At 45.8% G+C, this 141,247-nt stretch overlaps 2 protein-coding genes and 1 long non-coding RNA gene across 15 annotated transcripts in view; 2 read left to right on the top strand and 1 right to left on the bottom strand.

The window, feature by feature from the left end:
* ELP4 (elongator acetyltransferase complex subunit 4) overlaps window positions 1-17,223 on the top strand; it is a 200,721-nt gene extending 183,498 nt beyond the window's left edge. For both annotated transcript variants that reach the window (XM_045194051.3, XM_024559012.4), the window contains one exon: window positions 16,821-17,223. In XM_045194051.3, coding sequence (XP_045049986.2) covers window positions 16,821-16,952 — 132 coding nt within the window. In that variant the 3' untranslated portion in view covers window positions 16,953-17,223. The remainder of the gene's footprint in view (window positions 1-16,820) is intronic.
* Window positions 17,224-22,416: 5,193 nt separating this feature from the next.
* On the bottom strand, window positions 22,417-51,610 carry PAX6 (paired box 6). Of its 12 annotated transcripts, XM_045194218.2 has the most exons (15): window positions 51,458-51,585; window positions 46,048-46,319; window positions 44,678-44,861; window positions 40,724-40,800; window positions 40,302-40,362; window positions 36,684-36,814; window positions 35,849-35,890; window positions 35,539-35,754; window positions 34,617-34,782; window positions 28,529-28,687; window positions 27,746-27,828; window positions 27,367-27,517; window positions 27,151-27,266; window positions 24,266-24,416; window positions 22,417-23,520 (listed from the first exon to the last, which is right to left on the bottom strand). In XM_045194218.2, exons 5-15 carry the CDS (start codon window positions 40,309-40,311, stop codon window positions 23,435-23,437), a joined length of 1,311 nt encoding a protein of 436 aa, XP_045050153.1. In that variant the 5' UTR covers window positions 40,312-40,362; window positions 40,724-40,800; window positions 44,678-44,861; window positions 46,048-46,319; window positions 51,458-51,585; the 3' UTR covers window positions 22,417-23,434. The 12 variants fall into 12 exon arrangements, with proteins under 12 accessions (XP_045050153.1, XP_024414489.1, XP_045050156.1 ...); XM_024558721.3 differs by lacking the exon at window positions 46,048-46,319 and having other exon boundaries at window positions 51,458-51,610; XM_045194221.2 differs by lacking the exon at window positions 46,048-46,319 and having other exon boundaries at window positions 35,740-35,754; window positions 51,458-51,610.
* On the top strand, window positions 49,196-116,159 carry LOC128780968 (uncharacterized). The gene is made up of 3 exons (XR_008426906.1): window positions 49,196-50,299; window positions 115,336-115,564; window positions 115,995-116,159. It is a non-coding gene; the product is annotated as an uncharacterized lncRNA (long non-coding RNA).
* The last annotated feature ends 25,088 nt before the right edge of the window (window positions 116,160-141,247 follow it).

Genomic DNA, 141,247 nt, shown 5'->3' with positions numbered 1-141,247 from the left:
ATTTGTTAAATTGTGAAACTTGTCAATATCGAACTTTAGAAACTATTTAATGGGCTTTTTCCCACAAATCATGTTTCCTCGGCTTTCAGTGCCTAAGAAATTTTTATGTATTTGTAATATTAAGGGAATCCAATACAAATTTAATAGTATGTATATTTTATTTCACTTAGATCTTTAAAGCTTAGAGAATTAACCGTACATAACAATTACACAAATCACTTCCCTTCGTTGTTCCACTTTGGAGTGTCATTCCACAAGTCCCACAAGGAGTAGTACTCCCGGAGCCAAGCATACCTGCTGCCCCCGCTGAAACAACCACCAACTTCTGCTTGGACCGGAGCGACTCTTCCTGCTAAACCTGAGACAGGATTTAGCCAGTTTGGTCTGTCAGGTTGTTGGGTCTTCTGCATTTTCAGCCTTTCAGACATCCTTGTTAAAAGATTTAGCTCAATGATAAAGTTAAGTGGTTGGGGGGGAAATTCGCCACATGTAAAAGCAAATGAGTTTTTAAAGAATTAAAAATAATCTCTATGAGAAATTACATCTAAATCATCTCCGTGGAAATGAAGCTTAGCTCTTGTTAACACTTCTGTAGAAACACACATTTTGATTAAGCCAAATAAACAAACAAAAATCCCTAAAAGTAGGCATAGTCATTTATCTGTATACTCACAAGTATTTTCCTCTTTCCAAATAAACAAACAAAAATCCCTAAAAGTAGGCATAGTCATTTATCTGTATACTCACAAGTATTTTCCTCTTTCCAGATCGTCAGTATTTTTTTTCTTGCTTTATTAGCTTCATTTCCTTTATTTCCCATTATTCATGGAGAGGTTTTCTAAGACTAAATTGGTTCCCTGCTTACTTCTTATCTGTGAAGTCACTTCAGCAAAATAACTCTTTGGAGTTATGTCGTCATCTCTGGTCTGCATCCCTCAGCTTGAGCACTGGTCTGTTGCTGCCCTGCCCCTGCCCTCAGGCATGGAGGGAGAGCACTCTGGCCGTGCCAGCCTGTTCACCTAGCTCCCTTTTGAGACTGGGGAGGAGGGCGGCCTGTGGAGGGGGAGATGGATGTCCCTGGTGACGATTTGAAACCCGCGTAATTTGTAAGTTTGCCATAACTTTTTTTTCTGTTTCTTGCTTCTTTGATAAACTCCACATTGTCATTTCAAAAGATCTTGACAACAGTTTTCGTTACCACTGTAGCCATCAACACAGTGAAAAATATTTGCATACCTCTCTGGCAGAGTGACGGGTGCCATGACTTTTAAGTGAGAATTCTAGTGGGGGATTTCAGGGTTAGCATGCTTTCAGAAACCCAAAGGAAAAGTGGATTTTTTTTTATTATTTCATTTCGGAGAATTCTGATCCAAAAAGCTTTTTTTTGTCCTAAATTTTGCCAAGATTTCAGCAATGGTGCTATAGACTTAAAAAAATTAAAATATTCATGACAGCATTGCTGTGCCAAATGTATGTATAGCCATGCCATGTGTATGTACACACTCACACACTCACATACACACACACACAATCAAACTTCTCAAATAATGCTACTTAGTACCACCTGGGTGTTAATTTAAGTTTGGAGCAAGTGAAATATATACCACCTAGGAGAGTAACTTTTTATCTGACCATGAAGGGGGTGGGGGGAGTCACTGCTGTAACTGATACTTTTTGTTCATGATGAAGTTTTTATATAATCAGTATACAGAAAGCCACATCATTTCATTTTGTCCAACCAAAAATATACTATCTAACTGCCTGTATGCAAAAGCTAACACAACATGTCAAAAAGAATAGCATAACCCTCAGTATATATTGAACTGGTGAAAGAGTTAGGAACGGTTTGGCAAAGTGAAATATAAAGTTAATTTTCGTATAATTTTCTTTTCATTCACATTCGTACCAGGTAGACTTTGTCAAATACCTACAGTAAAGAAGAACTTGTTCATGCATGCAGAACAAAATAAAATAAGATTAAAAGCTCCAGGAAATCAGCCTGCTTCAAAAAACCATTAAAGTGTGCCTATCCCTCAAGCTTTACAAATGTGCTAATTGTCGTGTTTCAGTCATGTAAATATGTTTCAGCATAAAGTAACCAAGATTTCCTGTTACAGAAGCACGGCTGTCTGGGGGTGTGGGGGTGGGGAGGAACGAGCAAGGACTAAATAACACACTGTAATGAAACCTGCCTTTGGGCAGCACATGCTTCAGTTCTGAATGCCCAGAAATACTTCGCAGACGCTCTAGGCTGCCTAGCAATGGGGATTTCTAATTCTGGCGAGCTTGACAAAGTAAATACAACTATTGAACATAAGGCAGCTCCTAATAAAAAACAACAATCCCCCCCTTGTAAACACCTACATTTGGCCCCATTAAAAATTCTTTCTTCATACCCAGGAACTAGCAGACCCTTAAATGTGGGGGTCTCAAAGTAACTAAAGAAATGCTGGGAGGTGCAATGCCATCAGGATGCTTAACACTCCATTCCCACCAGGCTCGTCATACCCCATCTAGGGTTTTGTGGGGCAATGCTCTGCATACACTGGAGGCCATTATGCAGGCAAACCCTTGGCCGCTATGTTCTCAGGACTCATTCATGGACAGCCAAAGGCAAATCAACGTATTTTCATAAATATACATACATTTATGTACAGTTATACACAGTTCTGTATAAAAATACATGATTACCACATTTCTAAGAGGAATATTTATCAAAAGCTACCGATTTTGAAAGTGTTTTAGAGGAGTGATATTACTATAATAACTTAAGCAATTACCTGATTTCAAAATTCCCTGATTTCTGCTTTTTTACATCTTAGAATTCACCTATTCCATAAGCTATACTTCAGTCAGGCCTCTGCCAGTCCCTAAGGTGAATAGTGAATCCGCTGTAGTTCCAAAATTCTTCAGGATTTAGGGATCGACATTGAGTTTACACACACATTTATCTGCTAGCAGTTTACTTACTGAGGAGAAGGCTTCAGATTATACTAAGGAGGAAAGCATTCGTTTGAATACGGGCAGACAGAAACAAAGAGAATGTTGCCCTTCGTCACCCCCGGAGTACTTTCCATATGCTTTAAAAACCAAAAGAGTATAAAAAGGAATTCTCACATATTAGCGCTTTGAATTTATTTCTGAAAGGATTGTTGTTGTTTTTTAAACTCAACTTTCAAATCTAAAACACTAGGTTCCTAAACTATCTTATTATTCTGGAGCCACCTGAGAGGTAGTACCCAAAATATTGCTCCTAAAATATTTCCTCACTCATCTGGGGTAGACAAGGGGCTTCCTGGGACAAAGCAGGCCCGAAGAGCCTGTATCTCAATGACAGTCCCTCCATGGAAAAAGCCCGGTCTTCTTCGGTTTACTGCCATAGCCGCCGTAGGCCCTAGATTTCAAGCATCTCTCAGCTTGGCCCCTGAAACTTAATTCAAATTCTACACACTCTGGAGCTTCTATGCTCCTGCCTGCATCGTGCGTCCCAGAGCCATACAAGCCTTGGGTTAAGCAGCAGTTATAGACCTGGGAAAAGGTTGCCAAGAGTGAGAAGCCCTGCTGTACAGTTAAGGAAAGATAAATGGAAGGAAGTCAGTCGGGGAGATATGAGGAGTCTGATTTAGGCAATCAGGGGGTCGCAGGGAGGGGCAGGAATGGCCACGTGTGACTCATCCATCCTGTTCCTCTATCCCAGGGAAGAAGCGAATCGGGGCTGGGGAAAGACATTGTTCACAGCGTTTCTACTGTCCAAGTTTAAGAAACAATTTAAATCACCTTATTCCAACTGTTACGATTTTTATTTTCAGTCTTGCTCATGTTAGAACACTAATGAGAATAAAACATGCAAAAGAAAAGAGGAGGAAAACAAAAGAAAAAGATCATTTGTATAGACGGTATAACCATTTTAAGCAAAGTGCTCCAGAAATAATCTAGCTTGTTCTCTGTTGGTGTAGGAAATAAGGAAAATAACATGACTCTCCCACATCTTAACTGTCTGAAGTTCAGGAATGTTGAGACTGAAACATGATGGTGTTACTACTGTGTAGTCCCAAAGATTCTGACTCATGTTTTAAGAGGATTAGGCTCAGCAAACCATCCCCACAAGCAGTACCACCAAAGTTTCTCCTCCTTGGTCATTTCACACAGGCCCAACCCCTCCAACTGCAGTCCTCTTGTTGGGCAGGTGTGACATGGTATGGCACTGCTCCCCTCAGGAGGAGGGTGGGAATAGGGGGTACTGTGGGTTATTTGGTGGGTAGAATGTTTCTTCCAAATCTGAAGAAAGGATCTACAATAGCCAGCATATGCTACCTTTTGGAAAATTCTGTCCTTAAAGAATAATATATATGTGTACAACAATTGTTATTTTCTAGTATTAAAAATGTCCATGCGTGCCCTGGCCAGGTGGCCCAGTAGGTTGGAGCATCGTCCCATACACCAGAAGGTTGCAGGTTCGATTCCCAGTCAGGGCACATGTCTTGGTTGCAGGTTCCCCCCACTGTTTTGGTGTGTGTGGGAGGTAACCAATCAGTGTTTTTCTCTCAACATCCATGTTTTTTTTCTCTCTCTCCATTCCTCTCTGTCTAAAATCGATAAACATGTCCTTGAGTGAGGATTTTTAAAAAAGAAAAAGAAAATGTCCGTGCACGGCTTTGTAAGGATATGGATGAGATAGCCCCGGTATTCACAGAAATAAGTTTATATCACTTCCTTGTACCCTTTGCTCACTCACCACAACTTACAAACCCTACACGATCTGATACTTTCCTACCAAGCCAGACTTCTCAGAGCCACTCCCCTCTTTGTTCACTGCTCCAGAAAAGTACATATTTTCCTGTCCTTCAAATGTGCCAAGCTTATTTCTGCCTAAGGCACTTACATTTTATTGCTTCTGCCTGGAAACTTCTTTTTCCAGATCTTCATAGATCCCTTCACAAATTTACTTCTTAACTCAAATGTGCTCTCCAGAAAGGCCTTCACCAGTTAAACTGTTGCTAGTAAGTAGCCCAGCCAATATCCCATCGCCATGTTTATTTCCTTAAAAGCACCTCTCACCATCTGCATTATCGTCTTCATCTCTGCTTTCCTCTGTGTTAGCTGCCTCTCCTTGAGTTAGGTAAATATCTCTGTATGATCCCTTTCTGAAGTCATAAGTTCTTTGAAAGCAGCGGTTGTCTTGTCTCGTTCAGTATTTTATCTCCAGTGTCTAGAAAAGTTCTGGCATGTAGAGTAATAAGAATGTGGGCTTTGGAGCCAGACTGCATAAGTTCAAATTCCATTCGAATGTCCCAAAGTTGCAACATCACTTCTGCTCTTTTCAGACTGGGCCCATGGTCTACAACTAACTGAAAGGGAAGCGTAGCAGTGAAGTCTTTATTCAGGATGGCCATCTACCCAAGGGATCTCCTGCCAAGGGGATAAGGAAGAGTGTGCGTTTGACGATAATTATCAGTCTGTCATAGGCCACAACCCTTTGGAACCCAAGTGTCCGTGCACAGCCTTCTCCCCACGCGCATACTGCCCCTTCAGGAGTGAGTGGGGAATCTTCCCGTCTGGAAACCGCAAAAATCCTCTGCCCGTCTGTAGGCCCAGTTCTGCTCTCTGGAAGGAACTCCCTTGTTATCTGTCCACTGTATCCCTCTGGGGCGTCATTCCTTGTCCAGTATCATTCCTGGCTGCATGCAGTTGCCTTTGGAGAGTCTGCTGCTTGGGGGCTGTGCAGTTTTCACAGCCCACGTATTGATAGGTCAGGTTTGGGGACCTAAGATTGTGCTAGGGGTTGAATAATCATAGACTATTGACCAGGCTTATGGCTTCCATGGCAATACAACTCCCTCAAAACTTTACGAGGTTCCCAGTCTATTTGTTTCTTTTTGATTCCACATGCAAATAATCACAGCCCAAGAGTTGTCTAGACATAGTTCAGGATTCAGCTGCAGGAGACAGATCCCATCTAATTATTTTATGCAGAAGGAAAGTATATACCGGAAAATTAGAGGCTAGCAAATAATTGGAAGGGCCGGAGAATGTTGCCACCAAACTGGTCTCCAGGGAAGCCGCTACCTCCACCACAGTCAGGAAGGTGAGGAATTGGGAGGCTGTCACTGATGCTGTTCACTGGAAGCACACGCCTCTAGGGCTGCAGTTTTGGGGTTACTAAGTTCCTGCTACCTCCACTGCAAATGCTCCTTGTTCCCCATGAAGCAAGAAATTGACACCGAAACTGGTCTCGCCACCACTTCCAAGGACAGATTAGATAGATACAGATACAGATAAAGACACAGATACAGATACAGGTATCCCTGCAACAGAGCTTCCCAACTGCAGTCAAGATAGCTCCTGCTTTCCTATCCCACCTCCTAAACCTAGTCCAGATGCATCTAATTACCTAAGCCTAGTTCACAGCTTTTTAGCCTCAGACCTGCAGACAGGTCCACCACACAGAATTTGGAAGGCTCGCTTGTCCACCACAACTGTTGCTGTTACGTGCTAAGACTTGAGTCTTACTTTCTGGGCTGTCTACTCTACCCATATCCCTCTTTTCATCTTTATTAGTAACTAGCTGGAGCCATCTAAACTAATCAACTTGAAAGGGAAGGCAACACCGCTAATCTGACTTTTGTCTCAGACCTGGCTCCCATTTTTGGCCAGCCGCTCAGCGAGGTATTTCACCAAGGCCTAGGGGCACGGACATGGTCTGTGGAGGTTGCCTGCTTCCCTGTGCACATGCAGAACCAGTTGGGTGATTCAACCCTCTGAGGCCCCAGATTACTGAGCCTGTAGTCAGTGTAGGTGGTAGGCTGTGAGTGGAGCACCTTTTTTACCAGGGCTCCAGTGCCTCCTATCTCTTCTTCCAAATTCTATCAGTCTAACCTAAATTCTTTTTTTCCTTTTATAAATAACTTTGCCAAAAGTGGCAAGAAACAATTAACACGCCAGTAATCTGAACTTCTTTAACATTTTGCCTAGAGTCACGGATGAGGAGGTAAGGTGTGCCTTCCAAGTTCATAGGCTTAACAAGGGGCACCAGCTTTCCGATCTGCAGTATCTGACCTCACTGGCCACCTTCCAACCCCTAAGCCAGCACATAGCATAATCGCAGAATTCGAGTGCTCCATTTTCCAGGTACCAAGTTCTGTTGTAAACGGGATATAGTTGAGGCTATTATTACAAAGATCCAAAAGTACAGTGGCTTAAATAATATAGATGTTCATTTATCTCTCACATAAAAGCCCCGTTTGGTGACCTGTGGCTCTTTTGGTGGCCAGATGGTGTCAGGAGACCCTAGACTGATTTTATCACTTTGTTGTGCCCTCTTCATCCTGTAGTTTCCATGGGATGGCCCAGGGTGGCTGTTTCAGCAGCTACCCTCAAGTCCACATTTCCGCAAGTGGAAGGTAGACGTTAGGCTTGTCCCAATGTTGATGGAGCCTAGAGTAAGAATGCAAATGAAGGACCCTAGTTTTTATATGACTGCATATTTTAAAGTTATCAAGCCAGCAAATCATTAAATATGTTTTATCTTCCTCTCTTCACAAGTATACCTTCCTAGAAAGCCAAGTTTAAATTTAGGATCAGGGTTCCACCCCAGAACGTGGAGACAGGGAGAACTGGCCTGAGGCCCACCTCTTTCCTCTTCCCACCCCTGCGTCCTTCACACACACATAGCCAAGCGCACATGCTTGGGGACACCAGCCCACCCGGCCAAACCCTGTCCACACGCCCCACATCCAGCAGTCCCTTGGCTACTCCTGGGGCCCAAGGTGTGCACACAGACCACACAGTCTACCCTTGGGAGCTAAACCTGGGGGAGAGACCTTCGCGGGCTTTGTGGCCATTTGGACAGGGAGTCTGCGGTTTGGATACCCAGAGCATGTCCTATAAAGGAGGGTTCAGGCTCTATCTGGGCACAACCCCTTCGTCCTGTGAGAAGGGGCAGATTGGGGCCCTCTTGCCAAGGCCAAATAGCGATGCTAAGGGAAAGGAGAATTAAATGGTACCTCCCTCTCTTTAAAAATCTGACCCTAAACTTAACCATAGCACTTCCACTCAAGGTGAAGTGACCAGAACTGAATCACTCAGCCTCGTGTATTGGCAAGGGAAGCTAGGAAATGTGTCCTATATTCTGGCAGGACATGTGTCCCACTAATACTCAGAGATTCTTACTCATTGCACAGGAAGAGAATAGATATTGGGAGTAAGCTAGCAGTCTCTGCCACAGACACGCGCCTTTTCACAGATCACACTTTCGTTTAGACAAGCGACTTCTTCACAATCTGCTTTCAGAGAGGTGAGTTTGGAGACAAGACAATACTGTCGGTTATAGTTGATGGTCAAAATAATTGCACACCTGAGCCTTTTCCCGTGGGCAGCCAATATGTAACATTCCAGTGCTGAAATTTTGTCTAATTTTCAGGCCAGTCAGTAAGAACCAAATGAATTTTTCTCATGTCAAAGGATACAATATGATTATAACATTCAATGAAGCAATTTTCATCTTAAACCCTGAGAATGAATTGCATCTTAAACAAACAAAACCTAAAACTTGACCATGTTTGGCAGGATTTTTTCCAGAAATACTCAGCCACCACCAAATGTATACCTACCAACCCCAAAAGAACAACACTGGTTCTGGCCCGGTTTCCCTGGCGTGTCGTGTGTGAGAGTGACAAGACTCTCCGCAAGTAGGCAGGGGCGTCTTCCTCACTGCAAAATTTAAGCAGATGTAGGGTAATTGCAACATCAGGCTGCATTTGTAATAACGTAGAGCTTATGGAATAACATAAATGTGGCCTTGTAAAAATATAATTACATCATAGCGTATAACACTGATTTTTTTAATGTAAGTGGAAACAACACTCTGAACTCTTGTGAAGAGATAACAGCAGTACCGCGATGATGAACGTGTAGAGCCTGCTTCACCTGTCTCCTCCCCTCTACCATCCTTCCTGTGCCGCTGGAAGGAAATCAGCCTCCACAGAGGAAAGGGAAATCTCTGTTTTTATGTGTTGAGCAAAAGAGAGGCTGAGCGGTACTTTCACCCCTGCCCTGGGCTGTGGAGGCATTGAGGGTACGTTTCCTCGGTCAGGAACTAAGGATGGAGCCCCAGGCAGTCAGGGGTAACTCACACCTTGAGTACTGAATACTTCTGGGAGGTGATTCTTTTGCTATGGCCCTTCTCAATACTGTTGAGAAGTTGTCTCCCAATATCTATTTGCTCCTTCGTCCATAGTAATAAATTTGTCAAACATTTTTACATGTTTTAAAACATTTCCCAGCATTGCTGGCAGCCAGGCGTAGCCATGTGTAAGCTCTGGACATGAGTGGGAGCTATGTGTTCCACTTCCAAGCCAAGGTCTTGCCTTCTTGGTCTCTTCCTCTTCCCGTTAGCTGAGAGAGAACAAAACCAGCAGCCTGGAAGCCAGGCATCTTGCATACTCCGTTTTCACTACTGTCTCACTAAGCGTGAGGGAAATTGTTTAGACTTTCTCCATCTTTCCAGAAGCAAAGGCTGTGATTGCAGAGCTGCAGTAGAGGATGATGTATGCTTAATGATCAGACTCAGCCTAGTGACTGAGCCCTGCTGCCTGAGTCTGATATTCCGTTGCTGTTGCTTATAATGGCGTTGGTGGTTTATAATTATATAACTGTAATTATATTTGTAGATGCACTTATTGCCCTAATAAACTCACTGAGTTCTATCTTTTATACCATTTGTATTTTTATGAACAACTTCAAATCCTTTTTTGGCACAAGAAAAGTATAAATAAATCCGTGTAGCACTTGATAGTTCATAGAACACTCATGCATCTCATTTAATCCTGAAAGCATCTTGTGAGGGGAGAGTTGTCCCCTGTGATAGAGGAGAACCCTGAAGCATCTAATCTGAGGCCGAGAGTGCGTGACGGAGGGAGGGACCAATCTGTCTGTCACTGGCCGTCTCTGTGAAGGGACTGGTGTAGAACCTGTATGTTCTAAGCTGTTCACAAGTTTTAGTTTAAATTGGCTATCTTTGTTTTTTCAGTTACAGTTGGTATAACATTATTAAATTAGTTTCAAGTTTATACCATAGTGAGTAGACATTACATAACTTACTAAGTGATCATCCCAATAAATCTCTCACCCATCTGACACCATACATAGTTATTAGGAAATTATTGACTGTATTCCTTATACTGTACTTTACATCCCTGTGACTGTTCTATAACAACCAATTTGCACTTCTTAATCACTTCACCTTTTTCACCCATTCCCCAACCCCCCTCCCATCTGGCAACCTTCAAAATATTCTCTGTATCTGTGAGTCTGTTTTTGTTGTCCTTGTTCATTTATTTTATTTTTTAGACTGAATTTTTGATAGATATCTTTTTATTGCCATTTTATTCATATTTTTTCTTTTCTTTTTTTCTTAAAGAAGAACCTTTAACATTTCATATAATACTGGTTTGGTGATAATGAACTCCTTTAGCTTTTTCTTGTCTGGGAAGCTCTTTATCTGTCCTACTCTAAATGATAGCTTTGCTGGGTAGAGTAATCTTGATTGTAGGTCCTTGCTTTTCATCACTTTGAATATTTCTTGCCACTCCATCTGGCCTGCAAAGTTTCTGTTGAGAAATCAGCTGACAGGTCTTATGGGAGCTCCCTTGTAGGGAACTGGTTTTCTCTTCCTGCTTTTAAGATTCTCTTTGTCTTTGACCTTTTGCATTGTAAATAGGATGTGTCCTGGAGTGAGCCTCACCTTGTTTGGGACTCTCTGTGCTTCCTGGACTTGTATATCTATTTCCTTCACCAAGTTAAGGAAGTTTTCTGTCATTTTTCTAATTAGGTTTTCAACTCCTTGCCCTCTCCCCTCCTTTCAGCACCCTGCATGGTGTGAATGTTGGTGCACTTGAAGTTGTCCTAGAGGCTCCTTACACCCTCCTCATTTTTTCAGGATTCTTTTTTTCTATGCTGCTCTGATTGGGTGTTTTTTGCTTCCTTATAATCCAAATCTCTGATTTGGTTCTCGGCTCATCTACTCTATTGTTGATTCCCTGTAAATTATTCTTCATTTCAGTTAGTATATACTTCATTTCTGACTGGTTCTTTTTTTATGCTGTTGAAGTCCTCACTAAGTTCATTGAGCATTCCTATAACCAGTGTTTTGAACTCTGCATCTAGTTCTTTGCTTCTTTGTCTCTTCATTTTGGCATCCTCCCTTTGTTTGTTTCTATGTATTAGGCAGGGCTGCTATGTCTCTCAGGCTGGGTAGTGTGGCCTCATATTCTAGGTGTTCAATAGGGTCCAGTGGCACCTATCATCCAAGCTGGGCACTCCAGGTGTGCCTCCCCCATGTGAGCTGCACACACCCTCCTCTTGTACTTGAGCCTTGATTGCTATTGACATATCAGTGACAGGGGTTTACTCCCAGGCCATTCAGCCGCAAGCACTGGCTTCGACCACCAACCTCTGACCACTGTGGAGGATCAGCGGTACAGCAGCACACCCTACACACTAAGACTCACTTCAGCGGGGCTCTGGTGCCCACGGAGTTCATCCCTTGAGTGTGGGGCTTGTGGGGGTGGTTGGGTGGTGGTGTTTCAACATGGTCTAAAACTGTCCACTGGATGCACTGGCTTTGAGGCTTCCCAGGAGGTGCAGGCCAAGGTCAGCCACCATCTGTGTTCTTCCCAGGGCTATCCAGCTTGAGCTACAAAGTGATCTGCAGAGCGCTGCTGCTTACTAGTGCCGGGCTTAGTGGTACCCAGATGAGGTCAAACTGCAAACCAGGGCTGGCTGCTGCTAGTGCCAGGCCTGGGGCCACTTAGCAAGAGGTATGGGGCATACTGAGACCAGATGTGGCTTGTTTGAGGGATTTTAGGAAGATCTGAAGCATGGGCTAAGGCAGGCCATTCCCATGGAGAAACCACTGGAAACATCGTAAGTGGGGCTGAAAGTTGGGTGGGGCTGGTCCTCAGGGAATCACTAGGGTGGAGCACACAGTGTGAGCCAAGTTGATGGAAACTCAGCTATGGCACCCAACTGCTGGCCCCATGTGATGAGGGCTCTGCTAGTACTTCTGTCTGGGAGAAAGCTGCCCCCAGCTCTCGCTCTGATGCAGGAAAGTTCATTTCCTCCCACTGTTTCTGATGCCCTTCAAGCTGCTGCCCTGCCCGGTGCTAGAGCTCAGAAGGAGTGATTTTAGGACTCTTAAGAAGGAGTCCATGTAAGTCAATGCATGGGCCCTTTAAGAAGAACTGCCTAGAATGCTAGAAGCCCTTCATCCTCCTCAGCCTCAATCCCCGCTGGGTTTTTCAGACTGAAGTTACGGGGACTTCTCTTCCTGGCACTGGAACTCTGGGCTGGTGGGGGAGGGGACCTGGTGTGGGGCCGGGACCCCTCACTCCTCTGGGGGGACATCCACAGCCGACATCCACCCCCATTTTAAACCACCACACGTGGGCCATTCTGCGTCTCTACTCCTTTTACCAGTCTTAATGTGGCTTAATTCCCTAGTTGTAGGACTTCCATTCAGCCAGATTTGGGGCAGTTCTGATGATGGTAGTTCTGTAGTTTACTTGTACTTTTTTCTTTTAGAGAGAGAGAGGAAGGGAGGGAGAAAGAGAGGGAGAGAAACGTTGATGTACATTGGTAGGTTGCTTCTCGCACGCCCCCAACCCCGGACCTGGCCCGCAACCCAGGCATGCGCCCTGACTGGGAATTGAACTTGTGCCCTTTCGGTTCACAAGCTGGCACTCAATCCACTGAGTCACAGCAGCCAGGGCAGTTTAGTTGTACTTCTGATGTGGTTGTGGGAGGTTCTGAGAACCGTGTTTACGTATGCCTCCATCTTGAATGGGAGTCTAAAATTAGCTGTTTTGAAGAAAAAAAAAACTGTTAGGAAGTATTTGGAAATATTAACACCTATTTCTGTTACTTCAAATAATATACAAAGTGTGACTCTTCAGGAAATGTGAGAAGTTTCAACAGGATTTAAATAAACCTCGATTCATCTGCTAAGGGTTAAAATGTACCACATCCATTGTTTTCAGAAAACACACAGTGCCTGATGGTTTGGTCTTGGCACAATACAAAAACTATGCATTGACTGAACTTATTTTAATGGGCATTTACCTGCAATTTGTCTCAAATCCAGGTGTAATCTAAATTCATTATCTTGTCCCTTCTGTGTGGGGCCTGTGAGTGCCGAGCACAGGTCTGGCAGGCTGGAGGAAAGGAATTAGGAAGGGAACCCTGGAGCCAGGAAAGCCAACCCTACGTGTCTGTAAGATCTGTTTATTTGCTAACTCAAGAAGAAAAAACAGAGACAGTGTCTTAGCCCAACAAAGAGAGAGAGGCTTGCAGAGGGGGAAGAATCTCCAGGTCTGGCTCGGCGCCGTACCTCCTGCAGCCACAGAGCAAAGCACTTCTGTTGCTCCTCCTTTATTATGACCCAGGGCTTCCTCAGGGCCCAAGGGTGCCTTTTGGCAGGAGCTCCCCTAATCTGTGAGAGTATTTCACCAGCCTCGCTGTCTCCCACCTTGTATCACTAGTGAAAAGGGACCCATTGATCCAGAGGGATCACTGCAAATCACCCGGGCCTCTACGGGAAATTGGGAGTTCTCATACCTTTCCCAAATCTCTTCGCCTACATAAAAATCATCATTTTAGACAAGCGTTAATGGAAAAATAGGCATCCAGACAGGTAGGCATCTCCTGCATGAGCAGCATAATCCCTTCCTTCCAGAATCTGGGGCGGGGGGTGGGGGGGGAATCTGGTGGAAAAATTTCCCCTTAAGATGAAGGATATGAGAAAAATGAATACTTTGCTTTGGTTTACAAGGTTGAAACTAGTATTTTCTTTATACTCTGATTTTCATTTAAACCATTACGCACTGAAACCCCAAGGTCTAAAAGGTCACATACCCCCTGCAGCCTTACAGCATTAGTCGAAAGGAGGTCACCGTGCTGTGCAGAGTATGTGACCGCATATTTTCTCAGAAGACAGATCTGGGGTCCAGCAGCATCTGAACATTTACATGTCAAGTGTGTAGGTGCTTCGGAAGCCTCAAAGGAGAAGTCCCTGACACATGTGGCAAGCCTGGAACCCGATCTCTCCTCCTTCCTCGCTGCTGCACGTCGCACTGATATAGTGCACAGGGGAAGGCTCAGAAAGGAGGGAAACAAAACCCACTGCTTGAGAATTTAGACTGCAGAGTAAGCTCGTGCAAGTCATAATCCACACAAGCTGACAGAATCACACACAGACTCGTATGTCCAAGAGCCATCCTTGGGCTTTTTCAAAGGACATGAGTGTGTAACTAGCCTTTGCTACGTAGCATTGGGTTAGAAGCATTTAATCACATCACCCCAAATTTTTGTGCTTATAAGTTATACACAAATGGGTGTTTGACTTCAAAGCCATTCAACCTGAAAGATTTCCAGGCATGTCACACATCACATTTAGCTGCCTTTGCCACTAAGGGCTTTCAGCCAAATGGCTCCCACTCATCACCTAGAGAAGCAGAGGCAGAGAAATTTTTTAGCAAATAGGTAAGCTCCTAAAATAAACTGTATTATGCTGGTTCGGAATAAAGTACACTAGTTTCCTCATTTAGATATCAGAGCTGTATAACCCTTCACCCAAATGCATCTTGAAGATATATGAGCTCTACTGTTAAGCAAATCACCATTTCTACATGTCAGAATCCAATTCATTATTTAACATCTAGCCCTTCTCCATGAAGCCTTATCCCTGCTCCCCTCTCCCCACACCGTGATTTCTGCCTTGCCCCTGCCTTTCTTGCAGACATAACTTGGAGTGCTCACTAGGAGCATTACCTGTGTGCTTGTCTTATTCCTGTTCCTGGATTGCGAGGAAAGGTGGAGTGTGGAAGGTGTTCTGTTCACCTGTCCTTCCACATGCCTTGCTTTCAGCAGTCTCTAAATATTGGTTGACTCCAGTTGATTTCCTAAACAGCCTGATCACCATCTGGCTTCATCTTTGTGAGGTCCTAACACACACACTCTTTAATGGTGAATGTGTTTTAAGTTTCAGTTAACCCACAGATCATGCATGTGTCCTAGTCATTTTTCCTTTGCTCATGAGCAGTAACTGCAAGATCTTAAAGAAACATGAACACTCAGACACATAATTAAATGTCTGTCTCCCTCCTGCTTCCCTACATGAGCAGTGGCAGAGTGAACGCTACATACAAAGACATTCTGAGCCTCGGATTTTGGAGTCACTCACGCCTTTCAGATTCCTGAGCCTTTCATGCTTTCCTTTCTGCCTGAAATCCTTGGTGAAGCAAACTGGGGTCTCAGTAAATGAAAGAATTATTTAAAACAAAGAAACAAATATGTCTTTATTAGAGCTTTTTTATCAGTCGAGAAATAGATATGTAATCACTTAACATGTGACAAGCTGGGTGCTAAGGACACAAATGAATAATAGCACGTGAATATCACTCTTGGATATTACAGCTTTTCTTGACCTTTTGGACATCTCTGTTGATCACATGTCTGTGTAATAGCGTCTTTCACCCTAGACATATATGCATTAAAATGTACGTGCATACAGGCAAACTGAAGTCAAGGAAGAATATTTTTCAAGAATCACTTTTAATGTTTTAAAATACTTCGATCCTCAGCACACAGCTTGTGTTTACATGACAGTAAACAAGCCTTTTATCAGGAAAGAAACTAGCCAGAACATATGCTGGTGGATCACAATATTTTGACAAAAAAAAAAAATGGTTCTACCCTTACCTTTTTTTTTTTTTCATATTGGTGTTTTCCAAATGAAGTGTTTCAGATGGCTTGTCTCCAGGTCAGTTCACCTCTGCAAGGCCTTGGTTGGTCCTCTGCAGATGGCCCCACCCTGCCTCACTTACGTTTAGCCTCCCATAGCCACCTGTGCTGCACGCAACAGAGCTGTCCCTTTGAGCTTGGACTTTTATGAAGCAAATCGTGTGGGCTAGGAGCACTAATAGTTAAAGGGATTTGATAGAGATCCTTTTGAAAGCCTAAAAAGTTCTTCTGAAATAGGAATATATCTTCCTAATCATCGTAACTATTTTGTAATTATGGTGAGTTAGTCTGCATCAGCCTGTATCTGCTTAAATCAACCTATACGTGGAGAAAAACAGCACAGGGAGATGTTCAAAACTACACTATACTTCTGAAAACATGACCCAACATCACGCATAGAAACAAACTTACCAAGACCTGTGGCAGGTGTTACCGCTGACTCAGCTGCACGTGGAGACCATTGACCCTTTGATTGGGATCATTTTTTTCATTGTGTCAGTATTTCTGTGGAAATTGCAAGTTCCTGGAGAAAGTATATCCTTGAAATGCAGTCATCTTCAGGTAACTATAACAGACCAAGGGAGATGGGCGTTTGTGGGAACCCATAATTGCTGAAACGCTGTATTCGACTGAAAAACAGCATCTGGAGCCCTGACAAAAACAAAACAAAGCCAAAACACAACCCTGCCATTATTATGTGATTTTTTCTATCATGCTTTCATTTATGCATTTACATGGTTTTATTTTTACCTAAATAAGAAGAATCTTAATACGTTTAGGTTTGGACTCTGGAAGTGTCCCACTGCGATTCCTGGACCGGCCTATGTAATGGCTGTAATTGTGAATCGAGGGGGGGCAGGGTGATTATACTGGGCTGCGGTCTGAAGAACTGTTTGAGTAGGAATTTTATATGCAAGACTAACTGCTGATCAAACAGAGCATAATATTGTATCCTGAAGTGTGCTCGTGCAAGCAAAATTAATTTTTTTTTCTTTCTTTCCTTCTCCTGAAATCTTCTGCCACAGCGACTGCATTTGCCTCCAGACTTGTCAGACACAGTGAGCCGCTCAAGCAAACAGGATCTGGCAGAATCCGCCAGGCTGCTGGGCCCAGGCTGTGGCATGATGGCCGGAGGCAAGAAGCACCTGGACTTCTAGCGATCGCTCCTTAGTCGTTGCACGCAGAATTATATGACACTCTAATTATGATTGCTAATGGCTTATGTAAATATTTTTCTTAACGATTTGACCCTCCAGTTCTTGAAAAACACAGGATTGCAAAATGAGGCCACCATTCCTCATTTTTTTAACCAAATTTTTGTACAGAAATAGTACAGCCCAAATACTTTCATTTTAAAATGTGTTTTATGCTATATCTAAGGAGAATGAGGTAATTTTATTTTTAAATAAAAGCCATTAAATGTCAAAAATTCAAGGTGCCTTCCCGTGGTCATTCGTGCACATATATTAAGCGCTTAGCTCCCGGTAAAGTGCATGTTGCAGAGGGTGGTGTACAAAGCATTAGGAAATTCAAAATCGTGTATGAAAAACATATTTTCTCTTTATTTCTGAAAAAGTCACTTGCCACCAAAAATGCTAAGGTTTTTAAAACATTGAAAAATTTGTTAGCTGATATATGTAGACTAATAAAATAAATTTGCATTTATGCATCCTATTATTAAATTGATGAAGACAAAATGATATATTGGGATTAAGACTCCATTAAAGATAATTAGTTTGCTATAGCAGTTAAAAAATATAAAGAACTTGAGTGATAGAAAGCATAGAAAAAGAAGCTGATGGTCTTCTGTTCAGTAATCCTAAACAATTGAAGTCAGTACTATGAAATTATGTCAACACACACAATTCAGGATTGAAATTCAACCTGACAGCTATATTAATGCTAGAATAGCGGGGAAAACATGTATGGAAGCTTGGTGAGAGGTTACAGAACGTAGCTTTGAGACAAAGTGGGAAACTGAAGCTAACTCAGCTTTGCATTGCGCCAGGTAGATCCTTTGTTAATTATAAACATTGGTCAGGCATTTGCACTTATAACAATGTAACCATGTCTTTTGGAGTTTATAGCGTGCTGAACCAGTTTTCATGTAAAACACTAGGTTTTTTCATTGTAGTTCCATATTCTCGAAGCTTTTGTCAAATAGTAAACAAAAAAAATTTTTAAGTAATTTGCACATTTAAGTAAAAAAAGTTTCAATTTTTAAAACGCTGTTTAACATCTATTTGGAGAACCTGAATTTCCAAAATACATTTGCAAATATGCTAGAATATTTTGAAGCAGTTATAACTAGCATTTTAAGCAGTTTGCTTTTAATATACCACAAATTATACTTTATTTGTTCTTGACAACATTGTAGAAAACAAAGACTAGGTTTTTAAACTGTCTAACCAATATGATGAATGTCAGTCACTTTAAAAAAAAACCCACTGTAGCATAAACACATACTGTATACAGCTTTTATTCAGAATTAGAATAATTGAATCAATGACAGTGATTCACCAGGATGTCAAATCTCTCCATCATATCCTGTCACTACCAGTTTACTTTTTGTGATCAAAATCAAAAAGACAACTATTTTGTCACCCGCTATTTCATTAGTGCTAAAAATCAGGTTTCTTCTATTTTTTTAGAATGTCTGGTTTATTTTTTTCACTTCTTTTAATTCAAGAGACACAAATTCTTCCCCATTTTCATTTCAAAATAAAGTTTCAGAATTGATCTGTCAGTTAAAATTAAAGGGCTTTCATATTAAGCAAAGGTGCTTTTAAAATGTAAAGCAACTTCAAAAAAGTCAGTTTAGTCCATAGATAATAAATAACGTGCAGATACTCCACAAAAGCTTTGCTGTATCTTTTAAAAGCATTATGAACAGTCTGAATAAATTCAAATCAGTATTTTAGTCACGTTGTTATTTTCATAACTCTCACCTTTTTCTTGCTGTGTTGTGACTCATTTAAACAAACACACAACAGAACAATGACATAACATTGGACTGTGAGGTCATCAGATATGCAAATTGCTTGTCAAAAATACTTAATAGGTCATTGATTTACTACCTCGGCTCCCATGTCTATAAAATTAACAGCCAATTACTAGGTAATAGATGCTTTGCAAGTAGATAAATACTATAAAAATTAAATGTGCATATTTGATCCCAACTTACTTTAAATATAAAAGAAACTTTTCAAACTCACTGAAAGTGCATTTTGAACAATAATAGTACCTGAGCTTTCCAAAAATCAGATGCACGTGCTTTGTTGTTCTGATTCACTAGGCAGGCTTTGTAAAAACCAGCTACTGGAGAGAAATGTATATTTTTGTTCTCTTCCCACAAAAGCCCACTCAAAAAGTGTGTATCCCTTCCTTCTGGAAACATTATCAATTATGCACATGTTAATAACTTACTACATAAAAATATCGTTCTTCACTAGTGCTCCTGTAGGTATGTAGACCATTTTGATACATTATGAAATATATACTCTATAAACAGATTTTTTTCAATTATCGACTTATCTCAAAGATAGAAATACTTACGTAAGAATGCCAAACATAGTATTCAAAATGTCCTTATATCTTTTAAATGTTTCTAAAACTTCAAAACCCTTTATGGTATTCATTCCTTACACTAGATTTGCCCTTTTTTAAATGAGGTAAATATTTTGCTGCAGTCTGCTCAGTTGCTGGGGGTTTGAGACCTCAGGAATTTCTTTTTAGGAGCCACCAATTTCCACTCTCCTTTTTCTCTCTCCATGTATTTTTTATCTCCACCTCCAGGATCTGTGATTACTAACAGTAGACAAAATAAAACAACTTCAAAAGGAAGCAACACTCAGCAATCAATTCCCTGTCTATCTTGTAATTTTAAAGAATCAGACACAGGCATCCACATACAAAAGGAAAAGGGGGTGACCCCTATTCGTTTTAAGTCCGTTAGGAATGTCATTTCTCAAACACGTTAATGCTCTCCGAAGATAGTCGCCATCCGCATCGTCGAGTTTAAGCGATACTAACCCTAAGTACTTATACTCTGAACGTTAAAACTGAGCAGTGAAATTATTCAGAACTGACACGAAACAAACGAAAGAAACAGGTGAGAGGTTTATTCCTGAGAAACCAAAAAAGGGAAGAATGTGTGCTGGGTCTTGGTGTGCCAAACACACAAAAAAGAAAAGCCGCCTTTTTATAATCTTGTTAACATTAAGGCCCAGAGGAAAAACAAGCAGAAAAATATAGACAGCACCCTAAGATGACAAAAACTTACCAAAAAAAAAAAAAGCTGAATCTTAAAATACTACTGTATCTTAGGAAACTAGTTATGATAAAAAGTAGGAAGAGATGATTCCTTCAGCCATATCAAGAAAAACCAGTAGGTCACCACTTACAAATTAGGAGGTACAGCTTTGCAGGGAAAATGTTCTGGAAATTCATTGTAGTAAAAATATGTTTTTACTCAGAATAATTTGAATGCTTCTTACTCAAACATTCATCTCTAATTCTGTCCACCTGGTTTCCCTAAGTCAGGCAAGTTTAGAGAAAAATCATAGGCTGTTAGTCCTGTGATTCTTCAGAGGGCATCACGAATAGCGGGTCACCATCCTGGAGGATGGCGTCAAAGCATCCTTGCAGAGTCCCCATTGATAAATACATAAGTATACCTATCCGTAAATAAATAAACAAAAATAAATCATTTCAATAAGGAGTCAAAGGCCACCGCGCGGGCACTGCTTCCACAGAGAGCTTGCTTGCCATGCTGTCCCAGGAGAGTACCCGGAGCTTCATTCAGAAGGACGCCTCACCTCCCCAGGGTGAGGGCAGAAGGCAAGGCAGCCGTTCCATGCTGCTGGACCAGAGGGCTTCTGCAGCTGAGCAGCCGATTCTTCCGACTAAGCCAGGCTGTGCCACTGTGCCCTGGAAATCGTGACCCTCAGAGGACACGGGTACGTGCCCGAGTGCACACACAAACAGATCCTGCACTCCCACACACTCCCCTTTTCCCGTGCCCAGCTCCTGCACCCCAAGGGCCATCCCCAGTTCTCCAAAGTCTGTGCTCTCTGCACAGAGCCGTGGGCCAGACCCGATTGCTTGACCCTGGCACAAATCATAGCCAGTTGGAAACCATCCCCCTTCTTGCAGGGAAGAAGCCTGCCTGCCAGCAGCTACAGCACACACCACACATAGCCCTTCTCTGACAGTTCCCCGGGCACACGTCCCTCAGGGAATGTAAGCTGCAAAACGTCAGGAGGTAGAAGTATCTGCACGGGCAACTGTACCAACAGTGCGTATGTGTGCACACGCCGCTGCAGAAGTGTGCAAGCGTGCAGTGCAGGCTGACATTGAATCCAAGTACATGCACACAAATAAAAACTACAATCAACCTAGGAAGGTGTCTCTAAATGTGCAGCAACTCTGGTGGAATAAAAGTATTAACATACAGCATGCCAGAGAGATGAATCATAATTATCTGTTCACAAGTAGTTCCTTAACTAGAAAATAGTAGATGTGGAGCTAGCAGGTTATCCTTCAAAGTCTCCAATTAGTTTCTATATTTCTGATCATTTGCCTTCAGGGGTTAAAAAAAAAAGTAGCCAGAGTACAATTCAGGGGAAGTGTGTCTTTGTCCCTGGGGCTTTGGCCTGTGCAAGCATTTAATCTAGACCGCCAGAACCCCCAGCCTTTGACTGAAGTTTGCAGAAGAAAATTTAACATTATTGACTTATATGTTGCACAGAACAGACGGAAATAAAAGTCTCAGGCAGGCCTTTCCCACCCAACAAAGGCTTATTTCTTTCCATCCTTTGCTTGGGCTCAAGCACTCCTGCCCTGCGTGCCGCCACTTTAAACATGATCAGATCTGTGCTTCATTGCAAATAACAACTGACCAACAATGGGCTCTGCTTCATAGATTTGGGAATGTTTGGCTTAAGCTGCCAATGACTGAAGGCCTTTAACTCCCACCGGCCAGTCACAGTCTGCTTTGTTGTTGTCTGTTGATGTGTCTGTGCTCATTATTCCTTGACATGCAACATCCCCCCTCCACCCTCCAACCATCCACAACCACACAGAAAGCAAGATTCAAATGGGAACAGCTGTAGTGGTTCAATGGGAAATGATGCCTCTGTGCAAAGGGGAGGGAGACAGAACAGGGAGAAGGCCTATTTGAGAAAGGCAACAGCTTTCAGAGAGTCTTGTATAAGAAATCTACTTTTGAATATACTTCAGTGAAATCATTGTTGAAATAGACTGACAATGGAAATCTGCCCAGATTGAAAATGCCAGCCCTAATTCAAAAGACAATTCCTAGTTAATAGCTTGTTGCATTTTTAAATTATTTCTAGACTTTGAGCTTTTGAATGAAACAGCTAGCTTGGAAATGTTACCATTTTGTATGTATGTTGTGGGTATAAACAGGCACAGATCTACACACAGCTTCAAGCAGAATTTTTTTCTACCACATTTCCAATCTATGTCTATAAGAATTACGTCTTTAAGGGTCATCAAGATTTCAAGTAGGGTGTGTATGAACGTAACCATTGGTTCAGAATGTTAGTCTAACATAGAAACAAAATTTGGAACACCACACTATAAGGTTTAAAAGAAAATAGTATAATAAAGGAAATACAAAGGCTTTGGCATGGTTTTTACAATCAACAATGGTTAATTTTGATATGTAGTTGTGAACAACTTCAAAACACTTAAGTTTAAAACTCTTGCAAGCACTTTTAATTGATTAGAAATGAATTCTAGATGCACAAAATGATTGGACTGTGAACAGTAATACAACTATATCTAAGAACAATTAACTTTTGCTGGCCAAAAAAGAAACGTAATGATTGCATGAAAATGTGTATAAAACATCTATAGAGTATTCTTGTCAAATATAAATGAAATTAACTTTATTATAGAAATCATTCTGAGGATTTCTAGGGAAGACAAATACTTACATTTTGACATAAAACAAATTGGATTATATCGAAGACACATTCTACCTTTTAGCTATCAATGTTTTCTTCCTTCAATGTATATCTTACCCTTTTTGCACATAAACTTCATCTGTTAACCACCTTTGGAAAACCAACAGATTATTTCTTACATAAATCTAGTGCATGTTGTTCCAGGTTTAATTATATGCAAAGGAATGATACAAACTTGGAACCTCATTCAGTCCATAAACTATGAACAGATGGGTAGAAGTATTCGATATTTCTTGATAAAACTCTTAAACTCATGGCAAAGCTTGTTGATCATGGTTTCCTTTTTTAAAAAACAACTTCATGACCAACAGATCAGACATCCATCCAGTCTACATTGTTCTTTTTTCTTTATAACATACAAATGCCCATTTACAAATAATACACCAAAATGAATAAAAGTTTGGATACCAAAATGAAGATTTGTTCCAACTGATATCGTGCCTTCCGTATACAAAGGTCCTTGTTTCAAGTCCATTCCCCAGGGGCACAACACAGGACACAATCGCAGGACTGAAGGGCGTCGAACAGCCATTTCCTTTCCCTCCTGAATGCCCGACTGTGGTGTCCACTTAGTCACTGAATGAATTAACACAATATATTCTTTTTCTCTTTTCTATCTCTCTCTCTCTCTCTCTCTTTTTTTTTTTTTACTGTAATCTTGGCCAGTATTGAGACATATCAGGTTCACTTCCAGGAACTTGAACTGGAACTGACACACCAGGGGAAATGAGTCCTAGAAGTGGATGAAAAAAATAGCCATGTAGATATTCCCTTCAAGAGACAGGCATGGAGTATGAATTCACATGTTAAAATGATAAACTCAAATGCTTTCTAAGATTTTAACCATATTTTTAAAAAATATATTTTCAAGTGTTACAAACAAAAGTAGCACCTTCAGAAACCAGAAAACATTTTTTACACATACCACTATCGAATCCCTAGTCCCCTGTGCAAAATGAAAGGAAAAAAGCTCCATTTGTCTATACGTTTGGAACTTCAGGGATGAAGCTCCCTCTGGAAAACCAGTGACGGTGTCCCCCTGTGCAAGCAGGAGCGCAGGGGCTGGGAGCTGGGAGAAGCCTTCCAGCGAGGACTCCGCCCTGCAGCTCCCAGAGCCCTCACTGCTGAGCTTTGGCCAATAATCCCTCCTCAGAAACTTCACAGTCTCAGCCTTGCCTTTACACACAACTTCTGTGACCAAATTCAGGAAAAACAACTTTGCTGTCTGGATGGTGTCAAGTTACTAACTAGCTTCGCTGAATTTCCCTTTGCAATCAGTGTTCCCCAGAGAAGCAAGAAACAAAGAGTTAAGCACACCGTCACACAGGGCGGGGGGTGGGGGGGTGGGGGGGTTGTTGGTTGGTGGAGGGGGGTTGTTGTTTTGTTTGGTTTGGGGTTAACTTTGAGTGAAGGGGGATCACTTGTCAAAAGAGGCTCTGAAGGCCACCTCTGTGCAGCCTGCGGAGAGCAGAGCTCACCTGTGGAAGTGGTGCCCGAGGTGCCCATCGGCTGACTGTTCATGTGTGTCTGCATATGTGGGGGGGTGTAGGCATCGTAACTCCGCCCGTTCACCGAAGGGCTGGTAGGCAGCATGCAGGAGTACGAGGAGGTCTGGCTGGGAACTGGGGGCTGAGAGGAGAAAGCGAAACCTGTGGTTACAGAGAAGCACATGACACAGCCACACCCCCAGGCGCCCTCATGGAAAGTATGGGAATTCCAGCCCTGACTGGTGTGGCTGGGTGGGTTGGGCACCTTCCCACAAACACAAGAGTCATGGGTTCAATCCCCGGTCAGGGCACATGCCTGGGTTGCTGGCCAGGGCACTAAACAAACAAGTAAATAAAATCTTTTTTTAAAAAGTATTGGAATTCCGTATGGTAACTCTCAGATCAGGCCCCCAACCAGTCCTTCCATTGGCCACTGCTAGAGTTAAGCTGCCTACACACCAAACTTCTAAAAGTACTACAACTTCAGACAACTGTCCAGGTAGACAGTTAACACTACCCATCAAATTGGTAGTATTTTTGTCCATTTTCATTTTGGATGTCTGCTGGCATCTTTAGAGAAGCTATAGCTTGAGGACTTTCATTAAAACACGTCCCTTCTCCTGTAAATCCAATCTTTGGGAATCCGGGGACCCCACCCTTCCCCACCCCCACGCCCAATCCCACATCTCAGGCTTTGAGGCAGAGAGCTGTGGGCGGAGGGAGGAGCTCTCTATAGAGTTTGGTTTAGGGACTTTGGAAGCCTTTCATCGTTGGACTCAAGGAAGTAGAGATTCTTTGAAAGAGGCAGATGGGTAATGATCTCAGGTTAAAGTGGTCAGAAGTGTCGTAAATACTCATCCCCATCCTGAGAATCACCTGCGACTTCCTTACACACCCACAAATCCAGGTGGGGTTTTATCTTTAAAATTTTGTTACTCTCCTCTACCTGTGTGCAGTGGTGGTGTTGAGATAAACCTTCCCCCTCCTGAAGTAAGAAATACACAGAGCTGGGACAAAAGCCCTCCTGAGCTCTCCTGGGGCTATGCCAGGGCAGAAACCTTGGGATGAAGTAACAGAAGCATGACGTCAGGAGCAAGGCAGATGATAGTACAACTCTGCTCTGCACACTACAAATGTTTAACATTCCAACACCCGCAGTCTCAGAGAGGGTCAGTGACACTTAGAGAAGATCCAGAGGAGGACACCCCCACTCTTTGTAAAATGGTTAAAGATTTTGGTCAACAGGATGAACTGATGGACGGACAGACTGGGTCCCCACACACACCAGCACCCCTGCGCCCGCTCCAAAATTCAAAGAGTAATTTTGTCTGAAGAGAATCATTGGTGATTTTTGTTTTCTTTATGCTTTACGAATGCACGTATGTTGTGAATTGTACACGTTGTGTAAATGTTTGAAGTCAGTCAAATCGAGGGGCCCCGTACCCGTCTGTATGTGGAACCAGCGCCACAGAAAAGCAGCATCTGCTTGTTTCTCCTTGTTTTCTCGTACACACATTTGGTTACCTCCACAGAGACCTAGATGTTGCCACAATTCAAAAACCGAACAAAAGTCCCACTGGCCTTACTGAAGTCCGAGGATGACTGCTACCAGGTTCAAAAAGGCAAGCAGGCCTGCAGGGTCCTGCCAGCATTTCAGTTTGCATTTGTTTCTAATTCCTGAAATCACTTCCTCTAGGCAATCTGACTTCTGGAAAATTCCGAGGCAGTTGATAGCAACCTTAACTCATGGGCTGTCAATCCCTTAATTTACATTAATTGCACTCTGGCCAATAATATCCAGATGCAATAAAAATAAACAGGAGAACAATCCTCTGAAGTTGCTTATCTAGCTGCTCCTACGTTAGTTTTGAGACTGTGAAACATTTAGTTTTGCTGTTATTTGAATTAGAAACCCAGCAAAAGATATTCAGTGGAGAATAAATACACTGTGTAACCACAGAACGGTTTCCAACAGAGGTTAACGCTGGCCAGTCTCACACCATCCAGTGTCTAATTGTTGCACAAAGGGGAATCCTGAGCAAGTCACTGCAGCAGGCCCAGAAGACAAATTTCCCCCATGGAGAATCCATCCAGCTCCAAAGTTCTAGTATGCCCCACCTACATTAGACAGCTTCCACCGTAAAGGGTTGACCGGGTACAGGGCCTAGCATGTGTAGGGGCTCATAAATATTTGGGACAGAACTGAGAGCAGAGGCAGGCTGTTATACCAAGGGAATAGCATCAACTCAGGCAGCTCTGAGTGCCACAAACTCATCACGTAATTCACGGCAAAGATACACTAAATTTCTAGCAAATAACTTCTATTTCTTTTTTTTTTTTTACTGTAAGATGCAGAAATAAAACTAACTGTTTCTCTACATTAAGTGTATCTTACTATACAAATATAAATCTGATCTACTCTATCTTCCCCTTTAGTTTATTACATATTCCCTAAATAATGTCCAAATGTATATCAATTAATAGGAACACACTAATATAAATCCAAATGTTACATCTAACCCCTTCCTACCTGGTAGTGTGACAGCATTATTTCCCTTTTCCAGTACAAGTTTCACTGATACCCAAAACATGTCCCATTCCCACCCACCATTATCAAGCTAACATTCTCTGTGAGCAAAAGGCAGATTAACTTGACCAGTTTTTGTTTTCTGAAGGGCATGAATCAATTAATCAACCAATCAATCAACTAAAAGACTGGATTGATTGTTTTCACCTCAGACTAGACTAGTCAAACCAAATACTGTAATGAGAAAGACTCCCAAGGGGGCATGCCTGGCCAAGGAGGTCTGCAGGCCCCGCCCACTCCACACCTGTCCCATGCACCCGCTAAGCAGGCAGCTGCGGGCCTCACTTACTTGCATAGGCAGGTTGTTCGCCATGGTGAAGCTGGGCATGGGTGGCAGAGCGCTGTACGTGTTGGTGAGGGCTGTGTCTGTTCGGCCCAACATGGAGCCAGAGGTAAAGGAGGAAACTGCAGGGAAAGACGCATGACCAACAGTTGTGGTGAGAGTCAGAGCCAAGGGCAAACAGGTTTCAACACATTTCTTAGAAGTATGAACATTTCCAATTACCAGGCGTGGTGGGTTGTGGGATTGGTTGGTAGACACTGGTGCTGAAACTACTGCTGATAGGAATATGACTAGGTGTGTTGCTGGCCTGTCTTCTCTGATTCCTCAGTTTCTCTTCTCTTCTCCACTTGGCCCTTCGATTAGAAAACCATACCTGGAAATCCGACAGAACAGGTCAGCCCAGTGCCTCCTCCCAGCTCAACCCCACCTCTGGCCCTTCCACTGCGCTCCCCACCCTCTCACCCCACGGTGGCAAAGTATTTAGCACACTAAATCGGTTAATATTTACATACACAAATGACAGTTATTAGAAGCACCTTTATCCCTAGAAAAGGCAAATGGTTTGAATCACAAAGCATGAAACCACATGGAAACTGGGTACCTGTATTCTCGCTTCAGGTAGGTCTATTTTGGCCGCTAGTCTTTCTCGGGCAAACACATCTGGATAATGGGTTCTCTCGAACTCTGAAAGAGTAAGTGGAGTTTTCTGTGTTGTGCCAGAACTACACATAATATGTCAGCCACGCCCTGGATCAAGCTGGTTCCCACCTCCCCACTTCCAGCACCTTCAGAAACCAATTAATTCCCTTTAAAATGCCACTACCATTGCCCTGACTGGTGTGGCTCAGCGGGTTGGGTGTTGTGCCACAAATCCAAAGGCCACCAATTCAATTTTCAGTTGGGACACATGGCTGGATTACAGGCCAGGTCCCTGGTTGGGGCATGCAAGAGGCAACCAGTCGTTTCTCTCCCTCTCTTTCTCCCTTCCCCTCTCACCAAAAATAACAAATAAAATCTTTTTTAAAAAAATGCTACTACTGTTAGCACTGACTGTACTTGGAAGATCTATCCCACCAGAACCAAGTTAAATTTTCTGTGGAATGACATTCATTCAAGGACACTTGTGTGGCCTGAATTAGCCAAATCATCATTCTTTCTTTATGAGAAATCAGACTTTTAGTCTTTGAATTACTGGTACACGAAAAGAAGAAAGAAAACACACACACACACTGAAGAGATGCCCAGAAGAAATAAAGAGACAGAATGAAAAAGGAAATCTTTTCAGTCCTCTATGCAAAGGGCCCTGGCTAAATTTAGCTCTTTGTACTGAAGATGTGGCATTTACTTTGATTTACTGCTTCTCTACTTTGAAAAACTCCATCACCTTTCTCCAGGGCTTCAATTTGCTCTTGGGTAAAGGATGTTCTATTTCTTTGCAGCTTCCGCTTCAGCTGAAGTCGCATTTGGGCCTCATCGGAATCTTCTCCGTTGGAACTGATGGAGTTGGTATTCTCTCCCCCTCCTTCCTGTTGTTGGCAGCCATCTGGAACAAAAAGAATAGGACAGTAGGAGAGATTTGGAGTAACGTGGGGCCTCCAAAGGGGTCTGGTATAGCCACGAACTCCAAGAGCTGTATATTCACAGTCTTACAGAAATATCCCCAAGGTAACTGTCAGCCTTCTTTTAATAAAAGGCCTCGGCGACAAACATTACCTGACCACCACTTTTTTCTTTCTGTTTTTATCAAGAGGAGACCAATCATACAATATAGACACTTATAGAGTAGTATTTCTTTGAATGACAAAGTAAGTGCTGATGTTTCTCATTAAAATGGTCTTTCATAACTAACCTTGACTCCCCAGATGCCCCAGCCCGTTCCCTTTCCCCACAGAATTTATTTACCTGTGGCTGTGTTGGGAAAATGGAAGGGTGATGTTCAAGGTTTCAGATGATCTATTATCAGTAATTCCTAGCTAATCAATTAGATGTTGATAGGTTTGTAGAAAATGCTATTAAGAAACCAAACCAAGCTTGTAATCTTTTTTAAAAAATATTTATCTAGTTTTTATTTTAATTCTGCACAGTCAATTTCATTTTAAAGGTTGTGAATTTAGAAGTGCTTGCATTGTTCTGCAGTTTTATTCAACTATTGTATGAGTGCGCTTTGCCTTGACACCTATTACGAGCACAGCTGTAATTATATCATCACCAAGAACAGGCTATAATTGCTGAAAATCGAATTTTATATTTAGATAAAAGGACTGTCCATTCTTTGTAATGTGTTGCACCAGAAAAAAGTAAGATTTCTTTTAAATTTTTAACATGTAATTTTAAAAAAGAAATAGTAGAGAGTTCACTAACTAGCTAAATATGCTATGCTGCAGCTGAGTCCTTGGCATGTCATTTAAGTGGTACATTTTTAATTAGGGCATTTCCACCACTTTTAATGTAATTTCTATCATTAAACAGGGAAAGTTTTATTGTTTTCCCTTGTTGCTTATAGGGCAAGATGTGTACTTGGGCTAACTGTCTCTTGTCTTGTGCCTTGCCCACAAAGCCACAGCCTGTCTGAAGGAAAGCACTCAGCCCTGACTGAACCTGCAAGCTGGGACCTGGGTCTTGGGTCCTGAGGCCCCGAGAGACACCAGCAGGGGCTGACCCCCATCCTAGAAACTTGGCCAGTGTGGGGGAGGGGCCTTTAGGGGGCCGTGGTGGGAATAGACTTAGCCAGGAATATCATTTATAACCAGGAGACAATAGGCATCGTCTTCAAAGAGTTCAGGGAATTGTGACAGGATCTAGTGGGATCTTTTCAGGAACTTTGAAATGTTTTAAAACCCCAACTTTCTCCCCCATTTAAACAGGCGGATTCATCGGCACTGGCCACCATATGGGCCCTTGGAGATCTATTGAGATGACCACCAACACTTGAATAGCACGGGGCTGCTTTTCAGCGCCGCACAATGCCCCGCGAGTAAGGGAAACTATTAAACTCCTGGGGCAGGAGCGTTGGCAAACTTTCGTGGGCAGAATTTTGAGGCCACAATGAGCGCGGACAACAAAAGGATTCTCTTGAGGCGTGCAGCGGGCCACATTGTGTTACAAGAAGCCCAGTCAACAGACTTTTCAGTGAAGTGTGTTAACCCCTCTGCTCTGCTATCATTAATCACTGTCCGAAGAGCGGGCGCCTCAATGCTATTTAGGGCGCTTGACTGGGGGGATGGAGGGTGGATAGGGGGCCAGGGCAGGGGGTGGGGGGAGGCAGGGAGGGTGGATGGGGACGAGCAAGCATGGGGGTGAAGGTGTAGCAGTGAGGAAGGATGGAGACCAGGATTGGAGGTATGGGAGGAAGCAAGCAGGGAGGGAAGATGAGGCCCTGGTTGGGGGCAGGGAGGAGCAAAAGGGGAGGAAGATGGAGGAAGAAAGAGCTACAAAGAGAGAGAGGCCAGAAAGATATAATAAAGACAGAAAAGAGTGTTGAGAGGAAAAAGAGACAAGAGGCTGGAATAAGAGGAAAGGAAAAGGAAGCTAAGAGGGGAAGAGAATATTAATAAATAGGCCATGGCTCTACTTTGGGTGGTCTTGCGCTAGTTCAGAAAGGTGGGGGTCAGAGGGCCACTTAGCTCAGGGAGAGACGCTGGACTCACTCACGTGTGTCGGCACAAGTCCGCACTAATTTACTGCCCCCTAGTTTCCGGGTGACTTTGCAGAGTGTTTTTCAGGAAAAGAAATGAAGAGTTACCCTTATTTTTGGATTTGGTGAATGAGGAAGACTTTTAAAATAGTCCTTTTTGGCCAACAAGACAGTCTCCTAGGTTAGTGCTTTAAGAAAACACAAACAAAAATCTGGGATCATTGGACCTCTAGGGACGGGGCGCTGAGGAGACCCCAATCCCATCTCATGGAGGTGGCCAGTCATGCCTTCCAGGAAGCCCCACTCCAGTACTTTTTCTGGCACATTCGATCTTGCCAGTTAAACAAAGCTGTCAGGGTCTCGTTCAGAAGACCCCCACAGATAGCATTCTCTGCTCTCATTTGCTTCTCTTAACATCTTCCTAATTTTCAAACATGCACGTTTGCCCACGCTTTCCTTCTCCTTCCCTCCCCCCCTCGCCCCTCCCCCTCCACACACACTCACACTCACACTCACACACACCAGTGCAGGCACAGAGCTGACCTGAGAACGACATTTAAGGGGAGGAAAGTCAACAGAGATGAAGAGAGCTCCGTTTTTAATTTCTTTAGGGGAGAGTGGAATTGGAAGCAGGTCAGGAGAAGCCGGCGACCCCTCAGAGTCAGCGTGCACCACTGAGATTTATTACTATTATTATTATTACTACTACTACTACTACTACCACCACTGCTACTTTCAAAGTAGCAACTGTTAGTAGCCAGGCGGTGACGCACAGGTCACTCTTAGATTGTCCCCCCTTTTTTTCTTTTGTGGATTTACCTTCCACTCTTAAAGCTTTTAACAAAATAAAACTAGAAGTTGGATCTCGAATTCCCCACGTGATAAACGTAAGTGGCAGACAATTAAGATATCTTCTTTAAAAGAGCCCCCTCAGAGCGCAAAGAAGGGGCCTTCAATGGGCGCCGTCCACCTTCCAGCCTAATCCGTGAGAAGGCGAGTGAAAGCGCCTCCCATTATCCCAGCCCCAGGACCATCTGACGCTGGGGGTAGGATTTGTTTCCTGGAAGAAGGAGAAGAGAGAGAGAGAGGGAGAGAGAGAGAAAAAAGGACGCTGGGAAATAAAATCATTCCTTAGTTTCTTAGGGTCTTAATCAGTGAGGCGGAAAACAAGCAAGAAAAGATAGCAACCCGGTTGCGGCACCTTTTCAGCTCGGGAGCACGGATCAAAACATTGTAGCATCTGTTGAAAAAGAGACGGACTAAATCCTATAGAGGGCCTGGGTATTACGCGGGGTGGGGGAGAGGGGAGGAGATAAGAAAAAGTGTCTGCGCGATCTCTAAAAACACCAAATCGCTGGCGAACGGGGGCCGGATAGAGTTGTCTCTTGTTGTCAGCCCACGTCGTCCCGACTTTATTCACCGCCGCATGGCGTGGATCAGATGGAAACCATATTTGTCTCCCTCTGAGACCTAACCTCGCCTTATGCTTTCGGAGTAATGGACTCTCTAAAGCCCCCCAAATGGCTGCCCGGCCCAGGAAAGGGAGGTAGGAGGACCTTCTCAATGCCTAAAGTTCTGAGGCTCCCCTGGCTCGGCCCCTGGGCCCAAGCTCGCCACCAGCGCCCCGCGGTCCCCACGCCCGGGACTCTGCACTCGTGCGCGAGACGCGTGCTCCCCACGCAGCCGGGCTGCGGCCCGCTCCCGGATACGCGGCACGACAGTGGATTTTTTTTTTTTTTTTTTTTTTTTTTTTTTTTTGGTGGGAGCGGAGTGGGGATTGGCAGTTGCTGTGGCAAATTATCTAGCAACTCCCCGCTAAAAGTTCAAAGCTCCCGAACGAGCGCCACCTCCCGCCCCGATCACCACCACCAGGTCCCTGTAGTTAGGCTCTCGCCTCCTGCGCTCAAGCTCCCCTCAACAGAAAGCCGCCCCAATCAGTGCCGCCTCTGGTGGAACTGGTGGGGCTACACAGCTGCATCCCTCGGCTTCTGTCGGGGTTCTGGGAAGCATGAGGGGGTGCCCATGATTGGGGCCCCAAGCAGCTGGGAGCCGGTCCTCCAGCCGAGGGGGCTAGGGCGAGGAAACTTGGGACTCAGCTTTCCCAGTCCCGGCCACTGTGCCCTTCGCCCTCTCCAAGACTTCTCGGACCCAGTCGTCTAGACTGGACGGAGGAGTGGTCACCGGGGCCATAGATTGCTGTGGGGCTGGCGGGCAGGCGCTAAGCACGAGCCAAGTGCCTTTTCACTCGGGTGCGTCCAGGGCGTGCACGTGGAAATCCCAGTTTCGAAGATCAGGTGAGGGTGTGGTGGTCCACACTCAACCACGTCACTCCCTCTTCCTCACCAGAGGCCACAGTGGGCCTGGGCCTGCAGCCCGGTTGGGGGCAACGCCTCCTCCAGGGTGCCTGCTGCGCGCGGTGGGAGGCTGCGGGCTCGGAGCAGCTGGGCGACCCGGCGGGCAGCGGCGCCGGGGAAGCCGGGGTCCAGTGCGTCAGGAGGCCTCGGCGGCCCCGGGCCGAGAGGCCACACTGGGAATCCCAGAGCCAGCGCTTTGCTCCCTATCTTCCCAGTGTCCGTCCTATATTGTTTTCTGCTCTTAAAACTGACATGTCTAATTGGCAATTGGTGCCGAATCGTGTCCAGAGGTCTCTTGTGGAACATTTCTACAGCTGTCTCCTTCAACTAGACGCTTATTCATGTCGCCTTAATGAGAAACAAAACGTTCTCTAATGAGCAATTACAGAGCGACAGGATTGTTCCCATAACAAATTCTTGCGAATGACAGAAGCATCCTTTGTACCAGATATTTCGCATACTGTTACCGATTTCCCCTCCTCCAGTCCAAGGCGCGGGGCACCCAGAGCAGGTCGGAGAGCGCTCGGACGCGCGGGTAGCCCCGTCCGCATCCCTGCGCCGTTGCCCACGCCCCGCCCCCCTGCCCCGAGCCCCCAGGCTTCGTCGTGCTCCGGGGAGTGAGAAGCCACGTCCCATTATCCCGCATATTATCTCCTTGTCACGAGGACAACAAATACCGATTAATCTTCCGAGTAAACTGTTTCCTATTCTTGACCAAGCTACCTCCGTGTGTGTAGGGGAGGGGAGACCCAACCGCCCCACCCCACCTCTATCTGCTCCTCTTCCTCCATCCCTTCTCGCAGATGCTGGAATGCACCAGATTCTGTCTCTCCTCCCAGCCCCAAGGCACCCCGAAGTCTGGCTCACAGTATTGCCACTCCACCCTCCTAAGCAGTTGTCACCCACAGAGAGTGAGAACTCAGGGGTCCAGAAGAATGGAGAGGAAGGTGTGGGGGTGTTTTATTTGGGAGACCACCACTTCCACTGCCCCATCCTCCCAACATCCTGCCCCATCCTTGACCCAGCATCTCTCTGTTCACCCTCTCTTATATGCACCCTATTCATAGTCACATAATTTGTCAATTATGACAAAAAGCAAGTGGATACAATTATGTTTACCTCACAGTCTGTCAGTGTTAACTTGTCACACTTCTAAGCAAAGGGTCTCTCCATGCATTTTAATGGAAAGTTTGAATAGGGAGCCGTGCACCTAGTTCTTACACACATGAACACACTCCTGCCCATAACACACACGCACACACACACCAGCCCCTACTCCTGACATACACAGCCCATACACTCCCAGGCCAACCAGATAGTTCAGTAAACACCACCTGCATACAGTGCAAGCCAATGTTTCCCAAGCCTTTGAAGAGTCTCCCCACTACATTCTCCAAGCAGAGGCCTGGAGAGAGAAAGGCTGGGGGAGAAGGAAATGGGCTGCATGTACAGAGAGTTTCGATGATGGGTGCTTGGGGTTTTACCTTGGGTAGGTTGCCCTGGCACTGAAGTCCCCGGATACCAACCCGGGCGGGTGCCCCAGCTTCCGGTCTGCCCGTTCAACATCCTTAGTTTATCATACATGCCGTCTGCACCCATCTGTTGCTTTTCGCTAGCCAGGTTGCGAAGGACTCTGTTTATTGATGACACCTGCAAATCAAATCAAAATCAAACCAAATGGTAGTGCCTCCTGAAAACAAGGTCTCCTTGCCTTAAATCCCCATCTCAGCACACCCACCCCCTTAAAGAAAATCCCTGAACACATCTTTAAAAAAACAAACATCAACAACAAAAAAAAAACCCTCCCAGCCATCCTGGGACAGTGTAGGGGGACTTGCAGGGACATGGTGGACAGAATGACAGCCATCACATTAGGTATGGAAACTGAGTTGGGTCGGAACTGGGAGACGGGAAGGGGTCCTCGACTGTTGCTCAGTGTCTCTGGTAACCTAACTCATATCTGCTTTGCTTTCTTAAAAGATTTCCAAAAATTTTTAGACTTGCTTTAGAGCTTTTTTTCCACTTTGCTTTATATGAGAACTGAGATGGATGTTTGACGCCTGAAGAAGGTTCAGGCAGGTGGATTTGGAGGAGGTTTAGAATCTGATTTTCATTTTCATTTTCCTTCTTGATTAGCATGCCTTTCCCCAGGCGCCTCAGCCCTCTACTTTGCAGCATGCAAATGAGGTGACCACCTCCCCACACTTGACTCCCATTTCCCAGAAAGTCAAGAAACGGTTTGGATGCTCCTTTCAACAGCCCCAGGTAAGGAGACATACGTGGAGCAGGGAGGAGGTGAGAGAGACAGTGGTAAGGAAGAGAGTGGAAGGAGGTGAAGAAAGATATGGTAAAGAGGGGAGAGCGCAGAGCTGAGGGCAGGGAGGGGGATGTTCTCAGTGAACTTACACTTGGTATATTATCGTTGGTACAGACCCCCTCGGACAGTAATCTGTCTCGGATTTCCCAAGCAAAGATGGACGGACACTCCCGCTTATACTGGGCTATTTTGCTTACAACTTCTGGAGTCGCTACTCTCGGTTTACTACCACCGATTGCCCTGGGTCTGATGGAGCCAGTCTCGTAATACCTGCCCAGAATTTTACTCACACATCCGTTGGACACCTGCATAGGGGAAGTGGACAGAAAACCACATTATTAATAATTTCAAGACAAAAATAAAATTGTTTAAGTATGCATTAAACAATGACAAGCTTACGTTTTGATTGTCCAGCACTTGGACTTTTGCATCTGCATGGGTCTATAACACAAAAATATACCTTCAATGGTACGAGAACTTACTGTAGAGAGCTTTTTTCTTAAAATTACACTTGGAGCCCTGAAAACTACAAATATGATGATACTTTCAAACAATTTGAACTTCAAAAATTAATTTAAAAGTTTTTTTATTAAAAAACTGTTTTCTTAAACACTGCCTGAAGATGCATCAAAACGAAGTCAGAGATTTTTGTGTGCTGACCTTGTTTAAAGTGGTGCCAGGTTTTAATGAACAAAAGGGGAAAATAAACTGAATTTAATCTTATTTTTCCTTTAAAAATATACCCAATTAAGTAAATGTGAGTTATGGAGGGAGCTAAATAGCACTTGTATTTTTAAATCAATATATATTCTTCATGAATATGTAGAATGCAAACCAAGATCTTAAACCTGAGGTAGGCATGGGATGAGAGAGAAAGGAGTGAAATTATGCCGAATTGGTAAAACTCAGCTGATTATAGTACATAAACTATAGTAAATTTAAAGACATAAGTATTTTTACCAAAGAAAAAAGAAAGGTGTTTTTTCTTTAATTCACACACATTTTTTTTTCTTAAGCAGATGATTTATGTGACTGACCCAGGTTGAAAGAGATAGGGAAGGATGTTGGAAGGAGAGGGGAAAGCGGGAAGACAGGGGAGTGGGGTGGGGACTGAGGTGGGTGGGTGAGGGTGGGGGGGTCCATAATTAGCAGCGTTTGCAAAAAGAAATGAAGAGAGGGCGTTGAAAGTGGAGGGCCGCGGGGGCGGCGAGTGGGGCGGCGCCGGGAGGATCACCTGCAGAATTCGGGAAATGTCGCACGGCCGGGCCCCGCTGTGCGCTAGCTCTACGATCTTCTGCCGGGTGGAGTCCGGCAGTGGCCGCCCGTTGACAAAGACACCACCGAGCTGATTCACTCCGCTGTGACCTGAGGAAAGGCAGAGGAGAGGAGAGGAAAGGAGAGGAGAGGAGAGAAGAGGAGAGAGAGAAAGGAGAGGAGAAAGGAGAGGAGAAGAGAGGAGGAAGAGCAAAGAAGAGGAGGAAGAGTAGGAGGAGGAGGAGAAGGAGAAAACAACCACAATGCATCCTCAGCTCCCTGCCAACCCCAGCCGACGACTGTGATCAGGTCCCTGCTATCGATCATAACCCACTACAGGACCACGTAGCCACGCGGAGCATAGGGCAGCCCAACCCCAAACACAGCCATGCCCTTGCCCACCCGACTGCAGAAGCACCAGGCAGGCAGACACATGCCAAGGAGCAGAACACACGCACCTCACTATTGCCACCACCCCAGCAGTGTCTGCAGCCCACTGCCCCTCTTCATAAACACCCCAGCCAGCCTCCGAACCCACAAGATTCAACCAATCAGCTCTAAAAATCTCTTCTCAAAGGTCCCTTCAGAATGGCATGGCAAGCTGTGGCTCTACAGAACCCACACGACTCTCCAAGCTCCTGTGGGAGCTTGAGTCCAGAAACATTTGCCGTCACATTCCAAACTCTGGCAGAGGCACCACACAGACACCGAGGTTAAAAAGTACCCATATAGCAGAAGAGAAGGGGAAGGAGTAGCGCAGAACAGAACAGCAAATCCGTGGCTAATGAACCCAACCTGGTTTCAGCACCTCTCCTGCAGGCATGAGACTCTAAGCCCCAAATCCACTCCAACCACAAGGCAGTCCGGCTGCTGCGGGCAGCGGGGCCAGAGCTTGGAGTCCGCTCACAGTGGCCACAGCTCAGTTTACTTCCACGGCCAATCTCAGCCCTCCCCACAGCCAAGGACAGATATTAGCAAAAAGCAAAAAGAAAAGGAAAAGGCCACACCACAGTGTCCCCATCCCTCCCTTATCTTGTCATTTCATAGCCTCGCCCCATTGTATAATCTTAGAGAACGGGGAGAAAAAGTTAGCACTTCTCTGTAGCCCCCTCCCCAGAAACCACAGGCACACAAATAAAGCCAATTGACAATTTTCGCTTCTTTAAAAATCTCCAACCTGCAGCCCCGATTCTAGAGAGCAGCGCTTCCAGGAGAAGATGTGGCTGGCTCCCTGCTCAGCTCTCCTCTCCTCTCCTCTCCTCTCCTCTCTTCTCTTTGGAGCCTCTGATAAATTGACTCCAGGAGCCTGAGCTTCTTAGCAATAAATAAGCTCCAAATATAGAAGAGGGGGGAAAATATGATGAGCCTCTCTGACATTTGTCTTTAAAATAAAACTAGCTGCACGTCAAGTTTGAGCTTAATTTCTGGAAATAGGCGGAAGTCGCTCCAGATCATGCATGGAAGGCTAATTGAAAAGATCAGTTGGGGCGCTTGTGGCAGCCTTGTCACTTTGTGACAGTGCTCCGCTCCAGGAAATTGCATCGTCACGACAAACGGGACCGTGATAAAACGACCCTTTCTGTCCCTATTTGTAGATCACTCAGATGAGACTGAACTGCACTCCTCTCTCCTTCGAGGGGAGCCACGTTTTCAGAGTAGCCAAAGGCTTGGGGGCAAGGGGGCCCTCAATGAGGGAGGAGGCTGGAGCCTAAACTCAATGAGAAGTGACAGGCGTTTGGGGGATCTGGGCTCTCAGGGCCCAGCATGAGCGGGGACATTGAGGGGACATCGCTTCTCCAACAGAGCAAGGCCTAGTCGGTGCTTCTGGTTTCTCCCAACTTTCCTTTAATGCCTTCCTTTGCTTAGCAGGGCCCATCTGCCTCCTCCTTACCCCCAGCTACAGGCCCTCCCCTTTGGGCAAAGAGAGCCTTCCTAGAAAGAAATGCTATCCATTTCTTGCTATCCAAAGAGAGAGACCACAAAGACTTTCCAAACTTCACGCATAACCCGGGCAATTCCCAATCTATGAATGCCAAGGCATGTGAGGCCGCCTAATACTAGACCTTCCTCTTTCTCCCCTCAATGCAAACAAACAAACAAACAAATAAATAAGTGAAGTGCCCACTACCTCCACAGGGACCAAGGGCAGGTGCTCCCCAAGAAGACGCCAGGACCAGGTCGCCTCTGCCAGCATCGAAATGGCAGCGAGAAAGCTCTGCTCTCTAAGTTCCCCTACAGAGGTTAAGTCTCAATCATTGTGTCCCTTCCCTAGGGACTGCTGGCTCTCTCGCCCAGTGGCGATGATTATGCGCCTAGAATTCGACCGCAAAGCATCTAATAGGAAAACATATGGTGTCAATTTGGATGCTCTGCGCCTTGCGCACACCCGGGAGCAAGCGGCACAAAGCCCTGCAGGCCGGCCCGCGACCCCACGCCCCTCAGGGCCCGCCAGCCAGGCCGCAGCGGCAAACGCTCAGCACTGTGCGCCCCAGCCGGGCAGCCCTGAGAGCCTATGGCTGGGGAGATTGAGCTGCAGGGAGTGGTGGATAGAAGCTTTCCCCTTGCCAAGAAGGGTGCCTCCCAGGCCAAGCCTGGGGGCCTGGCAGGTTCTGCACAACTAACCCTCCCCGCCCCCCCCAAGCTTGCCACCTTTGTGCCCTCTCCTGAGCTTCAAGCCCACCAGCCACGGAAACACCAGGAGGCGGCTAGCGCTTCTAGGACAGATGGATCCGACGCTAGGCACCCTCCTAAGTCCGCATTTCTGGCAAGGGAAGGTTGCTAGAAGACTAGAGCCTTTCTGCACTCCAACAGCTGAGCCCTTAAACAGCGTCCAGACTCCGCACTCAACCAGGGTCTAGGTTTCACTGGGCCTGCAGTCTCCCAGGCCCGTAGCTCTGCTATGTACCAACACGCTTGGGCTGAGCAGGAAGGTGGACTGGGGGTTCCAAGAAGCCTGGGCAGAGGGAGTATAGGAGGCTCAAGAGCCAGGAAATCAAAGACACTAAGGGTCTAGAACAACCAGGACCCACACAGCTGCAGCTACCAGGGCAGGGCTTTTCCAACTCCTCGGATCGACCTCCCACTCTCTTCCCAGACCCAAGACATCTGCTCTGCCAGAGCCCGCTAACAGCCCACTTGGTCGAGTTTACCACCTCCCCATTGCAGGCCTGGGTGTCAGCTCCTCTGGCCTTCTAGACCCCTAACAGGGTGGGTAAGAGAGGAGCTGCCCTGGGATTGACTGGGGGAGGGGTGCCCCCCACACCCTGTTCAGACCGTGGAGACATTCAGTCTTGGCTAAGCCTGACGGGGGGCCCCCTTCTCCTCAAACAACCAGGAGAAGCCTCCGCCCAGCCCTGCTCAGCCCAGCCCCTCTCTCTTCTCTCTGGGGTCAGAGCCCGGGCAGGGGCGGGGAGGGGGGTGTGAGTTACAGGATTTGGGGGGGATGGGGTTTCTCTACCTCAGCTTCACAAACTCAAGAGGGACTTTTCCCTCACGCCTGTGGCCTGGCCATCGCTGATGGAAGGAACCTCTGTGCCTTCCCCTGACCCAGTGGTCCTCACATCCCCAGCCCAGTCGGAGAAAGACCAGAGGAACTTACTGTTCTGCATGCTGGCGCTGGCTGGGGGCCGCCGGATCCCACGGGGCTCGAATGTGAGACTCTGTTAGCAAGAATATAGGCATTAATCCTGGGCCCCAGCCAGGTAGGCCTACCTTCCGACAGAGGCTGACCTGGAGCCAGGATGGGAGACTACCCATTCTTTAGGAAATGATCCACTCAATTGCTTAAGGCCCTCTGAGGGTCATCCAGCTCTGCCCTCCAGTGTGTGCAAAATCTACAAATAAAATACTCCAGCATTCCCAACCTGTTTCTTCCGAATCCCCAAGCAGTCAACCCTTTAATCAGGAAAAAGGATGACCCAATTTTGAATTTTTTCATCCATATGAACAACAATAAAGATGCCTTCTGATTCCTTAGGGTTTTGGAGCCCAAAGCAGCTTTCAAGCCACCACAGAACTTGCCTGAAATCTGGGATGTCTGTCCACTCTTACAATAAAAGGTGTCACACATCTGCACGCCCCTAGTTAGAGTCTTCCCCCTAAGATAACACAGAAGGAAAGAAAGGCATATCAAATTGTGGCTCAAAAGCAAAGGCCCATGGGCTTTCTGAGCTACACTTTCAGAAAACAGAACAAAACAAAATCCACATCTAGGGCTCAAAACCCATAAAACCCTAAATCTCAGAGTGGCACCCACATTTTCAGCGGCAGGTCCTGCAGAGATCACCACCTTTTTAGAAGTGGCTGCTCTGGTCTGGTTTGGGAGAACTGGAGAATCTCCCAAGTCAGGTCCCATTTTGCAAAAATATCAAGAACCAGGGAGAGGGAAAGGAAAAAGGAAAGAACAAAAGAAACAGTGGAATATGGGGTAGAATAATACCTGAAGTTTAGAGATGAGGGTAAGAGGACCTTTGAACTTCAGGGTGCCTGAGAGTGCAGGCTGGGGCTGATCGGGAGGGCTGCAGAGCTATACTTTCTCCTTAAGGAATTTCCCCATTCCAGTTGCCAAAGTTGGGTTCTGGAACTGTGAAATTCCAGAACCCAACTCTCTGATTACCCCTTTATCCTTTCCTCTCCCCTTCAAAGCTTCCCAGCCAGGCCCCCACTCCACCCATCTCCCAGCTTTTCTGGGACTTTGAATGTGGCAGCCCAACTTTTCCCCCCCGAACCTCACTTATTGTGATAAACTTTTCTTTTGGTGTTTAGATCGTCCCCCCTTTTACAGTACTGTGACACACGCTGTCTACCTCGCCTCGCTGCTTTAAAAAGTACGAACAGGAGGGGGTGAGCGTGGTCGACAAAGCCTACAGACAGCGAACAATGGCTTCTATTCTCCAGCTCTCCCCAAACCCAAAGAGCAAAACCAAGTCTCCCTAACCGGCAACACAGCTTCCAACCACACGCACCAACAACCCACCAACCCACAAAGGGAAAAGAGAGCCACTTCTTGCTTTGTAAATCCTGACCTAGTGCACGTTTCCCCGAGGTTCACCCTCCACCACCCCTCCCTGCCTTCCCCTAAGAAGAAGATTCTGGGGGAGGGGGCAGAAAATAGAAAAGTAATTTCTTGTTATAAATATCTGGAGGTAATTGTGTTACTGGTGCGAGTTGTTAGGGGCTGTAAAAAGATACAACGGCACCGTGGGGAGCTCAATTGGGAAGAGAGAATTACAATAAAGAGCCCATTCAAGAGGTTTGCAACAAAAAAAAAAAAGAAGAAGAAGAAGAAAAAGCAGTAAAATAATTAAATAGTTACAGCATCATTTCTCCCTGCTAAAAAAATACTAAAATGTTCATTCTTTTTTCTGTTTTGCCTATTGTGGTTATTAATTTTGCCTGCCTGCAAGCAAGGAATCCCAAGAAGCACGTTTTTCTCTCCAAGGCCATTCATGGTCTAATTTACCTAGCTGGAAGGCAGCTTAAATCTATAAAAAATAGTCTTAAGAGGAGGACTGTTTCCCAGCTTCCAAATACGGCCTGGTAAATATTGGAGAGGGCAGAGGGCTACCTAGTTCCGCCTAGCTGGGGTGGCTCTCAAGGTCTCCTGCATGTCTCTCCGTCCTCATGACCACAGTTATGTCCCTGCCAGGAAGAAACCCCAACTTGGAACACAATGTGTTCCCTACCCCCACCTTAAAGTGGGACTCCGAAACTGCAAAGTGGGTAGCAGGCAGGGAGAGGGGTAGCGGAATTCTCCCGAAGGGGTAAAACTTCCAGAACTACTCTCTGTAACCCACTCTGCACTCAACCACCACTGAATGCCCCCTTCCCAGCCAGCACATTCACCGTCTCATTTTTTAAAATTCAGTAGCGGATTTCAAAGAGACCTAACTGATTAATTTTCAAAGCATCTGGGAAAGTGGAAGCATTTCCTGCTCCATTCTCACCCCCCACCCCCATCTCGGCTAAGAAGCTATCTAATTACTTAAGTAATAGCTAACACTTAGTGCAAAAGCAACCCGGGACGCAGGGCACACGGACACCTGGAAGCAGTCCTGCTCAGAGGCGAGACACCCCCAACCCCACTCCCCCAGCCCCAGCCAGAGACCCCCCAGCTCAGCCCCGGACTTCCTAAAGCCCAGGCCAGGTCAGAGACCCACGCCTGGAAGGAAGGAGTTTCCAGACTTCTGGAGATCTCCAGGGCCTTGGGCCACTGGGCCACTGAGCCAATGGCTCCCTGACACAAGCCTCCGCTTTCAAATACTCTTGTTTTAATTACTTCTCAAAATCCAACCCCAAAGTCCTTAGCTGGGGTGAAGGGGAGAGCTCACTTTCAACCCTGCCGGCCCCCAGTCAAGAAGTAATTAGCAATTACGATGACAAAGTTTTACTCTCTAGGGCCAAATAAGATAACAACTAATCAAATTGCCTTCAGCCATTTGCAAAGGTCACCGGCTATAAAAAATGTAATGTCAACGGCAACAACTATTATTTCTCCTCCGTAAACTCACCAGGCTTTCAAGCTCTTTGCTTTTAATTTCATTTTCTGTTCCCACTCCCCCCTTAACCTTTCCAAGTTCAAGCTAAACATCCAAAATGACTTTGGGAGCTTTGTAGAGTGTGAGAGAAAAAGATAGCACGTTCAACGTTGTTTTTAAACTTTGTGGAAATCACTCAAGACGGTAGGGCCGGGTTTTAGCACTCAAAAAAAAAAAGCATTTCCACTTGAAATTCAACTCCATTTCCCCCCAATTTCAGTTACTAAAAATCAGGGCTATTGTGGGACACAGAGACTGAAAAAATCTGCACAAGGAAAGAGGCAACAACTTTTGGAACTTTGAAAAGACACTTTTCCTCCTGGGGTCTTAGAATCAATCGAAAAGCTCTCAAATTACTCAGACTAATTAGCTGGGGCAAGACGTGATCGGACGAAGGGGAAAGCCAGTGCTTTCATATTGATTTTTTTTTTTAAGCCTCGTGAAGAAAAATTCAGGAGACTCACACTTAAAAAAAAAAAAGCAATCCACTTTCCACCTCGAAACTTGTTGAAATGGCAACACCGGGTGCAGCTTTGTCAGGGTAAGACAAGGAAAGATACCCCCCCGAGGGCTGGGGGCTGGAGGACAGGGAAGACCCCCGCTTTCGCAGGGCGGGGGCGAAGGTTGGGGGAAGCCTGGGGAGTGGAGAGTTTTCAAGTTCCGAGCTCTGCGCTCCAGCTGGGGGCAAGAGCCCGAGGCGGTGCTGGAGGCCGACAATCCTGGGCCCGACTCTGAGCTCCCTCCGAGCGCGCGTTCGACCGTTTCGGCCTGGCGGCTTCCTCCCCGACTCCCGCTCGCACGCTCTTCCTCTCTCCCCGCGGCGTGCGGTTGCCGCGCCGCTGGACTCGGCTCGAGCGGACGGCGGGCGCGGTGCCCCTGGGCGCTCGGGCGCCGGCGGACCCGCGTGCCCCGGCCGAGCGCGGCACAAAGGCGGCGGGCGGGCGAGCCGGCGGCAGCGCAGCGAGCCGGCTGCCTCGGCGCTCCCTCGGTGCGCCCGCTCCCTGCGCGCTCGCTGGGCCCTCGGCAGGACAAAGCGGCCGGCGGCTGGAGGTCCCGGCAGCCGTTCCCGGGCCTCGGGCACCGCAGAGCCTCTTCCTCCTCTCCCGCCGGCCGGGGGCATCGGGCGGCGCTGGGGCCGGGAGCCGCGGCTTCTGCTGCTCCGGGAGCCCGGGCTCCTCCTGCGAGCTCGGCCCGCGCGGGCGCTGAGGACGAGCCGCCCGCCCGCCCCGAGCCCGGCGCCGCTCCTGGTCGCCGGCCGCGGGCTTTCGTTGGAAGTACAAAGTTTGGGCTCCTGCGTGGAAACTTCTCCGGCCCAACTCTCCCGGCGAAGCCACGGGGGAGGGCACCGGCGAGAGGGCAGGGAGGACGGGGGAGGAAGGGCGATACCTGCCTGACGACTGCAATAAAAAACGAAGCGAGAAGAAAGAAGCGGACTCACCTTTGCGAGGCATCCTCTCCCGTCAAAGCTGCTGTCAAGAGTTTTGTTTGGTTGGGGTGTTGGGGCTGTTATGGCTGCTTAAAGACCACAACGGTTCGAAATGACGGTGTGTTAAAGGAGTTGCCGGCGGGAGTTTTCTCCACGGATGCTGCTGGTGTGGTGTGTGAGAGCGATTCTCAGATCCCTGGGAAGAAGACAGAGATTGACAATAAAATGGGCTGTCAGCGGCGGGCGAGTGAGAGAGAAAGAGTGTGGGTGAGGGAAGTGGCTGCAGCCAGCACACCTATGCTGATTGGTGATGGCTCAAGTGTGTTAATGTGTGTGTGCCGGCGCCCGGCCTCGCCTCCACCGCTCCTCACTGGCCCATTAGCGAAGCCTGACCTCTGTCATCATCCTCCAGCAAAACACTTCCTCCTGCGCCTGAACCAGAGCGGGAAATGAGGCCGAGCCACGGTTCGCTTTTCAAACCCACTAATCACTCCGCAACATGCAAATGCACCGCTCGCTCCCACACAAAATATTGCTTTATGCAAAGCAGCGGCGGGGCCTCGCGCCAGCCGATTGGATGCTCCCTCTCCCCGCCCGGTGCAATTGGTCCGTTTGTTTGAATATGAATACACTTGTTATCGGCTCCTCCGGTGGGTCCAGGCTGCTCTCCCCGGCACTGGGCCCCCGCTCCCGGGCTCTGGAGCTGGTGCTTGACGACAGCTCTAGGCTCCGAGCGCTCCGGGAGTCAGCGCGGTCCGCATTGTGCCAGCAAACTTGAGGGGTCGATGGAAGGCCGCTGGGCTGAGGGTCGCGCCCCCCACCTCCCTAAGCTGGGCACGGAACTCCCAACTCGAGGGCGGGGGGGGGGGGGGGAGCAAGTTTCTGCAGCTCTGCGGTGCCTTTTCTCGCCTTCGTCCGCGCAGCTCGGCCGGCCGGCCGCCCCGCCTCCGCCCGCCCTCCGCTCCCGCCCCCACCAGGTCTTCTCCCGGGCGCTGGGAAAAGGAGCTCGGCGGGGGCCGCGCCCTAGCCCACCTGGCCGCTGGGAAGGAGAGAAAAGGGGCGGGAGCAACACTGGGGCTCGGCTGCATCACTCCCGCGGAGGCCGAAGCGAAGCCTAGGCCGAGAGGAGGCCGCCAGGCTGGAAACTCGGCGAGGCCGGGCCGCCTTCCCAGCCCAGGCCTCCGGAGCTTGCCCACTCCCCCCCCCCCCCAACCCCCCTCGCTTCCCCGACCCTTTCTTCTGTTCTTTTTCCCTTCGGAAGCCTTGGTGCGCAGCGGAGCGGAGACACAGCCGGGCTGGAGAGGCCCGAGCAAACACGCCACTTACTTTGTGTACAGAGGGTTCTTGTGAAAAGCCCTGAAGAGTCCTCACCAAACACTCACCAACTTCTCCCACGTGCCATTTGTTGACTAAGTGCGGCTGCTTTTCCAAGCGCCCGAGAGGAGGGGACGCCAGGGGGAGATGAGAGGGGAGGGGGGTGACTAATGCTGGGAGAGATTGTGTGTGTGCGTGGCGTGTGTGTGAGTCCTCGCCGGCGACGTCGGTGTGTCAGTGTGTGTCGGCGTGTGCCACAGGTTATCTGTGGTGCAGGTGTGTCGGCACCACGATTCCTTCTCCCGGGTCTTCTCTGTCCACGGAGGCAGCTCCCCTTCAACTGTTGCCAGAAAACCGGGGAGGAAAGTAAGTAAATGACTTTTCTCTTCTGACCACACACCAGAAGTCCATTTGTTGAATGCCGGACAATTAGGACACACCTCAGTACACTCCAAAGGCGCCCCTCGGAGCCGCAGTTAAGGTGACAGGAAGGGAGCGGCGGCCGAGTCCTGCGAAGAAGTCCCGAGCTCCCTCGGAGCCTGCAGGCCGTAGCCCGGGGGGAAGGGGAAGCCTGAGGATGGGGGGACACACCTCGAGACCCGGCAAAGTGCAGGGTTGGAAGAGCTCAAGCAGGGGGGCTGGCAGGAAGCCACCACCGAGGACACTTGACTCCTCTTATTAAAAGTGCTGGAAGTCAGAGCTCATCAGTAAAGTCTGCACACTCTGAACCCGCCGCGAGCAGGCGGTGCGGTCGCCGCCCGCGGGAGCTGCAGCCGCGAGGACGCCGCAGGCTGCACTGAGCTGCGGGGCCTAGTGTGGGCCTCGCATCCTCGTCCCCAGGGCGGGCCGAGTACCGGCGCGACTAAGACGCTTGGGCAGAGCTCGGGGAGAACGGAGGCAGCCCTAGCCGGGGCCAGCGTTGGGGCAGCACAGCCCGCTCGCCTCCTCGGCCCGGGAGCCGCCCTTCCTGCGGCCCAGGTGCGCTCGGCGCCAGCAGAAACCCCGGGCCAGAAGTGGAGCAGGTGGCAGCGCGCGCGCGGGCCAGCGGCCTCCTAAACCGCATTTCGTAGGACCGCGACTTTTCCGGATCCCGGGGCCAGACCCGCGAGCGCCTGCTGTCCTTTCCTCTCCCTTTTTACTTCTCAAACGAGCAGCGAAGAAGCTTGAATTCAAGTCCCCTGGGCATAAGCGAGGGGCGGGGGGAGGCCCCCAGACTCTGTCCGAACTGCAGGCAAATATCATTTTTACAACCTTTCAATTAGCGACCGAGTGGATTAGCACCTTCTTAAGCTTTGCCTCGGAAAGACGCGGCCGTAATCTTGTTGCTATTTCCCCCCTGGGCACTCGCTCTTCGAGTCGCCTGCTTCTCCCACCCTCCAGCCCCCATCTCACCTCGGAGAAAAGTTTCAACAACAAAAAATCATAAGAGGCGAGGAGCCGGGAGTGGATGCGGCTGACGTCATTGGGCGGGGGGGGGGGGGGGCTCGGGGAAGGACTCTTGGAAACCCCAGTGCACAAACAAGAAACAAAAAGGACTTAGCTGTTTCCAGTGTGTCAATATTTGGGATGGGGGGGTCAGGCCCGAGGGAGGCAGAGTTTTCAAAGTTTAAGGAGAGAGAGTTGGACAGCGCGATTTCCTGCTCTCTCTAAGCCAGTTTAAACAGGATGCGAGCGCTGTTCTACCTCGTGGGGCGCCTTGCGCCCTCTGCAAAGTACCTGCCGCGGGGGCGACGCGGCTGGCCCGGGGGGCCGGGACGGAGCTGCCGCGCCCCAGGGGCGGAGGTTTGGGCAAAACTGGGACAGCTCGCAGGTCGCCATTTTAATTGCGGCTTCCAACCCGCCCGAGACCCTCCAAGGCCGGGGTGGGAGGTGGGGGGTCGCGCCTTCGGTTTCCGTCTCGCCTTTTCCCGCCTCTCCCCAAGTCTCCTCCCCTCCTTCCTGGAGCCCGCAGTGGACAGCTCCTGGGCTGGTTCCCGCAGGGGCCGCCGGGGTCATCCCACCCGGCAGGGGGAGGCTGCTTGCGCGGAGGCTCGCCGCTCACCGGAGAGCACAGGGAGCCTCTGGCCAGTATTGGATCTTAAATGTGAGATCAGGCGGCATCTCGCCACCAGCGGTCCCAGGAATTCGCGGTTGCCTACTCCGCAGGTTTCCGGTCTTTAGGCGGCCTCTGGAGAGTCAAAGTCGCGCCCAGCTCTTGGGAGATGAGCTTTTGGTTCAGGATTTGGGAACCAAGAGTCTTCCACCCGGTGTTGCAACACCTCTGAATTCCGCTTTTCAGCGCCTAGCAGAGGCGCGGTGCTGGCGCGCCGCGAAGGGTGGAGACGAGCTTTTCTTTGAAGGAGGAAAGTCTCCGCAGACACCTGCGTCACTTTGCAGAGACTCAAAAGGCTCTCTCTTTGCTAGCCCTGGCAGGTGGGTTCCCTCGATAGCACAACGGGCAAAAGAGGTTAAATGAGCGCGAAAGGCAAAGGCGTCCACCCTTGCCGCCCAGTTCGAGTTGCCTCCTCCCCTCGAGGCCTTTCTCTCTCTCCTTTCTCCAACAACCTGCAGGTTTCCAGTTCACCCCGCAGCTTCGCAGAGCCTGGAGTGCCAGGCAAGCCGGAAAGAGTCGGGAGCAGGCCTGGTGGAGCCTCCATTCTGTGGTCAGGAGTGGCTGGGGAAAGCCTCGGAGCGCTGGCCTACCCTGGCCTGACCTGCCCCCCTACCAAATGGCAGATGGGTTAGGTCCTCTTCCATTCACATTAGGCAGCAAGCATCTCTCTTTCCCTACCCCCCCCAAATACTTTTTAAAAAACATTGTCCAACTGGGGTTCCAAAAGGAGTCCCAATCCTTTGCTTCCTGGAACTTACATGCTGCTGTCCAGATAGGGACCAGGTTTAAAACCCCTGATGTGTAGGACATTTGCAATCAGTGGCATGCTCTGATTTTTTGCCAATAGGGTTCCTGGGAAAGTTTGCTTTTCATTTTGTCACCCAGGATGGTACCCCATCTTTCCTTCCTATAACCTCCGCCTTCAACAGGCAAGAGTTCAGCTTCAAACGAAAAGCAAGCTAAAGCCACCTCAGTCCCTTCTCCCTGGAGACCCCTTCTCTAAACAGCTGCCCATTTTAATGGTCAGGGACTGACTGAGTCAGTAATTTATCCTAGAGTGGAGCAGGGAACACTCGGGCTGGGAACTGGGGGCTTTGCAGAAGGATTCGAAGCTGGGGAAGGGGGAGGGAGCAAATGTCATGGCTGGTTCGCTTGAGCAACCAGGGAACCGGAGCTAAGTGTATCCTGACGGCTCTTAAAATGACATTGATTGGGACAAGCTGTTCCCCACCCCAGTAAGAGTTAATATGTCTGTTAATCAAGGCACTGAAAAGCTCAATGCGAGTTTTATTAGCGATTGGAGAACAGAAGCGGCAATGACGGATCAAAAGCCAGGATCCCAGATATTTGTCAGCGCGGTAACAAAAAAAGAAAAGTATTTTTCAATTAGAGAATAATTCGGCGCTTTTCATCACTTCCTAACTCAGTCTCACAGATGATGACTTACAAACCTCGCTAGCAGGGAAAACCTGCCCAGGGGCAGCCCTGGGGTGAGAAGCGGGCGAGGAGCTGCGGGCTGGCTCCCTGAGTTCGGCCTGGAAGAGTTTAAGAATCCTCAGTCTGGGGCCCTGAAGTCTCCCCCGGAGAGAAGAGAGAATGGAAACTAAAACAACAAATAACACAGCCAACAGAGGCATCCATCCCTCCTGGTCAGCTCCCCACTGTTCCGGCCTGGCTCTGGCGCCGGGTGGCGTCTGGACCCGCGCGCCGCTGCCAGGAGGGCCGGAAAGTTTGCGCAGCGAGACTCTCCTTCCGTTTCTACCGCGCTGCCCCCTTCTGCCCTGGAGGGGAGTTAGGTTCCCTTCGGGTTTCCTTTCAAATTCTAAAATAAATAAATAACTGCCTGGCCCTGGGGAAATTTGAATAGTAGCTCGTTCAATAATCCAGATTATATGAGCGGGTCCAAAGGATAAAGGATCAGCCAACTGCAGGCGCCCTCGGAGGAAGGAGGGCGCGGGAGCGAGAAGGCAGCAGAGGAGGTCTCCAGCGTGCCCTGGGAGCGGGGCGAGCACTCTGGTCAGAGGTAATTATGTCACTGCGTCTTCTCGCCGTGACAGCCGAATAAACACAATCTCCAATAAACATCTCTAATGAGGGAGGAGGCCGGAGGATGGCTGGATTTGATTTATGACTAGAGGAGAAGGTCCACTTCCCACAGCGAACTGGGCAACCTGCTAGCTCCTCAGCTCCAGAGAAAGGAACTCGAGGAGGAGAGGACCCAGGTTCAGGTAAGGTGCTCTGCCCGGTGACCATTTCTCTCGTTCTCCTGCTTTCCAGGGGAGGTGGGCAGGGGATGGCCCCCTCTCGGAATTGGGCCCTGGTCCCTAGCACCCGTCACAGGTGCCTGCGACACCCATGTGCTCCAAAGATGACCCCCCAGAAGTTCTAGAGAGGGGGCGCCAGGAGCAACAGTGGGAGGGAGGGGAGAGCCTGGGCCTGACCTAGGCGCCTGCCTAACCTCCTGGCGGCGGCTGCTGTGCCCTGCCTAAGCCTGCCCTGGCGTCTCCGGCCGCCCGTGGCTGGTCTCCCGGAACTTCCGCCCCGCGGAACCACGAGTTAGTGTAAGTTCGGGGTCTTTCCTTCCTTGGCCCACTTCGGAGAAACTTCTGGCACCCGGCTTAGCTGTCCAGGGGCAGGAGAGCCGCGGGTGCTGCCCTCCCTGGCATTAAGCGTACGGGGTCCGCTGGCGCCCAGACTTCCCACCGAGGCAGCGAGCGCAGCGCCCGCGGTAACCCGAGCCCGCGTTCTAGCTCAGTGAGAATCGCTAATTATTAGGTCGTCCGAAGTGAAGCTCAAATCACACGCTGGGGGCTTTACGCGCTGCCCCGCTCCACCGATAGCATTCCTTAGTCCTCAGCTCCTTTTTGGGAAACGAGCTCCCATCTCTATGACTTTGTTTTGGTCCGACCATCTACACTTTGCAATCGCGGGAAACTTCTGCTGCACGCGCTGCAGGAGCGGGAGAGGACTTCGCGCGTGAGTGCGGGGAACTGCGATTAGGGCGAGTTGTGGGCGCAACTGCGTCGCCCCTCCTGCATTTCTCACAGTAGCAAACGGCTCCCGCAGACAGCAGCGGCAGAGCCGCGTCTCCGTCTCCCCGCCCCCCTCCCCCCACCCCAACACCCAACGGTAAGTCCACTCTGGGAACTGGAGCATTTCGCTACTTTCGTGGAAAAGCACGCTCGGCAAAGACAAGACACCCCCTCCTCCCCTGTCCAATTCCGCCTTCCGTAACTCCCCTCCATCTTTGTATTCCTCCTTTTAAAGGCAAAAATCAAGCCCCCGGGCTATTTGAGGTGGGGTTGGAATTGGGGGACACCCGTCGCGGGCAGCTGAGAGGCGGCGCGGGCCCCGAGTCGGGCCGGGGCCAGAGCCCGGGCGGTTACCTGGGAGCGGAGGGCGGGGAGGCAGGTGAGCCTGGCGGCGCCGGTTCCCACACTTCTCACCGCCGCTCGGCAGGGGAAGTGGCAGATCTGACAGCCGCCTTCTATGCGACGACCTGCCCCAGAGTTTAAATGTCAATGATAAGAAAAGAGGGTGCTCAGGCAAGCGCTAACTTTCCTTAATATCCTTGCCAGCGCGGTCCTCATTGGCTGCCGGCCCCGCGTGACGTCACGGCGGCCAGAGTTGGGCTCGGCCCCGCGCCCACGAGCCCAGGGCCGGGCTGTAGCCTCCTGCTTCCTTACCCGGAGTTTGGCCGGCTCTCAGCAATGCCATGTCCTTCCTGGGCCAGCCCGTGGCTGCCCGTGCCCAACCTGGCCCCGACCCGCCCGCCTGCCCTTAGGGCGCGCAGTCAGCCCAAGGAAACTAGCCCTCCAGAGTGCGCTCCGCCTCCCCTCTTGGAACCAGGGGTGTCCCCTACCAGCTACCTTCCCGGGTGCCCACCGTTTCCCCTCCTCCGATCCCCGAGGGAGTCACTTCAGAGGAACCCGAAGGTTGCACCGGGGTTAAAAAGGTTGCAGGAACCGTTTTTCAGGAGGAGCTCAAGGAGTGATGGGAACCCCAACCATGCCCTCAAGCCCACGAGTCACCAGCTGGGCACAGACGGAGGCCCGGAGAGCGGATGAGCGATCCCTTCTCCCAGGCTAGGCCAAAGTCCCCTCCGGGCCCGCCGGGTGCTCGTAAGGGGAGCCACGGCACCTGCGCGGGCTCCCTTCGCCTCCTTGAGCTGATAGGCTCCAGTCGCATAGAAAATATAGGTGATTTTTATGAATCATTGACTTTGGGGTTAACTGTTGTCTTTCTGGCCTAGAAGAGGAAAGTAGGAAAGTTCTAGAGTCTTAAGTCAAGATTCCCTTCCCGGGGCTGAGGGAACCACAGAAACTGGGGCGGGGTCCGCGGGACAATGGCCTGGTGGTCTGTGCTTGTTGTCCTCTCACACTCAGCGTGGACTGGGAGCTGGCCTGGTCGAGCTGGGACTAGCTATCTTGGATGGGGACTTAAAGCCCGCGTTGTCATTCCCGTGTCTCTCCCCCAAACCCTCAACAGGGGAGGGGGCTTCTCAATGTCCAATCGCTCCGTTCTCAGCCTCCACCCGGGTCTCCAACGTGGAAGTGACAGAGGCCCGGCCCGGAGGGGCAGGGTTTGCGCTGCGGGGTGGCCCGGGAGCGGAAGTGGAGGGGGGCGTGGAGTTGCCTTTAGGCAGCTCGCGGGAGGCGTAGACCTGGGCACGTGGGCGCTAAAGCTAGGAAGGAGATGCTTAGGCCGGAGGAGGGCCGCAGGGCCAGTTCCTGTTCACCTGGCTTGGGTCGGGGCAGCAAAGGGACAGCGAGCACAGATGGCGAGCGACAGGTCCAGTGGTTCCTGCTCCGGCCTCCAGCACACCTGGACAAGTGTGGGGCTTTGCAACCTTCCAGGAGGCGGCTCTAGGAAGCCAGTCCGCCCGCTCCTCTTGGCCAGGCCAGCTCCCTGCCGAACTTGATTTTCTTTCCTGGGCCCTTCGAGGCCCTGAGGGCAGGGTAGAGGTGGAGAGGAGGTTGGGAGCCTCTTGGAAAGGTCTAGGTGTGGCTCCTATTTACAAACGGTACTCACAATTCTCTCCACCCAGCTCCCTGCCACCCCAGCCACCCCCCACCCACCAACCACCAACCACCATGTCTGAGCCAGAAGACTAATGTGGTCCTGTCTCCCCTGAGTGGGCTTCACTGGGGAGTGGCACTCAGAGAGGCGTTTGTTCGGGTTTCTCCACTGCCACCAGCATTCTTCCATGACCTACTTTCTTGGCAGACACCCGAGCTCCCCTCAGGGCCAGATCCAGCTCTCAGCCCCAGACGTCCCGAGATCTCCCCAGCTCCACGGTCTGCTTTAGAGTTTGGACTGCGCCTAGGCCCGGGGCCTGAGCAGGCCTCCTTAGTTCCCCAGGTTGTGTCAGCGGCTAGCTCACCACCCACCCTCTTTGTCCGGAAGGGAGGCCGCGGGCAAGGCTGTTCCGGGCTCGTTCGGAGTCCAGACCATTAAGACTGCGCGGATCCCTGCAACGCGGCAGGGTGCTCGAGAGAGACGCTGGAAACGCCACGGTCCCGGCCTTCTTATCTGCCTGTCAATAACGGGCGCGCTCGAGCGACACGGGAGCGCCGGACGGTGGAGGCGAGGCCGGGCCAGGCCCTTCTGCGCTCCCGGCCAACGCACGAGCCGCTCTCCATTTGTCCTGGGCACAGAAGGCAGGGCGGGAGGAGGCTCGCGCCGGGTGGGCAGTGGGGAGGGCAAGTTTCGCCGCTGCCTGAAGCTTGGTCCCGGGGTGGCTCTTGACCCCGGAACCTTCCACCGGCCTTGGGGGCGGCCCGGCCCGCCCCCTCGTAGTGACAGCCCTCGAGGCCTGGCCTGGCCCTGCCTGGGCATGGGCAGACTGTCCAGGCCGCTAGAGAGCGCCGCGGGCGGCCCTGGGGCGTCATCGACGACATGAAACCCGGGATTCGGAGTGCAATCTGTAGGTGGGGGCAAAGGGCCAGACACAGGAATTCTGTGACACCCAGGGCGGTTCCAAAAGAGCAGCAATGAGCGAACTCGGCAGCCGCCAGGTCTGCAGGGCCGCCCAGGTCAGCCCCGGGCCTAAGACTGGCCGGAAGCCCAGAGCTTCCTCAATAGCCCGGAGAGGCGAGGCGGGGAGTGTGGAAGGGGGTGAGGGTCCTGAGGTGGAAGTAAGGGTGGAGGAGGGAAAGCAGAGGAATGGTTAGAGAGCGAGGCTGGCTTGGAAGGAGAGAGAGACACAGGAAGGTAGATCCAGTCTCGACTTGAACTGTAGCTGAGATCTGCTGTTCTTGTCCAGGGTATATTCATTCTCTTTCCCTCCCTCCCCTCCCCTGTATATTAGGCAAATAAAGCCGCTTCGATTGGAAGCCCCTCAAGCAGGATCTGTGCCTTAGGGTGACTTAGTATTTGTCTTGACAATGGCCATTGCGTCTGGCAACAATCGAAAAGCAAAAATGGATTTTTCCACTCCAGTATTTAATTTCATTTTACTAAGTCTGAATAATAATGCACCCTGTTCACTTCTGTATTTAGAATGATTGTTCCTGGGTGGGCGCTAATTTATAAAAGGGTTTAATAAAACTTTTTCATATAAAAATTAATAAAAGGAGAGGGGAAAGCCCCTGACTAGTTGAGAAAAAAACAAAAAAAAAACGTTGTGTGTCATTTCAAATGGAGGAATGTTTTGTAATCTGAGCATCAGAAGGAAAATATTTAGTGAGAGTAATATTTGCCATCTCTTCCCTGAGGTCTAAAAGATCTCATAATGCTAGGACTATATGCAGCACTGTGGTTTCTCTGTTCCTCGATTATTTTCCTGCTCTCATTCAAAGAAATACTTAGTTTATTCTCTCTTCTATCCATGCTAGCCCAACATAAAATTTTCTTAGACGTTTGGGAAAATCTGCGAATCCTTCCAGTTTGCTTTCTCACTAAGAAAATCTCAATCACAACCAATTTGAGGAAACTCTGCTTTTCCTTTCCTTCTAAACATTTTCACGTTAAGTCAGTCAGTCAGTTTGTGGCACCATGTTTGATTTCTTTCTCTCCCTTGTCTGGTGGAGACTGAGACATTAGCTGAACTCCCTGGGGGTGATTGGATGCAATGCGCGGAAAGTAGACAGGCACGTCCTGGATGTTAGAAATCCACTTTTTCTCAACGTGACAAGGCCGCCTTCGATCTGCAATTGTATTTGAATGGGTAATGAGCGGAAAGATCTCTCATCATTAAGCCTGCCTCTACTTTAGCAAAATAACGAGAACCTCATTTGCACACAAATGCACATAAAACCGGGATTCCCCACAACTCTTTCTTTAATAAAAAGGGGTGGCTGTATAATTTAAACTGGAAGTGAGAAGGCAGAGAGAGAGAGAGAGGTAGGGGGGTTTAAAGACATCTCTTCCCTTCCCCCCAAAGGTCCATGTGATCTAGTTGACTTTTTTTTTTTACTTTAAATCTTAAATAAGATGTGAGTTGTAACAAGAGGATTGGCACTTACTCTGTGACCCTTATAATTGGATTAAATATAGACTGAGACGTACAAAAACATACCAAGATTGACACCTGCCAACTGGACTTCCTTATGATTGATTGTGATGCTTCGTGCTGGCAACAATAATGAAATAAATTGTATGGATAAAACAGCACATTTGTCATTTCCATGCCATGAGTGAGGAAGTCAATGAGTTAGGCAAGCTGTTAGCTGACAGGCGCAAGCAAAAGGCAAGCTAAAGAGATAAATAAGGATTCCAGGCATTGACAGGACAAATTATAACTTGTCACAACCTTTTTAAATTCAGAAGTTTTCAATTTATATATATATATATATTGCTGTTACATATAAGATAAGGGGGCACTGATCTAAACAGGCAAGATGCGTAGGGATCCCCCCGCTACCCCCAGAGACAAGGGGACAAGGGTTTGGGCGCCCAGGCCTCGCCCGGCTGTGTTGGAGAGTGAGCTCCTGAGGTCACCCGCCTGCCACGTGTGCCCAGCCAGTCTTCCAGCAGCTCAACGAGGTGGGTGAGGGTGTATTAGGCTAAGAGGTGGCTCCTTCTTTTGATCGAACCAACAAACAAGTCATGGTTCTGGTACCCTTCACAGAAGCAGAGCTCCCAGCCTAAGGGAGAGCCTGTTCAAGGCCTGCACCCAGGTCTGCATGGCTTTCTCTGCCTCCCTACGTCACCATGTAAGGAGTAAGAGCCGGAGGGTGCAGGCCACCCATTCAGGCTCCAAAATCAAGCCCTCAGGAGGGTATCCGAGTTTCTGGATTCTGGGCCTGGGCCTAGGCCACTGAACCCTGGTGCGGTTTGAGGATGCTCCAGGCTAGGGATTCCTCTATTGCCGGGCCCAGCACCATCCAGGAGGAGGCCACAAAACCAGCTCTTTTTGTGCCACCCAGGAAGAGGGGCTGCTTTTCACTATTCATTCCCTTCACTTTTGCACACAACTTCTGGGGCTCTTTGTTGGCCCACGGATGGGGACAAGCTCACTGCTGGTCCCTGAGTGACCAGAGGCCATTCAAATAAGGTTAGTGAGGCTTTAGAAGGAGCAAAGCCCCAGAATTGCCTGGCGGGGCTATAAGTTAGGGGCTGCCATGGATTTTCAATGGAGTCTAAGGTCTGTGGATGGAGACTAATGTGGGTAAAGTCTGACATGAGTTTGACAAGTGTGCAGGGAGTGTCAGCTCCTTAACTGTTTCCACCTCCGGGTAGGCTGACTTGTTAGTTTTAAACCTTACCCCACCCCAAGCTAGAACCTGGACTTTGCGGTATCTCTCGGTTTTCCCGACCTTTTTCTATTTCTGCACCGAAGTCCCGACCTTTCGCCAAACCAGCTGGAACTTCGGAAAGTTAGAGATGGGAAGTGAGCGTCTGTACGTCTGAGGCTACTGGGCCAGAAGTGTGGCCTGCGCGGGAGAGTAGGGTACAGGACAGGGCTTCGTCTTAGACCAGCTGGGGAGCAAGAGGTCGCTGGAAGCGGGTCAGGTCCCGTTCCAGGCGGGCCGAGGAGGCTGGGGCCTGAGAGGGCGCCCCGCTTCTCCCGGATGCCTCGGTCCGCCTGCTTTCTGCGCTCCGCTCCTGCCCGAGCCTCGCTGTGGCGTGTCCGGAGCCCGCGCCCTTGAATAGGTCCTCTTGGGGTAGAAAGACCCCAGCCTCGCTGTCGAGGACACAACCTGTCACCACCAGCACTCTCATAAAAAGCGTGTCGACCCCAAGCTCTAGCGTCCTAACTTCCAGTTTCCTGCCACCAAATTAAACACCGCGAAGCTCCGAATCTGTCCAAAGACGGAGCTCGAGAAGTGGAGGTCGGGGAAACGGGAGGTTAAAAAAAAAAAAGAAAGAAAAGAAAGAAAAGAAAAAACCCAAAAAGCAAGTTACATGGAATTAGTAGGAAGCAGCCGCATTCCCCAGCGACCGCAGCCATTAACATTATAATCTCAAACGCCATTTTTTCTGTAACACTATTGTTAGTAAATCAACTCCTCAGGTCCTCTGAGACGCTGACCCCTGGCAATTCAGTGCAAGTGTAATTATCTCCCCGAATCTTGGACAGATTTAAGAGATTACATTTCAACTAAATCTATATCAATGCTAATTCCCTCCCCACCCCCAGCCTGCAGGTGCTAGGCACGGGAAATGGCGTCAGGCCCCAGCAGAACGCTTCACAAAGAGGAGAGGGCTTGCGGCGTCCAGGGCCAAAAGAAATGAAACCCCACATAAAATTGCACCTTTTTTTTTTTTTTTTTTTTGCTACAAAACCTGGTTCTTATATAGCAAAGTTAAACAAAGCAGCTATGCTAAATTAGCGTTACATAAAGGCGAGTTTAATGCTCGGTTACAGTCAACTGATGTATCTCTGATGGCTAATTGTCTATCAAAATTAAAGAGAAAAGAACAAATGATTCGTTATAAGAAGGTGTTAAAAGCTTCAACAAAAGAACATTTCACAAATATAATATCCGTAGCTCTAGGATTACCCGCAGGGTTCAGGCCTCGGCCCTGCGCAGCTATGAAAAGTGGGGTGCGGGGTGCTATTTTCCTGGCAAGAGCTCATTTCCTCCCAAATGAGTATAATAAAAACCCAAGAGGCGATATTAGTGTAAAGATCGGGATTAGTCCTAATCGGAGCGATGGACGTAAGGCTTCAAAGTCGACCCCTACTTTCCCTGCTCTGGCTAGGGGCGGAGGGCGCTTTGCCGTCCCCCGAGGACACCACATCCAACTGGCCACTGCCTCACGTTCAGGGACAAGAGGGAGCAAACAGGGCTAGGGGGAGTTTCAACAAAGGAGAGCCGACTCTGCTGGTCCTGGCTTTTCCCTGAGTTCTCCCCGCTTGAAGAAGACGGTCCCGCGCTGTCTCAGGGATCTTGGAGGCTCGGGCACCGTCCAGCACGTGCCTTCTTGACGCACCGAGCTGGCCTCCGGGGGCGCAGGCTGGTGCAGCCAGCCCACCCTCCTAGGCTGGGGAGGACGCAGAATATAATACGTCGGTCCCCTTCCCCACGGCGACACCAGATCTAGAGCTCCAGGCATATTGGTTGTTCAAAGTTAATTAAAGCCGAAAGCAACCAAAATGAGCGCGCCAGGCACACGGCGGCAATTTCGGACTCGCGTAGCCGGCCCACAGCGCTGGAGAAGCGGCGCGGGCTCGCTCACTCCGCCGGAGTCTCTGTAAGAGAATGAGGCTGGGGAATAAAAGCCGAAACCAAATCAGGCAGCAAGAGCAACAAACCGTCTGGAAAATGGACCCACGGAGCAGCAAGAATGTACTTTTTAAAAAAAATCTATGACAACTTGTGTCTGAAAGAAAGTGTATTGAAGATAATTGAAGTGATTACAATTCATTGCTGCCTGACTTTGAATGTGAACAGTCACATAATGACATCCCCGCCGAACAACAACAGTTTAATTTTCATTATCCGACTTCGGGATATTCGCGCCAGCCGCCCGGGCAAGGCGGCGCTAATGCTGAAATCTTGGCTCCTGCCTGCATTATTCATTTCGGGGATGTGAGGGTGGGACAGGGTTGGTTCCCTCTCCCCCCCCCCCCAAAAAAAAACTTGTTCTGAAAAATCCCAGGGACCAGTGGACACCGAGGAGCCGACAGCCGATACAGTCGTCGTCAAGGGGCCACTTTGCCCGACGGGGCTACGAGCGAGGGCGTTCTCTGACTGGCGCGAGACAGGTCCCCCAGCTCCTACCCTCGCCCCACCCTGTCTAGGGAGAGCCTTGGCTGGGGCCCGGTCGCCAGGCTGCCTGCCCTCTCAAGAGACAGCTGCCCTTCCCTCTTCCTTCCCCCTCTTCCAACCCTCGCAAACTTTCCGCTCCTGAGCTCTCGGGCTTGCGTGCAGGGCAGGGGGCCCCCTTCCAGATTTGGAAGTTGCTTGGGCCTTGAACTTGCACCAGCCTCCCCCACGTCCAGCCCATACCTCTGAGACCCCAGGGAAAGAGCGCGTGGATGACCGCGGTCTCTGCACCGCGGGGTCGCTGGAGCTCACCTTGGGGCTCCGGCCAGAGGGAGAGGAGGTGGGCCCCGGGTCCGGGCCTCTGCGGTGAGAAAGCGCCGCCGGGGCCCGCCGGCCCTCCCCAGGCGCGGGGTCCAGGGGACAGACCTTGCGCCCCTCTCCTCGAAACTACCGCCTTGGCGGGGGGGTGGGAGGAAGACCATCTGGTAATTGTCTTTCTTTAGATCTTCCCTTAATTATGCTTTTAATTAAAGATGGTTCAAGGCACCGGACCACATGAAGGGCAGTAATTACAAATTACATTACAAACCCGACAGATGTAGCGGGATCTGCTGGGAAAAAGGTACCGGAATAAAAATTTGACTAAACTTTGGGATAAATTAATCGGCGGCTTGGAGAGCAGAAGCACAGTTCTGATTATGTGGGCTCCGGCCAGGATTTAAGTTTTGTGTCATGATTGTTTTCATATTTCTTTGACGTCTATTGATTTGGAGGCAGCTGCAAGCCTTTGTCACAGGAGAGAAGAGCAGTCACAATATATTAGCTTGATGGCATAACTCGAACCGGAGAGGCGAAGGGAGCCGGAGTGACGGGGGCGCACGTGACCCTGCCCCGGGCCTGGCAGCCCAACCCTCACACTAACTTGTTCTAACAGGAATAATGGAGTGTTACTATTAATCCTTGGTCAGAAGGTGCTTTTCTGTCTAGAACTCGGGCGGAGGGAGCAGGGCAGTGGCGGCCGGGCAGGTCCAGGTGTCTCCGCGCCCCTCCACGCCGGTCGGCCTCGGTGGTGGCTTCAGGCCCCCATTCTCTGGACTCCCAGCTTTGCGCACACGTCGAGGGTCGCCGGGATGGGAGACGTTCCGCGGGGCCCAGGCCTGGCCCGGAGGGGCCAGGCTAAGCCCCCAATCCGGTCTCTGTTGGGGGCTTCCCGCAGGTTTGGGGGACCCCGGGCGGTGAAAGCGGTCTTCAGGAGGGTACTCCGCTGTCCGAGGGCCTGCGGCAGGCTCCGAGAGTGCAGCAGCGAGACGCAGACTGCGAAAACAGAAGGGAGGGAGCTGAGCCATTTCCTTCACTAATCGTCACCCCCGCCTGCTCCTTCCTCCTCCTCACGCCAACCCCCACCCCGTCCTCGCCGCCGCCCAGGCTCGAACTCGCTTTTACGCTAGATTCTGACTCACTTGGAGCCAGTGGCTGCATTTTATGGGAAAAATACACGTGCCCATCACTCACCCGTCTATTTACGGCTAGGGTGCAGAGCCTGGATAATTAAACACGCCCACTTACAGCTTTCTGTTACCCACATCCTTTCACATATTGATACAACCCTAAGTTTGACCCAAAATTCTCCTAAAGCACCTTGCCTTAGACGAACGTTCACCGGGAAGGTGTGTTATCCACCCCTGATCTAAACCAAGAGAATAGGACTATTGTTGCAGAAGATCCAGCGGCCTGACACCTTTTCTGGCTGCCTGGGGAAGGAAAGTGTTTCTTTTGATTCTTCCTCTCACTATGTTACTCTTTTCCTTGGCGTTACAGTTTCTGAGAGGAATGTAAATATTTTGACTAGTTCTCTGCAGGGGCCTTTTAAACACCAGGCACAATCATCTGTGGAATACTGTAGTTTTTAGTTTCGAAACTTGGGTGTGAGAGCCGGTCTTGCTGAGGAAACCCATAGAATTTACCTCGACCTCTCACCCCCCTATTTATATAATGAAATTAAGTATTCTCCAGTGATTGTCCAAATTTTAAGGACTTTTTCCTGTCACTGCTCCTTTCCACTTTTTTTTCCAGGGAAGGAAAATCAATCTAACAGACCTTTGATGGGTTTGTGACAAGATCAAATTTCACCATGCCTCACTCTTACCTCTTCTCTGCTTCCTGCTGTGGGCGCAGTACATGAAGTGTGCACACGTAGAAATAATATTGGAAAACATTAAAACCCGGTTGAGCTCTTCTGTGTATTTGAGGTAGGGATTTCTTCTTCTTCTTCTTCTTCTTTTTTTTTTTCTGTTTTAGTATCTGATACAAAGCAGATATGTTCAGAGTGCAACGCTCAGAGAAACTAAAATAAGAAGGAAATAGCACTAATATTTCCCTAGTTTCTGTATATAATATAAATAACAAGATGACTTTCTACCTAAAATGGAGCAAACATTGCCAGGAGGCATGGCACATCAATGAATGTGTTTTTCAAAAAATATATTCCAAGCATTCCCTAATATTGATGTACCTATTATTTTATAGTCTGAAAATACTTCTAAACACAAATATGGTATAAAAACATTGATTTCAACTCTGTTTTTGTTGTTAAACTAGTAACATCTTACTCTTGACTTTAAAACGCTTGCGCTCTTCCTGTCGCTTGTGTCCACCTCAGGGCCTGGGTGTTCTAGGAACACCCCTTAGCACGCGCTCATTCTCTGTCCCGGTCTGCGATAGTGTGATGAGTATGTTACACACAGCATTTGGGGCATCCTTAAGCCTTTTTAAAAAATCACATGCTCTACATGGGTGACAAGTGAGGTTGATTTTTTGTTTTGTTTACAGAAAACTCATTTTAATGAAACACAGCATGATACCAAGAATTTTATAGTCCTATACAAGGCTGACAAAAATGTGTGAGAGTAGAAAAAAAGAAAATGTTGTTAGAATTGCTTATGTTGTACTACTGTTTATGGTTTTTTTGGGGGGGCATCAGGAATCTGAGTTTCTCAGTTAATATTATTCTGTTATCTCGGTCTAAGTTTCTTTTAGAATACTCATCCATGTTCTGTCTTCCTATAACTTGTGTGTGCACTATGAATTTCTGCAATATAAAGTATTGCTTAAAAGAGTAAATAATGGTTACGTTATGTCTAATTGTCCCTTACAGTCTGCTCCAAAATCTTTTTTACAAATCCCATTGCAGCTATTTCCCCTCAATTCCTGATGAAAGTGAATGGCAAATGCCGTTCAATTTGGAGGAACTCAAGCACAGAGAATATAAAGAGTTTGTTTAAAGCCTCCCTCAAATCTATTTTTGGACTCGGAAGCAGAACTAGGCTGGAGGCAACATCAGTACACATCTCTGTCTCCATGTGAGGGTACTTGGAGCAGGTGGCTTTGGAGGTTCATTTTGGAAACAGAAGACCTGCATGGAAGTATGTGTTCCTGAGCGGCAGACAGGCTAGGGTGGACCCCAGGAGGAATGAAGCAACTCAGGCTCTCACCTGCCTCTGAGTTGCAGGCAAGGACGAGTATCCTCTCATTTGCTCGCCTGCATTACTTTTTCTGTATTTGGCAGCTGAACCAGAGAGCAGCCTGCAACATTTTGCCTTTGGGGACTTCCCACAGCTTTGCCACATTCCCTGGTGAAACTCCGAATGCTGGAATCGATGGGGGGATTACAGAGAGCCACAAACATCATTCTCCCTCTGATCCATCTGGGACTGATGTTGTATTGATAACAACCTTTCTTTTACTTGTCGGTTTTAGACCATTCAAATGAGAACAAATGATAGGAATTTAGTAGTGGAGGGGTGGGGGGATAAAGTAGGGGCAATTAGAATAGGCTTTTGGATTGAAAGGATTGGTTTCTATTCCAAAATTATGGGACCAAGTACAAAATTAAACACTTTTATTTCTCATTTATCCCTCTCATTTCTTTCAGAGCAATTTCTTCTCTCTTTTGGTTATTAAAGTGCATTTGGATTGAGGCATTGACATGTTTATTTACCAATAAATCTTACATTGTCCCAGGCCAAGACAGCGCTCAGTTGCTTGAATTTTGTAGCTTCAGTTTGCTTGGCTCTCCTATGTGAGGTAATAAGGAAGCCCATTTGCATTAGATAATAAGAATCAGGGACAAGACAGGCACAGTGCTGATTAAACAAGGGCTCATATTCCACTTTGAGAGCTCTCTGATAACCAGAGCCACAATCACATCCGTAGGTCAAGCAAAAATCTGAAGATAAAATCAATGTCAGTTTTCTGTCTGGGTGACAGAGACCCACCAGAATCATATCCAATAAACCTCACTGTCATCGATGGATTCAGTTACGCTGTGGGTCAGTTCATGCCTCCAGCTTCATGATGATGTTTATAGCATCCCTCACTTTGACACAGATTTGCACAGAACAATATGCTAACAATTATAGCTGTCCAGCAATTGAATGGGTTCCTTTGTAAGGTAAGGAGAGTGGAGACATTGAAAGCGTTCAAGTGGGATCTGGGGGTACAGTGAAGGCTAAATCTGCATGAACATGTGGCTGGAAAAATTGACCTACTCCCTAAACTCCTGCTCAGGGCTAGCTATATCAGAATCCTTCTGGGAACATTTATTTACCTATTGGTTAATATATTAAATAATTTTAAACTGATGACTTTTTGAATATGATTATATACTCATGTGGTTCAGAATTTTAAAGATTCAAGAAAATAATTCATGAACATTCTCCTTCCAACCCTGTCACCTAGCCAGCCATTTCTAAACCAGTGTAAGCAACCAATATCACTAGTTTCTTATATATAGGGGAGCTTAAAGAATCCTAAGGCCTACTTAATGAGAATTTTTGGAGACAACAGCCTTGTAATTTGTGTTTTTAAAAGGTTTCAGATACTTCTGTTGAGTTGGGTACCATACTCTTAATTGACTTCTGGATTCCCTTAAATACTGAGATTCTATGGAAACCTATAGTGTAATAGCATTCATTCCATACATACTGATAATATATGTAAAGTACTTTCGATTTCAGTGTACTCTGTCATTCTCCTTGCAACCCTGTGAAATGAGTAATATTTTCCTGATCTGTCCCCATTTCAGGGGGTAAGTGAGTCTCAGACTCTAAATGACTTGACCAGGTTATCTCAGCCAGTAAATGGCAGAGAGAGGTAGCATCATTTAAGGCCACCCCAGGACCTACTCACTTTTATTGTGAGGCCCTACTGCGCATCATATCAAATAATAAAATGTACCCATATTTCAATGTAATTATTTGCTATAAATGTTTTTGAAAGACTTTTGAATTTTGTTAGAAATAGCTTATTCATTATGTTTTTATGATCTAAAAATTATTAAATTTATATATAACAGATTATTTAAAGTACAGCTGGCATGTTGAGAAAATGTTAACATTTTTATTTATGTAAGCATTTATTAATGCTGATATTTTCGGTTTTTATATTTTGAAGCTAATAATTTTTTGGAAGGAGGCAGAATTCAAACATGTTTTTAAAATTTTTTGTTTGTTTGTTTGTTTTAGAGAGAGGGAAAGGACGGGAGAGAAACATCGATGTGAAAGAGAAACGTCTATCAGTTACCTCTTGTACACACCCCATCTGGGGACCAGACCTGCAACATAGGTACATAGCCAGCAACCTTTTGCTTTGTGGGACGATGCCCAACCAACTGAGTCACGCTGGTCAGAGATCAAACATCTTTTTAAGCCCTTGAAAAACATACATTTTAGGTGCTATACCTGTATTAATCAGGATCAGCCTAAGCATCTGTAAGCATTCAGTGGGTTGAAGAAGATAGAAGTTTATTCCTCTTTCACCTGACAGCCTGAGGTGTGCTGTTTCAGGGCAGCAGACAGCTCTGCTTTCTGTGATTAGTCAGACATCCAGGATCCTCTGTCTCCTAGGCCAGCGATTTTCAGCCTTTTTCATCTCGTGGCACATGTGAACTAATTACTAAAATTCTGCAGCACACCAAAAAATGTATTTTTTACTGATCTGACAAAAGATGTATAATTTTGATTCATTCACACTGGATGGCTATTGTTGTGTTGGCTGTTTTTTTAATTTGAAAGGAGGTCAGTGCTCTTGACTAAATAGTCAGGTATTGCATTATTAATTTTTTTATGATTGTATTTTATAGATTATGCTATTACAGTTGTCCCACTTTTCCCTGCTTTGTCCCCTTCTACCCAGTACCCCCTGTCCCCTCAGGCAATCCCCCCACCATTGTTCATGTCTGTGGGTCATGTGTATAAGTTCTTTGGCTACTCCATTTCCTATACTGTATTTTACACCCCCATGGCTATTCTGTAACTACCTATTTGTACTTCTTAATCCTCTCACTCCTTCACCCATTCTCCTATACCCCACTCCCATCTGGCAACCATCAAATTGATCTCCATATCCATGATTCTGTCTCTGTTATTCTTGTTTGCTTAGTTTGTTTTTTAGATTTAATTGCTGACAGGTACGTATTTACTGCCATTTTATTGCTCATAGTTTTGATCTTCTTTTCTTATATAAGTCCCTTTAAAATTTCATGTAATAATGGTTTGGTAAGGATGGTTTGGTTTGGTGGTTTGGTTTTTATCTGCCCTCCTACTGTAAAAAATAGCTTTACTGGGTAGAGCAATTTTAGCTGTAGGTCCCTACTTTTTATGACTTTGAATATTTCTTACCAGTCCTTTCTAGCCTGCAAAGTTTCTTTTGAGAAATGAGCTGACAGTCTTATGGGAATGCCCCTGTAGGTAACTAACTGCTTTTCTCTTTCTGCTTTTAAGATTCTCTCTTTATCTTTAACATTTGGCATTTTAATTATGATGTGTCTTGGAGTAGGCCTCTTTGAATCCATCTTGTTTGGGACTCTCTGGGTTTCCTGGACTTCCATGTCTATTTCCTTCACCAAATTAGGGCAATTTTCCTTCATTATTTTTTCAAGTAGATTTCCAATTCCTTGCTCTTTCTCTTCTCCTTTTTGCGCCCGTATGATGTAAATGTTGGGATGCTTGAAGTTTCCCAGAAGCTGCTTATACTATTCCTGGTTTTTTGGATTCTTTTTTCTTCTTGTTGGTGTAATTGGTTGTTTTTTGCTTCCTTATGTTCCAAATCACTGATTTGATTCATGGTTTTATTCACACTACTGTTGTTTCCCTGTAAATTGTTCTTTATTTCAATTAGAGTATTCTTCATTTCTGACTGGATCTTTTTTATGCTGTTGAGGTCTTCACCAAGTTCCTTGAGCATCCTTATAAACAGTGTTTTGAACTCTGCACCTGAGAGATTGCTTATCTCTATTTTGTTTAGTTCTTTTTCTAGAGTTTTGATCCATTCTTTCATTTGGCCTTTTTTTTTTGGTCTCTTCATGTTGGCAGCCTCCCTGTATTTGTTTCTATGTATTAGATAGAGCTACTATGTCTCCCTGTTTTGGTAGCATGGCCTAATGTAGTAGGTGTCTTGTAGGGCCCAGTGGCACAGCTTCTCCTATCACCCAAGCTGGGTACTCGAGGTACACCCTTCTTGTGGGCTGAATACACCCTCCTCTTGTAGTGGAGCCTTGGTTGCTGTTGTCAGATCAATGGGAGGGATTTACCCAGGCCAACCAGCTGCAAGGACTGGCTGTGACCACTGACCACCAACCTCTGCCCTCTGTGGAGGATCAGCTATGCAGGGGCAGGGTGGTGGTGCTCTGATGTGGTCTGTAGTGATCTACTGTGAGTGTAGGCCCTGGGGTTTCCCAGGTGGTGCAGGCCAAGGTCAGTCCCCACTTGTGTTTTGCCCAGGGTCACCCTGCCTAGCTGTAGAGCAATGAGATAGCTGCTAATTGTGCTGGGTTTGGAGATTCCCAGGGGAAGTCAAGCTGTGAATCTAGGCTGGCTGCTGCTAGTGCCAGGCCTAGGCTATTTAGTAAGAGGTATTGGGCCTGGAGGCTCACTGAGGCCAGCAGTTTTTTGTTTGAAAGAATTTAGGAAGTTGTGAAGCATGAGCCAAGACCAGTCATTCCTGTGGAAAAGCTACTGTTAATAGGTATAAGTTGGGTGGGATGGAGCCTCAGGGGGTCTTTAGGGTGGGGCAAGGAGTGTAAGCCAGGTTGATGGAGTCTCAGATATAGCACCTACCTGCCAGCTCTGTGGCTCTGCCTGCTTTTCTGACTGGGAGAAAGCTATCTCCCAGCTCTCACCTTGATGCCAGCCACTTCAGTTCCTCCCTGTAAGGCACTGCTGCCTTTCAAGCTGCTACCCCGGTGCTGGAACTCAGAGGGAGTGAGTTTGAGCAGGTGAGTGTTTGGGTTTTTTTTAAGAGGAACTGCTTGGGGCTTAAGAAGTTTCTTCCACCAACTCAATCCCTGCTGGGTTTTGCAGCTAGAGGTTATGGGAACTTATCTTCCTGGCACTTGTACCATGGGCTAGGGGATCTGTCATGGAGCTGAGATTCCTTGCTCCCAGGATATCCCCCCTGAATTTTTATCCACCACATATGTATGTAGCATATATGTAGCCTGTTCCACATCTGTGCCCTTCCTACCAGTGTGGAGGGATGCGGTTTCTTTAATTCCATAGTTACCAGACTTCCACTGAACTCGATTTCTGCCGATTCTGAGCGATGGTTGTTCATAATTTAATTGTTACTTTGATGTGATTGTGTGAGGAGGTGACACATGTTTACCTATGCTGCCATCTTAGGTATGGCAGGTTTTAAAACGTATTGCAGCACCCCAGTGTGCATACCATGGCACGCAGGTTGAAAATCGCTGTCCTAGGTCATTGCCTATGTCTACATGGCTCACAGGCTCTTCAGGCTGTGGTGCATGGCCAATGAAAAGAGAATGCAGGAGGCATGCCCATGATCTTTAGGTCTACCTTGGAAGTCGCACACATCCCTTCTTTTTTGCATTCCTTTATCCAAATTTCATCACATGTTCACAGCAAACTTCAAGTAGAATGGGAAATGCATCAATCTAAATGCAATGGAAGAGAAAGATAATAGATTGTGGTTAACAACCAACTGTATCCACAACAATGTACAATGCAGACAGAAGACTTATAATAATCCAGGTAACAGGTAGTGATTGTAGCCATGGAATTTATAAGAAGTGATTGGATTCTGGATGTATTTATTTTTCTAATGGATTTGATACAGTCGTGAGAAAAAGAGGAGCCCAGATTTTGGCCTGAGAGGCTGGAAAAATGAATTGACCATTTATAGAGATGAAGAAAATGGGGGTGGGAGAGATTTATGGAGAAAAAGATAGAATTTGATACTGGGTATACTGAGTTTCAGATGCCTACTAGACACCCAAGTGGAAATGGCAAATAAGGGTTGGATATATGAGTCTGGAGTTCAGGGCACCTGTCCAGGCTGGTGAACTGGGGAAACGTTAACAAAGAGATAATTTTTTAAAACTATGAGACTGAATGAAATCAGCAAGGGAGTCAGTAGAGGCAGAGAATTGATCTGAGGATCAAGGTCTGGGGCATGTCGATGTATAGAGGTCTGGGAGTTGAGAAACCAGGGAATAAAGGAGATAAGCAGAGCAGCCAGCAAAGCAAGAGGAGAACCAAGAGTGAATGGTACCCAGGATTCCAGTGGAGTGTTTTAGGAAAGAGAAAGTGATCAACTGGTGACCCACAATAGCATCAAATGCTGTAAATGGGTCAGGTTGAGTAAGGACTGAGGGTTGACTGTTGGATTTATCAATAGGGAGGTGATCGAGGACCTGGTCATGAACTGCTGGGTAAGTGAATAGTAGGAATAGTCTTGTTGGAGTAAGACTGAATGAAGCACAGTGAAAAGAGAGAAATTTGAGGCAGTTCAAGAGCATTACTGTGTTTTTTGTTGTAAAGAAAGGCAGGAAAATGACACGGATAGAGGTGAAATTTGTCCTTAGAGATGGGAGAAAATGCTCTGCGGTGTGGCTCAGTTGATTGTGCATCACCCTGCAAAGAGGAAGTTTGCCAGTTCAATTCCTGGTCAGGGCACATGCTTGGGTTTTGGGTTCTGTCCCCTGTTGGGGTGCTTATGAGAGGCAACCGATCCATGTTTCTCCCTCGCATGATGTTTCTCTCTCTCTCTTCCCCTCTCTCTAAAAATAAATAAATAAAATCTTTAAAAACAAGATGAAAAAAATAATCAACTTATATGGATTTTGATGGGAAATCTTGCGCTAGAGAAGGAAAACAATGGCGATGCAGAGGAGAGGAAGGGTATTATCTTATCAGCGTCTGTGAGAAGGCAAAAAGAACCAGGATACAGTGCAGAAGTGGAGGTGCTGGTGTAGTTGGCAGCATGGACAGTCTGTTCACAGTAATGGGTGAAATCAGAGATGATGGCTCAGTTGCAGTGGGCGGATGTGGTGGAGATGGAACGTGTTCTTTTCTGATTTTCTCAGTGAAACAATGAGTCAGGTCATCATCTTAGAGTGCGGATGGAAGAGGCGCTGTGGGTTTGAGGTTAGGAGAAGAAATTATGAAAGTTACCCAGAGAACAGGTGAGTGAAATGGTTGGAGACCTGTACAGAGTTTTTGGGCACCTCTGGAGGCCCAGTCAGCCTCATCAGTGTATGCTTTCACTAGGCATAGTCAGCCTAGGTGCAGAGTGGGCAGAGAGCTGGATTTTGCCAGGGCTGGGCTTTTGCAAGGACAGTATGATGAAGGGAGAGAGGGGGCCAAGGGACTTACTTCATGTGTGCAAGGGAGTGATTCCACGAAATCTAAACTGGATAGGAAAGGAAATGAAGATCTAAGGGGGTGAAGGCCAGTGAAGAGGTGGCAGTATTAAATAATTTTAGATCTTAGTGAGTCAATGAATTATGGAAGTGGTGGAAAGGGATGGAAAGACAGGAAGTGGTGGTTGGAGAGTGGGATGAACTAGAAATGGTGGAGCGGTAAAGTTAATGTCAGCATCTTGAGTATAATAAAGGGAGTGAGTGGCTGGAGCAGAAGGGGTCAAGGAAGTGAAAGCCTGGGACACCAGAAGGTTCATGTGTATTGACATTCCCAAGACTGGGGTGGGATCAGTGCTGGAGAAAGGGATGGTGAGATAGGAGCTAAAGTCTTCAGAGAATGCGGGAGAAAGACCCAGGGGTCTATAGACTTCAGCTACCAGTTTGGGATGGTAGATGCTATAGTGCGATGAGGTGAGTGTCAAAGCTGGGGGAATTTAGGGGTGAGAGAGACAGAAGTGTGAAAGTGTTGGAGAGAACAGGTCCATGAGGGAAGTGGAGAAAAGCAGCTACCACCTGAAGGGCTTTCAGAGGAAGAGACAAGTATTGGGGAAAGAAATTAAAGAGTTCCCTCAAAGGAGAGGATAGAGGTGATTGTACTGAGGACAGACCTGAGGGCACAATGGATGAGATGGGCTCAGATCAGGGCACACACACGGTCACATGGGACCTGAACCTCCATCCTAGTCCGTCATGGATTCTAATTTACCTGCTCCCTCCAGGACCATCTCGTCTGGTCATTCCTAGCTCTTCCTCTGTCCTCCCTGCCATCTCTCTCATCCACCTTTCAGGTTTTCCATTTACCTTCTCATTCATTTCCTCCCTCCTCCTCCCCTCCTCTCTTCCTTGATTTCTCTCTCACCCTTTTCTCTTGTTCTCATTCCTTACTTAGAAAATAGGGTGTAAAATAACAGAAAGAGAAAAAAAGAAAAAAATGCCATTTGACCCCATTAGTTGTTAGCACTTGGAAGAGAGAGGTAGTGGTGTCTGTGACAGCCAGAAACCGTGGTTTTGCCATCATGGTCTACCCACAGTGACAGAGCCAAGAGAGGGGAGAGCCATATGATCTTAGGAGAGCTTCATAAATAGATACCAATAACCACTTTTGGTCTAGGACGCTCAGTACTTACTAGACAACCTTCTCTGCACAAAGCCATAGGAGGAAACTCCAGGAGGTCATATCAAAGAGTGGGAGTGTACAATGCTGCCCAGTCAGGGCATGATTCCCACCATCATCATCCTCTGACATGAAAACATGTTCCAAGTGCCCTTGTGACAGCCTCTCCCAGAGTGATCAGTCAAAGGTCACACATAGTTCCCTATTTGGAGAGAGGCTTTGGCTTAGGGGCTTACCAGCTTTTGTGTATATAGACTATAATTGTTGAATAGTAGACTTACAAGAGACTTTGAGAGCATCTGTATAGAAACGTATTGTCCAAATAACTACATTGTCATTGGCAGAGGGGTGGAGGGGGTGGGTTACAGCTGAGGAACTCATTGAGAGAATGGCAGTGATTTTCTCAAGGCCTCCCAGAAAGATGCTCCAGGACCTTTTATTAAAAGTTACTTTGGTTTTATTTATTTATTTATTTGGGTGACATTGATGGATAAACTTATATAGGTTGCAGGTGTATAATTCCATAATACAGCATCTGTATATTGTATTGTGTCTTCACCACCCCAAGTCATCTCCTTCCATCATCATTTATCCTCTCTTTACCCTCTTCTGCTCCCCCCTTTCCCTCTCATTCCACCACATTAGCTTACCTCCCCCTACCACAGGCTGCCTCCCCTAAGCTGAAGACACTATAAGATCAATCAGATTGTGAAATTTGCTCAAATCTCCAGAGAGGTCTGGGGCTTGGGCGCAGATCCAGTTTCCTGAGGCACTGCCTTCTCTTCTCTGTCTTCTGCCCCTGGTAGTTCCATCCCTGTACTGCAGTCCACTTCACCCCCCACTGTGGCTCAGCCGCACCCCAGCCTTGGGGACTGAATAGGCTCAGAGGCAGAGGAAGTAGAACATCCCTGGGACCCGGGTTGACAGCCCAGCGGTGACCCTACTCTGATCCCATATTGAAGGTCAGTAACAAGTAGCTGGTTCCCTTGCTGCCCTTGGCTGAAGAGCGTGCCTCAAAACTCAGAATCTGAGGTCAGAGCCTTAACTTCTCCCCAGCATCATGCCCCATGTCCCCTGGGCTGGGAGGGGCTAGGGGACACAGAGTTAGTGTCAGCAAACAGTACCTCAGCCTGAATTACTGCATGTACAAAGGCTTATCCCTTCGAAATAACAGTGAACATCATGAGCAAAATGTAAGCCAAAAGACAATAAAATGGCATCATTAAAGCACTAAAAATAAAAATAAAAAAAATAACAGTGAACATAATAAAGAAAAATTTCAAATTTAAACAATACATAAATTCATAAAGCAAGAAATGAGTTACCCTTCTTATATTTCAATCCTAACCACAATTTTAAAAGGAAGATTCTTTATTAACTCTTTTTTAAAAAATATATTTATTGATTATGCTATTACAGTTGTCCCATTTCCCCCCCCACCCCCTCCCTCCCACATTCCCCCCCTATAGTTCATGTCCATGGGTCATACTTGTAATTTCCTTGGCTTCTACATTTCCTACACTATTCTTACCCTCCCCCTGTCTATTTTCCACCTATCATCTATGCTACTTATTCTCTGTACCTTTCCCCCCCTCTCCCCCTCCCCCTCCCCCTCCCCTATTGACAACCCTCCATGTGATCTCCATCTCTATGGTTCTGTTCCTGTTCTAGTTGTTTGCCTAGTTTGCTCTTGTTTTTTGTTTTAGGTGTGGTCGTTAATAACTGTGAGTTTGCTGTCATTTTTACTGTTCCTATTTTTGATCTTCTTTTTCTTAGGTAACTCCCTTTAACATTTCATATAATAAGGGCTTGGTGATGATGAACTTCTTTAACTTGACCTTATCTGAGAAGCACTTTATCTTCCCTTCCATTCTAAATGATAGCTTTGCTGGATACAGTAATCTTGGATGTAGGTCCTTGCGTTTAATCTTGGGTAATGTAATTATGATGTGCCTTGGTGTGTTCCTCCTTGGGTCCAGCTTCTTTGGGACTCTCTGAGCTTCCTGGACTTCCTGGAAGTCTATTTCCTTTGCCAGATTAGGCAAGTTCTCCTTCACTATTTGTTCAAATAAGTTTTCAATTTTTTGTTCTTCCTCTTCTCCTTCTGGCACCCCTATAATTTGGATGTTGGAATGTTTCGAGATGTCCTGGAGGTTCCTAAGCCTCTCCTCATTTTTCTGAGTTCTTGTTTCTTCATTCTTTTCTGGTTGGATGTTTCTTTCTTCCTTCTGGTCCACATCGTTGATTTGAGTCCCAGTTTCCTTCGCATCACTATTGGTTCCCTGTACATTTTCCTTTGTTTCTCTTAGCATAGGCTTCATTTTTTCATCTGGTTTTCGAACAGATTCAACCAATTCTGTGAGCATATTGATAACCAGTGTTTTGAAATATCTCTTCCTCGCTTAGTTGTATTTTTTCTGGAGCTTTGAAGTGTTCTGTCATTTGGGCCTTTTTTTTTTTTTTTTTTTTTGTCTTGGCGCATCTGTTACTTTAAGGGGCGGAGCCTTAGGTGTTCACCGGGGCGGGGTAATGCTGGTCGCTGCTGCGCTGTGATGCTGTACGTTGGGGAGGAGCTGAGAGGTAGCAATGGCGCCTGCTTCACTCTCGTCCGGGTTTCAATCTTTCACTCCGCTACCCACAATCAAACTGGGCCCCTCTGGTGCTGGTTCCCGAGTAAGTGGGCCTGTGCACACTCTAGGCCCCTGTGGGTCTCTCCAACGACCTCTCCCGTGAGGCTGGGAGTCTCTCCTGCTGCTGCCCCAACCCCCAAGGGCGTTTTCAGTCAGAGGTTTGAGGCTTTATTTCCCCAGCGCTGGAGCCCTGGGTTGCGTGGTCTGCTTCGCTCCCCGCCGTTTGTCCGGTTTATCTGTGCTAATGTGGGGCCACGGGGTGCTACCACGGGGTGCTACCCGCTGCTCTGCCTGCCCCGCTCTCCGCCACTCTGAGTCCGGCCCTCTCGGTTTATCTGTGCGTGAATGTGGGGCCGCAGGGTCTGCTAGTGCTGGCACTGCCTGTGCTGTTCGTCCCACCCTCCGCCAGTCTCGGTCCCGCCACAGCCACGTGAGTCCTCTCCACCCCGGTGCCCGTCTCCGCCCCTCCTACTGGTCTGGATGAATGTTTATTTTTTATTTCCTTGGTGTGGACTTCCTTGCCGTTCGATTTTCTGTCAGTTCTGGTTGTGCGAGGAGGCGCAGTGTGTCTACCTACGCCGCCATCTTGGTTCTCTAGATTCTTTATTAACTCTTTAGTGTATAACCTTTCAAATGCTTTTCAACACTAACTAGATATTTACATACACACGTATCTATGCTCATTTAAGGACATTAAAGGTTTTTTCCACCCAAAGGGGATCAATTAATAGATATATCTTTGCAAGTCATTGCCACAATTCTCCTTTTTAAGGCCACACAGTATTCAATGCCTGGATATGACATACTATTTCAATGGCCCCGTAGTGGTGGACGTTTAGGTTATTAGGAAATTTTCTGTATTATAAGCACTGCTGCATGCACTATGCTTGCTTGTGCATATATCCTTGTGCTAGAAATTTGGAAGCCAGTCTTGTAGAAACAAAGTTGCTGTGCCACATTGCATGTGCATTGGAAATTTTGATAGACACCACCAAATTATCTCCTTCCCCAAATCATGTACCAATCTATACTCCCACCAGCAATCTATGCTTGTGCCTCTTTCCCCACATCCTTCCCGGCAATTTGCCTCCTTCTGGAGATCTGCAAGGAGCAATCTGTCAGACAGCGGAAGAAGCAAATGAGAATCTGTGTACAATCAATACACCTGACACCTTGTTGAATCCCAGGGCTCATTGTGCTGGTCTGGCTGTGGAAAGGGTGGTCCCTCTCTCTCTCAGCTCCGTGGGGAGCCCAGCTGAGGAATGGTTGATGAGGGGCACTGGGGCAATCTCCTTCATTTTGATTTAAATTCTGCTCCTCAGTCCACTGCTACTCAGAGACAACATATTCTGATGGCTGATAATATGTTCTATTTGTATTCTAGCTGGATGTAGGTATTAGCGCCAAATGTTTATTCATTTCCATTAGAGGAAGTCTTCAGACTCCAGGTGCTCTCCTTGATCTCTAACTGTAATCGCAAAATCAAAGCCCTGTTGTCATCTCAAAGGCTCGTTCAGACTCCAAACTTAGAAGGTCTATAGGCCTGCATTCCAAACGTGTAGGATATGCAGATGCTTCCGTTACAAGGCTCTGTCTCCATTGCCCTGTCCTCTGATTAAAAATAAGGTTCAGCCCTGGCCGGGGTGGCTCAGTTGGTTGGAGTGTTTCCCATAAACTAAAAGGTAGTGGGTTTGATTCCTGGTGAGACACATGCCCAGGTTTGGGTTGGGTCCCCAGTCAGGGCACACAGGAAACCAATGGATGATTCTCTCCCTCTCTGCCTCCCTGCCTTTCCCTCTCTGAAGTCGGTAGGCGTGTCCTCGTGCGAGGGTAAAACCAAGTGCGAAGGAAGAGAAAGCTGTGCTCCACTGCTGAAGTTCAGGACTTTTAAAGCACCAATGATTTGTATGGGCAATGATACCACTTTTGTTTTTAAGACCTCTTAACAGCCTTCATTTCCTAAACCAAAACTGGACTGAGTCTTTCTGGACCAAGTCTTTTGGGAAAAGAACATCTATGACTTTATTCAGAAGACTTCAAGCAGCAAAACTAATATATAACTCATTTTAATGGGTCGTAAAAGACCCCAAGAAAAATTAAGTTTTACATATACATAGATGATTTTCAAAGGAGATTCACTTATTCCCTTACATTTTTTTAAAAACAGAGCCTTTTTGTTTTTGTAAAATTGATGCATTCACAGTTTAAAAAAAAAATCAAACAATGCAGAAAGACACAATGAAGTCAGTTTTAAAAGTAACGCACGAAACCCCACAACCCAAGGAGAACAACAGCACCACTGTGGTGGCACGTTTCCAGAAACGCTCTGCATTTGCAGGGACCGGACTCCTGCACACTGCTTTCGTCCCACTCGAAGGTGTGTACGTTCCATTTTCTCATGTGTATTGTTTTCATGACTGATAAAAATTTTATTCTATGGCTGCATCACAAGTTTCTCCGCCGGTTTTTTAATGATGGGCAGTTAGGATATTTTCAATTCTTTTTGTGATTACAAATGATATTTCAGTGACCATCCTTGTAGCTAACTTTACACACCTCTTTATATATTCTCATGTAAGTAATATTTACAATCCAGAAACTAAAATTACTGGATTGAGGAAATTTTTACTTTTTAAAGTTTTTGACATAACTGCCCCATTACTCTTCAGATAGGTAATGTAATCACCCTGTAAGAGTACAACTGGATAGCAAATTATGAGAGTGTTTATTTCTGCCCATGGTAGAGACATTGAACGGTAACATTAATGTTATCTTTGCTAACTTAGTGAGTGCAATGACACCGATTTTAATTTACAACTTCTGTTAGTGAAGTCTGACCCATTGTCATATACAAGGTGGGGGGAAAAGTAGGTTTACAGTTGTGAGTGAGTGAAACAGAGTTTATTCCTATATTACTATTTGTTAATTGCTGTATTATGTTTCCATATGAACAACTGCAAGCCCACTTTTTTTTGTCCCACCCTGTATGTAACGGCCAGTTCGAGTTCTATGTTCTTTAAGAAAAGCTGGAGTATTTTTATGTTAGGAAAAGTAAACATTTGTCATATATATGTTGCATATATCTTCCCCATTAGTTTTTAAATTTTGTTGTTATTTTAATTAAATATAATCAATCATAATTTTGCTTTTCCTCCAAAAAGTGAAGCATTCACTTTAAAGGGGAAATGACACCTGGGTCAGGGTGATACCGCGCATTTTGACTGAAGGAGACTTGGGGGTAGGTGGTGAAGTGGGGCAGAGGGCATCTCTGATGGGGGAAGCAGAAGGATCTGCTCGGCAGTTACTCTGCGAGGGCTTGGATGATAGTCAAATGCTCTTTGCGTCTGTGTTTTCCAAAAGGAAAGGAATGAGGACCCCAATGAAAACATCTAGGTATGACATACACTTGTTTTTCTTTGCTTCGCCCAAGTTTCATGAATTTCTCAGGCCACTTAAGACTGCGGTCATTTTGAGGGAGGTCTTTGGGTGGTTATAGCCCCAGAGCTGCTGAAACAAAATCCTAATTGGAGAGGTTGTCCTTTTCTATCATTTGGTTTCTTTTTCCCCCCTCTCAGAAGACATCATGTCTAAAATTTGCCTAAAGATCAAATGGGTAGCCCTTTGCATAAGGGATCATCCTAGAATTAGCCTTACTTGACAATTAGAGATTAAATACAAGGAACCCAAGAAAAACAGAACAACCTTAGAAACCATTGTTTCAGATTTTGGTGTGCTTGATTTATAGTACTTAACTGATAGTAGTGTTTAAATAGGAAATCTTTATTCACCTGGGTTCCAGTTACTTTCAAAATGATAGGAGAGATACATTGCCTACTCAAAAAAAACAAAAAACAAAAAACAAAAAAGCTCTACCTTCAAGGATCTTAATGATTTTAACTTTCTAGGAGGCAAAAATCATTGTATAAAATTTGGGGGACATTTACTATGGGCCGGTGTTCTTTGTGCTTTACAAAAGATAATAGATGCATATGTCTTTATACATATATCATGCTTAATTTGCATGATATGCCCTGCCTCCTTCAGAAATTGCTGCCTTCCTCTCCCCAACCCAGGCTTGGAAGAGCAGACTGAGGAAATTTTAGAGCAGACTGAGAGTTCCATGTCAGGAGAGGGGTGATCTTCTGCATAAATACTCCAGCTTCTTCTCAGGAGGGTTGGAATAAACCCGGTGACCGGGAGGCATGGTCACTGTCACTCTACGGGAGTCAATGAATGACTCCTCGCGAGGTCAACGTCAAAGCACAGTTGTGCTCTTAATTCTCAATCGTGTTCATTTGGAGACAATCTTAGTGTAAAAAAAGTTTTGCTTTTATTTTTAAATAAGTGATCCATGCACATGGTAGAAAATTTGCTTTGTACCAAACGGCATATACTGAAAGATCGTCTCCTCCCCTTCCCTGTCCCACCCAATTCCCCGAGAACATTCTATGTACTCACACAATTATGGATATGCAGACACAGTCTCTCTGCACCACTTCCTCAAGGAACTGGAAACATCCCATAACACTGTCTTAGTTTTCTCACTTACTGTTGTGTCTGGGAGACCCATTATTTAATCCACTGTATTGATGTGCCAAATTTATTTAATCTGTTGAAATAGTTTTTTTGCTATTACAAACCAAAGTAACAGTGAATGTTCTTAAATATACATTATTTTGCATGAGCATGGATGTCTCCGTTAGACAAATTACCAAGGAGTGGAATTGCTAAGTCACAGGGCTCATGCACTTTTTCATTTTGAAAGATAATCAGGATGCTTGCTTAGGCAGAAGTACAAATGAGTAGTTCTTATTTAATAAGATTATCCTGCTAAATTAGTAGTGTCTTGGTTAGAAGGAACCTCAAAGTTCCTTTCTAGAAATGTGTTGACTAGGTGTGAGGTATCTGGAATGTATTAAAAGGTATCAATTTTGGGAATGTGGGGCCCCCACCAGTGAAAAGCGATGTCAAGGAAGACCCACGGAGTCCTGCAAACTCTGCTGGGCAGTGTAAGTGACCTTAGGGGTCTTGAAGTGCAACCTACTGGCCGCTGCCAATGTTGCATACTGTGGGGGAGGCTGCCTGCTATTAATTAGGCTGAACCATATGAAACTGTAATTGTTAGATCACTTTTGACCTACAAAAATTGCAATTTTTATTCTCATTTTATTAGTACTTCAATTAATTACTTTTTGGTATCTTGGGGAGAATTCCTTAGGGAACTGGGGAAGTTTTAACAGAGAAGGTGGGTTTGGAGCCTGGGAAGGGGAGAGGTAAGAGTGAGGGTCAGGCAAGTGGACAAGAGCATCGCAAATCGAGGGTGTAGGAGACCCCTGGGAAGGAGCCTGCGTAGAAGACAAAAGGGTGAACCGAAGGTCTGATGTCACATTTTGACAAATACTCATGAACTGAAGCCGACCGCCCAACTCCCTGTGTGAAGCAGAGACCGGTAGTGCAGCAAGGGTGACCCGGTCAGGGCAGCAGTGGCTCACAAGCCAGAGAGGTTTTAACTGCAGAACAGATTAAAACGTTGGTTCTTTTTGGGATCTGGCACTGAAAACTCCACTTCAACATCGTGGTCAATACCTGCCCTGCCAGCATGGACTTCAAAGTGGCCCTGGAATTCATTATCGTAAGTGGCTGCTAAGGGGATGATTATAGCGACTTCCCCACACTTGGAGAAGTGGCATCCTGGAACACCGGGATAATAGTGAGGGGAAGTGTGTTTCCTTTCAAAACCATAGATACAGTATAATAGTGTCCGACTTCAGAGCTGGAGGGGGATACCCCACCTAGAGTCAACCTCCCTGACAAAACAACTCTGAATTTCTATAAGCTTTTCTCACTTTACAGCTCAGTTTTGCTAGTTATTGTTTTCAATGGTTGCACACTAGTCTCTTGAGTGGTTGTACTGTAACTTCCCTGTTTTCTCCCCATTCTCAGATGTTTCAGGTTGCTTCAAATTTCTTGATCTGAGAGAAAAGTGCCTTTTGGATCTCTGGGCCTGAAAAACAGGCTTCTGTCCACACTTTAGTTTTTTTCTTATTTGAATAAATTATACCATGACACAGCTTCCCTCTGCCAGCACAGAAATCCATGAGTCTATTTTATTACTATTAAGGGGATAATGTGTATAGCAAAGCACTTAGAGCAGTGTTTGGCAAATAATGAGTGCTATATAAATGTGAACTATTATTATTACTAGTCAATATCTTTCATCACCAGTGTCAGAAGAAGGCCTGCCTGCAAGTCACGAAATTATTGAGAGGATATTGGATTGCCCACAGAGAATTAGAATCAACAAATGGGGAACAGTCAAGGGAGACCCGACACTTCTGAAAAGTGGTCATTAGCTATTTTGTACAATGTTACTCAATTTGGGTTTATGATTTCCGAATTTATGGATTTGGGAAAACCTATGTGTAGCACAGAGGTCGTGTGCCTTTCTCATCTCATTATATTAAGGGACACAAAGTGTTGATACATCTTATTGCAGTGATGGTAATCTTGATTACTTAGTTAAGGTGGTGTCTACCAGATCTTGCTACGTAAACCTGACAATTTCTTTCCTTTCCACATTCCGTACAGTAGAGGCAAGTTGTTAAGGTGAGCTCACGTCCAAAGGGAGGGGAACGGAGTTCCACCTTCTGGAGAAAGAAGAATCAAGTAATTTGCAGACCTATGTTAAAACAACTCCAGTAATTTATTTAGGGGGAGATACTTTGAGTCTATGCTACTATTGGTTTTTTCCTTAAAATTTTACCCATTAATTTAAGCATTCATTGGGGATTTTGACTGCCCTGTACCAGTTTAGTATGGTGTTCATACAAAGATTTCTGTTTGTACAAATTCTTACTCGTAAAATCATTTGACATTTGGAGCTAGTTTGCCTAGCAAAGAAAGCATTGTCCCCATGGCAGAGAACTCAAGCTGGAGGAATGAGGAATGTGTTTTGTTTTATTTCTCTTTCTAGCCTTAAGGTAGAAAACAAACCACACTCTTTAATTTATAACAACAGTTCTCAGCTTCCAGCTCACATACTTCTCATGAACAGTATGCCAGGAGAGTCAAAACAACCGGAAGAGGTGCTATCAACAAAATGGGTGTTAAATACTTCAGCGGAAATTAATAAGACACAGAGAAGCTTGTTGAGTGTTCACTTGCATCAGCAAATCTTACAAGTTTTGGAGTCTTGGCTGTTGCTTAAGACATAAAGTCCTTGTTCTTCTCACTGTCTTTCTGGTAGCATGAGGCACATCTCAGAGTTAATTCTCCCGCGAGAAACAAGGATTGTGAGAGAACAGTGGCGCTCCTACAAAGCAGGGGAGAGAGGCTGGTGTGATTATTATCATTCCAATTACTCAATAAGTAAAAGCAAAGACTTGGTAACACAACATTGCCTTGTTTCTTGGACCAAAAGTGGAAAATAACTTTGTCTCCATCTGCTAGGGACACCGAAAACAGGCCTACTCTTTACTGAGTGTGTTGTCTCCGTGGGAAGTGGGATAGAATAAGGTAGAAGCCACACCAGAAAGAATCCCGAGTGTTCTATATTTTAAGAAATGGCAGGGGTTCTGGAAGAGCTTCAAATCAAGAGAAGAAGAAGAAAAAAAAAACAACCCACAATGGTATTTGATCATTGAAGTGGGATTATTAAATATTCAGAGAATGAAAAACATGCAGATAGGAAACCATTCAAAACATCAGGAGAAAGGTTATTCTGTGACTAAAAATTAAAAAAACAACAACCTCCCATAACAAATACTTCTAATAGTATCATAGAACCTTGACTCTTGACTCTGGGCTGCACCTTGTGTTCCAGATGACTTGTAAAGCGATGATTTATAGGTCCTGGAGCCAGGGAGCTTGGGAGCAGTTCAATAAGACAGTGTGGTCTGTGGGTCCTGAATCATTAGTCTACCTGGCAATCTTATGACAGCTGCTGAATCTTGGAGGGGGCCTGGAGGAAATGATGTTGATTTATAGAGGGAGTAGAAATGCTTGTCAGTGGAGGTGGAATTGTGCTTCTTGCTAGCTCAGACATCTGTGGAAACCTAATCAGCTTTCACTGACAATTTAACATAGACCAAAATTTGGAACAGGGAGCATTGCCTTGCATTTTCTTAACACCTTGTACTTTTTGTCAAAGGTTTCACTATAGCTCTAATAACATTCTTTCTATAAGATATTTGGGGCACACTTCTCCTTCATACACCATCTTTGCCATAATGTTAGTAAAGCGAATCTCTGACAGAGTGTCATCCCGTGTATATATATCTTTAAAGGAATAAATTTGTATTTTGCAAGTAATCATAATACCTACATATGTGAATACATGTGAGATGCACAATTTCATTTCCTCTTTATAACAACCATGTGTTTAGTACATTTTGAAGGATGAGGAAACTAGGCCTCAGAGACTGTAAGTAACTTGGGAAATGTTAACCAGATAATAACAGAGCTAGAATGTGTCCCCTGCCCAGTCTTTCCACGGCATTGGCCCCTCTGGATAAAGAGCCTTGTGCGGCTAGCCTCCTATAACCCATTGAACAGTAAAAGAAGTGCATGCTTCATGGCGTTTGGCAGGATCAATCAAACGCGATTGTATTTTCTCTACATTAAGCATCAAAAAATTAAGAGCCATCCAGGCTTGAACCTTAGACAGGAAATAGGCTGCCATCGCTCTTAGGTAGAGCTCCCAGGAAGTTGCTCTCAGCTCTGGGTGGCAGACACATGAATAAATAGTCAAATCTTGTCATAAGGATAATTCTGGGACTGGGAATCGGGCTGCTCAGAGAAAGAGGGGACAGAGCTCCAATGGACACTGAAGTCCAGAGGTTCAAAGCCAGAGCAGGGTAGAGCCTTGTGTGGGGCACAGAACCCTGGAAAGAGACTTAAACCAGCAGAGAGTGTAATTTCCTGAGTAGGACCTGCAATTTCCCTTCTCCAAGGGTGCACGTCCTTTGATTACTAAAAAAGCATTTGCTTTCCATTCAATACGTGAATTTTCTCATACTTGTAGTGGATTTTAAAATACAAGTGTTGTGACTTGGGCTACTATTTTTTTGAATCCTACTAATAAGGATATATATTATGGATTATATACTAATAGCTTTATATCCAGTAATTTAATTTTGGATAGAATACATGTTCAAAGCACCAATTTCATTCTAATTAGGCATGAAGTCTGAAGTTGCTTGTAGGGGAAATGATTACTTAAGATTGAACCAGATATGGCCCTTATGAAGAATAGAATGTGGTGGAAAGAGTGAATGATGTAATCAAACCTCAGGGATTATTTATATTCACTCATTCAGCATGTGTAATGCTGGTCTGCTAAATATTTCCAAATATGCAAAAGAACTTTTATTTCTTGAAAGTCAGTGTCTCACCCTCTGCCCTGTGTCTAGGAAGTGTTTGCTCACAGAGCCTGGCTTTCGATTCCTCCCCATCAGAGAGTTACCATTCCCTAGGAGGCTGCCTGGGAAATCATTCTGGCCAGTCCTAAGCTGGCTAAATCTCTGACTGGGCTTCCTTAGGAAGCAGAAGAACTGAGGTGGGCTAACCCCTCCGTTAGGACTTAGGGGTGCTCAGGTTCCTCTCCCCCCTAGACTAGGAGAACTTGGAACCAATCACAATGCCTCTGAGTCCTTGCTTTCTCCTCTTGCACAAAGCATGCATTTAAATATTTAAGTAGGTAGGCAGTCACGGGAAGAAAAATGTTACCTTGACTATTGCTGAGAACTTCGAGTAGTTCTAAAATAAGTCTGTGGATGAGAAGATTTTCAGTGTAAATGGAAAATGCATCTTACAGTATTTGTGTTATTTCCCCTAGAGCCTTTCTTGGAGTCCCCTTCACTAGGATTTATGGAGTTTCATGGTCAGCCTTATGCGAGGCATGAACCGAGGCCTGGGGAACACTTGCTGACCAGCAGTCCTGGGCATGGTCTGCACAGACTTGCACAGTGCCCTGTGGTGTGAGGCCATTCACATCGTCAGCTTGTTCTAGAATGCCATTCGGGGCAAGCAGCACTTTATATTGTTGGTCTGGGTGCATTTGGAAGAAGGGGAAATGGGGCTAAGATGTAAACAAAGATTCTCATTTAACCCCATTTTATGCAAATAACTCCAGATAATCTCATTTTGAGCAAAGTTATACATTAAGGCCCACCCCCCTTCCTAAAGGTTTCCCAAATCAGTGTCAGAAAACTTGGAGAGATTTTTGCCTATCGCCCTAATATAGTAGAACATCATTTTTCTCCTTGTCTTTTGCAAATAGTGACAGATGAGCTAGCTGTCCAATCACTCTGATTCTGCATTTTCTGCAGCATAAAGAAAAAACACCTCATTCCTTTTATAGATATGCAGTCTCCTGAGGTTGGCCCTTAAAAGCTGTTTTGATCCATGGCTGTTTTTGCTGCCAAATTCTCCAACTCCCAAACTACCATTATGCATTTTCTCTCAGACAGGGAATTTTAGGATCATCCCTCCTGACCCCGTAATAAAGCCATTTATTTCTCCTTGAGATGGAAGATTCATTTATTTTTTCCTTGTTTCTCCTTGGTAATTATCTCTATTACTACCCATAATCTGGCCAATCTCTTTTGATAACATCCTATGATTAAAGCCAATTGGCTCATGTTGGAAGCTAAAGGGAAGTTAACCAGGCACAGAAATATCACCCTTGGAAAAGAGAAGACCAACTTTCAGTAGTTGGTGCTTGAGGGATTTTTGATAGGGAAGGGTAGATGTTTATCTGACATTAACATTCAGTAAAAAAAAAAAAGAAGCCAGTGCTCAAAATAAGACTGAGTAACATATGGTAGTTCCTGACACAGACCAAAAGATGGGCCTGTCTACAAATGAGGTCAAAAGATGTCTTGTTGACTTTCAAATATTGTACCAATTATTATACTGGGCAGCCTTTCAGAAAACAAGGAAAACCAAGGAGTTTTAATAATGATGGTGGTAATTACAGTAATAATAATAGTAGTAGTAGTTACTACTTATTTAGCTGAGTCATTTGCACTTATTAATTCACTTTATTCTTTTAATAACCCTTTAGTATAGGGATTATTATGTTAGTTTTTTAGAGAAGCTTCCTGATTTGTTCAAGGTCACCCAGCTAGTAAGTAACAGAGAAAAGATTGGAACTTGGGTTTGAATGTGCAAGTTATTTTATGCCCAATATTGTACTTGGCATTGGTGGGAAATATGAGAGAAGCACAAACACTTCTTGCCCTTGGGTTAACAGTCTGTCTTGGGATAGATAATACACTGGGAACTCTTAAAAAGCAATGAACAGTCATGTACAATTAAATGTTACTTAATCCCCTGTTAGTAGGTAATAATTTTTTTTTTATTAGATAGTCCCTGTTCAAATTATTAGTGTGGCTTCTGTCTCTGGATTGGGTCCATGCCATGAGGCAGACACACACCTAGGGCCTCAGAGATGATGCCAGGCATTTGGGAGGGGGCAGTGTTGAACCCTGGAGCCACTGTTTTTTTAGCTGGATATAACCTTGGCAATCACTCTCTCTGTCTGTTTCCTCATCTAAAAGATGGGAATAATACCTACCTCAAAGGAGTGCTGGAGGAAAAACGGAAATAGTATGAGGAAAGTAGTTAGCAAACAAGAAAGTCTTCTGTGACAACAACAAAAGCACCATCAGCAGTGACATAAAGGCTCAGAAATAGTGCCATTGAGGAGGGATCCAAGATGGTGGAGGACTAGGTGGAAGCTACACTAACTTCCTCCCAGGACCAATCTGGAATTAAAACTAAATTGTAGAGAAAGCATCCTGAATAACAAACTGAACAGTAGCTGCAGAGAAGCCTTATAACTATGGACAGAGAGAAGAAACCACTTCACCACAACGAGTCTGGTAGGGAGCATGGAGGAGGTGTGAGAGGGCTATCTGGGCTCCCATGGGTGGCAGCTAAAGTTCTGCAGGGATATTTCAGCAGCTTAGGGGTTTCCCTGAGAAAGATGGGGTCTAAACCCCAAGCTGGACCCCCTAGCCTACAGCACCAGATCTGGAAAGGAACCCAGAAAATATCCAGCTGTGAAAAGCAGCAGGGTTTCTGTCCCAGGGAGAGATGGCTGGAGACTCAGAGAGCCTCTTAAAGGGCCAAAGCACAAAATTTTGTTTGCAGCCACTTACCCTGGGCTCCAGCAAAGGGAGAGCAGAGTGGACTAGAGACACTTGAAAAGAGTCTGAGGTTGGTGGCTCTGGGGAGAGAGCTGAAGGAACAGCTGCCAAGATCTCTAGGCTGTCATTCTCCACTTCAGAAGCCATCTCTCTCAGGCAGAGCACTCCTCTCATGTAGGCATTAACTTGAAGAGAAGCAATAGCTCTGCCCACAGGACTTACTCTGCCCCACCCTGTGGTGCTTATCACAACTTGATTAGATCAACAATTTATTGGCTTAGCAGCTGATTAGTTTAACAAAGGTGGAAAATCCAAAGAAGCAGCCAAAATGGGAAGAAGAAGAAACAGACTGCAAATGAAAGGAAAGAATTCTCCAGGAGAAGAACTAGATGAACTGGAGACAATCAATTTATCAGATAGAGAGTTCAGAGTAATGATTACAAGGATACTCAAAAGCATGAAAAAAGACATAGAAACCATAAGAAAGGAACAGTCAGAAAGAAAGAATGCAGTATGTGAGATAACACACTGGAGGAAGTAAACAGGAGGTTAAATGAAGCAGAGGATTGCATCAGTGATATGGAAGACAAGGTGGAATAAAACACTCAGGCAGAGCAGTAAAAAGAAAAAAGAATTTTAAAAAATGAGGAGAGCTTAAGAGAAATTTTGGACAACATGAAGCAGAACAACATCTGCATCATGGGAATACCAGAAGGAGAAGAGAGTGAGCAAGGGATCAAGAACCTGTTTGAAGAAATAATGTCTAAAAAATTCCTTAATCTGGTGAAGGAAAAATACACACAAATCCAGGAAGCTCATAGAGTCCCAAACAAGTTGTACCCAAAGAGGCCTACACTGAGACACATCATAATTAAAGTGACAAGGCTTAAAGACAAGGAGAGAATCCTAAAAGCTATAAGAGAAAAGCAGGTAGTTACCTACAAGGGAGCACCAATTAGGCTGTCATCTGTTTACTCATCAGAAACATTTCAGGCCAGAAGGTAGTGGCATGGAATATTCAAGGTGATGAAAAGCAAGGATCTACAACCAAGGCTAATTTACCCAGCAAGGCTATAGTTTAAAATCGAAGGAGAAATAAGGAGCTTACCAGACAACAAAAAGCTAAAGGAGTTTGTTAGCATCAAACCAGTACTTCAACAAATGTTAAAGGGCTTGCTTTAAGAAGAAGAAGAAGAAGAAAAAGAGAAAGAAAACAAAAAACAGAGGGAAACAGTCTAATGATAAAATGGCACTACATAACGTATTTATCAATAATCACTGTAAATGTAAATAGCTTAAATGCTTCAACCAAAAGATAAGAAGAAATGAAAGGCATCCGAACTGGAAAGGAAGTAGTAAAACTGTCTTTATTTTCAGATGACATGATTCTGTAGAGAATTCCAAAGATTCCACCAAGAAACTATTAGAATTGACAAATGAATTCAGCAAAGTAGTAGGGTACAAAATTAATATCCAGAAATTGGTTGCATTTTTTTAATGGCAATAATGAACTAACAGAAAGAGGAGTCAAGAAAACAATTCACGATTGCTCCAAAAAAAATAAAATACCTAGGAATAAACCTAACCAAGGATGTAAAAGACCTGTACTTGGAAAATTGTAAGACACTGAAGAAATTGAAGAAGATACAAATAAGTGGAAGCACAACCATGTTCATGGATAAGAAGAATTAACATCATTAAACTGTCCATACTACCCAAAGCAATCTATAGAATCAACGCAATTCCTATCAAGATTCCAATGATGTATTTCACAGAACTAGAACAAATATTTCAAAAATTTATATGGAACCACGAAAGGTCGCAGATAGCAACCGTGATCTGGAGAAAGAAGAACAAGTTTGGAGGAATCATGTTATCTAATATCACACTATACTATAATGCCATAGGAATCAAAACAGCATGGTACTGGCATAAAAACAGACACATAGATCAATGGAACAGAATAGAGAGCCCAGAAATAAACCTATTTTTTTACAGTCAATTAATATTTGACAGAGGAAGCAAGCACATACAATGGGCAAGAGAGAGTTTATTTAATAAGTGGTGTTGGGAAAATTGGACAGATAAGTGCAGAAAAGTGAAACTAGACCACATTTTATACCACACACAAAAATAAATTCAAAATTGATCAAAGACTTAACTGTTAGGCCTGAAACCATAAAAATCCTAGAAGAAAACATAGGCAGCAAAGTCTTGGACATTGATCGTAGCAATTTTTTATCAGATATATCTCCCTAAGCAAGGGAAACAAAAGAAAAAATAAACAAATGGGACTACATCAAACTAAAAAGGTTTTGCAGAGCAAAGGAAACTATCAACAAAATAAAAAGACAACCCACAGAATGGGAGAACAAATTTGCCAGTAGTACATCTGATAAGGGGTTAATATCCAAAGTTTACAAAGTACTTACAAAACTCAACACCAAAAAAACAAACTACCCAATGAAAAAATGGGTGAAGGACCTGAATAGACACTTCTCTAAAGAGGACATGCAGATGGCCAATACACATGTAAAAAGATGCTCAACATCACTAATCATCAGAGAAATGTAAATTAAAACCACAATGAGATACTATCTCACATCTGTCAGAATGGCTATCGTCAATAGGTCAACAAATAAGTGCTAGTGAAAGGGGAACGCTCTTGTACTGTTGGTGTGAAAGCAATATGGATATATCTCAAAAAATTAAAAGTGGATCTGCCTTTTGACCCAGTGATCCCGCTTCTAGGAATATATCTGAAGGAATCTAAAACACTAATTCAAAAGAACACAAGCACCCCTATGTTCATTGCAGTATTATTTACAGTTGCCAAGATATGGAAGTGACCCAAGTGTCCATCAACAGATGAATGGACAAAACAATTATGGGATATTTATACAATGGATACTATTTGGATGTAAAAAAGAAAAAAATTTTACCCTTTGCAACAGTGTGAATGGACCAGGAGAACATTATGCTAAGTGAAATAAGCCAGTCAGAAAAAGACAAATACCACATGATTTCACTTGTGTGGAGTGTAACGAACAAACTGAACTAACAAGAACAATGGGGACAGACTCATAGATGGAGAGCAGGATGACAGCTAGTTGGGGAGGGGGCACGTTAGGGGGTGGAGGGATTGAGCAAAAAGGAAAAAGAAATCATGGTCATGGACAATAGTGTGGTGATTGCTTGGGGAAGAGGGATATAAGGGGACTAAAAGGTAATGTAAAAAAATACAAAAAAAAAAAAAAAGAAATAGGGCCATTGAAATTCAAAGCCATTACAAATAAGAGGCATACCACCACCACTTGTTTTTAGTACAAATGTTTTTATTTGGCCTGGTGTTGGGGTTGTTTCAACTCTATAGCTCCTTTGAAAATGCTAAATACCAGGCGATAAGGTGATTTGTCATTGCTGTACGGTTTAGTGAGTCCTTCAGTTTTTCTATATAAACTGCTGAAGGAAGGGATTGGCAAATCTTATTTCTTAGCTCTCCTTGATATCAATCATAGTGCCTTGTCACTATGATTCACACGCAGTGAGTGGTTTTTATTAATCGTGTCCTGTTCTGTTTAAGGGTCCCTTTCTCAGATAACTCCCACATTAACGTGCCACAGTGGGTAAAGCCCGCCATTTTCATGTTTTTCGATAAATACTACTCCCTTTATACATTCTTTTAAAAATGGATTTATTCCTCTGAGGACCAATACATGAAACTTCCATTAATCATTCCTACTGTAGTACGAATTAATCCACCAGGTAATTTTGAAACAGGAAGTGGCCAGACAGCATGGAACACCTGGAGAGAAAAAGAATGTGTTGAAAGTTAGGGAAGGAGGGGGATTGAGGGGGAGTAGGTGTAGAGCAACCTAAGTTCTCTAATTCTGGTCCCAGCCAGCACTGCACAATAGGATATACACCGTAAATATTCTCTTACTTTGCAGATCTAGGCATTATAGCAGAAAACAGTAAATTTGGGAGATGTTATAACATAGAGGTTTAAATGATAGGCTCTGTAATTAGCTAGATCTAGGTTTGAATTTTACCTCTGTCATTAACTAGCTGTATGAGGATAGGCCAATCGTTTTTATCTCTGATTCTCAGCTTCCTCATCCATGAAATGGGGGTGATAGTGGTACCTACACATAAAATTGCAGTGAGGATTTCAAGAGATAATACACATAGGTGTTTAGCACAGAAGCTAGCACACAGTTAATGCCATTAACTGTTTTTGTTGTTAATGCCAAGTATCCCCCAGAGTTAGGCCCATGGAAAAATGATCTCATTGTGGTATTCTGAATGCCATGACAGCCACAGGATACAAACGACAGTGGTCAGCCTCTAATGATGGGATTAGATATGAAAAACTTCCTTAGAAATCTGAAGTTGCTAACATATTTTTAAATAAGCTTTTTAATTTTGCAATAATTTAAAATTTACAGGAAAGTTGCCAAGATAGTATGGAGACTTCCCACAAACCTTTGACCAACATCCCTAATGTTAACCACTGAAAATGTGTTTAGGTATAACAAAATTCTCACCACTCCAAAATATCTCATTCTTTTCTTGTGTTCATGTTTCTTTCCAGTTTTTGTTTCCTTAGTATGGTAGATGGGATGGTTGTGTTCATTCCTTCACTCCCAATAGCATTTTCAACATTCACACCTTCACCATAGCCTCTTAATATAAGCATGAATGTATATTTGTACTATCTATGGATACGGAATGAGGTTCTTTTCCTTTCACCGCCTCCTGTATTTAGACACTGGTTCTCAATCCTGGCTATGCATAGATCATCTAATGTCGAGACCCCACCCACAGAAATAACAATTTAATCTTCTGGATTGGGGCCCAGTCACCAGTTTTTGTTTTGTTTTATTTAAGCCCCCAAGGTAGCTCTGATGTGCAGCCATGTTTGAGAACCACTACTATAGGGTATATTTAGAAATTTAAAATGTGTTTTACACCAAGTCTCGATTTCTGCATCAGGTTATTTCAATGAGTCCATCCATTTCCGCATGCAGTGCCAATGGCCCTGTTATTACAAAGACTAGTAACAGCAATATCACCTGCACTATACAAAAGCTTCAAGTAATGCTGCAAAGTTGAAAAACAGGAAATGCAGTCCGTTTGGAAATTGACACCCTCCTGGAAGAGGAGGGAATTACAGTATGAAAAAGGAGCTCAGTAATGCACTCATGGGGTACATTTATTCTATAAACTATCCCTTATATTATTATAAATATTTACATTCAATGCACTCAATGTAGTTCTCACTTCCTGATTCACCTATGTGTTCTGGCTTTCAACTTCCTTGAGGAAATATTTCTGGGGGACACAAAGGGCAGTTGATTGCTCCTGTCATGCAGAGAAACCTCTCACCTGCTCAGATACCTGCCCAGGTGAAAGGATGTGGTTTAGAGGAAGAACCAGTGAATAAGGTTGTGCACTCCCTTTCCTGAAGCAAGTGCGAGAAGCCCAAGGAAGGACTCAATAGAGATAGTGTGCATGCATCAAATCACCGACTCCTTGGAACTTGATCATCCTCTCTTTTTAATTAGGGGCAAGCAGGAGGTTAATTTGGGATTTTGACTTCAGTTCATATCACCTGCCTTTCTTCCTTCAGACTTTTGCAGGCACAGATTTTCAGGTGACCTTTGGCCTTTGTTCTGTGTCACCTTCCTGCATCCTTGTCTGTTCCTCCTTAAGAGCTGCATCATAAGGAGTCAGGATATCTGATTTCCAATCCACCTCTGCTTTTGACTGAGTCTTTAAGTTTCTTGTCTCATTTTCTAAGTTTGTTTGAAGGTTGTGGGTTATTGTTAGGCTGATTATCATTTTCTAAATCTAGAAAGTAGGGCTCCTGATGCCTGTCCATCTCATGGGATTATTAGGAAGAGTAAATGGATAATGTCTTTAAAAGATCTTTGTAAGCATCCATCTGGGAGTCAAACTCTAGAGTCTGCACATTGAACTAGGGAGCTGACCTATGACAGTCCATGATAGCTCTGGTGAATGCTGACTCAATGGGTGTTCCTGCTGCAATCACACACAGTGTCATTGTTTTCTTAAATACAGTCATTTTTGAAGACCTTGGGACACAGAAGTGTTCGCACCTCTGCTTTGAAACCATTCAGCATTTTGGGTACTGGAAAAATCGAATCACTACCCATTTCCCTCCCTACCCCTTCAGTTTCCAGCTAAGCCTTTAGGAGTCTCTACACATTCAGGATGAGGAGTGTTTGTTGGGAGTGACATTGGATCCTTAGTTGGCAGAAATTCACACTTCTGGTTACACTCCTGGATTGGATTACAATTTATTGTTGAGAACTGTAATTAGTTATAAATAAGGGTCTGAATCATCTCTTGGCCTAGAGTACCATTCCAGTTTCTCCTTAGGTGAGAAAGATGGTGCAACTGGCCTATGCACATATGTGTGTGCTTAATGTATATTATGTATGTCAGTGTATTCTGTATACCTATGTATTTTATATGCATACTCATTGTGGCTTATGGAAGATCCCAATAATAGTGACTGCTTGTTTAACAACCAATTTACTGAGCACATTTTATGTGCTAGGCTCTCTATACATATTTAATTCTCATAATAATCCTGTGAAAGTTATTATCTCTCTTTCATGGGTTTGAAATTTGCCAAGATCACCAGAGGAGGTATTTAAACTTAGGTTTGTCTTGCAAACCTTGCTAACCTTACACTTCTAACCACTCAGCTTCTCTGTATTTCTATTTTTCTTGCTTACACGAGATGTTTATTGGCGCTGCAAGCGTGAGTGTAGGTGTCTAAGGGGTGGAGGAGGCTGTCATATGATTACTCTAAAGAAATGAAAGGTGGAAATTTTGGTTTATTGTTACAATTCAGTGGAAAGCTTTGATATGTTACTTGATATTTTCTGTGTTTTCAAGAAGTGGATAATATAGCCTGAATTGCAAAAATAAAGATTTCTGGAGATCAAATACAATTCTAATCAAGAAAAATTTACCTAGTTAAAACTTTGGAGAGATTTTTCAGGTTCTTTACCACACAAAAATGGCTTTGAAATCCCAAGAAAGAAAATAACACATTTCCTCATCATGAATAACAATGTGGAATTGCCTTAGAGAGGATTCTCTTGTTGTTGTAAGGAATAGACACCCTCTAAGCCAGCTGAAACCAGGAGAGAGAGTATAAGGAAGCACAGGAGTCTAACTGAACCCAGATGATGCAGTGGGATATCAGGAGAAAATGTGTCCATGGTATCTCCAGCTCTCAGAACAATGCCTAGTTCAAAGTTAAGGCTCAATAAATATTTGATGAATGGAAGAATGAATAAATTTCTACATTTCTAAGGGATAGAATCCAACTTACTGAGCTTCAGTCAGGTGTCCATAAGCTGCTCCAATCAGTTTTGACCCGGGGGCAGATGATATGGGGCCCTGGAGGAAGGAAGGCATGTGGTTCCCAGAGAAGGAGGACTGTGGATGGAGAAGACACCCCAACAAGTGTCTGTTAAAATAGTGAGTACCTCGCCTTGATGGAGCTGCTGAACCCTCTTTTCAAGCGAAACAACATGGCCCTATTAGGGAAAGCACTACAAAACTGGAGCAAGGGGGAGGTGGTTGAACAAAAATATCATCTTGATCATACTTTATCTCACTTTAGAATGTTGGAGCAATGGAAATATTTGAAAATATGGAGACACTTTGTTTATAGAACCATCCAACCCTCTTGTAAGTGGTTTGTCTGCTGTTCAGTAGGAGCAATGTGATTAGGGAGCCACTTACAAGGCAAAGATTGAAGTGAGGGTCAGTGTTTGGTGCCGAAACACCTGACTGACAATTTGAAGGCTTTGGTCAAATCTGTAGAAACCATGTGAATCTGGTCTTGGTCAGGGAAAGGCCAAGCTTCTGAGAGCATGAGACCCTTCCCAGTTTGGCCACTACCTACTGTCTCCGCTCACCTGTCTTTGTCCACCTGCTGTCCCCTCCCAGTTCTCAGCACATTCATCATTGCTGTAGCCACACAAAATTCTCATCTTTCCCCAAATGTGCCTTTTCTTCCACACCCCATGTCTTAGCTCAAACTTTTTCCTCTGCCTAGGTTGTCTTTTTCTGACCCCTTGGGCGAACACCTACTTACCTTCAAGGTTTGCATTTAGTCAGCTATAAAGTCTCCTCTGACCTTCTTTCTTTCCCTGTCCTCAACTCTCCTTCCCCCGTTATCCTTTCCCTTACTCTAGAGGACAGAAAGAGAAAGGACATGCCCAGACACTCTCATGGTCCATCAACTGGCGTTACTCACCTGACAGATGAAGATAAAAGTGAGCAACAAAGAGAGGCCGCGTATGGGAAGATCATCCTGGCCAGCATGTGGTAGAAACATTGGGTTCTTCTGGGTCTCACCAATGCTAATTAATGTTCAGTCTCTGGCATCATAGGTGCCAGCGATTGGAGGTACAAGAATGATGGAACCTCTAGAACAGTCCTGTGGTATGGGTGACAGTATTTTATTCAGGATGTATAGCATCAGGCCTGACCCTCCTAGAAATTCTTTAATCTGCCTAATATCCTCTACAAAATCCCCTTGTGCTTTAACTGCAACTAAAAACCTTTGCTAATGTTGCATCCTGGCTCAGATTCTAGATCTTAATAAGCTTTGGGTTGCCAATGCCTTGGATATGGTAGTACTTAGGAAATGGGTGAATGGGGGGTGTGGGGGGGTGAATGGATGTGTCTCGAAGGGAAGTCTCTAATTCTCTAGGTTCCAAGGTAGGAATGGGAAAAGTCTTGGTGACAGGAACTTGAGTTGCATTTGAAGAGACACAGGATGAGTGGTAAGGGCACAAGGAACCAGGAAGAAGCTGAGAAGAAATAGCCTTCCCTCCTGTCAGACAGAGCACAGGGGAAGCTCTCATTACAGAGGTAGGTCATGTTTTGCCTAAATACATCCTATTGATTCAATATCTTCAGCAAAAGTTAAAAAATCTGGTGAATTTCAAAGAACATAGTTGAACCTGATGCTTGGTGTTGTGTTGACTAAACACGCAGTGGGCTGACAGAATCATATTGAATGGCTGGGTTGGTAGCACATCAGTAGGCAGTCCAAGAGACCCAGCCAAGTAGAAGGGTGTGAATTGGAGATGAGATTGGGTCTGAGGGGTGCACTTCAGGGCCAGGGGTGCTGTGCAAGTCTTGAGGTGATGGGAGGAAATGAAAGGAAATGTGGCTTTCACATTTTATTGTGACTTTTTTCCTTTTCATTTTTTTGTGGCAAGAAGATTGATAGCCAATACTGTTGTACCTTGTAGCTAATATGTATAGATGTAACCACCTGATTGTTTGACACTAGTCATTTAATTCTCTGCCCCATCCATTCCCAGTCCTCAGGTGGGCACCAGGACAGGCAGCTCCAATGGAGGACAGTGGGGAGTCCCTGAGCGCCAGTGGTCAGCAGAGTGGCTCAAACCACCTGTAGCTACTACCAGTTGTTTCTTTCTATAGCTCTTCGGTTGGCTCTTCAAGTTTTTGAAGGGTATTTTTGAGAATACATTTTTCTTACCATGGAAAAATATCTAATCTTAATAAAAGCTAAGTTATACATAAAATGCTGAGCAGGTGAAATTTGGGTTATCATTCACTCCCCTCCCACACTATCACAACTCTGGAGGACTCAGGGGAAAGGTACATTGGCACTCTGATACCGAGCCAATGGCTGGGTAGGAAATGGCTGGTTGTGAGTGGGGAGAACTAAGCTGGTTACAGAAGTCATCACTAGCTCGAGCAAGAGTTCTTCATCTAGGGAGCATATTAGAATCATCTATACAGCTTTTTAAAAAATACACATACCCTTGGACCCTTTCCCAAGAGATCCAGTAGGTTTAGGTGTGGTCTGGGCACCTGGATTTTGAAAAAACACCATGAATAGCTATAATGTGCCCAGTGATGGAGAACCATTGATGGATGCAGTGATTTCAGGCCTGATTCTGATGTCCTTCCTTATGGGGAGGTCATGGAGCAAGGAATGTGGGGATCCAGCTGGCCATGCAATTCAGAGAGAGTTGTATTATGAGGTCAGTCTGTGGGTGATGGGACCCCCAGAAGCAGGTCAGGACACTAGAGATCCATGTCCAGCTTTATGCGAGAATGCTGATCCCTGGTCCCTGCTGGGATTCAGGTTGAGGCTTTCGGTCTTTGGCAGAAATCCAAACTATTGGTAGGCATCCCTGAGACTCAAGGCCCTTCAGGTCGTTCCTCATACACAGGATCTGGTTAATTGCATAGCAAACTAACCACACAGCACCTGTAGCTGGATTTGGGGAGTGGTCGTTCCAGATTTGAGGCATGGGGAAGCCATCAATATCCTCTCTGATCCTGTCAGAGATGGATGGGGAGCTCACCAGGGCACGTAGGACTGTCCCACCTGGGGAAGGTATGGGAGAAAGAAATAAGGGAGGGGTTGAGATAGGTTGTAAATGGCTGGTGCAGGATGGCTCAGTTACCAGAGAGCGTGCGCCTCCTCTGTGGAGCCTTACAAACCAACTCTACACCTTGGGGTTTGAGCTAAACATTCATTTAGGGATCCCTGTGCTTCCAGGGGTTCATCACCAGAAAGATGCAGAAACCCACCTGTTACTCTGTTACAGTGGCTCCACTGCTTTACAGGAAACCTTTATGGCTTGCTCCCTCACTTACCTGCATTCATGCATTTCTGCAATTCACTTATTTTCCCTGGAGACTGTGCTAATGGCTTCTGCCATGTTTGCACACTGCCTACACTTCTGCCGCTCCATGGTTCATTCCAACTCCTGACTCTTCTCTATGGGAGGGACTATTCATTTCACTGGAGAAACCTCATCACATAGGAGAGGAATGAATGGGCTTCTTGGCATAGAGCTGCTACAAAGACCCACTTTCTACCCTTTGGGATGAAAAACACATATTTACTTCCTGGCATCTCAATTTCTGGCCCCTGACTGTATAGAGTTTCTAGACTTAGCAAATAAAAATGCAGGACACCCAGTTAAATCTGAATATTGAGGACATACAGGAAAGAATTATTTGTTGTTTATCTAATAATATAACCAAGTATCCCATGTTTTATCTGGCAAACCTATGACAGCAGCAAAGCAACTGAACTTAACGTAGTCAAAAGAACACTGGCATTCTGACTCACACACACACACACACACACACTTTATGAGGCCGAAAAGACTGCTATTTATCATCCAACATGCATTTTCCTCTTTCTTTTAGTAATAGGACTTCCAAATTTATTTTGAGCCCAGGTAAAGAGAGAAAAGGGTATATTACTCAGTCTCCCTTATAGCTAGAAGTTATCAGAGAAGTGCAAATGGAAGTGATGTGTGAAATTCAAGGTCATGCCCTTAAAGGGAAGGGATACACTCTCCACTCCCCTTTCTTTCCCACTGACTGGAACAGCATCTGCTGCTGATGGTGGTGTTTAGCAATCCAGAAACAGTGCCTGGGAAATGAATCGTTGGAGACACTTGATGGGACACGCAGTGAGAGGCAGACGTTTAGAAAGTTACGAAGCTTTACGCTGGATGGCCTGTAAATTCCACACACATGCACTAATTAAGTAACAAGACATAATTGAACTATCTGGAGTGATGACTGAAAAATAAATATTTTTAAGGGGCAAGAGGGCAAAATTTGAACAGGCTCATTTCTTTAGTTCATAATGTTGACTGAGGAGTCAGGGTAATTACAAGTGGCAATAATCCTTGATAATTATATATTTGCCTGTGTTTATATTGGACGTGAAATCAGGGAACTTACTTCCTGAGTGAGCTCTCATCGATGTCCTTTCCCAGGAAGGCATTCGAGAACGAGGGTCATATCACAGCCACCTTCATATCCATCTTCTAAGGAGAAAGCTGTGGTTGAGAGTCTAGGGAGAGAAGTGACGTGATATAATTCATATGTTTCTAAAAAACCACTCTGGCATCTTGGGTGTTGGGTAGGTGGTGGGGCACAGGCCTAGAGCTGGGAGACCAGTGAGGGACCATCACGTGGCTCTGCTGCACCATTATGCTGGGCCTGGAACAGTGTGACTAGGGAGGCTGGGGCAGCCACTCCAGTGGGACTCAGAACCTGAGCCTGGAGGAGTGAGGGGTGGGGGAACAGGCTGCAACGGGTGCTCTGGGTAGGTAGGGGTGACCATCAGCATCCTCTTGCTATTTTAGCTAGTTGCTCTCCAGCCTGGTGTGAGTTTAACATGAGCAGCTGGTGCCCAGATATCTCTGTGGGAAAATGGTCAGCCCTGAAGGCAGTGGTACACAGAGGGACAAGCACAGAGGAACACACCCAGACTTGTCTGATGGCACCGGAAGTGTCCGCAGGAACTGTGGAGCTAAGGCTCCTTCAGCACCTCCTGGCCAGCTCCCCCAGGTCCAGCTGGCTCATCAGTCTCCTCCCTTTCCAGAGGGGCCAACGGGAGTCTAGAGGACCCACAGGCAGCCTGGTGGACAAGGGCCCAGCCTAGAGTGAAACCCAGACCTTCCTGGCTCCACAGCCAGGGCTCCTAACCAATAGCCACAGTCTTCACACTGGTCCCGCCGTTTTCCTCCCTCCTGCTATTCCCCCAACACTTCCTTCTCTTTCTGACATGCTTCTCCTTCCTCCTGGCCACATTCACAGCCCACAGCCACCAAAAATATGTTTTTTAAAGTGACTAGGACCTTCAATCTTATATCTAGCCATTAGAAGAAGTAGGGAGATGTTTATCCTCAGAGCACATCTATCCTCCAGGTAGAGGAGAGGCATTTTGTTCCCTGCATTTTACACCCATTAGCAGATTTTCCCTCGCCAGACTGGAAGGGTACTCCATGTCGGAGGGAGTTTGAGTGGCTTGTCCAACGTCACACAACGTCACAAAGGGCAGAAACTATTCTGAGTCCCAGCTTAACAGCTCTGGTGTTTTTGGCCTTTTATCAGCAATCCATGCTGCTCTGCACTCTTCCCCAAAATATCTCTCTTCTTTTCTTACAACACTGACTGTAAACTTGGCCCTTCTTGCCTTACTCCCCTCTGGGTCATGCCTTAGGGATACATGTCTCTCCTGTGCCTCCAGCCCAAATGTGGAAAGCTTCTGTGGCCCCCAATGCCTCTCAACCTCTTGCATGCTCTGGCCTTCAGCTTCTATGACAAGTTCAAGGACAAACCTTTGGGTTCCATGCTTTGTACCTATGAGAGCAGGTCTATAGCATTAAAATAAACCTATGAACAAACTACTCCAGTTTGTTTGAACTGTTGCATTGTAAACGACTTCAAACTGAGTTCTATAAAGTAACAGCCATACTGTTATATTCATGAGTTCTGTGGGTCAAGAATTTGTATAGGGCAGAACGGGGAAAAACTTGCCTTTACTCCATGATTATCTGGGGCCTCAGTGGGGAAGATGAATGGCTGGAGGAAACTTGAACAGCTGGGAGCTGAAATCATCTGGATCTGGGATGGACTTAGCTGGGGCTGTTGACCGGAGTGGCTTACCCACAGTCACTCCATGTGGCCTCGACTTCTGTACAATATGGCCTCAGGTTAGCCACACTCCTTACAGGCAGACCCAAGGCTCCAAAAGCAAACGTTCTGGGGGATGAGGTGTTAGCAGCACGGATTCTTGTGACCTGTACTCAAACACAGCGTCACTTGTGACATACTCCATTATTTGAAGCAGTCTCAAGTCTGCTCAGGTGTAAGCAGAAGTGACACGGACTCCACACTGCAGTAGAAGGAGTGCCCCAAAATTTACGGGCCTATTTTCAATCATACAAATAAACAAAAAAACTTCTTAATTTTTAACTGCTCAGAAAAGTCCCCAAAGCCTGGGACAGGAGTCTCTAACCTTTTGCACACAAAGACCTTGCCTACTTAAAACAAAATAGATCCCCCCAAAGAAAATACTAATTGTGTTGGAAGGCATAGCACACACTCACAACAGATAATTCAAGACAGCTGAACACAAAGAATTCAGAATAGTACAAATAATGTAAAATATTCTTGAAAGCTTACCACCTAGAGAAAACTACTAACTGTTGAGCAAGAATATCCTTTCACATATTTCTCTAAGTGTATACACATATAAATATGTGAGCAGTTTTATATAAATAGGATCATACTATTGAGCTCTTTTGAAAAGTATTCTCTTTTATCCACTCAACAATATGTCAACGTTTCTATGTCGCAACAGAAACTGTTGGTTTCTAACCCAAGATCTATTGGTCCTTCCTTCCTTCCTTAACAGGTTCCCATTTTAATTCAGGCATCTGCTCTTCTAGAGTGGCAATTCGTTTCCGGGAAGGCAGACTCTATCTCCAGTCTCCAGGGTAAAAGACGACTGGGCTTAGTGAAAACAGCAGTCCATTCCCCTGGCCGGTGACTAGAATAGTGACGGAGTGAGACACAGTTCTGGCGAACGCGAGGGCAAGTCTGAGGGCGGGTTTCGGGGAATGGAGTTTTGGGATGATAAAGAGAGATGCTCTGCGGCACCCTCTCTGCCTCTCCCATATGTTGTCACGCCCACACGTGCTATCTAAACCACTGCAGCTTCATATGGTGTTTGTGTGTTTTTAGAGAACAAATTACTGTTTAATTTAAATAAGTTCATTTGTGTCTTTCTGTTACTTTCAGCCAAAACTTTTCTAACTGATCCATGTCCACAAAAAAACTTACACAAAAGTACTCTGAATGGCTGCCTACGCTATTGTATGGTGTTGCCAGAACCAACTCTGGAAAAGTTCCCACCTGTTTGACATTTAGGCTATTTTCTAAATTTGCTGTTGCTCTTTGTTATTTTCGCCACCATCAGCAACACCGATGAGTATCAGCACTTCCGTGAATTCAATGGTTAGGTGCCCTTTGGTGTGGCTATACACCTTCCACCTCTGACAGCTCGTCTGTAAGCTACCAGATTGGCCCCACTGAGACACAGGCTCTTAAGTCTGTCCAAGGCAGAAGTTTGGAGCTTGCCGTTACTCCCATGTTTTTCCTCTGGGGGACAGAACATGGACTTTGGAACCAAACTCCTGCCGTTCCCTAGACAGACAGTCTCATGAGCTTCGGCCTGCATGCTCTGCTGAAGGGAATGGAAATACCAGCTTTCAGAGTCATTGTCAGGATTGAATGGGATGATGTATACTAAGCAACTCACTCTGAGTTACCTCCTGTCTGGAGCCTGACACATCCATCGTAAGTGCTGCAATGGTCATTATTTTTACATTTCATTATTTACCACATGGGGGAATGTGTGTGGAAGAACAGGAATAGGGGCCATTACTCTCAAAATGTGTCAGTGAGATGCTGTTTGCATTCCTTCCAAAACGGCCAAGAGTTCCTGCTATTTTTTTAACTTTTAGTTTTGAAATAATTCTGGATTTACAGAAGAGTGGGAAACAAAGGCAGCCTAGAGAGCCCCTGCATGCCCTTCACCCTGCGTCCCCCAATGTTAACATCTTATATAACCACGGCACGTTTATCAAAACGGACAAATACCATCAGTGATACCGTTCCCTAACTACAGTTTTTATTTGGATTTAATCAGTTTTTCTACAAATGTGCTTTTTCTATTCTAGCATACAATCCAGAATAGCATATTGCTTGCTGGTTTTTAGTAGACTTGAAGCCATTTCTTCAGAGAGCTGAGCTGAACCCACCTCTGCTGGAAAAATATCCAGGCACAATTTACTGGGTGGTATTAATTTACCATCTCAGCAGCTCTGTGGGGTAGGTATTCCTGTCTTCATTGTACAGAGAGATAAAATGAGACTCGGAGAAGTTGAGAGGCTCCATCAAAGTCACTGAGAGACAGGGCAGAATTCCGACCAGGCAGCCTGGTTCATGCTTGGCTGCCTCTCCCGAGTATGCAGTCTTCTGGCCCTCTCCCCAGAGCCTGTGCTCAGTGGGAGGGCAGAGGGGGTTCTAGAGCAGAGGCCCCTTGCCTGTGGGCAGAGTCCACTCTGACCACACCTCCTCATGCTGGGTTAGCTCCTGGCTATGTGGGCCAGACCCTTTCAAACCCTTCCTCCCATTCCTTCCCCATCAGCTCTGGCTCTCCGCAAAGTTGTTGCTTGTCAATCCTATCATTCAGTGCTTGGCCACAATGCAAAGGCGCCTCCTTGTGTTTGCATTTGAATAGGGACCGGAGCCTAAAGTCAAACAATGAGGCTTGCGCTGGGAGTGGGGGGTGAATTTGGGCAGAGAGCATTCCCCAGCCCTTCCAGGCCACGGTGAAGGCATGCAGGCAGCTCTCCTCCACTTACTCAGAAGACTTGTTTCTCCACTTGAAATATCACAGACCGAACCCTTCTTCCTCCCATTCTGCTGGCACTGCCTCCACTCAGGGGACAGGGAAGTGACTTGCTTTTTTATCAGCACAGCCTAGGATATTCCTGATTTCTCTCCCAGAGGCGCTGTCCAAGAGGAAACCAGGCAGCCAGAAGTTTGCCTTGCTCTCCGAGCTCCCAGCTTTGTCACCACTGCCACCACCTGAGAGGGGGTCACTGTGTGCTACAGGTCACCTCACAACAATGCAGTCAGGAGTTATATGTGTCACTTTATTGAATAAGGAAATGGAGGCATGAGCTACCCAGCTACTCGAATGTGCCCCTGGCTGGCTCCACAGTATATAATCCTTCCATTACACCATATGCTTTCACAATGACTATTCTGGAAACAGGGCCATTGCCCATACCAGTCTTGGGCTCCTGGTGCCAGGAGAGCCCCATGCAGACCCTAAGCTCTGGAGGACCAGGCTGGGGACAAAGCCCCTTTCTAAGGTAAGCGGGAGAGGGCTCTGCTTGGCGGACAGGCAGACGGAGGCAAGGGCCTGCGTCCGGTCTAGGAGTGGGCATTTCCTCATTCGGGTGACACAGGATAAAGAACGCTGATCATGAACTGAGTCTCTATTTATCTGGCAGACGTGGCCTGGCAGAGGCCTGGAGCAGCTTTACTCCTCTTGTTTACATTAAGAGAGTTCAGCGAATCTGGCGTTGTCTTAAACTGGAACCGCATTTCAGCCACAGGTCTGCTCTCAGTGCTGACACAGAAACCAGCTTTGGGAGAAATAGTCACAACATCTGCAGCTGCAGCACCGAGTGACTCATCTCAGAGTCACCAGCAAGCCATGTGCACCCCTCTTGGTCATGGTGGCTTTAGGTCACTGGCTGGGCCCTGAAAGTCTTTGCTGAAGAGTGTGAGTAAGAACAGCTAAGCTGTCCTGAGCTCGCCCTATGCATCAAGCACTTCACATATATTAATATGGTTAATCCTCGAAGCAACAGGGAGGTCGGCAGAATGATTACCTGTACTTTATAGACGAAGAAACTGAGGCACAGAGAACTTAAATATATTGCGTGAGTTCACACAGCCCTTCAGTGGCAGAGCGGGGAGTCGAACCCAGGCAGTCTGAGTAGAGTTGGCGCATGAGGTCTGGAGGGACAGTGTCGGAGGACTTCCTGCTGGCTGTCTACAGGGGATTCTCTTTAACTTTTTCATTTGCCTATCTTAACTTTCTACAATATACACTTTGTGGGGACAAAAACAATGAAAGGATTTATACTGCTAAAAAAGAGAGAGAGAGGAGCCCCTTGGTGAGTACACACAGCCCAGGGCCCCTTCTCAGGGGTGCGCACAGAAAACCAGGTCACAGAGGCTCCTGTGGTTCAGGCGGGCAGATGGCAGACAAATCGTGGACAAAAAAATGAGGGGTTTTCTTTTTCATACATTCGCGTATTGATTCAATTATTCATCCATTTCTTCAAAAAAGTATGGAGCTCCTGCTCTGCCCAGGCACTGGGGTGGGTGCAGGGAATACAACTGTGCCTAAGACCAGGTCCTACCCTCCAGGGCATCGCAGTCCCGGGGTGGGCTAGGGAAAGATGTGTTTAAGCGCCTTGTAATGTGTTAAGGCATACAAGAGTTTGCAAGTCTGTTTTCCTGTGCCAGAGCTGCATTCTTGAGGACAAAGACTAGAACCTCCCACATAGTCCAGCCATTCATTCATTCGTGCACGTTTGCATTAGCTCATGGCGGTTGAACACATAGGGTTCTCAGCAAAGGAAAAGCCCAAGTGGTCATTTCTCTAGGATGAAGAAGGCAGAGATGAGGATGGTTAGAAAAATAGGGACTCGAACAGAAGTATGAACTGAGAAAGTTTTCAACAAGTGGGGAAGGTACTTCCAGACAGAGGGAACAGCATATGAAAAATGACAGGTGCAAAGCTGCCAGTGCATTTGAGAAACTGCTAGTAGTTCAGTGTGGCTGCAGCATAGGGTGTGTGGGGGAGGGAGTGAGGACTCAGGGAAGGATGGGACAGGAGAGTGCAGGGTCCCGATCTTGGTGGCCTTTGTCATGCTAAGGAGCTTGGAGTCAATGTGGTTAAGTTACAGGGAGAGAGAATCAAAGGACAGAATAAAGGGTATGTGTGCAGATGGAGGCTGGGGCATATGAAAGACTTCTCCTCCTGTCCTTCCTCTCCGTCTCCTCCTCCTTTTTCTGTTTTATAAGCCTTCTCCTCCCCTTTCATAAAGGAGCGAAAGGGTAGGAAGCAAACATCTCTCAGCATCTACTATATGCCAGGCCTTGGTGAGTGCTTTGCTGCCTTTAATCCTTACTCTGGCACATGTCACCAGCCCCGTTACCCAGGTGCACAAGTGGCAAACGGAGGCTCAGAGTGATTAACCTCAGAGCTGGGGTTTCCACCAAGTGCATCCAATTCCAAAAGCAGCACTCTTTACACTGGGCCAAATGCAACAATGTGAAGCGGAATTCAGCTTTGCACAGTGTTTCACGGACCTAGGCTCATTGGATTCTTAGCATGACATTGGGTGGTACATTGGGCAAGAATCATCACCCGCATTTTCAGGAGGAAACCGAGTCACAGAGAGAGGTTCATTGACTACGTGACAGTGAGTTGAGAGTTTCAAGACTAGAAACATCCAGAGTACAAAACAGATACCCATCTGAAAAGACACATGGAAACAAAAATAACCCCAAGACAGCTTCTCAGTGCAAGGGGGCAGTTGTGGGCATGCCACCTGCGCACAAGAGAATCTTCACACGTAGAGGTTTGCAGCTGGAATAGCCGGAGGGCCCAATCCAAGTGACTGAGCTAATCCCTTCCTCTGCCTTCTGCCTGCTTCCTCTGTCACCCTGGCAGGGGCAGGCGGGGGGTTCCTCTGGAGAGGGCACCTACGATTCTCCACGGAATCCCTCATTTAGCTCCCAAGACCCAGCACGAGCTTGGGTGCAGAATGTTGGTGCAATTTTGACAAGACACAGAGGTTCAGTGACTAGTTTTAATTAGGCCATCTTTGTTTATGTTTGATGTTTATCAGCTAATTGGCATGGCAAGGTGTGAGTCACACAGCTTTCCCCTGGCATGGAATCAGTTTGTCAGAGAGAAAACCAGGAGAACAAATGATCCCAATTATGAGAGAACCCACTGGGCTAATTATCGTCCCACTAAGGACGGAACCTCCCCCTCCTGCTGCTGCTGCTCCTGAGGCTGTACCACGTACCCTGGATCCTCCCGCCCCTTCCCCCAGCTCCGGAAATCCAGAAACCCGGGACCCAGGACGCCAGCTGTCTGCCTGAAGATTCATTCCCTTGAATTAAAAATCCACATATCCCCTCAGCTCAGACACATCAGGGCAACATTCCCCCTTTAGTCGAGATCGTCTCCCCCTGCAGCCCCTTTCACAGAGGACAGCTTATGTATGGTGTGCTTTCCCCGCGTGCCAGGTGCCATCAGAAGCACTTACAATTCTTTATTCCAATAACACAGTCGGGTCCCATTATTACCTCCATTTTACAGATGAAGAAACTGAGGTAGGCAGAGATTAAATAACTTGTTCAAGGGCAAACGACACAAGTGGGATCTGAACCCACAGGGTCTGTCACCATAGCATGTGCTCTTGACCGTCAGTGATTCTTGAAGGGTCAGAGAGCCCTGAAACTAACCAATCAGGATCTTTTAGGCAGATTTCTGGGGGTGACTCTCCCTCTGTGTCGGTACAACTACTTTCTAGAACAGTGCTGTCCAGGACTTTGGGCGACAGTGCAAATGTTCCACTGTGCTGCCCAACACAGTAGCCACTAGTTACACGTGGCTAGTGGGACTGAGGAACTAAGTTTTAGATTTTATTCAATTTTAATTGAAAGAACCACAGCTAGTCATTACCATGTCGGATAGCAGTTCTAGCTGGTCAGCCCTTGTCCCCTAATCAGCCCTGTATTTGTGTTGTTAACCAGCCCTCCCTTTTCCAGCCTTCTAGCCTCCTGTTGGGCTCTCTTGATGCAGACAGGACCAAGACACAGGTCTCTTCATTTTCTGCGTTCTCCCCCTCCTGTTCTATAAGGCCCCCTCCAGCTGTGGGGCTTGTGCGGAGGAATGTGCTTTGGCTGCCCTTGAGTTGAGTGATGATCGTGGACCTTTGGAATGTCCACAAAGCCCCACACCCTCGGCCTCCCCAGTCTCCCTCCTTCGCCGGGGTAACAGATGGCCCCAGCTTTCACCAGCAGGGCCTGAGCACATTGTCACTCCCAGCTGAAAGTGAAATATTCAGTGGCATTTAAATTAAATAGACTCTAATGCTTCAGTAATATTAATTACGTTTTCATTCATCCCTGGCCTAATAAATCAATGCGTAAAGAGGGGATGCTCGGGAGGCTGGCAGGCGAGTGGGGCCACTGGGCCTTTGTGTGAGCCCGCACACAATGCCCCCATTCTTACCGGGCTGCGCTTGCCCCTGCAAACATCTGTGCTCAGCCCCTCTTGAGGAGGAGCCAAAGTGGTAACATTTACACTCTGCTCGTCCAATTTGTCCCTGCTCTGGGGCCTGAGTCAATGAGAAATGTGAAGGCCGCACTGAAACAGAGTGCAGGACTGGGATGTGTGTGTGTTCGCAGCTGGGGGTTTGCAAAATTTGGGGGGCAGGGGGTTTGGGGATGGATGCAGGGAGGAGTACAGTGCTGGGTCTTCTCTTCTAGCTGCGGGATTGTGATAGCTTTTACCATGGGAGGAAGGAGAAAAGGGGAAGGAAGGAAAGAAAGAAGGAAGGGAAGAAGGGAGAGAGGGAGGGAGGAAGGAAGGGAGAGAATAACGACAGCTGCCGTAGAATGAGTGCTTATTAGGTGCCAGGGACAATTGGTGACGTGGCATAGCACTGCTGTTGGCCCATTTTACAGACGCGGAATTTATCTGTGGTTTGGAGAAATTGAGTAACTTGCTATGCTTTCAGCCCATATCTTTCTCACTCCAAAGTCACTATCCTCACCTTCAAGATCTACTTCTATCAGAAGAAAATCTAGGAGAAAGGGGTCTCTAAGGGTGGCATTTAGGTGGGGGGCAAGGGCCACCGTCTGAGGAGTTTGCAACTTTCCCCTTGGTTTCTGAGCCTTCTTGGCTTTGGGGAGGTCCATCCCCACCGAGCAGTGCCCTCGCCCCACTCTGGGACTATACATATGTAAAAGAAGCCAATAAAACAGTCCAGAGAGCCTGCCCTCCTAAATCTTCAGGGGACAAAACCTCCCACTTGTGATGCTTCAAAGCTGCCCAGAGCTACCAGTTTACCCCCAGAAGTCCCGACTCAATGCCTCTGATTGGAAAATAAATAGCCTTGCACATAAAAACCGCAGGCCAATTGTGACCCCGGGAATGGGAAGGCGCCGTGCGTGGGCCCCTGCACACCAGCCCTAGAACCTGCCTCTCCCTGGGCAGTCCCTCCCGACCGCGCCAGGTGGAGCTGGGGCCAGGGCCCGGTGGGTGCACGTGTGGGCTCCCAAGATGGCTCCTTAGAAAGATTTCTTTTAAACGGAGAGAAAATCAACATGCGAGTCGACATAATGATTCACTATAGGTATGCATTGTGAAATGATGGTGTTTTTAAAAGCCAGATTTTTAAAAATGTTAAATTCCGCAAGAAATGACATGTTTGTTGTAGAAAAGCTAGAAAACACATACAAACAGAGGAAGGGAAAACACCTCAGTTTTCCCGTCAGAGCTAACATTTTGTACTTTTTCTTCTAAAGAGCTTTTTCCACCACCGCTTAGCAAAAGCTGAACCGTAAGAGGCGAACCGCGTTGTAACTGCTCCTCCCCCACCCCAGGACTATGGCACAAAACTTTTCCTCCCCAGTAAATCCGTATCTTCACCACTGTATTTGGAATACCTACTTTTACAACTTATGAATACAACATACTTTATTTAATTAATCCCCAATTGTTGGAAATTAGCCTTGTTTCTATTTTTTTTCCATCTCACACAGAATACTATAATGAATTGCCTAGTGGCTAAAGTGGTATGCACTCGCATTCCTGAAAAGTCTCCTTAGGAAAAATTTCTCAAAGAGAAATTGCTGAGTCAAAATGAATGCACAGACATTGTTTGAGGGTAGATTTACTGAGTGTATGTTAGGATTTAAAAAAAAAATGATTTGGGAAGCTATGTTGCAATCCCAGACCCAATTTCTAGGCAGCGTGAATATCCTCACCCTCCATCATTTAAGCCTGATGCTTACGGCAGGTTTGACCGTGCAAATCCAAGCTTTGGAACCTTCCCGGCCTCTCGTTGGAGATTCAGGCTCAGCCCCACGAGTGTCCCTCAGTCACTGAGTAGTGTACCCAGGCTGTGCTCCTGTAGTCAGCCTAGATTCTGCGTCAGATCCGCCTGGACTGGCTGTGCGCCCTAAAGAAATCAACCAACCTCTATGAGTCAAGTTCCTTATCTGCAAATCAGTGGGTGATGCTTGTGTCTATCTTATTTCCGTGGCTATTAAACATGTAAAATGTTTAGCACAACGCCTGGTACCTGGTAATGTAACAGTGGAAAATTGTATCGGTGGGAAATTTTAACCCACCCCACCGTTCTTTTCACATTGTTTCTGTAAGTGCTGATTCTGACTAACATGTAGCTTGTAGATGAACAGCAAGCACATTTGTATAAAAATCCTAGGGACTAACTTCAAAAGGCACAGACTCCAACCTTCTGGCATGCCAGCTCCGAGATTTGCTGACCTCCATCCCATGGAGCCAGGATGACATGAAGCTGGAAAGACCTGAGTCCAAGATGATTAAACCAGCATGAAACACACCGGACCATCGCTTGCCTTATCGGAATGGTCTTTGTTAGTCTGCACATGAAGAACTTTTCGACTCCTTCCCTTGGTCTCCGTTCTGTTCCCCTTGCCCTCCTTATAAAAGCCTCCGCCGCCACTGAGAGGTGGGGATGGACTTTGAGACATGAGTCCCCCCCATCTTCCAGGTTGCCAGCACCTGAATTAACCACTTTCCTTTACATCACACCTGCATCGTAGCGGCAGGCAGCCAGAACTGTGTTCTGTTACAGTAACTGTTCACTCAACATTTGCTACTATACTGTTATGATAGTGACCCACTAGTGTGCTATTTAACCAAACTCTTATTTATTCCTATCTTGGGGTTTTGTTGGATGCAGCAAGAGAAATCATGAATTGCACCCCATTTAAATCTGCCTCCATTACACAGAAGGTGATTTAACTGAAATGAATATCAATTGAAACCCTGCCACTAGCTGGACACTATGTTATGCACTATAGAGGAAGCAGAGATGAATGTGCCTCCAGGAGCTCATTGGCTGGCTGGAAAGCTGGAAACATGCATCAGTAACTCATATCTAAGGTCGTGTGTTGCCAACGACATAATGAGAGGTGCAAATAATGTGTGGATGAGGCATCTCGAGCAGCATCTTACGGGAGGAGGGATTTGAAGTGGAGCTCACAGAGGTCCAGCAACTTGTCCAAAGCCACACAGTCACTAAGACTTATAGCTGAGATTAGATGTGAGGTCTGTCTGGTTAAAAACTCATGTGTGTTTACTCCATACTAATAAGCAAATAAAGGTCGAAGCCACTCTAACGTCGACTAACGCCGCCCAACAGAAACATGAGAGAAATGCTTTACATCTGTGCTGTCCAGTATGATGGCCGCCAGCCACATGTGGCCCCTGAGCCCCTGAAATGTGGCGAGTTTGAGGGGGAACTGAATTTTATTCTTATCTCAATGTAGCCAGCAGCTAGCATGTTGGACAGAGCAGCTCCAGGCGGAGGAGGCTGATGAAAGTGAAGGAGTGAGGTTGAAGATCAAAGTCGTCCGTGACTAAGACAGTGAGAGATTTTTTAAAAAGTAAAAAGTGAAAAGGAAAGAGGACTCTGATTTGAGAGGCACTGTTAATAATAATTTAAAAAAAATAGTTTTTGTTGAGGCAGAATATTTTTCCACCCCTGGCTCAAGGCGTCCCTTCGGTTGACGCGCTCTGACCATGCCATCTTTGTGGCTCTTTGTCAGCAGCTTGGGGCCTGGCCAAAGCCCATGGGGAGGGCTCCCTTTGGCAAATGCATTCCCCCTTCTTCTCTGTTTTGTATTTGGCATTAAACCGAGTAACTGTCTCATGCTGAAACTACTACATGTATCTAATTCCCATTTTGTTCTCTGTCAGATTCAGGCACAGAGCTGATAGAATAGCTGACCCCATCAAGTCAGAGAAAACTTTCTACCTGCAGTTCTTAATGATTGGAGCTGTGCAAAGATGCACTAGGCCACGTCAGGGGGGAGGTGAGTCTCCCATCAGGAGAAGTGTTCAAGCAGGGGCTGCACAATCGTGGGTATGATGTATCAAGGTTGTGAATGTCAGACAAGAGTGGAGAGGTAGTTGGAATAAAAGACCTTTTATCTTATTTCTAACTCCCAAAGTTAGGCTCTTTGTAAAGCAGGCACCTTTGCTCTATAAAACTCCTCATCTATTCACATCCGGTAGTCAAACGAGTCAAGTGCAGACTGGGGACTCCCTGAGGTCAGGGCTATGTCATATCCGCCCCTGTGCTATTGGGCCAGGTGTGGTACTTGGCATGTGGAAGATGTTCAGAACATTCTGAGATTTAGAAATTGTTGAGATCTTGATGTCTTAACCTAAATATAAGATGGCACTCTTCATTTGCTTTGATGAGAGTAAATGCACTAAGCAAATTCAATGCAAATTTGGGTTAATCTCCATAAGAATCAATCAACTCTCCTGTATAAGTTTATTAAGCACCTCATGTGCCCATAAAAAGGAGGGAGGGAACTCACAGTTACAGAATGTGGACCATGGACCGAGCACTGTGTAGGTGCATTGGCGTGCATTTTGTAGCATAATATCCACAAGCTTGGAAGAGGGATTGATATCTCCATTTTATAGATGACAAAGCTGAGTTTTGACAAGGAAGCAATTCAAAATCTCACAGTAAGAGACTGGGGTAACAGTTGACAGCCTTCAGTCCTAGCCTAGCCTGGTTAATGGGGCAGGTGGATTTAAATTTATATGAGGGATCGCTGTTGGTAAGGACGGGAGATGGGAGGGTCATCTGGGGAAATACCGTGAACATCTCAACACTGGAGAGGTGGGGCTAAGTCTTCTGAAACCACCACGCCCTAGTGGGTCACATAGTGGATAACGTTGCCTCCTCATCTCAGCCCTTCTGACCCTAATTCTTAACAGTTCTTAGCTGGCAGTGGGGACCCCAGAATTACTTAAATGGAATATCCTTTATTTCCCCAGCTCCCTCCCATTGGCCAATGTTCGAAGTGGTTTAATCTACAAAAGTGGCTCATGATGCTGGAAAGACAAGATTTCAGGCACGGCTGCTATAGGTGCCCAAATGATGGTATTAGAAATGTCGCCCATGCACCTTTTGGCTCTTCTTCTATTTTAGCTCCATTATCAGGAATGACCGGCAGTGACTGCAGAGTCACTGCTTACCTGCTTAGCATCTTCAGCAGAGACAGTGTAACTTCCCCACAATAGTTCCAGAACCTAAAGAAATGTTGCACAATAAATAATGTTGCAATTGTGAGCTGCCTCGAGCTGGAGGTTTGTACTGGGTCTGACAGATGTCGAGTACAGCTGTGTTTGCCTTGGAATTTTAAAATACCCCAAGGCAGCCCTGAGGGTTCCCTGTGGTGTTCCAGGGCCCTTGTGCAGTTTGCGACAGAAGGTTGTTGGGTCCCCTCTCCCCTTGACTTGCTGCTTCTCTCCCTTTCCTAATTCCTGGCCTCATCCCTTCCTGTTACAATGTTTTGAGTTCCATCCTTGACATTTATTAATGTATCATTTTAAGCAGGTTATTTATTCTTTCTAACTCATAGTTTTCTGTTAGGTAAGCAGTGATTATGGCATCTCCCACTTACCTAAGTGGTATGTGAGGACTAAATGAGAGTCTATATTTAACAAGCTGAGCACAGTGTCTGGAAGATAATGTGTTCGAAGTTGCAACTATTACTTTTCTTATTATTGTTATCAATATTAATACATGGGGCAGATGTGTTAGTTAGCATTAAGCTCATCTGTGAATGGCAGAAAAACAAAATAAGTGGCTTAAATAAAATGGAAGTTTACTTCTCTCTTATGCGAAAGTCAAGAATAACGAACCAAGGCTGATGTGATGTTACCCAATGCCAGGGATTCAGGCTCTTTCTATCTTATTTCTCTATAATGCATAGCTGCATTTTCAAGGCTGCCTCATGACTCAATAGGGCTACTCCAGCACCAACCATCATGTCCCATGCCAGCCAGAAAGAAAAAGGCAAGAGAAGTTCATGAGCTCTTTCTTCCTAGAAGTTGCATACCCCAGTCCTGCACAAATCTCAGTGCTAGAATTTAAATCACACTTACCTGTAAGAGAAATGGAGAAATAAAATGTTATTCTGGGAGGCCATGGTGCCCCGCTAAAAATTCTGTTACAATGGAGGAGGGGTAGGCTCTGCCATAGCAGAGCAGTTGAAAGGACCCTAGAAATGGGGCCCCTCCTGGGTAATGGAGTTCAGAGAAACCATGCCTCTGCCATGAGGGAGACACTGCACACTTTAGCCACCTGGGGAGACTGTAAGACTGAATCCAGAATTTTTAAGAAAGCTGGAAGTTAAAACTCACGTCTGATGCTCTCCTCCCTGAGCCAAGGAGCTTAGCTCTCTGTCTTTTCCCTCTCACTGCCAGCCTGGGCTGGGAAGAGGAAGAGCACTGGCCCCAGACAAACTTGGTTTGAGGCCAAATTCCAGGGCTCTTGGGGCTGACTGGCAGCCACTCTGTCTGAGCAACCTGGGGGATCCTGAGAAAAGAATGAGCATCCGAATCCCAGAACAAAATCAGCAGCGAGGATGCTCTTGCTGCCCGGGTCCGGCTGGGAGGCCGCGCAGTGGGGAGGATGAGGTCATGGTGACAAACGAGAAGGGTTGGGGGAGGGCTCTGGAGTGCAGCAAACGCGCCCACGAGCCGGAGCATAGCCAGTGGCAGGGGCTCCAGCCCGACTCCCGCCGCTGCTCGGCTGTGATTTTGGATTTCAGTCTCTCCAGCTAGAAGATGGGAAACATATCTGCTGTCCTCCCTGCTTTATAAGGCTGCAGTGAACAGCAGCTAGGGCTAAGGATGTCCAGAAAGTGAATAGAGTTTCTAAAGAAAAAGGGGAGGATGGAGAGGCAGAACGAAGAGGATTTTTAGGGCAGTGAAAGGGTTCTGCATGATACTAGCGGTGGGTACAAGTCATTACGCGTTTGCCCAAACTCAGGGGATGTACTACACCGAGAGTGAGCCATCATGTAGACTATGGATTTCAGGGGATAATGAAGTGTCAGTGTTGGTGGCTGATTGTAGCAAATGGACCGCACTGGTGCAGGATGTCGATGGTGGGGGAGGAGGCTGTGGGAAGGATATTGGGGCTACGTGGAAGTGGGTATGAGGGAACTCTACTTCCTGCTCAATTTTCCTGTGAAATTAAAATTGCTCTAAAAAAATTGTCTACGATTTTTTAAAAAAATGACAGTAAGAGGAGTTGACCTTGGGAGTAATGTTGCCAACTCAGGGCTGAGTAAAGAGTTACTGAACAGCTGTGAAAAAGAAATCAACCATTCGTATTCATCATCTGGTCCAAAAGCCAACTATAGGGCTTTAAGGACAAGTAGTCAGATACCAGGTAGATAGTGGTTATTTATCAAGGTAAATGTAGTAAAAGAGATCAAGAAGACCTCAGACATCCACGCAACACAAAATCGCCCACGTCTTGGTGTGGAGCGGTCCGTTTGATGGGGTCGGTCGTTTCATTTGGACCGTGGAGGCAGGGGGCAGGTAAACGGTGGCTGCCACGTTATCTGCGTCTTGTAGTTACGGCTTCTGGTGATTCTGTGATCACTGCCTTTAACTCCTGCCTTTGGGAGATAGTTACTTGTGGATAATGTGCACTCTGCTCAGCATTTGGGTTTTTCTGCTCTTTGAAGGAAACCAGGATTGTATGCTGCCCCGAGGAAAACACAGCAGGGAGCCTGTCCCGTCCCGTTGATCTGTCCGCTGCGGCAGAAATGTTCTACCCTGCACTGCCCAGTATGGAAGCCACCAGCTACATGTGGCTATCGGGCACTTGAAATGACACCAGTGTAATTGAGGAACTAAATTGTTTTATTATTTTAATAAACTAAGCTATAAATTTAGCCACATATGGCTCGTGGCCACTGTATGGAACAGTTCAGGTACAGGGTCTTACTCCTCAGTGTTTTCTTTTTCTACTCACCTCAGGTCTCTCTGACATTTGTTTCTTACATATGTGCATGTGTGTATATGTGCACATGGGGGGGTGCATGAATTAATGAGCATTTGGAAATGCTGTAAGATTTCCCATCGATCTAGTTAACTCACAAATATTCCAGACCCCAAATGATGGAGCGTCATCCTACACATCTAGAAAAACTTTTACCCGAACAAAGCAGAAGATGCATAGAGTCCAGGAAGCAAGGCAGGGGTTTCACAGAATTTTGTTGCTGTGTAGATCCTGTGTATATTTTTATTTTTAAAAAAAGGTCATAACCCTTATATTATGTAGAATGAGTCGGGTGATCAGATGAGGTCCAAGGCTGGCCCTGGCTTTGCCACCAACTTGCCGTGTGTGTCTGGCATGCGACATCCTTCCCCGGGTCTCAATTTCCCCATGGTTACTACATGGTCTACTCAGAATGTATACATTTTTGGTTGGAAAACTTACTTCAGACTGGTCCAAATCCACAGCAGGTTAGGTTAAAGCATGTACCCTGTCTGCAGGATGCTGCAAAGGAAAAGGGGCCCTGTGGTCCCATCAGCTTGGGCTACACCAGGTTAAGTTTAAGTGGGTCTCTCACCGTCAGGATGGCGCAAACCTCCACTATGCTCACGGGCAGTGTGACTCTCCAGGTCAGGGATCCAATGGCTGCCTTTCCTAAACTTTCCAAAATTTATTTTGGTTTGAGGAGCATCTTGTAGGAAGGACTAAAGTTTTGTGGAACACACTTAGGGAAATGCTGATTTCGAGGCAGCATGAGTAGTTTATTGAGTCCCCTTTCTCTCCCCAACTTTCACCCCGCCCTCAACCCCATCCCGCCAGGTATGCAGGGATGGGGGTCTGCACTCAGCAAAGGCCTGAATCCTGCTTTCCTTTGCACAGGTGCAGCGCCCCACAGCCCCAGCCATGCAGCTGTCCCCAGCAGCCTGTTTTGTTCTGAGCATGGACTGGAACAAGCTACCGCTGGAGAGACAATGTTCCCTGAGACCCCTAGCAGTATTGCGACCTCAGTAGGAGCTGGCAGCACCTCGCAGAGGGCAGACTTTGGCTCTGCACTTGTACAGTCAGTTGCAAATTCCGCTGAGCTGTATGGATCCATCTGGAAGAAAAGGTCTGTATAAATGCAAGATCATTATCGTCATCAGCTGTCCCAGTTGGAGCCCAAGCGATTGACAAGCCCACACTTGATGGGGCTTTTCCAACAATCCCATTCTACCCAGCTTGACAAAGGTGTAATTACATGGAACTGCACATCCTCTGGAGAGGCGGAGGGCATATCTGTCCCCATGCCTGTCCCCAGTGTGATGGGGAGAGGAATCTCCCAGGCCCCTGATTAGGCACACAGACAGAAATGCCCTTTAGGCCCTGCCCAGGTCAGGGATGAGTAAGAAACTGCATGCCAGCCCCAGCCCCTAACTTTGTCGTGGTAGACATGAGGGGGTAGCATTTCCTTTGCCCCTCTGCAGCTCAGGTACTCCCAGGAGGCCCTGTAGGGACTGTATGAGACTTCTCCTACATTTTTATTTTCCCGATTTGTCTAGGATGAGGAAAAACTTGGACTCAGAGAATCTTCCTTTCAATAGCTGCCTTTTCACAGCACACAGAGACCAAGAGAGGCTTCCTAGTTACTGAGCTGGAGAATGTAAGCCCTATTCCCTTTTCCTACAAATCCCTGACACTTCTAGCTGTGTGGCCTTGGCGAATTTCCTAACCTCTCTGAGCTTTCTGAAATAGGGATGGCGGCTCTAACTTGCCTGAACGTAGGGGACCGGGAACAATTTTTGGACCTCCAAGCCTATTAGGATAGAAGTGTTATTCTAATGCAAAGACTTTTGGTGCCATAGGAGAGAAAAATAAAGAGACACACTTTGTTTCAAAAAATGATTTCTTCTGTTTCTTACATCCAAAACAGAAACCTGGAACTCCTTCAGGGAGCTTGAAGGACAGCTTGGGGTCCCAAAAACTCAATAAGAGTTAGGCTCTTAGGAAGTTCTTACTTTTCTGCTTCTCACTGTCTGACTGCAGCCTCCCATCAGTCCCCTGGGCCTGTGTCCTTCAAATGTGGGAGGGATAAGACAGTGTGGTCCCCCTGCCTTGCCCCTAAGCTCTGGTGCCCGATCTCTAATGCAACAAGAGGCTTTTCCCTGTCTCCAAATATGCTTCACATGCAATGGCTGAGTCATGTCCCCAGACCCCTAGACAACACCCCCCCTCCCCAACTCTATTCTCTTGAGAAAATGACCAGGGAGCTGCTGAGAAGAGAGATATGGCTAGAAAGAAACCTAAACCAGGAGAATAAAAATGTACTTCCTTTGTCAGCTCTAGAGACACAGAGTCCAGGCCACTTTCACCCCCAAACAGTCAAGTCTGTCCCCAGGGTAGTGACTCCTTTGCTCGGGTTCATTTTTAACTTTTAAAACATGGCCTCTGTGACCTGACAGGGTGAGACTTAGCCCTTTTTGTGTGAGGGAAGGGGCCGTTCTGCGGTTTTGCTTGACACCCTCACAAAATTTTCCATGACCCTGGGGCACGTCTCTGAGAAATAGACTGGCCGGGTGAGGAGTCCAGTCCACTGACCTCCCAGGTGGCCAGAGCTCTCTTCGGGACCATGGCTGACTAGGCATTCAAGAGCACCAAGGGACGTCCCTTGTCATGTCTTGGGGAACAGAATCCAGACAAGCTTGAGGAGCACCTCGGCCTGGGATCTGGTACCATCTGGAGCGCCTGTGGCACAAACATCCTGGGCAGATGCAAGTGTTCCCCAAACCGCGTCTCCGTCTGGGGCAGTGAGAACTCTATAGCCTCCTGTTTATGATCAAAGGCTGAGTAAGGGCTGTGACCCAGCCAGCTCCCTTGTCCGGGTTCAGTCTCCAGGACTCTGCCTTCCAGTCCCCCCGCAATAAAAGGCCATGCCGTGGTGGGCATTGCTGATTTACCAGTGCACATAGCCCTGTTTATGAGAAGCCTTAATATTTGATGCTTTACGATCCTTATAATAAAAACATTAGCTCTATCTCCTGTCATTCTTAAAAATGAGCCTAATTTATCCCTTTCTTTAGGACTTTATGTCTCTGAGACCAGATATCAGATCTTTATAACCTAAGGAATGTTTATAAAGTATGGAAGAAAATGTAAAAAAACACCCAAGGCTGTCCTAAAAAATTGTAAAGAAGTAAATAGGCTGCCCCAGGTTTACTAGCTCGTATTTTACAAGCTGTGCTTAGCAAATACAGTCCTCATGAGCATTGCCTTTTATTTAGCAGTAAACCCTCCCCTGATCCCGTTTGTAAACTCGGTACTTAGAATGTGAAACATCACATTAGCTAATGTAGACTGAGAGCCCTCCCAAGGTGCTGATTTTTATTAGTATCCTAGAGGAAGGAGAGTGCACACAGAGAGAGGTTTGGGAAAGGGAAGGAACACTGGTTTTTTTGAGTCTGGTAGACAACAGAGGAGGCGCTCATCTGTGCTTCCACTTAAGTCTCCCAACCAATCGTGGAAGTAGATTTTATTACTCTGGTTTTGCAGATGAGACACCTGACGTTCTGAGGCATTAAGTAAAGTATGTGGTGTTCCATAACCTTGGAACTAGGGTTACTGCCAAGAGGTTTGGCCTCCATCCTCGGTTTTTCTGAGGACCCCGTGTGCTTTCTCTTTGACTTGTCTTCCTGGTGCTATCGCTCCTAACCACGGGAGCTAGGTTAGTAGTTTGGTCATTTCTCCAAACCTCAGCATTCTGCCCTCGCAAATGGAAATGAACATTTTGTCCTATTTCCTTCCCTGGGCTGTCACGTGGACATAATGAGATAATGCATGAAAAGAGGGAAGCGAGAGTCTTTCCCTGCCTGTCTTTAAGGCTCCAGGCCAGTCCTACCCAACTCCATCCAGAGGAGGAAATTGGCTCTTGGTGTGAACCCAGAGTGATAAACCAGCTTTTGAACTCCGTGTGAGCCCATCTCAAGGCACAGGAGTTTTAAAAAGTTCTCACCTTAGGATGAAATTCTGTCCCATTTAGACCCCACAGAGGAGAAAATAGTAAGTGCCAACCACCTTTCTTCAAGCTTCCTCACCTGACAGAGGAAAGTAACGTGGCAGAAGGGAGACCAGAAGTGTGCAGCACAGGGGTAGAGGGTGCTGAGGCTTGTGTGAGTGTTTCACTGGGTCAGCTCATGGCCAACGCAACAGTGGGGACAAAATTGTTAAAACGTCCCCAAGCCCCAGCAGCCAGGGGCAATGCTCAGTTGTGACATATAGGACATTTCACAGAGTTCGTGTTTTTGTCCACTATGGGAATTTTTTCAGATTGAAACTGAATCCAGAAGCTCTTAAACCACTGTAAAGAGGGAGATGACATGGGACAGACATGAGACAGAACCACAGTGCCACATAACACAGGGGCGGTGGGCCCAGACACGCTGTGTGCAGGTTGGAGGGAAGCAGAAGCCACAGGGCCAGCAAATGGAGAGAGAAGCTGTCAGAGAGAGGAGTGTGCATTTGACAAAATACACCGAAGAGAAGGGATCTCCTCAGCGCTACTTTTAGCAAAACCTCTGCAATTTTTTTTAAAATATGGAACGCCTGTGCAAATTTTTAAAATTGTTTCCTTTTTAAGAAAATTTTAAATATGCAGAAAAGTTGTAAAAATATCTAAAGAACTCTCAAGAACATACTCTCTACCCAGACTCACCAGTTGTTAAAATTTTGCCATATTTATTTTATTATTCCCTCCCCCCCCTGCCTCTTCCTCTCTCTCTGTAATTTCTTTCCTTGAACATTTGAGAGCAAGTTGCAGACATGATGCCACTTTACCCTTAAATACTTTAGTGTAGATTTCCCAAGAAAAAAAGTCATTCTTTTACATAACCTCAATATAGATATGAAAATTAGGATACTTAGCAAAACTTTTCATTTAACCCAGGGGTAGGCAAATTTTTTCTGTGGAGGGTCACACAGTAAATATTTTCTGCATATAAGCCCTGCAGTTGCTGTCCCAAGTATTCACCGCCCCCCTGCCCCCGTGCCTGCAGTGCAAAAGCAGCTGTAGACAACACATCAGGGAGTGGGCTTGGCTGGGTTCCAATAAAACTTTATTTGCAAAAATGGTGGCAGGCAAGGTTTGGTTTGAGGGCTGTAGTTTGCTAACTTCTAATCTGGTCTAAAGTCCATATTCAATTTCACCAATTGTTCCAATAATAATGCCCTTTCTAGTAGGTTTTTTTTCTTCCTGGCTCAGGATCCAATCTAGGAGGGCACATTTCATTTAGTTGTCATGCCCCCTTAATGTTCTTTAATGTAAATGGTTCTTCAGCCTCTTTTTAATCTTTCGTGATTGACGTTGTTGAAGAGTGCAGCCTGGTTATATTGCAGGATGTCCTTCACTATGGTTTTCTCTGATGTTTCTTCACAATTAGGTTCAGGTTGTGTAATCTTGGCCGGAAATATCACAGAAGTGACGTCGTGCCCTTTCTTAGTACATCTCATCCAGAGGCCGCTGATGCTGGTTGGTCCCATCACTGGTGTTGAAGTGCATGTTATTTAAGATCTGAGAAGTTTCTGCAAATAGTTCTACAGACAGTAGCAACAGCGTCGGCCCGTAAAATCAACATATCAGAAGGGGAGAACACGGGCAAGGCAAAGAGGCATCCAAGCTGGACCAGAGCACAAAACGTGTAGCAATAAAAATAGGTGTTAATAATAATAATAATAATAATGAGATATTGCATATTGAACATCTATGTGCCCAGTACTGTGAAGAGTATTTTAACATACAGCATCTTTCTAATCCTCCGGTAATGCCATTGGCATGATCGATCATTGTTCCATTTGGGGAGAACAGAGGTGCAGAGGATGGGAAATTGCAACAATGACCCCAATTCTTCTCTCCTTTCTATGTCTACTATCTTTGCAATATAACTTTGCCTTTCTTTTCACAAAACAGGCAGGGTTTATTTCCTTACCGCTTGACACTGAATTTGGCTATGTGACTTCTTTCGGCCAACAGCATGAGGCAAAGGGACAGTGTGCTAGTCTGGACCTAGACTAACATCTAAGATGTTAGACTAACATCTAACATCTAAGTCCAAGAGACTTAGGATGTTCTGCTGGCTCTCTTGTGCCTCTGCCATTGCCAAGAGGACATATGTGGGCTAGCTCTCTGGTCCCAAGAAGAACATGAGAGATATGTGGGGCAGAGCTGTCAGCAGCCTAACCCAGCCTCGATCGGCTAGCCCCCCCGATTGACTTCCAGACCTGTGAGTAATAAAATGATTATTTTTCCCTGGCCTGTATGGCTCAGTTGGTTGAACCACCGTCCAGTAACTGAAAGGTTGTGAGTATGATTCCCGGTTAGGGCACACATCGAGGTTGCGTGTTCCATGTCCAGGTGTGGGTGCATGCGACCCCTGGTCCAGGTGCCAGTCCCAGACCAGGTGCATACAGGAGACAACAAATAGATGCTTCTCTCTTGCATCAATCTCTCTCTCTTTTCCCCTCTCTCTAGAAGCAATGAAAAAAAAATGTCCTCAGTGAGGATTAAAACAAAGAAAAAATGAGTATTTTAAGTCATTGAATTATGGTATAGTTTGTTAGGCAGCCATAAATACCAGATATAAGGGCTTAACTAACTTGCCCATGGTCACACAACTGTTAAGTTGTTTAGCCAGGTTTGAAGCAAAACTAATGATTCCAGAAACTTCCATTTTATTACCATGTTCTAGTTATGTATTATCACTGCATAATTCACGCTTAAGTTCACAATACAGTGAGCGGAACATAGCTCTCATTTCACAATGTGGATATTTCCCAACAATTCTTTTACCGACTACAAAATCTGTGTTCTTAGAGAATCTGGGGTTCTTAAAATGTTGGGGTCACAGATCATTTAGAGAATCTGATAATAGCCCTGAGCTCCATTTCATTCCGCTTCCTCTCATGAAAAGATCATACCAATGCACAGAGTTTTGCACACAGTTTTGGATGGTTCATGGGTCCCTTGAGGCTTTCTCATGAAGTGCCCAGAAGTTTAGGGACGCTAGGTGGAGAACCCTGGTTTTAAGTCAGAATTTGATCGGAGGAGACACTCCTTAATGGTTGCAGTCAATACGTTTTTTATTATAAAAATACAGGTGAACAGACCTGCTTGCCATATTCTTTCCTTTCATTTGTGCAGCGTTTTCTTTACTTGTGCCAGGCTACTTTGTACAGCCTCACCATGTGTGCCCTGTCTTCCCACCCCAAAAGCCAAAAGCCCTTGGCTACACTCTAAGAACCCAAATCATCTCTGTGGCAGCTTAGCAGCAAGTAGGTCAGAAATGGTCTCCTGCCCCATTTCCCCTGCCTTTGCCATAACCACTGCCATCCTCTTCTTTGTGATTGTTCCCAGAGAAAGATAAATTTAGACTACTCCAGCCAGCCCCCTCATTCTTTTTAGAAAATTATTTTATTGTTGTTCAAGTACAGTTGTCTGCATTTACCTCCACCACTAGCCCCCCCACCCCAGCCATCCCCACTTCCCTCCCCTGATTCCACCCCCACTTGGTTTTATCCCTCTGTCCTTTATAGTTATTCCTGAAAACCCTTCCCCCCTTCCCCCCCATTACCCCCTCCCACCTCCCCTCTGGGTACTGTCAGATTGTTCTTAATTTCAATGTCTCTGGTTCTATTTTACTTGCTTGTTTGTTTTGTTGATTAGGTTCCACTTATAGGTGAGATCATATGGGATTTGTTTTTCACTGCCTGGCTTATTTCACTTAGCATAATGCTCTCTATTTCCATCCATGCTGTTGAGAAGGGTAGGAGCTCCTTCTTTCTTTCTGCTGTGTAGTATTCCATCGTGTTAATGCACCACAGTTTTTTGATCCATTCATTTACTGATAGCTGCCTCATTCTTCCTTTCTGGTAAGGCTTGGTGTTAGTTTCTATCCCAGGCCCAGGATCCATTTAGCCACTACCAATCATGAATGGTTATTGAACGTATACTGTGTGCCATGTACAATGCTATGAACTAGAAAAATAGTAACAGTTAACATGAATTGAATGTTTAATGCATGCCAAGCATGAAGAAAAGTGCCTTTTACCTATCACCTCATTGGAACCTTAGAACAACCCAGGACAGCAGGTTGCATTATTACTTCTGTTTTGCAGTTATGGATGCTATGGCTTAGATCTACGGATGCTGGAAGCTGGTAAGAGGTAGTGTCAGGACCTGAACCCAGACTCCCCAGCCCATGTTCTTACCCACTGGCCTTCTTTAGCTTGTGGCTGGTCTCTGGGCTCCTATGTTGTTCTTTGGATAATCATTTATGCTAACTGAACTCAGGATCCTATGTGTATCCTAACCTACGGTGATCTCTTGGCTTGAGTTACTTCATAAAGTATAACTCCACTTCTGTGGGCTTCTATGTGCAGGGATACATTTTTATTTTCACTCCCACTATCCTTGTTTTATTTTTGCCACAAAATTGAGGTGGTCCTCACCTCAATTCTCAGGATTGGGCCCTTTTCCTGCATATGAAAAGTTGGTCCTGCAGAGACTTTCTGGTTGATAGCTGGCTGCCACCTGACTCCCAAATTGCTGTGACCCTGGACTCACCACTAATGAGTGCTGGAGGCCTGGCAGGTCCCTTTGGAAGCCACCATGTGGAGAGCTGTCCGTGCCTTTTCTCTGGAACAACCAGAAAATGTTTCCTGGAGCTGTGGAGCATGAGCCTTGTAAGCTGATAATATGAAAGATGTGGTTAAAAAAAAAAATCATGAATGAATGAAGAGAGAAACTCTAAAGAAACTATTTCCAGGAACATAACCCAATGCGGACTGTCACACAGTAATGCTTTGTGCCTACCATTTTGGTGGAATCTGTCCTTCTTGAAGCAGTTGACTTCATACCAGAGCCCAAGAAAGAGGCCCAATTTACTAGACACATACAGACAATAGAGGACGGTATAAGAAGCTGATAAAGAAACACACCTCCCCTTCATTGGAGGCAGAGGAGAAGTTGGTAACTAAGAGGTCACACGAAAAGGTCAAGGCTTCTTCCAAGGTTTTGTTTTATTGTATTTTAATCCTTTTTCTGGTCAAAGAAGGATTATCTGAATGCCTGCAAGGCAGCCAGATAGCATTGGAGAAATCAGTGGTTCCTTCACTGGGGAAGACTGAAGGTATTCTAACTCAGGGGCCCGAGATTTGCAGTTTTGAATGTAGTCAAAGGTGGCAAGGAAGAACCCATTGGTCATATTGACAGGCTGTGGGATACTGAGGAACTTGCCAGTTTTCAAGGAAGACAGTAGCCCTCATCATTTGGGTCATTATCATCAAGTCAGGGAGCTCTCTGGTCACCTAAGACAACGTGGACTGATCTTTAAGATCAACATGATGATCATGTTGTTAGGTAGCAGTTAAGAAGGAGAGGCTGGAGGGGAAATGAAGCAGGGCTAATGAAGATCTGAGAACAGGAGGCTGGAAACGAAAGGGAGACAGGCTTACTACTTAACTCAGCAGTCCTGAGCCTGGTCTGGTAAGATTGCCAAGTGTTCCAAACACCACAAGTAAACACCACATGATAGCACAGGAGGAGGGGAGCCCTTGGAATGCTGTATGTATCATTTCCACTATCTGGGAAACTGTGTATTAATCCCAAGGTCTGGAAAGGGGAGGAGGAGGGGCAACCTAAAAGCTGATTACAAGCGTAAAACCCCCAAAATTCCAATAGTAGGGGCACACTAGCTAGGTGCCTGCTTGCAGCTTTGTGCTCAAGTGTATTTCATAAATAAACTTGCTATCTTATTTCCACTATATGTGCTATCTCTCGCCTGAATTCTTCTCTTGTGAGGAGACAAGAATCAAGGAAGGAGAGCCCCCTAACCCACATCTCCCTGGTAACCCTATGAGCAACCTGGGCATGTTAACCAGGTTGAATTGTGGGTGACCTGGGAGATGGTCAGCCAATTTGTGATAACTTCACAGTCTCTGACTTTGCCAACTACATTGAGGTAGGGGTGGAACCCAAGAGAAGTAGCAGGATGCAGAGTTTGTTAAGTGTGCAAAATGTAAACAGTCTCTTTCATCCCCATATCTTAGGGGATCCTACACTTGGTGGGTGACAATATTTCTTTGAAGGGAGTAGAGGTCAAGATGGGATGGGGTAGGAATTGTTCTTTCCTTTTCATACCTACCAAGTAACATCAGTTTCCTATTGGAGGGCAGAAGCTATTTTTAAATCTTGCCTCTTTATTCTCAAGTCATAAGTTTTAAAATTTGTCCAACTTCTGAGGAAAAAAACTGCTTGAATATGGTCTTTTTTTTAATTGTTCAATCTGTTCTTAAGGTCCAGAATTTCCTTTGCTTTCCCACCAGACTTTGTTTGAAAGCTAAGAATAGCAAGCAGGGTTCTTAAAGCAAAGTTAGGAATAGCAGAACTAATTTCTTGACTCAAGAGGCTTATGGGCAGCAAGATGCAAATGAATGCTAAATTGATCATTGGTATGCTGGAAAACCTTCAGCCCAAGGCATCTCTTGGTAGTTTTTCTTTGACCTGCTAGGTTCTTCATTTTGGTCCACAAAAGAATTAATGTCTGCCCCATCTTTATCTCAGTGTACTGTGTGTGAGGGGGTGTGGATAGAATTTATCACTATCAGTTATGACCTCCTTGAGAAGAGAGACTATGCTTCTCTTCGTTTTTATGTACATGGAACACGGTAAACCTTCAGCAATTAATTACTGGTTGACTTTTTAAAGTATATTTTATTGATTATGCTATTACAGTTTTCCCAATTTTTTTCTCCCCCTTCTCCCCCCTCTGCTCCACACCCTCCACCCTCCAGCATTCCCCTCACCCTTAGTTCATGTCCATGGGTTGTACATATAAGTTCTTTGGCTTCTCTGTTTCCTATACTATTCTTAAACTTCCCCCATCTATTTTATGCCTACCAATTATGCTTCTTTTTCCCTGTACCTTTCTGCACCTCATTCTTCCCCTCCCCTTCCCTGCTGATAACCCTCCATGTGACCCCCATTTCTCTGTTTCTGTTTCTGTTCTAGTTGTTTGCTTAGTTTTTGTTTCTCTTTTTTAGGTTCAGTTGTTGATAGTTGTGAGTTTGTTGTCATTTTACTGTTCACATGTTTTATCTTCTTCTATTTCTTAGATAAGTCCCTTTAAATTTCATGTAATAAGGGCTTTGTAATGATGAACTCCTTTAACTTGACCTTATCTGGGAAGCACTTTATCTGCCCTTCTATTCTAAATGATGGCTTTGCTGGATAGAGTAATCTTGGATGTAGGTCCTTGCCTTTCATGACTTCAAATACTTCTTTCCAGCCCCTTCTTATCTGCAAGGCTTCTTTTGAAGAATCAGCTGATAGTCTTAGGGACACTCCTTTGTAGGTAATTCTCTCCTTTCTTCTTGCTACTTTTAAGATTCTCTCTTTATCTTTAATCTTGAGGAATTTAATGATGATGTGCCTTGGTTTGTTCCTCATTGGGCCCAATTTCTTTGGGACTCTCTGGGCTTCCTGGACTTCCTGGAAGTCTATTTCCTTCACCAGATTGAGGAAGTTTTCCTTCATTATTTATTCAAATAAGTTTTCAATTTCTTGCTCTTGTTCTTCTCCTTCTGGCACCCCTATGATTTGTATGTTGCAACGTTTAAAGTTGTCCCATAGGTTCCTAAGCCTCTCCTCATTTTTTTGAATTCTTGTTTTTCCATTCTGTTCCAGTTGGATGTTTATTTCTTCTTTTTGATTTGAGTCCAGGTTTCCTTCCCTTTACTCTTGTTTCCCTGTGTATTTTGCTTTATTTCACTTTGGGTAGCCTTCATTTCCTCATTAATTTTGCGACTGAACTCAATCAATTCTGTGAGCATCCTGATTACCAGTGTTTTGAACTCTGCTCAGATAGGTTGTCTCTCTCCTGGTTGCTTAGCTCTTTTTCTGGAATTTAGATCTGGTCTTTCATTTGGTCCTTATTTCTTTGTCTAAGCGCACCTGTTATGTTGTAAGGTGCGGAGCCTTAGGTATTTACCTGAGCAGGGCAACCCTCTTTACTGTGTTGTGGCCCTGTCTGTGGGGGAGGGATCTGAGAGGGAAAAGTGTCACTTGCTTGCTCTGCTCTCACTCCACTTTCCAATGAACCCTCCTGTAAGACTGGGAGTGTCTCCCACCGTGGCAACCCCCACAGTAGTTTACAGCTAGAGGCTTTGAGTCTTTAGTTTCCCACTCAGCCAGCCCTGCCTTGCCTGCATGGTCGGTCCCTTGCTGGTCCCTTGCCCTGCCTTGCTGGGCATCTTCTCCTTTCGGCTGCCCTCCCCCTTCTCCACCCCTCCTACCAGTCTGGATGAATGTTTCTTTAACTTCTTGGTTGTCGGAGTTCCATGCAATTTGGTTTTCTGGAACTTCTGGTTGTTCATTGCTTTTAAATTGGTTGTTATCCTTCTTTTGGTTGTGCAAGGAAGCAAAGCATTTCTACCTATGCCTCCATCTTGGGGGGAACTCTCACTGGTTGACTGGTTTGTTTCTGGTAGTTTGTACCTACCAGAAACAAACTTCTTTAGAAGGGAATATATAAAATGTAAACTTGCATAAAGACTCACCCTTCCTTCCTTCCTTCCTTCTTTCCTTCCTTCCTTCCTTCCCTCCCTCCCTTCCTTCCTCCTTTCTTTTTCTTTCTTTCTTTCTTCCTTCTTTTCTTCCTTCCTTCCTTCCTTCCTTTCTTCCTTCCTTCCTTCCTTTCTTTCTTTCTTTCTTTCTTTCTTTCTTTCTTTCTTTCTTTCTTTCTTTCTTTCCTTCCTTCCTTCCTTCCTTCCTTCCTTCCTTCCTTCCTTCCTTTCCTTCCTTCCTTCCTTCCTTCCTTCCTTCCTTCCTTCCTTCCTTCCTTCCTTCCTTCCTTCCTTCTTTCTTTCTTTCTTTCTTTCTTTCTTTCTTTCTTTCTTTCTTTCTTTCTTTCTTTCTTTCTTTCTTTCTTTCTTTCTTTCTGTTCAAGATTGCACTGAAGTCACCTCATCTTGCTCTCCAATGGACTACTTTGCTTTCCCTGGGCAAACCTCTCTTATTCCTGTAAAAGATGAATTCCCTTCTTTGAAATATAGCACAGAAATTTAAAAATTATTTTCAAAATGAAGTAACCTCTTCTACCATATTTGACACGTCTGCCATTATTACTAGATTCAAAATCCACAAATAATGTGGTACTGACCAGAGATTCTATTTTAAAAGCAGAATTCAGTTAACTGAAGCAGCCCTCTACAGAAGTGGTTTTCCACTCCTCAGTGGATTTTCTCTCATACTTTTTTTCAGAAGGTTATTAATTGATGTGATAAGAACAGCTTTTGACCTCAGAGTTAATATAGACTCCAGAGTCCTTTTTGGTTTTTGGTTTAACATATGTTGGTGTTACAGAATTAATCACTGCTTGTGCCTTATCTGAGGCTCTAGGGATCAACATATAGGGAAGTTGTGTACACTTTCCAAGAACAGAGACATCTCATCTAGGGATTAAGAGTATGTGACAGATTAAGGAAGTTTATCCTTTTAAGCATGAAAACTTTTCTACTATTTTAACAATCTTGGATCGAAATCTCTTTCAAATGCATTACACGCTCACCCATCTTCCTGTTTTGTCTTTTTCCTCCTGGTTCCTTAAGTTCTCAATGTGGCACAGAGTTTACTCTTTTCCCTGGGGCTCAGGGCAACATGATAGCAGAGGCTCCCTGTTCTGCAAGGAAACCTCTAGGCCCTTCATTTCTGCATAACTGCCCAAGATTGCCCAGCTCCACCCGCTATGTCCCTTCCACCCCTAAAATGGAAATACTATTTTTTTTTTTGCTGATTATAAGAGCAACAGATATTTGTTGAAATTTTGAACAACACAGAGCTAAATAAAATAGGAAGATAACAATTTGGAATGTATCCTTTTAGAATTTACAAATGCATAAAAATAGGTACCATTTATTAGCTATATGACTTTGGCAAGCTTGTTAACTTTTATAAGCCACTATTTCCTAGTCTGTACAATGGGGATAAAAGCTACCTTCTGGGGTTGTTGTCAGGGTCAACAGAGCATTTAGCAAAGTGTTTGGCATATAGCAAGTATTCAATAGGTGTTCCTTCTCTCCCCTAACTTTCCCTTTGATGAATTTGCTTAGGGGATTGCATGGTTTTAAATATTAGTTCCATGGGCTTTACTTTCATTGCTACCAGTGAATATTTATTGAGATATGACCGTGTGTAGTAATGGCAATTAATTGAGTACTTTTCATGTGCCAAGTCTATTTTAATCCTCACACCTCTGAGGCAACTACTGTTGTCTCCCCCATTTCACTGATGAAAAACTCCAGCTTAGCGAGGTTAAGTAACTTGCCAGGGTCACACAGTTAGAGCCAGTGCTGGGTAGAACCAGGTCTCCTATGGAGGAAGACCCTATGTGTTAAATTGCTATGTTATTTTGCCTCCCAGCAGACTGGGAGGACACAAGCAGGAAGTATGTCAAGCACCTAGTTGGGGAAACAAAACAGGCAGATGGGCACAGATCACTAATTCCTAAACATGAGCTATCCAGGCCCCCTTGGGTGTATCCTGCCCCATGGCTTCAACATGGCTTCACATGGCTGACTCCCACTTGCTACATGTCTGACCTTGACCCTCTCCTGCTCTTAGATGTTCCATTCATACTACAACTGACCCACTCTAACTGAACTCTTCTCTACCAATGCCATCCTCATGCCCCTACCAGTTAGTGCCCCCCGACACCCAACTATTCTTCTCCTCTCAGCAGTGGAATCTTGGTGTCATGCTTCCCTTTCTTGGCTCCTATTCTCCTTCATTGTCACACTTTCCTTTCTTTCCTTTGAAAGCTCTCCTATTCTGCAGTTAGACTTCATCTCTAGTCAGTTCTTTTGGTCAAGTCTTTATTACCTCATGCCTGGAAAATGACAAAAACTTCATCCCTACTTTTTGCCCACCCCCTCTGGCAGTCTACCCCTATGACACAACTGTCATCATGCCACCCTAATCCCTATGACATTGAACGAGCTGGGTTCTGTTGTTCCTTTTGTGGCTCACCGCCTGAAACATCTCCTCTAGACCATGTCTTTCATCATCTCCTCTCCCACCCGTGCTCGCTCTTGCCTCCAATAAAGTATACCCATCTTCTCTTTATACCTGGGCTGCCACTTCCAAAATGTGCCCCACCCCACCCTACTCTTCCTTCTCTGGAGGAAAATTCAGTTTCTTAATACTCATAGAAACACAGACTTTTTATAAAAGATTTTATTCATTCATTCGTTTGTTTGTTTGTTTGTTTGTTTGTTTGTTTGTTTAGAGAAGGGAAGGGAGGGAAACATCATTGTGTGGTTGCCTCTCTCACGCCCCCTATAGGGGACCTTGTCTGCAACCCAGGCATGTTCCCTGAGTGGGAATCAAACTGGAGACCCTTTGGCTCACAGGCTGGCACTCAATTCGTTGCGCCACACCAGGGTGAAATACAGATTTTTAGAACTAGAATACTTTTAGGAGAAAGACCACTCTCTCAGATTTTCCAAAAATGTGTCCCCAGAAGCTGCCTTTTTAATTTGAGACTCAACTCAAGGGGCACTCCCTCCATGGCACTGACTTTCACCCCTTAAAGAACCTGATGTCCTTCAGGACTCTGAGTAATATTTGTTCTGTTTGCTCAGCTGGACATCAGCTTCCTGAGTGTAGGAACCACGTGTTCTTGTTTCACATGCCCCACAGCACCCAGCACTGGGCTTTGCACACAGAATTTGCTCAATAGATAGTTATTAATTGATGAATCAGTGAGGCAGACAATTATATAAATTAAGAGGGTCCCTTAGGGACTGCAGTAATTAGGAAAGACTGCATGAAAAATTAAGATTGGTGATGGGCCTTGAAGGATGAGTGTTCTGATTTATTTTGGCCAGAAACAAAAATTTGACCTGCAAAAGGGTTTTTGCATTGCTTCTAGGTGCAAGAAGTGGTCTGGGAGACCCGGGGAGTCACATCCTTCCCATGGCTTTACATAGCGTTCACATGCTGCTGATTCTGAAATGTATCTCTCTGGCCTGAATCCCCTGAACTTCAGACTTGTAAGTGCAATGGCCTGCTGGACAGCTCCATCTCATAAGCATCTCAGATTTCTCAGGTCCCAGACAGAATTCCTGACTGTCTCAGCTCTTCCCTTTCCCACTTGCTCCATCCAAAATCTTTCCCATCTTAGTGAATGTGCTTCCACATCCTCTTAGTTGTTCAGGCCTCATACCCCAGAATCATCCTAGGTTTTTCTCTCATATACTTGACATCCAACTCAGGGAACTTGTTAATAGTGTTCACTTTTACGCTCAAAGTGTCATGGTTTGCATGATATATTATAAGGTCACACTCTTTGTAAGGGACATCAAATGACATGACAGATCATGGTTTCAATATCTGCCTTTACTGAGGGAATGCAGACAGGTTCTTGATATGACCTTTGGAAAGACCAAGGCCTTGAGGATGAGTTGGCTTCCTTTGAGAATCGAGACTTTCTTTGAGAGGCACATAGTTCCATACTTGTTCAGAAGCAACTAGAATTTGGGGAAGTTTCCACTGTCGAGAAGTTTCTCCATCACCTGGCTCTTGATACTTGCATGATGTCAAGGCTCGTGTATACCAAAAATTTCTACAACAGAGAACCTCTTCATGGCTCATTTGCTCATCCTGGACTTTTGAAAGTGGCTAGTGAGGTGAGTTGGAGAGTTTTTATTGAATCTCTTGGGGGCTTTGGGGAAGCTTTTATGCCTGCTGCTTCCTAAATAGATTTGTGGGTCTTTTTAATGGGACTGAGCGCATGTCCCCTCCCATCCACTAACAAGATTTCTTTTCAGGGAACAATAAAATCCAGACCACCATGTGTTATATTTTCCATGAAAAGTCAAATGCTTCGCTTGACAACATTCAAACTGATTGTACCTAAAAACAACAACAAAAAGCCACCTGACTCAACTCGAGACATTTTCTAAAAATTCAGTCTGACGATATTCATTGTCTGGGTTTGCAGCACTTATACAATTCTCAGCTGGAGAGGAGAGACCTGGTTCTCTGCGTAGGTCCTTCAGTGTTGTGAGCTTGGGTAAGTCCTTTTACCCCTCTGAGCCTTATTTCCTCAGGTGGAAGGAGAGGAGATGGAGGATATGGACTCTTGTAGCTTTATTGATAAAATTCTCCTGGACGGCTGAGAGGTTTGTTTACAAGCTGTAACCTGAACACAGGTGCTCAGTACCAGGAGGTCCTCTGAGCTCAACCAGCCAGGACCAGCCTGAGGCCTGATTAGAAGGCAGAAAAAGTTTGACTACTTCCTTGCTCCTTCCTTCCCACCTTATCACTCTCCTTTTCCTTGGCTAAGAAGGGTCCTTCAACAATGACAAGGTAAGTCAGAACTAGGGTCCTATGCCCCCCCAAACCTCAAGAGTTTGGATCCAAACCACGTCTCTCTCTCCATCCATTAGTAAGAATGGCGATAATATATATCCATTACAAAAATGTAATATCGAATACATTACAAAAATGTGTTACATATTTGGGGAGCACTGGCCATGTGTCGTACATGGTACTGAGTATTCTGCCACATTTAATTCTCACAGGGACCCCATGAGATGGATGAGATAATTGTCCTCATTTTGTAAGTGAGGGCCTGAGTCCCAGGGAGAAGAAAAGACTTGCAAAAGGCCACACAACTAGGATGTAGCAATACACGACCCAGGTCTGCGTGCTTGGAAGCGCACGTGCTTACGCAATGGAAGCTGCCCCGTTAGACCCGTGGTCTGTTTTCAAGACGTCAGCCATTGATGTGATCCGGTACGCATGGGCTGAAGGGAGCAGACACCATTAATTTACCATTCTTCTCACCTAACGTGACCAATGAGGTGATTTCAAGCCAGTTAGAAGGGGAGGGAAAGAGCCACCCTTCAGAACTGTAGTGCTCACAGGGCACCAGCGTAGGCCCAGGGCACAGGGGCCACAATGGGGAAGGAACCTGACTCTTGCCCCTCAGAGTTGGCCGGAACTGAGCTGTGAAGGTGAGTCTAACACCCTGTTTTCTCACCTCAGCTCCCAGGTTACTTCCTGTTTGAAAACCACTGAAGTGGATGCAAAAGGCAACTAGAGCCTGAAGTCTTGGCACTTCCCCCCACCTGCAAAGGTCAGACTGTCTTATCTACAACACAGCAGAGGAAGCAATTTCCCCAAACACTCTGGGCTGGGAGACAACTTGCTCCTTTTTCTCCCTTCCCACGGAGCTCCAGCACCTGTGCTAATGAAGAGGTGATGGGGCCTGAGGTTCCAGGAGGAAAGGATGGTGTGGAGGCAGCAGGGCTATGTCTGGTCTTTCCCCACCACCCACAGAAGGCTCCTCCTTCACTTGGAAGCCTCCTAACCTGAAGTACAAATGAGGCCCCCCGGGATCCCAAAATAGCTCCCCTCACAGCTGCACAGCCTCCATTTATAGCCCAGCCTCTCTGCAGCCTCAGGCTGCTTCTGAGATGGCACTTCTGAGGTCAGCGCCCATGAACACCAGGCTCAATGTCATCTGAGAACAGAAAGTCATAAAAGACCTATTATGATCTTGTCACTGTTTTCCAGGGCTCACCCCAACCCTTAGAGACTTTAAAGGGACAAATTTGTTTTGACCCAGAGCCAGACCACTTTATGTCCAACAATAACCCAGAAGCACAGCAGGTCCCTTCCCCTGTGCCCAGCAGCAGGTGAGATTGTTCAGTGTGGTGGCAGCAGGGACACACAGTCCCGTATTCATGCTTGGGCCTCGGGCTGAGTAACTCAGACGTGCATCCATCAGCAGGCCTTAGGTATCTGATGTTCATTTATTAGCAGTGAGAATTGAGTCCATTCATTGACTCCTGCACTCAGGTTACTTATACCGATTCTGACTGTCAAATCACGGAGCAAAGAAACAGCCCTAACCCAGGTGGGCCATGTCTGTACTTCCTTCTCATACTCCATCTAAATACAAATGAACTTGGACGCACTTTCTCACTGTGGATTATTTAGAAAGGACTGAACTGTGTCCCCCATTGATACTCAAGTGTATTTTGTTTTTTCACTCGACTCTGAGCAGAGCGTTGAGGTTGGCATGACCCTGTCTGACCCCTTGCAGTTTAGTTAGCCTCTTGCCTTCTGTGAGAGCCACTGGCACTTGGCTTCATGAAACAAACATTTTTTTTTTTTTTTTGTTAAAGCAAACTCAGGCCTCGCTCGGAGCCAGGCCAGAGCAGTTTCCTGAAGGCGAGTTTTCCTTTTTAAAGTCACTGAGAGGGAGCAAGTCTTTGCTGATCTATCCTTCCAGAGTGGAGGAGGCCTGGAGTGAGCTTGCAAGAGCTGGGCCACTGATTGGACACTGTTAAAGCAACAGAGGCCCTAAAGCAAGGTGGCCAAGAACCTACGTCCTGCAGCCACACTGCTTGGGTTCCTGCCGAATCCCCACTCAGTGCTGGGGCTTGGCTCCCAGATAAGCTGCTTTGGTCTCTGAACGTCAGCGCTTCAGTTGGTGGAGGAGATACGGTGACAGATTGTTGATATGGGACACGCACAAACAGCACTTGGTACACACACATCACTCAGGTTAACCAGCCGCTGTTATTATGACTCAGAAACAAACCACATTACGCATGATTTTCATTCTGTCTTATCTGATAGCCTATGCATTAAAAACATTAAACATATGTTTAACACTTCTCATACTTCAACAAATGATAAAGTGTCCATCTCCCTCCTCATTTCCCTCTGAGTCTCCTTCTCTCAGGACCCTTTTCACTGTAATTGTCGCGAAAGGCATGTGGCACAGAATGCCAGGGTGGATCAGAGGATGCTGCCGTGAGAAAGAAGGTGAATGGAACCTTGATGAGCATGAACTTAGGTGAATGTGAAACAGAACTTTATTTTCCTGCAAATGAACTTAATTTTTTTTTTTTTTTTTACTTTGAGCTCTCACCCTGCTACATAACAATCATGATCTCAGTCAGCTCAGGACCTGGGGTGTTTATTCTGGCAACAGGTGGAGGTAAGGAAATAGGCTCCTCTGGTCTTCAGTTGTCACCATGCAGGTCCCTCTGGTATCTGCTGTGAGGTTTTGTTTCCTCTGAGCTTTAAAGGTTGGTTCCCAGGGGTCACTTCTACAAGCTTCTCATTTGACCTCAAAGGCTCTCCTGGTTTGGTTCTTTGTCAGCCACCTTCATGCCACACTGGGGCTGTGGGAGACATGGGGAGCACTCGGAGGTCCTGTATATCTCCACGCCACTCTGGAGCTCTCAGGAACTCACCTCCCACCCCCATGCCCCATGGCATTCTGTGACCTGTGGGAACCCTGCGAGGAGGCCGTCTTACACTTGCTTGTCTAGACACCTCCTGTAGCTCTTCCGGCCACCACCACACCGGCACAGGTGTGGCAGGAGGAAACGCTGAGGCTTGGCATTTTCAGGATATTAACAATGATGCCACCTGCCATTTTCAGCCTGGTGCTGGGTGCCAGCACCCCATGATCTAGAGGTTGGATGAGATGATTTTCCTTTGCTGTATTTTCTTGTCTTCCAGATTCAGAGGAAAATGGTTTTTCTGTTCTCATTATGTTGGTTCACTGTTCCCCACAATGTCCTGCCCAGATTTTTAGCCCAAAAGGAAGATGTATAGGCCAGAATTGCCCATAAATGGCAGGTGGTGATGGAAGACTACGTGGCCTGGGTAAGGAAATGCTGGAACAGACCAAACCAAACTCATTCCTGTCTGAGGTCTGCCAGAGGGATCGTGACCTTGGCAAGGCTTTCAACAGGTTCTTCATCAGTAAAATGGACAGAACTGCCTTGGTGCCTACATCCTCCTGGACACAGGAGTACCAAGCAGTGAGCCAGAAGGCCCAGATGCTACTATCGCTGAACGGGTACAATACACAGGTATCAAATAGTGGTCATGTACAGCTGGGTACTGAAGGCAGTGAGAACCTCATTCACCTTTTGTAATATTACTAATAATCAAGGACATTGGCTGAGCACTTTCTCTTTGCCAAGGTCCGTGCAAAGCCCTTTGCTTCCAGAATCTCTTTGGATCCCTATGGTTACCCTGTGAGGTGGTTACCCAGTGATCGTTCCCATGTTTCAGATGAGGGCACGGAGGCTCAGAGAAGGTAAATTACTTCCTCCCAAGTCATGAAGCTACTGGGTGGCCCAGCGGGGATCTGAAATGGGAACTGTCTCTATAGTTCAGGGGGTCAGCCCTGGGCTGCCTCCTGGTCTCTAAGCATTCAGCTGTGCATTTCCTGGAACAGCAATGTTGGCTTCCGAGATCGGTGCTCCAGTTTGGAGGTGCTTGCGGACAGGAGGACTGACACTGCTAACACAATTTGGCTTATATTTAAATTCATCTGTTTGGGCTATGACACCATTTGGTCTCTCTCCTTTATCCTTGCTTTTTTATTTGATTTCACTCTTTTCCCAGGAATTGTGAAGTCTGCTCTCCTCACATTCCTGAACCCCTGACTCAACACAAATGCCTTCTGCTGTTCCCCCAAGGGACAGTTGGTTGTACTCCAAGTTGTACCATAAAATCGCTCCTTGCCACATCCCCTTCCTGGAAGGAAAGGGGAAGGGCTATTGCCTAAGAGTTTCTTGAGAGTGAAAAGGAGAAAGGAAAGCACACGCTGAGCTTCAAGACCCTCCAGCCAGTTTTTGAGCTCACTTCTTCCCAGCCTCAGCTTCGAGTAGCCTGGGGGATGCTGCCTGCCTGCCCCCTCGAAAAGGACAATCCAATTGTAAATGTTATCTATGCTTCTAAGAACGTTTGAATGGTAGTACCCAAGCAATTACTTTCCTTTCAAGATCATTAAACACAAATCAGACGTGTATCTTAATAGGGCTGCCAATGTCAGTTAATGGTGGGGAGGGTGGCATGCAGGGTGAGCTGTTCCCTTGAACGGCTGAATGTTTGTGTTAGTGCATTTTCTGAGAAGCTTTGCTGGGGGGAGGTTGCTCAATGCTCCAGACACATGTCTTGGCTTTCTTGTACCCTGAGTTCCACCTGCTTCTGCCACATATACCTTTGGAGCATTTGGAGGAATGGCAGTGGTGACATGGGCCAGGACAGCTCCCTTCACCCCACCCTGCACCCAATAGTCTCCCTCACCCAGCTCCTCCCCATAAAAACAACAAGGGCTCAGGGCAGAGAATGGTCCCTGGAAAGGATGAACAGTGTTTTTTACATAGGAGGCTCCACTCTCACAACTGGGATTCTACTTCTCCTCTATCTTCTTCCTATTTTAGGGAACAGCTGCTAAAGAAAAGGTGCCAGAAAAGCCTGTCCAGAAGGCCTGGGTCCTCTGGTCACATTCCAGGGAGAGGGATGGGTCCTGCAAGAGGAGAGCCCTGTGGTGTTTGTTGTCCTCTCTCCCCTGGCTCCCCGGTCTCCTAGCAGCCCCTCTGAGACCACAGAGAGACACACTGCTGCCATAGGAGCTAGGCACTGAACTCTGTGAAGGCGCTTCTGGAAGGCACGCCTACCAGGGGTGCTGTCCCCAGGTGTAAGGGTGGACCATACCTCTCCTAGCCCTGCGGAGCCTTTGCTGGTCGCTTTGCTGGTGGACCACACAGCATGTCCTAGGGTCCTCCCTTGGCTCCCTGTGAAAGTGACCTGAATGGATGCCTATGGTGTGAGGTTTCCAGTTCACCCAGAAGCCACTCAGCCCCCAAACATTTCTCCTGTCTGGCTGCTGGGGCCTGAGAGTCCTTTGCTGGGCTCTGATGCCCTTCACTGCTCATTGAGAAATTGGACTGCAAATAGAAATGATGAGTGTTGGTGGGCCAGAGGGTGCTGTGGGGGCCGTGCCTTCCTTCAGACTTGTGGTTTAGTGTGCTTTTTTTCTTTTTAAAAACTTTATTGAGGAATAATTGACAAATATAATCGTACGTACATACTTAAAGTGCACAGTGTAGCGATTTGATATACATACGTACATTGTTGTGTGACTCGTGGTTTCATTTTGACCTGTATTTCGAGAGCATAGAAAACAGAGTTTGTCTAGGCTGGCATCTCTAGAGAGCAAAGTAGTTAGGGGCCCAGGCTTTGGAATCAGATTGCCCCAAGCTTGAATCAGCTCAGTTATTTCTAATAGGTGACCCAGAGCAATTGGTGTCAAGTCTCCAGGCCTTGATTTCTTCATCTGTAAAATGGAGGTGAGAGCCCAGGAGCTAATAATACTTTTTTCAGAGGGCTGTTAGGAGGATTAGATGTGTGTAAAGTTATTCATGGTAAGTGCTTAATTATCATCTTTCTCTTCTGGAATCGGCTGCCTTTGCCTGCTCCAGACACTTCAAACGCTAAATGTATAGACATAGCCAAGCGGTACAGCTATTGCCAAGCTCGATGTGACTGTTGCCACAGCCGTTCTTAAAATCAGCTTTTGGTGGAAGAGGGGAGACGGAGCAGCAAACCCTACTGAGTTCACGGCCCTGCAGAGAAACTGCTTCTTCTCCGTTAGTCCCAGATAAGTGCAAGAGTGGGAGGAAGCAAACTCTCCCCAGTTTTTGTTCTTCTCTGCGACAAATATTCATTTCACTTTTTTTTTGTTTTTTTGCGTGCAGGTCTCATCCAAGTAATTCCACAAAAATTATCATATTCGTATCTATTCAGTACACTATTCTAGCAGTGGGGCCCAGAATATGTCTTATATTCATTGATCAAGAAACAAAACGGCCACAATAACTGGCTTTCCATTGGGCACAGAGCGATAGGGAGTCCGGCATTTGGGAGGGCTATGTTTGCGCGGGGTGCCCGTCGAGGTCTGTGGTTCCAGAGACATCTTTTGTACTCAGATCAGCTAATAACAGACATAGCCATGGCCGCTGATTTCATCAGTGTGTCCCCTAACTTCTCCTGCTCTGGCATGGAGTGTTTGCCTTTCTGATTCTTTTTTGACAAGGACAAGATCACACTCTGGGGTACCTTCAGTGCCTAGCCTACTGGTTTAATCAAGAGAAGTGAGTACTCTGGGAACAGGAATCTCAATATTCTGCCCTAGAACCTCCATTTGTGTCCCCTGGAAACCAGAAGTACCTGAAGAACATCGTTTTAAAGAATATTTGTTTAAGGATTTGCCTTGAATCTTCCTCCCTAATAAGGCTAATAATGCAACGATTCTCCCAACAACAGCTATTGCTGCGAGGCCCTGTGGAGGTAGTAGTAGCTCCGTGGTGAAAGCTTTTAATGCATTCTCGTTTTAAGCTCGTGGACTGGGTGGCTGACACACGCCCAGAGTTCAAAGATGCGAGGGGTTCATGGCTGTGGCGCCGGTCTGCTGTGTGCGTTCACTAGCTCCCATGGCCCGAGGAGGCAACCCGACACATCCAAGGCAAGGCTGCCGGACTTCTGTCAGGGAGCTGGAAGGGAAAATGATTTTAAAAGTTCCGTGACATAATTTCCTCTATAAAATAATGTCTGTTAATTACAGAAAATTTGGAGTCTTATTGATAAATAAGTAGAAAAAAAGAGAAGAAAATCATCCCTATCACACCACTTAAAGATAACCAACCTTAGTACTAGGAAATACTTTTTTCCGTTTTTTTTCTATCCGTGGATTTTTTTGGTACTGTGTGATTGTACAATACATATAATTTTTTCTGCTCTTTTCCAGTTAACATTATTCTATAAACATGTTACTGAAAACTTGTAACAAATGTCATTTTAATCACTGTATAACATTTTGTTGTAAAATTTATCCGACCATTTCCATATATTGGAGATTTAGGTCAGGTTGTTTTTTATTTCATGTAATTATAAATAATGCTATGAAAAATCTCTATGAGCATAAAACTTTTTTCATTATTTAGGATTATTTTCTCAGGTTAGATTCCCAGAATTGGAAGTACTGGCTCAGGAAGTAAATAACTTATAGCTCTTAATCCATAATGGGGGAGTAGAAATTATGATGTTGGTAAAGAGGGTGGACTTATTAGCTATGTTATGTTTCTGAGATTTTTTTCCCCTTCTATTCATGTGTCTACCGAGGCACTTCAGGATCGAGGCTTGCTAGATGATGATTCCCAATACCAAACATTTGAGGTAGTGCATAATTTTCACCTTTCAAAAGGGCAGTATTTGTAAATAATATTAAAACCCTAATCAAACTTGCTTAAGCAAAAGGCCATTTATTGGCTCATCTAATTAAACTCCAGAGGTGAATGCATTCAGGAATGGTTGGATCCAGGGCTTTGGTTTTCTTCTCCCCATCCTTTGGCTTTTATTCTCTACTGGCTTAATTCTTAGGTGTGGTCTTTTCATTTTGCTCATATTATTATGCTAGAAACTCCACCTGCATTCTACCTTCCCAGCAACCCTAGTGGGAAGAGCTTACCTCTTTCCTTCTAGTTCTAGCAAAATTCCAGGATTGAAACTTATGGGCTCTGATTGACCTCAATTGATTCATGTGACTGGTCACTGAGATTTTACACTGTTGGGCCCAGCCTGGCTTACATACTTTTCCCTAGAAATGGGCAAGGAATCATCTCTACCTAGACCAAGACTGACTGGGAATGGAAGACAGGTAGTCCCTGGAGAGAATGGCAGGGGTCCCCTGAGGATGAATGCCAGCCCAGCAAGAACACGTGTCCATTAAAAAGCACTCCTCTTTTATGGTGCTCCCAGAGCTCTTCCTCTGAGATACGCACCTCATACAGGTTGTTATTGCCTTGATAAAGGAGCTGAGCCCTCATGACCCTCGGCAGGAGTCACGTGATTGTTAACATCAGGTAAACAGGCCACCGGGGAGCCAGTTCTAGGAAACCGAACCCATTTCTTTGCTTACTTATTCAGCAAATATTTGTTTTAGCACCTACCATGTATCAGTTCAGCACTTATTTAGCTGCCGATATTCTAGGTGCTGGGGATACAATGACTCCTATCCAATCTTGCCTACTAGTTTAACCTTTTGAAGGCTCTAATGAAGTGCCTGAGATGTCTCTGATGCACCCTGGCTGCCCACCGGCTGTGCACGTGTTTATTTACAATGGGAATGGCTCGTTGCCGCTCTGGCTGGCTGGGCTATAATTTGCTCAGGCACTTAAGCTTACTGTTAAAAAAAAAAAAAAAAAAAAGCACTACTTTTTCACTAGCCTTAATTTGGCTGTTATGTTTGTACTGGAGATTGTGCGGATGGAGCATTCAACTGAAATACAGCAGAAATGTAAAATCGGGCATGTGAAAGAAAATAGGTAAGAATTGTTCATAAATCCCCACAAATGAATATAGCCTCTCATGTGGCCTTTGAAGGTATTTGCATAACCTAATTTCCCACAATAGGATTGCTGTTATCCATTCGTGTATTGAAATCTTTCTAAAGTTGAGAGTAGTCGTTTATACTTTTACCTGAATAATAGTCACAGGTAATTTTACCTGAATATTCCACCACATGGTATCATGAAACCTTGTGTCTAAAGGATGTATTGAAATTAATGAATGAGTGTTCATTCATTCAGTAAATATTGATGGAGTCCTGTGCCAGGCACTGTTCTGAGAGCATTTTTGAGCCAAGCAAAGATACTAAAGTCAATGAATCTTTCAAGCAAAGAGGGCAAGGCATTGTGGATGATGAATCAGAAGACAAGTTAGAGCCCTGGCTGGTGTGGCTCAGTGGGTTGCAGGCCAGCTCCCAGTTGGGGGCCACTGTGTGAAAGGCAACCAATTGATGTTTCTCTCCCTCTCTTTCTCCTTCTCTTCCCCTGTCTCCAAAAATAAATAAGTAAAATCTTTATTAAAAATAAAAAAGGAGATGAGTTA

This window comes from Desmodus rotundus, chromosome 5 (genome assembly GCF_022682495.2).
Source record: "Desmodus rotundus isolate HL8 chromosome 5, HLdesRot8A.1, whole genome shotgun sequence".
Taxonomy (NCBI): Eukaryota; Metazoa; Chordata; class Mammalia; order Chiroptera; family Phyllostomidae; genus Desmodus; species Desmodus rotundus.
This window is presented reverse-complemented; position numbering and strand designations above follow the sequence as displayed.

What these genes read in the sequence shown, in the direction of transcription:
- PAX6 (XM_024558721.3), bottom strand. An exon ending in CCAACGATAATATACCAAGT is followed by an intron (nt 34,783 to 35,538) that starts GTAAGTTCACTG and finishes TTTGATTTGCAG; the next exon opens with GTGTCATCAATAAACAGAGT. An exon ending in CTCGGGCACCACTTCCACAG is followed by an intron (nt 23,521 to 24,265) that starts GTGAGCTCTGCT and finishes ATCCACTTCTAG; the next exon opens with GACTCATTTCCCCTGGTGTG.